The sequence below is a fragment of the Xenopus tropicalis genome, chromosome 9 (genome assembly GCF_000004195.4).
Source record: "Xenopus tropicalis strain Nigerian chromosome 9, UCB_Xtro_10.0, whole genome shotgun sequence".
Classification (NCBI taxonomy): domain Eukaryota; kingdom Metazoa; phylum Chordata; class Amphibia; order Anura; family Pipidae; genus Xenopus; species Xenopus tropicalis.
Window position 1 is genome coordinate 45,837,817 of NC_030685.2, and position 124,483 is coordinate 45,962,299.

The window sequence follows — 124,483 nt, forward strand, 5'->3', positions numbered from 1 at the left end:
AGGGATTCAACCACTTGCACATTTGCTATATGTTCTGGCTCATTAGAGAACACTAGATTGATTGGTTCCTGTTTTTTTTTTTTAAGTGGGCAGGGCCAACAACAGCCAATCAGATTTCACATATAGACTTCATACTTTTAAATTTAAACTGCTGCCATTCTTTAAATAGTAATACTTTTTAATAATATTAAAAATTTGCATAGTTGGGCACCAGGCAGTTCAGAGTTAGAAAAAGTGGGTGGAGCCACCAACAGCCAATCAGATTTCACCTATTGACTTACAATGGGGAAATTCAACTTCCTACGATTTTCACAGTATTAACACTAGGGTCACTAGGGGACTGCATTTTAAGGTTTTAAAAAGTAGGTGGAGCCACCAACAGCCAATCACACTTCACCTATTGAATTCTTTGGGTTCAAATTTAAAATGCTGCCTTTCTCACAATATTTATGCCAGGGTTCCCAAACTTTGCACAGTCACTGGCTGACTATGTATTCAGGGTTAGAAAAAGTGGGCGGAATACCAACAGCCAATCACATTTCCTTAATTGATTTTTACATGTTTAATGCCAGTGTCCCCAAAGTTTTCACAGCTGGTCATGGTCACTGGGGGACAAAGGTTAAAGGTTAGAAAAAGTGGGCAGAGCCACCAACAGTCAATCCATTTCCACCCATTAAATTTCATTGGTTTATATTTAACTGATGCCATCATTTAAGTATTAATTCTAATGTTGTTAAACTTTGCAAAGTAAGTCACTGGATATTTGCCGTTCAAAGTTAGAAATAGTGGGCGGGGCCACTACAGCCAATCACATTTCACCTATTTACTTTCAATGGGGAAATGTAAAATGCTGTCGGTCCCACAATTTTTACGCCTGAGTCACTGGGGGACTGCAGTTCAAAAATAGGAAAAAGTGGGTTGGGCCACTAACAGCCAATCAGATTTCATCCGTTCAATTTCATTGGCTTAAATATAAAATGCTGTCATTCTCACGCTATTTATACCTAGTTTGTCACTGGGTGACTTCGACTCAAGGTTAGAAAAAGGGGGCACAACCACCAATCACAATTCACCTATTGAAATTTATTGGTTTAAATTTAAACTGCTGCCATTCTTTAACTATTAATCCTAGGGTCCCTAAACTTTGCAGTTAAATGTAATCAATTGAGGTGTAGTGCACGCTGAACCCTCTGCCTGGGTAAAACAGTATCAATGACGAAAAAACAACAGCACTCCAGTTATGTTGAAAAAAGTGACTTTTACGCAAGTGCACAAGTAAAAATCACTTTTTTTCATCATTGATAAACTTTGCAGTTAGTCACTGGGTAACTGCAGTTTAAGATTAGAAAAAGTGGCCACAGCCACCAACCGCCAATAAGATGTCACACATTCAGTGGGAAATTTAAATTGCTGCCATTCAGACACTATTAAAATCAGGGTCCCTAAACTTCGCAGAGTAGTTTTTTTTTTTTTTTTTATCATTAATTTTTTATTGTTTTATAGCAATCAGTACAATATTTCACTTTTTGAGCACAAATTGCATTCTTTTTTTGTTTTTTACAAACATTAGCATTTAGGAAGTAATGTCATAGTGTTACAGATTGCAAACATAGTATCAAATCTAACCGGTAACAGTAGCAAATATTATTTTCTTATGCAAATAAAAGCTAATGCGCTATTCAATATAAAAAAACGGGGAAAAACAAGGGGATATTTAGTACCAGAGGAGCATGATGTTAAACATAAGTGTATTAAAACTTTTCACTACAAATTGTTAAGCAGATAGTGTCAAGGTAGAAAGAGTTCCTCCAAACCTATAGTCAATCCACGGTTGCCAAATTTTAAGAAACAGTGGGTATTTATCTAAGGCAATACTGGTTAGCTTTTCATTTGTGAATATCCAGTCTATCTTGGGTTTAAGTAAATTGTAATTGATGAAAGGGGATTTCCAGGATCTCGCTAAAACTTGCCTTGCGGCTAAGAATATTTGATTGATTAGTTTCTGCTGTATATTGGTCCTTCGCAGAGTAGTTTTTACTATATAATTGTGATCCAAGATTAGAAAAACTGGGTGGAGCCAACAACAGCCTATCAGATTTCATTCAGTGACTTAACATTTTTCAAACCAACATGAACTTTGTTCTCAAACTTCCCTTTCTAGTTTATGTATGTTTACAGGGTAACCCTGTAATAACAAAAGTGGTATAAAGGTGATACCTTTATTGGCTAACTAAGATAACCATAGCAAGCTTTCAGAACATTTTAGTTCCTTTTTCAAGCTGATTACAAAGAAGCTGTGGTGCTCTCTAATATATATACAACATTCAGCTCATAGATCAAATAACCAGAAAAAAAGAATATCTGTGTGGTAGGTGTTAACAAAGTCATATAAGGGAAAATTTAAACCAATACTTACCGAAATTTTCCTTTCCTGGTTGCTATGGGCAGCCTTCACACCTATGGGTTTCCCCGCCCTCTAGCCAGCGATAGGACAGAAACTCCTAGACATTGATTACCTATATAACCTCCCCTTTTCCCTCTAGGCCCCGTCTTTGAGTCCGAGCCTAATCTTGTGGGGGGAAGACGGTGTGAAGGCTGCCCATAGCAACCAGGAAAGGAAAATTTCGGTAAGTATTGGTTTAAATTTTCCCTTTTCCCTGGTCGCTATGGCAGCCTTCACACCTATGGGTTAGTACCCAAGCAGTTAGAAAGGGTGGGAAAATAATGAAACTAATCATATGCCAGAAAAAAGAAATTATTTAATCTTTCAACGTTTGCTGCCGCATACTGCTTCCAACACTTTGCTCCCAAACTCTTCTTGAGTTTTAGCTCGCACTTCCACCTGATAGTGCTTAAGGAATGTCCTGGCCGAATTCCATGACGCTGTTTTACAGATATGCTCAGCCGACACCTCTGCCTGAAATGCCCATGAAGTACTCAGAGCTCTCGTAGAGTGTGCCCTCACCCCTTTAGGGAATTGCTTTTCCTTCTTTTGATATGCTAATTTTATGCAGTTGACAATCCATCTGCTGATGGTGGTAACCGAGGCAGCCTGACCTCTTCTATTACCGTTTGGTATAACAAAAAGTCTGTTTGACTTTCTCCAAGTCTTTGTTCTCTTTAGATAGACTGTCATACACCTCACCATGTCCAACATGTGCCACGTTTTCTCTAGTTCTGAAGTGTAGTTTGAAAAAAAGGATGGTAGAATTGTCTCTTGATTAAGGTAAAAGTTCTTTACCACCTTGGGTAGATACCCGGGCACTGCCCTTAGAATCACTTTATCTTGTTGGATAATAGTGAATGGGGGTTCGGCTGATAAAGCCTGCAAATCACTCACTCTCCTAGCAGACACAACTGCTGTTAGGAAGACCATCTTTAACGTGAGAAGCATTTCTGATATCTCCTCCAATGGCTCAAACGGATCTGCCGTCAACACTTCCAACACCAACTGTAGGTCCCAAGCTGCTGACCAAACTCTGCATGGAGGTCTCAGATGCATGACCCCTGTCACAAATTTTATTATTTTTGTATCTTTTGCCCATTGTTTTTCTGTTAAAGCCGATATGGCTGAAACTTGCAACTTCAAAGTTCTCAAACTTAATCCCTTTTCAAATCCTGCTTGAAGGAAATCCAAGATTTGAATTACTGAGAGATCCTGAAGAAGTATATTTTTTTGCTGTAGCCAAGCTAAAAACACTTTCCACACTCTGTCGTATGTTTTATTAGTAGACATTTTTCTGGCTGCCAGCATGGTATCTATTACTGCCATGGAGAATCCTTCCGAGACTAGCCTCTGCCTTTCAATTTCCAGGCCTTGAGTGCTAATGCCTGCGGGTCCGGATGAAACATTGGGCCTTGCATTAACAGATCCCTCCTGGTCTGTAGTCTCAGTGGTTTGTCCGTTAACATGGATCTGAGCAGAGGATACCACTGTCTCCTCGGCCAATCCGGGAGGATAGCTATGACTTCTGCCCTCTCTGCTCTTATCTTTCTCAAGACTCTTGATATCAGGGGTATCGGAGGAAAAATGTACAAGAGCCCTGTGCTCCAATTCTGCATCAAAGCATCTCTGTCCCTTGAAAAGAATGCTCTGACCTTGCGATTGCTTGGGGACGCCATCAAGTCTTTCTCTGGCCACCCCCATTTCTCCACTATTTGTAGGAACACCTCGTGATTCAGTTCCCACTCGTGCTTGCTCATTGTCACTCTGCTGAGGAAATCTGCCAGTACGTTTTGAACCCCCGGAACATGAACTGCCAACATGTTCTGCAAGTAGACCTCCGTCCATTGCATAATCGGTTGCAATTCCTTCATTAAGCTGTGGCTGCGCGTTCCTCCTTGCTTCTTCAGATAAGCTACTGCTGCTAAGTTGTCTACTCTCAGCATCAAAGATGCTCCCTTCAGCCGCTCTGCCAGTTCTTGAATTGCCTTCCAAACCGCTCTGAGCTCCAGAATATTTGCTGGGAGAAACTGTTCTTCCTCTGACCATGCTCCTTGTATTCCGATACTTCTCAGATGGGCTCCCCAACCTCTGGGGCTGGAATCGGTCGTGAGTACCTCCCACTGAATATCCTTCAACGTCTGCCCTCTGGTTAGATTGGCTTCCTCCAGCCACCATCTCATTTCTATCTTCACTTGATGCGTTATCTGAATAATCTGATTCCAATTCTGTTTCTTCCTCTTCCATTGCGTTAAAAAGGCCCATTGCAATGGTCTGGTATGCCAACGCGCCCATTTCACCATCGGAGCTGTCGAGTTCAATAGCCCTATGATACTGGATATCTCTTTCGCTGACATTGTATGTCTCCTTAACAATCTGGATATTAGATCTTTTAACTTCTGCTTCTTTACCTCTGGTAATGTGACTACTGCATGGTTTGTTTGAAATCTTGCACCTAGATAAACTAGATCCTGTGTTGGCTGCAATTGACTCTTTTGAAAATTTAGCACCCAGCCATGTTCTTGCAAAGTCTTTATCACAAAATCTCTGTGGTTCAGAAGAACCTCCACACTCCTTGCTTTGAGCAGGATATCGTCTAGATAATGATAGACCAGGATACCTTGTTTCCTCAATTCGGCTATTAACGGCTGAAGTACTTTTGTAAACACCCTTGGAGAGGTTGCCAACCCGAATGGGAGACATGTGAACTGGTAATGCCGATCCGAAGCTATGGCAAACCTTAAGAATCTCTGATGAGCGGTAGCTATCGGAAAGTTCTTACATGTAAGAATGAATTTATTGCTCTGAGGTCTAGAACTGGTCGAAAATCCCCCGTTTTCTTTTTTAGCATGAACAAAGTTGAGTACATGCCTTTTCTCCAAAACCTCTGAGGTACCGGACATATCGCCCCATCTGCCAGAAGCTGCTGAACGTAAGTCATCATTATCTTCTTCCTCTCCGTTTGCGCAGGAATCTGAGACATAACAAAATAATTTTCTTTTGGAGTCTGTTTGAACTCCAAATAATAACCTTCTGACACTGTTCGTAGCACCCAGTGATCTGAAATGGACTTTGTCCAAACCCCTACAAACTGTTGAAGCCTTCTGGGTATCCTTGAGGTTTGGACTGCCAGTTCCTCAGACTGTTTTCCTTGAAAACTTGGAATCCTCAACTTTTGGTTTTTGCGTCTTGAATAGTGTCGCCTGTCCTCCTCTCCACTGTGGACGCTTGTCCTGTCCTGAAGATCTGAACCTTTGATTTGTTCGAAAGGAAGCTCTACCCCGAAAGGACCGCCGATCTTCTGACCCTTCCGAGAATCTTCCCATTCTTTTCTCCTGGGGTAGAAACACACTCTTACCCCCTGTAACTCTTTTGATAAGGTCATCCAACTTAGGACCAAACAACATCTGTCCTTCAAAGGGTAAGTTACATAAATTGTTTTTGGATGCTTTGTCCGCATTCCACGCCCTTAGCCATAGCGCTCTTTTTGCCGCCACCGAAAGAGCCATAGCTCTTGAAGAAGATTTGACCAGGTCTACTGAAGCCTCAGTTAAAAAATCTGTTGCCAACTTCATTTCCGCCATAGCATCTATTATATCTCTTCTGTCAACTCCTTCTCTCAAGGCTGACTCAATGTTTTGCAACCACATCTGCATAGCTCTTGATACAGAAGTCAGTGCTAGAGCAGGTCTGCAAGTTGCTCCCAGTGCCAAATAGGATTTCTTTAACGATGCCTCCATCTTTCTATCCATAGGATTTAAGAAGGATACAACATCCTCCACTGGCAGTAAAGTTCTTCTCGAGAGTCGTGAAACTGCCGCATCTACCCTGGGCACCTTGTCCCAAACCTGCTCCTCTTCTGCTGGAAATGGATACATTTTCTGCACTTTAGATGGTATAGGAAATTTTACATCAGTCTTTTCCCACTCCTTCACTATCACCTCCTTGATAAGCTCATGTAGCGGAAAGGTAGATTTCTCCTTCTTTAAAAATTTAAAGGGATTAGAAGACGACTGATGCGGCTGTTGTTTCTCTGGCAAGTTAAGCTGAGATCTAATTGCCTTGATTAATGGTTCCACTAAAGTAACATCAAAGGAAGAGTAAGCTTCTTCTTCCGGTCTATACTCCTCTTCAGATTCTCTATCTCTTTCATCAGGGGAGTCCACACTTTTCTCTTGTATAATACTTTGACTATCATCCTCTCTGCAGCGTTTGGCTGATCTTAAACCTTCCGCCACTGCCTCTCTTATCCATTTCATGACTTTTGAGGTATCCGCTGCAGCATCCCCAGACAGCCTGCTTGTACATCTTTGACACAGCTTAGAATGCTTCATAGCTGGATTATCACAGGCTACACACACTTTGTGCTTTTCTTTGCTAACCCTCTTCCTGGGGGGGGACACACTGCAAAACAATAATAACAGATATTGTTGCTATGCACTCTTTTTCCTGCCTAACCACAATACAAACTTACACCTGGTGACTCACCTCCTATCATCATTGGCAGCATTATCTGGGCTACTAGGCACCTGGTCTTCCATTTCTATCTAATAAAATAAACCCATTAGCCCTGTGATCTGAAAAAACCCACATCACAGAAAAACACACAGAAGTTACTCACCAAGCTGAAGGAAAAAAACGCCAGTACACAGAAGCTGTTGCAGCAGCACGCTGGAAATCCGGAAGGGCCCAAAAAACCTTCCCTGCACGCCCCCTTTCCTCCCCTCCCCGCGCCAAAGGCCAATCGACTTGAAGGAGAGAGAAAACTGCTATAGAAACGTCACTTCCGGTTCGCTTCCTATGCGTTCCAAGCTGGAACGCAAACCGGAAGTAGCTAAGGTGCCGCCCTTTGCTATGGTCTGAGACACATAGCATCACCCAAAAACGCTCCAAACTGCCTAAGCAGAGTACAGGAGCGGGTGAAACGTTCAAATAATCACCCCGGGCTGCCTAGTAACGGGGTTTGATCCGCTGACCTCCTCTAAGAGGAAATACTCTGCAAGATCCTTCCGGGGAGAGAGGCTGAACTCCCCAGGTGCAGGGTCCCAACAGGGTCCAGGTGAGTCACAAAATAAAAATTTTCTAGAGCCTAAAGACTCCAAAAAAACTATGTCCTATCTTCTCTGGCGAGGACAGAAAAAAGACGGGGCCTAGAGGGAAAAGGGGAGGTTATATAGGTAATCAATGTCTAGGAGTTTCTGTCCTATCGCTGGCTAGAGGGCGGGGAAACCCATAGGTGTGAAGGCTGCCATAGCGACCAGGGAAAAACAGATAAGGTACAGGATAATGTGGATCAAAGTGACTTGATATAAATTAGGGTAAGTTACTGAAGTGTGAAGTGAATGGAATTCCATGTGATTAACTGGCCCAGTGTCTCTACAGATGTTGGTATTTCTGGCTGGGTGCAGGCAGTTCTTAATCTATATAATTTGCCATAAATCCAAGGCCCAGGTTCAGTCCCTTCTCCAGAGAGTTGAAAGTTTTCATTAATTTATACTCCCAAACCTTCCTTTCATTGTCTGTTCTGAAGTTTCCCTTAAGGACCAAGATTCTTAAATCGTTTATGGAGTGGTGAGGGCTGGTTCCCTACTGGTGTGTCCAGGTTTTTATTTGTTATGGTAAAGCGGTGGTGTGTATTCCTCTTTCTCAGGCTTTGGCCAGTCTCTCCTATATACAGTCCTCCTGTTGGGCATCTAGTGCACTGTATTAAGTATACCACGTTGGAGGAAGAACAGTTGTACTGGCCATGGATGTTATATTCCTCTAGTGTGTCCGGAATCTGTATTTTGTCTGAATTGCAGACGTGTGGGCAGGTTTTGCATTGTTTTTTGCCACAGGGATAGGTTCCATTTTTGTTGGGTTGTATTAAGGCACTTCTTGTTATTAGTTTTTTTAGGTTTGGGGGCTGCCTGAATGCCAGAAGTGGTGGGTCTGGGAATATGTTTTGGAGCCTCTCATCCTTATGGAGTGTGCACTGTAGATCTTTAGCTATTTTTCTGAGGGTTTTTAGTTGGGGATTGTATGTGACTACTAGAGGAACCCTATTTGTTTCTGTTTTTTGTTTATATTGCAGAAGTTGACTTCTGGGAATTCTGGTGGCTGTATAGATGTTTTGATCCACAATCCTTTGGTTGTAGCCCCTGTTAATGAAGTCTGCTTTAAGTGTTTTTAGGTGGTTGTCCCTTTCAGTAGTGTCAGAACATACCCTATTAAATCGTAGAGCCTGGCTATAGATGATGGAGTGTTTGGTGTGGTCAGGGTGAAAGCTATCATGCATTAGATAAGATGGTTTATCCGTTGGCTTTCGATAAATGGTGGTTTGTAAACTATTCTCCCTGATAAGAATGGTTGTATCTAAAAAGTGAATGTGAGTATGGGAGTAGTCCAGCTTTAAATTGATCGTTGGGCGAAAGTCATGAAATTGTTTGATTGTTTGATGGTTATTTGATCTATGAGCTGAATGTTGTATATATATCAGCGAGCACCACAGCTTCTTTGTAATCAGCTTGAAAAAGGAACTAAAATGTTCTGAAAGCTTGCTATGGTTATCTTAGTTAGGCAATAAAGGTATCACCTTTATACCACTTTTGTTATTTTTTATTTCAAAAGGGTTACCCTGTAAACATTTTTTGACTGGCTAACACGGTACATCACCTTTTCCTGTAGTTGTATGTGATTGTATAGATAGGTAAGTGTGATAACCTGATGCAAGATACTTATAAAGTATAGGGTGCAAGTGTGGTATTCCCTATAATGATTGTTCAGTGGTTCTTCCTGGCATCTATCCATCCACTTAGGTTTTGTGGGGATGTGAAGAAATGTGTAGTCCCATTTTCAATTACTCGTAGAGTAACTGTGGAGAGTTACCCTCAGGCCGTTCGGGAAAACCAGAGGTAGCACAGATTATTGCGGTGTAGCCTGTTCTGGAGATCATCTGATTCAGCTGCACAGGTGTTGATGGCCTGGTTGAGCAGCAGGATGCGGTCAGGTATTGTGTTGCAGAGATCCTCCATGGAGCTAACTTGGCGTTCCACCAGTGATGTTCTTTCCCGCAGTTTTTGAAAGTCTTGTTGTATGATGGATAGGTCGATTTTTATCTCATCGGTCTTGGAGCTAATAAGGGAGGTGCAGGACTCCTTAGATGCTCCAATCTCAGTTAACAAGTCGGATAATGTAGGTTCCATGAGGGAAGAGTCACTGAAGGTTTGAATTTCCCTGTGAGAAGTGCTTTGGGGAGATGCAGGTTGCGATGTGTCTTCCCCAGCGCCATCTTGGTTAGGAGGCAGGAGCTCCCAGTTGTAGTCCCAGGGTTTTGTTCTGCACAGCGTTGAAGCTGGTATTTGCAGGATATTCTGGACCAGGACACAGAGCTAGGTTAAGATGTGTCCAATCACATGCAGCGCCAAGCCACACCCCAGTAAAGATCACTCTCAACAAACCTTAGTAGTAGAGAGGGCCGGACAGCGGGTTAGGATGTGCATCTTTAAATAAGAGAAAAGCAGAAAGTGGTGCAGGCTGGCTGATGGTTATTGAAGGGGGAAGGGATGAAGCTGACAGCAATTCTCTTGTTCTTCCTCCTGCAATTTGAACGGTTGCCAGAGGGGGATGCTCTAGGGGACCCAGAACACTCATGACTTAGTGCACCAATGTAGCCAACGAGAAGGCACATCTTTTGACAGACATCTTTTCTGCTCCATGAGGTTTGACTCCACACAGGGATCTGCCGGGCAGTAGATAGGGAGTTTTAAAATTTATTACAGCTAGTGGGGATTTTTCAAGGGGTCAATTTACAAGGAGGCAGGAGGTCCTGAAATGTGGCCTGCGCCCTTGGGACATGGACAAAAGGTAAGCTTATTTTAGTCACCAAAAATGTGGGACCATTTCCATCAACTCAAAGAGATTGGCATAGGAGGGGCAAAGGATGCTCCATTGCAGTCCTGTGTTTTTTGAAAAAGAAACAACCATCAATATCCTTAAGTGTCTCTGTTTATAGGCCTGTGCCCGACCCACTCATCTATGACATCACGAAAGGGGGGGAGGGGCAGGAGCCAGCAGTCTAAGGTCATGTGTGGGGAGAGCAGAAGGAAGAGCGCAAAACAAACCTGCAATAGTATGAAGTCATAGTAACATAGTAAGTTGGGTTGAAAAAAGACATACGTCCATCACGTTCAACCATAATGCACACTTCTCCTTCTATTAACACTCAGCCTAAAACCCTTTATGCAACACTTGACTGGTTGATATAACTGCTCTAACTCTGTCAATTCTAACCTTTCCTCCTTCTGTGCTACCTCTGATCCTGAGTCACTGGTTAATATGGTTTTATCATGCTCAATAAACACCCATGCCCCTCTGCAGCCGTGCCCACAATCCCCATCCCTGGCTTAACTCTCAGACATGATTTCTGCAATCCTGTGCACAATCTGCTGATCTCGTTTGGAGGAAATCCCATGCAAAAGGAACACCAGCGATCGGTCTAACCCAGGCTGTAGTGTTGACCAGCTACTAGAAACACTATTGTGCCAGTGCATTCTGGAGTTGACAAGCTGCTATAAATGATTATTTACACAAAAAGAAAGAGAAAGATTGCCAGCCCTCAGTTTGCCAAAAAAATGAGGTGATAGTACCACGCTTTGCCCGATATATGTAAGCTCACGTGCCATGTCAAGGCTCCTCATTGTTCTACACTGCTTATTAACATTATAAGTCTGTAATGCAATTAAAATCAAGTCCCCCAGCTTTGTCACTAGAGCTTCTGCACTAAGGGTAGGTGCAACATGGTCTTACTACTCACATTGTCTGCTGGGGGACTTGATTTTAATTGGGATGAATTTTCAGTGACAGACTAAGAGAGGTTGAGGTGTTGCTAATCACCACGTTCCACGACCTACAGGAGCATCTGCATTTCAGCTTTCAGTACGTTGTTCTGCTGCTGGCTCTCCTCGATATCTACTAACAGTTTCACCAGCTCTTCATGTGTGGAAGGGTGGCAATCAGGCTAAGGAGATCGGAGTCTGGCTGGGTCTGGCTTTGTTTACAGAGATGGCAGGAGCAAACAGTTGGCCTTGTAGGGAAATGGCTTTGCATCTGCAGTGCTTGTGTCTGCCATCTTGGAGCGCTCCTTCTCACATGGTGACGAGGAGTTCTTATTAAATAACTGGGCAATTTCTTTGTCTTTGTGTGCCAAATTGGTCTTGCGGGAGGAAGCAGGAAAATCTCCGAAGTCTTTAGCTACTATTTTGTGCAAGTAGGCAGATTACACAGGCCAAAAAGACACCTAGAAGCAGAAGCTCAGCAGGAACACATCTTTCTTAGTCAACAATCAAACCACACAACCCCATTCTGCCTGGATTTGAAAAAGGAACCTGTAGGTTACTATGCAGTCTGCAATAACACTAACTCTATTCAGGCAGCCAGACATTACAATCCCCAGCACTGGTTACGAGTTTGTCTTATGAATATTTGATGGTTTATCTGGTTCTTGTCCTTACCAGCTCGTTCCTGTTTGTATTTGGCTTCCTAGCTTGTGGGAGTCTCTGGATTCTTGTATGGGAAGAGCTGGTGGCCAAGTAGATGAGGGGCCAAAGACAAAAATGGCTGCTATAGGCAAAAAAGCATGCCCAGACCAGAATCCATTTACTTCACTGACATGGCTTTTGGGTTTGCCTTATGTGATTTTAAATTGGGTCATGGATGCTGAAGGAGCCTCAGCGTCTCCTGTTGACAATTATTTTCTAATTTTCTGCAGCATTTCAATCAACAAGGCGGCAAACAGGACCAGATTGCTCAGTGCTTGCAATGCCATCTTGAGGCAATGCAGCAGACCCCTGCAGTTTTACCTAACTTTACCAGTTGCTGCCTCAGTGTGTTGCTGGGTTTAAAGGAACAGTAACATCAAAAAATTAAAGTGTTTTAAAGTAATTAAAATATAATGTGCTGTTGCTCTGCAAAAAACTGGTGTTTTTGCTACAGAAAAACTACTATATAAATAAGCTGCTCTGTAGCCATGGGGGCAGCCATTCAAGCTGGAAAAAAGGAGAAAAGGCACCGGTTACATAGCAGATAACTAGTAGATAAGCCCCATATAATGGGGGTTTATCTGTTATCTGCTAAGTAACCTGTGCCTTTTCTCCTTTGAATGGCTGCCCCAGGGCTGCACAGCAGCTTACTTATATAAACTATAGTAGTCTTTCTGAGGCAAACACATCAATTGTAGCAATGCAGGGCAACAGTACGTTATATTGTAATTACTTTTATACACTTTCATTTTTTGGTGTTACTGTTCCTTTAAAGCAGACAGGGATGCAATGTTTATTAAAAATCCTTTTTTCAGGCACCCCAGCTACATATGGGAGGACCATGTTCTTTTGCCTGTCCTGCTTTCCACCTTTCTGGTAGTTTTGGTGTTACTGCTTCTCTTTATACCGGTTTTAACAAAGGCCTTAGCCTCTGTGCTGGTGGGGATCTTGCCTGCTCTGTGTTGTAAGGTTTGTGATCTAGTGGATGGTGGGAGTCAAACTGCAGGTACTGGTCTGTGTAGGTTGGTTTCCTGTAGACCTCTAATTCCAGCTTTCCACCCTCTCTGACTTTTACCAAGCAGTCCAAAAAAGCCAGTGTTATCTGCAAGTCTCTGCCTGCTCTACCCTGCCTGTGTGTGCCATACTCTCATGCAGCATAGAGCAGGCAGTGTGCCATACTCTGCTTGCCCTGCCTGTAGGAGGTGAGCTTTGTGGGGGTTTGTTTGCATTTGTAAATAGTTATTATATGGGCCCTAAGGTGTTTAATTATGTTCTGGAGGTTGTTGTGCTATCCACAGGTGAGAAGGCAAAATTGATTTAAAGGACATGTAAACCCCACACACAAAAATGTAATCAGTGAACAGCCTCTTTGAAATCTTTCAATACCTGCTACACTGGTTGTCCAGAGGTTAATAGTAAGGCTGCAGCATCCCCTTAATCACTTAGATTTGCTTCTCCTCCTGTAACCCACTCGGCACCTCCCTTAGGAATTTGCTTTGGCTGTTGGCTTGTGGGCATGCTCAGTTTTTCTAAGCTCAGATTACTAAACACACCCCCCCAGTCTAGCAGCCAGTGAAGAGATGGCATTGCTGGTTACAATAGAAACTCAGCTCTAGCTGTCTGCTTCAATTTTTTTCTCACAACCAACTCTCCTGAGCTCAGCTCAAACAAAGCAGAACTTTTATCAGACAGTTCTGCCTGTGTGAACCTGTATTCTTGATGAAATGTATGCTGAATAAGGGTCTGTGTGTGTGTATGCTGTTTGCAGATTTAAATGTATCTGATTATGTATCAGAGGAAAAATGGCCACCGAGTAAAAGCTGCTATTTGCTTTAGGAAAATGTGATGGTGCTGGCAAACAGAGGGGATATATACAGTACAAATGGTACCATTTGGGTGGGGTAGACGTGCCCAACTGATATACATTGTAGGCTTTACATGTCCTTTAAGGTTAGTAATGGTACTGTCTATTTTTGCTAATGATTTTGCAAAAAATGCAGGATGTTGCCACTTTAGAGTTTTCATAAACATTACACAAAATACAATTACTGTGGAACACTAGAAGGGCTGAAATAGATGGATTGTTTTTTTCAGCTAAATTTAACTTCACATAAAGGAACAAAGCATTACATTTTTTATACATAAAATGTTTATTTCACAAATACACATCTTCAAAGATAAATGAATGGCATTTGTATCAGATTTTGGATCAAAAATAGCCAAACTTTCCTAGTCACTTCTAAACAGATTACACCAAAACAGGCTCTCCTAAAAATCATGCTGCAGAACTGTGTGTATTACTTATGTTTCACATAATATGCAGAACAATTAAGTGAACGATGGTAAATATTTTACAAAATATAGTCAAGCTCATAGCGAATGTAGGTGTTCTTTTCATCATTGTATATACGAGGATAATGAGCAATGAGGGCATCTTGTGAGCCAATATATATTGAATTGTATATTTTCCAGTATACATCCCTCACTTTCCTGGCTGGATGAAAGAGGCCCTAGGAGAAAAAACAAAGAACAAAAAATAAAGGTGTGGACACAACATGCAGGTATCAGTTTTAAAGAGACCAAACAATCATTTTAATTTACAAAGTGTTTTATACTAATGTTAGTCTTGCAGAAACTAAAAGGTTAGCTAAAAAAAGGTTTTAAATAAATGTCAAGAGGAAAGATATGTACAACTCATTTTTAAATATGCACTGGTAGTACTGTATTTATTAAATACATGGAAGGCAGGGCACACAGGTCCCCAATGACTCCTATAAAGACCACTACTTCTGCACAAGTTTTATCATTTTTAAAAAAACGGTATTGTTTTGAAGCAATGTTTTGTTATGAATCATACTTACACTGAACCCTGGTTTGAAAAAGGGACCTGTACAGAAGCTACATGATTGCCTCCACTGCTCTAAATCAGCATATTTATACAAGTCATTTTACAGCTTAAAAGGAATACTTAAAGGGTTCCACCGCCAAAATTATTTTGTAAGGTGGAAAAAAAATCCAAGTTATTTTTCAAAATACATTAAACATTTTTTAATGTTCAAAAGTATCTGCCTGTCTACGTACTCTGCAATCCTGGCTCTGTCTTCTGAGACAATGCTGCCAGTTGATTAAAAGACCCTGAGAAGAACTGACTCCTGTTACAGTTTTAAGAGTCAGAATTAAATACAAAGTGATTGATGCATGCCAAAAAAAGCACTCAACTGAACATACAAATAAAACACTGGACAGTCACTCTCCTTTTGATGGAATGTATTTCTAAGGCGCTGGTCACCAACAGCATTGGCTCTGCTTCTTTCAGTCTGTTTTTTGTAGGCAGGCTAAGAAGTGTATCTACATTCCATAGCCGGGTATAGCTGCACTGACAGGAATTTTAGGGCTGATCCCTGCTCTGCTCCGTGTAACTAACTTGGGCAGCTGCACTGACAAGTACAGGTTCTATGAGAGTGGATCCACTATTCCCCGCCTGCCTACAGAATTCAGCGTGATAGAAGTGGAGCCAACTGTGTGTGAGACCTGGGAGGGTAGACGGGTATTGAAAGAATGGTCTGTGACCAGATGGGACCAAAATTAGTTTAAATGAATAGTTTTGTTTGGTGCAAACCTCTGCATTCTAGCACAAGAACTGTATCCCATCTGTTAGCCAAGGTTGTGGCAGTTTCATGTTTTGGGTCTGTTTCTGTCTCTGGACCAGGATGGCCAACCATCATTGATGAAACTATCATTTCTAAATTGTATCTGCAAAATCTGCAGGAAAATATTGGTTTCTAGCCATCAACTGAAGCTCAAGAGAATGTGGGTTAATGCAACAAGGCAATGACCCTAAACCCACAAGTCAATCTACCAAAGAATGGTCCTAACCCTGTATGGAACTGCTGCAAGGTTATAAGACTAGCCAGAACTTTTGCTTATTAATGATTGCTGATCTACATGTCTTGCAGTCAAGTCCAGCAGCCCCAACATGTGTTTGCCTAGATTAAATATGTTTATTTCTTGTAGATGGAGTCTTAGTGGCATCAGTTCTCTTTATCAAGCAAAGCTATACATTCTAAGGAAAAGTGCTTTGCACTCATGGTCTAAGCTTATGTTCTGCAGCTGATCAACTGAATAATGGGCAGTTAACAAAATAACTTGATAGCACTTCAATATTTATATGGTGCTACCGCTGCTTTGCTAATAGCACATGCTGGGTGAGGAAACAGGCAAAAAAAAAAAAAAGTGTAAAACAGAGGCAGTATAGGTTATGGACCACGGAGATTCACATAGGGAGTAACTCAAATGTTACCTTGGGTGATTGGTTAACAGTTATTGGTGAGATATCCTATGGGCAAAAAGTGACTCATCTGATATTTCCCTAAGGCTAAGAGCACAGGGACTATGCCTTGGACCTGTGTGCATACACACAAATCAGATATCAGTACAAAAATGCATACGGTTATATGCTAAAATTTGCTCCATGTATCTGGCCAACACCATGCTTATTAGTGAAAGCCTCAGATAAATTTGGTCCAAGTACTGGTTATGTATCCAGTGACTGCAGACAGTCATTACTCTCTAGGCACACTAAAAACTACTACAAGATTAAGAGTGCATTGTTAAAGATGAAGCTCATGGAAACAATAATTCAATGTCCAAGGTACAAGTGCACCTTTAAATTCTACCCCCTGCAGTTTGTGGGCATTTAGAAAATACTCTAACAGTAAGTATTAGGGTAAAATGTAAGAGCCCACAGCTGTGGCTAAGCACCCTTCTTATTACACCCAGAAAAAGAAAAACAGGAAATTGAGTGTGTTTATTATCTGGTGACCCTCCACTTGATTTACTTTTCTACTTACTGACGTCAATAATTTGCTGTACTGTTTCATCACAAATACTGTATTTCAAACTTTAAGAATAAAATTATATAATAATCACCTAACACCTACTGATTTATTTGATTTCATTCAATTAACATATCTAACTCCAAAAAATATATTTTTAGGAATTTCTTTAGTAATAAGTAATTAGTTAAACTACATCCTCAGGATAAAAAGAAGCAGGATATTTAAACTTCTAGGTAGGTAGGCACTAGTATGGGAGGGTGGAGTATACATCCTGATGAATAGCAACGTATGGCTCTGTGCCCCAAGAAGGTTACATCCTCTAAAATCATTAACTACTATAAAAAAACAAAAACAAAAAACAAACAAACAAACCACAAACTACTAAAATCTTACCATCACAATGGCTTTATAATACATTTTAAACAGCAATACATGTTCTTAGAACAAAATGTTTATCTGTAATATAAAAATACATGAATTTGTAAGGGAAAAAAACAAACATACCTGTAAGCAATACTGCAACATTCTACAAGGCCCAATTGCAACCCGTAGGCCTTCAAGTGCACCCATAACAGCCTGGATGACATGAGGGGAAGTTTCAAACACATTTGGCCAAACATAGTTCAGCAAATGGTTCAAAGAATCTTCACATCCAAATCCATACACGCCTAGTGACATATGCTGAACAACTGCACTAGCAGTCTGTCGGTGTACAAGATCTCTGAAAAGTAAAATAGGGTGGGGGTGAAGAAAAAAAAAAACAAAATATTAGGGACAATAAAAAAAAAAATTATCTCCCCCTTCCCATTAAAGAATTTATTTACCTGTCCATTAAAGCATCTTCCAGCAATGGTGTTACAGCATAAATATAATCCTTTCCCATTTCTCCAATGTATTCGAAAAGGAAAGAGAGGGATTTTAACACACCATTTTGAACATTGAGTTCTGGTACTCTATATTCATTCATTAGTGCTGGTAAAACTGTAAATGGTGAGCAGGTTTCTGCAACAATAGCTATTGCTACTGTGGTGCATACTCTGTTTTGTCTCTCTTGCACCTTTAAATTATTAAGAAGTGTGGCAAGAACATCATGAGGCCTAAAAGAGAAAAAAATGTTTAACACAAAAAATGAAAGGCAACCTGAATTAAGATGCCTGCACACAAAGTGAAAGTCAGTTGTAGCATTTTATTATGCTATATTTATTATTATACTTTAAGCACAAAACATAAAATGTGTGGTGTTAGTAAATAGCGCTTTAAGTACTAGTGTTGCTATACACAAAGCACCATCTCTGAGCCTTACCTGAAGCACATGTAAATGCTGTGCAAGAACCCTGGGCACCAAGTTGTGCCATAGGATTGTTGCTGCTGTGACAAGACTGCCACAGAAATGAATGCAATTGCTTATACAGTCCTAAAAACAGCTGTAAATCCTGTATTGCATGCTTTTACAGCCATGTGTAATTTTTCCCCACACACTCTACAATTTTTCATTAGGCTGCAAAAGCCCTTAATTCTTTATTTTCATTTTAAGGCACATGAAAAAATAATGTTAAAAGCAACAGTCCTGTTTTGTATAACATTTTATTTCTATAAATTTGTAGTCAACATTTCTGAACAAGTTAAATAAATGTGACACTATCATATTTTGTTCAATAGGTTAAACATCTGAGAAACCATATATACTTACCCAATAGCTTTTGCAATATAGCCAAAGGTATTGACAGTTGCTCTTCTAATTGCCTTCTTATGTGCCTTTAGCAGTTCCAGTAACTCGAAACAAATCCTCATCCATTCCCTTGCAGACACATATTCAGCTCCTCTGAAAATATCATCATAACAAAATGTTAAGGTCATTTTCATAAGCTCAGAGTTAGAAATTTGCAGGCTACAATAACTAGCACTTCTGATCACTTTGTGGCCAATTTGATGGTTCTAGTTGTTTTTGTCATCTTGCCTATTCTTCACTTAAAACTTTTCCTGCCCTGATATTTGGTCAATCCTTGACTTTGCTTTTTTCTTCTCCTTACCGTACTCAGCCCTGTTATGTGCCCCTGTCCTGGATTCAATATCAATTCAATTGGGTCAATAAGTTGTAAAAAAATGTTGGTAAACCACAGAAGCATGAAAAAGATCCCTGAGGATGCTTTGATTGGCTATTTGGTAGCCTCATGCAGGAAGTTCTTGGACTAAAATTGTCTGTGCTTCCAAAACTTGCCTCCAACCCAGAAATGTATTTGAAGACACGGAGCAAAATCAAAAGGGGTGGTGAGCAACACGTTGCTCATGAGACACGGGTTGGGGATCACAGTCCTAAAGCAATAATGCCATCAAACCTTTTTTCATTTTTATTATACCGTGTAATACCCTTATTTGAGCTTTAATAAATTGATTTCATGCTTGCTACTTTATTTAAAAAAAAGGAGGTGTACCCTGGAGATTAAACTAAAAAGTAGTTACGTGTATACTCGAGTATAAGCTGATCCAAATATAAGCCGAGGTACTTAATTTTGCCTAAGAAAACTGGAAAAACCTATTGACTCGAGTATAAGCCTAGGGTGGAAAATGCAGCAGCTACTGCCAAGTTTCAATAATCAAAATAAATTCCAATAAAATTAGGATCTATCAATCTTACTGAACAAATACGTGCAAGGAATGAGTATGCGAGATGCCAGGCTCTCCCCTACTGCCTCCCACAGGCTTAACAGCATAAATCACCTGGAGAAGGAATCACTCATTAATACCTGCGTTGCTATTGAACCACCCCTCCTCAATTCCCACAAAATGCATAAGGTTGTTGGGGGCTGATGGAAATTGACGAAAATTACAAATCCTCGGTACTCACCCATAACAATATATAAGGGACAGTAAGATATTTAAAGTGATACCAACTCCAAAAAAATTTATTCTTTCCTACTTCCAAACCTACCTATAGGATTCAGCCTGCCACTTCGTTCAAGGAGCTCCCCCCTCCCTCTCTCCTCACCTCCTAGCATTGTGAAATTGAAGCAGGTAGGCAACGGAAAGGTCAAGCTTGTCTGCTATCTAAGAGCTCTATCCACTCGCAACACAAAGAAATAAATAGCAGGCCAGTTTGAGCTTTCCCCTGTGCATGCCATGCCTTCTCCCTCCCCATTAGACACATAGATAACAGAGCTAAAAGCAACGGAGCCGAGCATGTGATGTCACGCTGGAGGCAGAGCAAGGAGTCAGAAAGTTGCGGCGAGCAGAAGAGAGCACAGGGAATCAGGTAACAGAGGGTGCAAGCTGTAGGGACTCGAGTATAAGCAGAGGGTTAATTTTTCAGCACATTTTGGGTGCTGAAAAAAACTCTGCTTATACTCGAGTATATACGGTACTTTAATACGCAAATACTTTATGCAAACTATCAACTGTCTGTATGTTGTTCACTGAACCTAAATACTAAAAAAGGGGCAGGTTAGTTAAAGACAGATCAGCTCTGTATGAAGCCCCTTCATTTCACCATTAGTCTACTGTGCAGGGGGTTATTAAAGTAATTTAGAAGCTAAATATTAGTTTTTCGTTTGTCCTGTTTATCACAAATAATACACAGAAATTTTTTAATATAACAGGAAAAAATTATGCTCAACACAAATTGCTGTTGAACAAGTATACTGTTTCATGAAGGCAAAAATAAACATTGATATCTGAAAGCAGTATCTCTAATAATGACCCTTGCTTCATGCCACTGTGGTGTCTCTTTTCCAATCTCCTTGTGGCTCAAGCTATTTAATGCAGCATATCTGAGCCTAGTGGTAGCTCTATGCCACTTAATATTGATTACACGTAAGGCTTGTCCCCCTTTAGCGACTAATCTCCCAGTGTGCCAGAGCCCTTAAGGATACACTGAATCCTTCTTTCCCCTGTTCATTAAAGGGATACTGTAATGGTTTTTATACCAAATTACACTGTAATCTAATCACTCATTAAAAATTGTATTCAACCAACAGCTGCTGGGAGGGGGTGATATCACTCCAACTTGCAGCTCAGCAGTAAAGTATGACTGAAGTTTATTAGAGCACAGTTCACATGACTGTGGCACGCTGAGAAATAAAGATTATGGCTAGCCCCATGTGAAATTTAAAAATTAAATATCCACTATGCGACGATCGAGCCTAGCCTTCTTTCTGTATAGGAAGGAGTCAGGCTAGGCTTGATCAATCAATCGTCACATAGTGGATGCAGCTCCTTCCTTCGCCTTATCACCGTAGTTCAATTGGCAGGAAGCCAAGTTTTAGCAGGTATTTTCAATTAAAGCATTTAAAATACTAAGCGGTTTGCAGGATAGGGCAGTTATTGGTGCAGGGTAGAATAGCTTTTTTACTTAAAAAAATGTAATGTTACATTTCCTTTAATTCTCAAAACCATATTACCACAAAGCACTGCAAACTTGCTGGCGTCATATTCAAAATGGTGATAATATGGCTCCCACTGACTTTTAAGCTAAGCATTTTTAGGAGATGCTCACACTCCCACTTGGTTTAGACTGAATTTAATAAGAACTATGGGAAGATGTCATTGTTGCTTTGCAGTTGTGGGCTGGTGGAGAAATGCTGTGTGTGCTTTTAAAGGAGAAGAAAAGGAGCAATTACTGGGAGGTGCCAAATATTAGGCACCCTCAGTGATTAATGTGAACAGATGTGGTAAAAAGATGCGTGAGCAAAAAAACTTTAAATTCCCCTATTTAATTTAGCACGGAAAATAGTCTGGAACTTAAAGGGTTGTTCACCCTTGAATTAACTTTTAGTATGAAGTAGAGTGCTATTCTGAAACAATTTGCAATTGGTTTACATTTTTTTTTTGTTACTGACAGTTTTTTTTTTTTTTTTTTAAACGGTTTTACTTTTTGTTCTGCAGCTCTCCAGTTTGGAATTTCAGCAGTTATCTGGTTGCTAGAGTGCAATTTTCCTTAGTAATCAGGGAATGATTTGAGAGAGTGACTGATATATCAATAGTAGAAAGGTTGAATAGAGAGATAAGTAAAAAATCAATAAAAGTGCAGCCTTATAGAGCAATAGTTTTTGGCTGCTGGGGTCAAAAACCCCATTTGAAAGCTGGAAAGAGGCAGAAAAAAAGGCAAATAATTATATTAACTATAGAAGATTAAATATGAAGACTAATTGAAAGGTTGCTTGAAATTGGCCAATCTATAACTATTAATTGTTAACTTAAAGGTGAACAACCTTTAATGACAGATATATTTAGGAATTTATATTTTAATATGCATATGATTAAGGGTGGATGCACCCAAAATGCATCAAGTGTCAGATACTGCTTGTTTGTATTTTGTTTCAATAAAGATCTTTGTTTTTAACCCTGGAGCGTGGAGACCGTTTCTTTTTCCTTTCAGATTGTAATCACTTAACTTATACCCCGGGCTGGTGCTCCTGTTAGCAGAAACCTGCACTGCCAAAATCCTGGAGCCAAAGCATATGCGGTAAAGTGAAAAAGCCAGCTTTTTTGCCGATGTTTGGTTTTTCACACTTAACATGTGCCCACAGTGTAAAGAAAGAAGCACTCACATGTACCCCTGGCTGGAGCTGTTTTCTGCTAACAGAAGCACCGGCTTGGGGTATCAGGTAAGTGATTACAACCACTTGAGCTGCCTACATTTTTTGTGATCCTGTTTTAATTTCTGCCTGAGGGAGATTCTATTATATTTAGTCAAAGTGTGAACAATTTCTCATAACTCAATTAAACCTCTTAGCTGAACCAAATCAAAGCCTTGCCACTTATTCTTATGTGATGATTCTAGAAAGAACATCATTATTATTTTTAAGCTGTGTAGGCCAGTTAGTTGTCTTACAAAAAAAAAAATACATTTAACGAATTACATTTGTACAAAGCTAGTTATTTTCTATTCTATACATTGTTATCAATTCCATCAGAATAGGTTGGAATGATGTTTAAACTGGTTACAGGCTTGGAGTCCTACATTGTTTAAAGCTCTGCTGTCCAACTGGCCCCTCTGTGTCCCCCCCCCACCTGTCTGCCTGCTGTGACTGCTTACCTTTGTGTAAGCTTTAAATGGTACAGGTATGGGATCCGTTATCCGGAAACCCATTATCCAGAAAGTTCCAAATTACGGGATGGCCCGTAACTGGCCCATAGACTCCATTATAAGCAAATAATTCTAATTTTTAAAAATGATTTCCTTTTTCTCTGTATTAAAACAGTACCTTGTACTTGATCCCAACTAAGATATAATTACTCCTTATTGGAAGCAAAACAATTCTGTTGATTTTTTTTTTTAATGTTTGAAAAATCTTTTAGTAGACAATGTAAGGTGATCCAAATTATGGAAAGATCACTTATCCAGAAAACCCCAGGTCCTGAGCATTCTGGTTAATGGGTTCCATACTTGTATCAGTACTGAGATTAACTGGCATTATTATCCTCAGATTCAGGCTGTAATCCCCGGTACTTTTCATACCTTTTAGTGAATGTACTGTTCACACCTCAGGCTCAGACTGTAAGACCCCACATTGTTCACACCTCAGACACACTGTAGGAGCAGTGTCAGCATTGTGTCACTATATGTACTGCACACACAGGCAGCATAGGGCAGGCAGAGTATGGCGCACACAGGGCAGCATAGGGCTGGGATAGTATGGCACACACTGGCAGCATAGAGCATGCAGAATACTGCCATACTTTGCCTGCCCTATACTGCTTGTGTATGTCATACTCTGCCTGCCCAATGCTGCCTGTGTGCACCATACACTGCCTGCCCTACGTTGCCTGTGGGAGGTGAACCAGGCAGGGTTTTGTTCTAGGAGTTTGTAGCATTTGGAAATAGTTATTATATGGTCCCTAAGGTGTCTAATTATATGGTGGGGGTTGCTGTGCTATCCACAAGGGAGGATGAGGCATATGGATTTAAGGGTATGTCTTAATATGACATAATATAATTCTTTCACATATGAATGAAGGGTAATATCCCTACAGTGAGCACCAACTATTTGGGTTTTTGCTGTGCTACCATCATCAATGTCAGTATGATCTTAAAAGCTCTTGTGATAACATTGGTGTGGTTTGGAGTGGGTACAGTTTAAAAAGGGGGAGGAGTGGTCAAAAATGGCTTCCATTATTAGCCATCCACCACACAGGCCACAAAAATTCTGGCCCTCGGTACCACAAAAGTTGGACAGCACACAATAGTTGAAGTAGTATTTCCAAATAATGGAATTATAAGCACAGAACAACTTAAGTAATTTAATGTGTGTACACACACACTGAAACTTGCAAAAATGGTGACCTCCGTTCACGGTGGTCTTCATTTTCTATGTGTGTGTCTTGTGAGTTAGTTTAAAGGAGTACCAGTAGCAGTTGGTGTTTCTACATCAGATTATGTGGCTTGTGTGTGGGCTTAGTGTATTTCTTTTCATGCAATGTATCATCCATTGGTCCCAGTAGCCACCCATACACACAGTCAATTTCTTTGAAAGCAATGAAATCACTGTTATACTTAACATTCTCTAACATTTTCCCACTGGATACAGTAGCACCTAAGAGGCTTAATCAAATACTGCCTCTATGTAGATCTAGAACTTTCTTATATGAGACTTTGCTACATCTGAACTAGTATACCTAATATGAATGCCCCACTTTTTTTCCTTTTCATGATTTAATATGTAATATGCACTATTATGATTTTAGATACACATATTTTGGTCAAAAGACCCTTGACATTAATATTCAGGATGTTTTATCTTGTAATAAAAGGACATATTGGAGATCGAAAATTAAAATAGCATTTAAGCACTTTACCTGTCAGCAATACGCCCAACAAGATCAATGCAGTTCTCCTGTACTTTCTCGTGTCTATTTTTCAGGATAGGTGTTAACCGTGGTAGAAGATCCTTAATTGGAGGTGTCATCTTGTGCATTCCTAGTGTGCCAAAGTTAAAGAGTGAGCAGAATTTTCATTTATTAAAATAGGCACAAAAATGAGAAAATTCACTGATTCATACTTACCTATAACATTTACGATTGCTTTAAGAGCTCCTAAAATACTTCCCAGTACTTCAGGGTACTCTTCTCCAAGATATTCATATAAAACAACACCCAAATGTCCCATCAATTTTTCCTATAATGAAACATAAGATAGGTTGTTTAGTAAATTAAACAATCCCCACCTCCAAAAAAAAAAACAACACACAACCCCCCCCCCCCCCAACAAACACACCTCTTGACAAGTCTTCATGACAACTGCAGTGCGGGATATCAAGTCAGCAGCCTGCTGTCTTACTTTAGCAGATTTATTGTTCAACCTCCACAAGACTGTTCCACAAATTTGAGGCAGGTAAGGCTTTACTCTTTTACCAAGAGCATTTACAACAGTGCCAAATCCATTTAACATTACAGAATCCTAGGAAACAAGATCAAAAAAAGAAAATTTAAATCACAGCACCCAAATCCTGCACGTATTCTATAATTACTATAATTACTCATCTCTCCCTCCAAAACTCAAATCTATGAATACGTCACATTCCCAAACCAAAAATTCATACCAGTAATAGGGATTTTATCTAAGAACTTTTTAAGAACTGTATTTAACATGTAAGTCGCCGGCGGGATGGCAGACGTGGCGGGGCGATTTCCGGAAATCGCCGAAAAAGACTCGCGAGTCTTTTTCAGCAATTTGCGCGAAATCGCGCCGCGTCTGCCATCCCGCCGGCGACTTACATGTTCGCCGGTGGGATGGCAGGGGTAGGCAACTCGGGGAGATAAGTCGCCCGCGAACAGGGAGTTAATCGCGGGCGACTAATCTCCCCCGTGTGCCAGAGCCCTAAAGGTATCAGTAATAATATAAAACTGGCACTACACTGAAAGATCTGCTTGTGTGGTGAGGATGTCAAAGGAGTGGATTTTCTCCTGATAAGTTTAAAGTGGGAGATATTGGACTGATCCAATTGTTTGGCCCTACAGCCAAATGGCAAGGACCACATCAAGCTGATGCAATCAACACTCGAGATCTTTAAACCTGTATGATTAATATCCATTACATCATACATTACTTATAATACCGTCCCCTAAGTCATTAATGAACAAGTTAAAAGTGGACCCAGTACAGCTTTCCTCCAATACATTGATACCATACCAGATGAAAGCAAATCTGGGATTATCAAAGGCAGAGGTCACTGTAAAACTGACCCTAGCTCTCTCAGTACCGGAGGGTGTATTTCATCTGGCCCTGGTGCCTTGTTCACATTAATATTGCGTAAACATTTATGCACCATATCCTGCATCAACCACTGACTAGTTTGAGCTGAGACAACAGTGCATATATTGGGTGGGACTTGGCACCCGAAGAGGCCACACTCTCAACCTGCATCTTTTTACTATAATTATACTTAAAAAAAACATTTTGGGGTTTGTTTTAGCCTTTGTTGCAATGCACTCCTCATTTTCTATCTTTGCCTTCTGGATTGCTGTTTTACAACACTTAGGGGGACATTTACTAAACCAAGAACGTCCGAAAAGCGTCCGAATGCGTTTTTTTTCGTTATGATCGGCATTTTAGCGATTTTTTTTCATCGCCGTCGCAACATAATCATACTGTCGCGCCGAGTATGAAAGTTTCGGATTCATTCAAGCTTCAGTATCGTGACTTTCCTTGGGCCAGGTTGGAGCTGCAGAGTGCCATTGAGTCCTATGGGAGGCTTCCAAAATCACGCAAAGTCAGAAAGGTTTGCCCGCTGTTTACGAGAGCTGAATACGAAAAAGTCGCGACAATTCGCAAAAAAGTCATAACGGCGACGAAAAAACCCCCCAAAAATACGAAAAAGTCGCAAAATGTTTGTTTCCAATCCGTTTTTTTTTTCCCATTCGGGATTCGGATTCGTGGATTAGTAAATCTCCCCCTTAGTGTTTATATTCATTAAATGCAGCTTCTGTCCGCTTTGACTTGCATTCCTTAAATAGCTTCCTTTTATTCCCCAATTAACTTCTTTACCTCAGAGTTAAGCCTCATAGGGTGATTCTTAACACTTCCACATTTACTTCTTAAAGGAATAGATGGAGAACAGTAATGATTTAATATGATTTTAACTGAACCATTTCTGCTCTGATTTTTTGTTAGCATAAAACAATGCCCCAATGTATGCTCTGAAGCACTGCCCTTAAGGAGCTAAAATTTGCTTTTCTAAAATTTTTCGTTGCCCCAGCGTATATTTGTTTTTTGCACCAATCATCAAAGTAAACATTATGGTCACTATTACCAAGGGGTTTAACTACTTGCAAATTTGCTACACGTTCTGGGTCCTTAGAGATCACTAGATCGAATATAGCATGATTTCTGGTTAGCTCCTCAACAAAGCTGTCATGCAGCAAGTTTATAAACTTGTTCCCATTTACTGTCCTGGCAGTACTATTGATTCAGTCAATATCAGGGTAATTAAAATCCCCCATTATTATCACTTGCCCCAAACTAGCAGCCTTTTCTCTTCATCTTCGCTTACACTTGTGGGTCTATATCATACCCCTACTATTAATTTGGTGGACTATTTACTATCTGTGAGAAGCTTAACCCATAAGGCTTCAGCTCCCTTCATTTACCATCATCACTTCCTCCTTTATATTTGCTTTTAATTCCTGCCTAAGAACAGACACACCCCTCCTCCTTTCCCATTGTCCCCCTGAAACAAAGTATAGCCAATGTCGGATTTCTAATTACGGTGCCCAGAGTCACATGACTCACGATTACACGCATGTTCATACAGTACACGCTAAAGTTTTCTGCACGTCTTGTCCCCAGTGCTCCATATGCGAGAAACGTTTAGGTGCAGCTGGGTGGCATGCTGCCCATAAAGTTGTGCTGCCCTAGGCCTGGGGTTTTGTGGCCTCGCCACAAATCCAGGCCTGAGTATAGCCACCAATATTTACTGCCCAGTCATGTGACTGGGGTTAGCCATATTCTTCATTTCCCAGGGTGCCACAACCATGTGACCTGTGCTCTGATAAACTTCACACTTTACTGCTGAGCTGCAAACTGGAGTGATATCACCCCCCCTCTTAGTACCCAATCAACAGAAAAATGGGAATAGCACTCATTAGTATGAGGCAGTCTCCTCAACCTTATTTATTTGTTTGTAGACTCATTAGTAAGAAATCCAAGTCCGGCTTGCGACTCCAGTTACGAGAGCAGGAATAGGTTACCTAAAAGCAATAGGTTACCTAAAAGCAGTTCTAATGTGTATAGTGCTGGCTTTTTCTGAAAGCTCAGACTCATACACAGGCAGACGGCTGCCTACACACCAATATTATAACTAAAAAAAAAAAAAAAATACACATGTTGGTTTAGAAATAAAATTTTAAATGGTAGAGTGATTTGCTATGTAAACAGTGTAACTGAAAAATAAAAAGTATAACATAGAAATCAAGACAGTATCCCTTTAAAATAAAAAAACAAAAAAGTGTGCATGCATTATTTGAGCAAAAGTTTTGATGGAAGGGTGTTAATTTTTTTTGTTTCCCAAAATAATGTATAACAATGTAATATTTCTGCATACCTCTGTTGTTTGTTCCTGAAATGCATATAGGATGCCATCAATAAGCTGTTCCTCAAGCTTGTGATCTATATCTGCAGCTCCAAGGTTTCCCATTATTTTCTCAATGGTTTCCATAACCATTTTCCTGTATTGCTCAGCTTCATCCTTTAAGTCGTCTACAATTCTCGATATTATTTCAGCAGCTCCCACTTTGTTTGCAAGTTCAACTGTGGTATCCACCAACTGCATTATATAAAACAAAGATTACAATTAATCAGGTTGGTAATTTCTAGGGATGCACCGAATCCCGTTTTTTTTAAGGATTCAGTTTTGGACGAATCTGCGGTCCCGGCCAAAGCGAAGAAAAAAAATCGCCGCACGCGAACCCCTTCCGATCCTAATCAGCATATGCTAACTAGGTCTCAGATTCGGTTCAGGAATCAGCCGAATCACTCTGGGTGGGTTCGGCCGAACCCAAAAAAAAGTGTGTTCGGTGCATCCCTAGTAATTTCCTATATCCCAAGACATAACAGTACAACCCTGCACCCCTGAACAGAGTTTTTTTTTTTTTTTTTTTTTAACATAATCCAGATTAAAACTCATTCAAACTACAGACTTTAGTTCAGACAATCCAGTTAATCAGGTGGATGACAGATACACATTTTACACAATATACCATTTTAAAAGGTCTGTTTACTTCCATATAATAAACTATGGTTAAGTGGGACTAACAGGCCAACAGCTGCATCCTACCTAATAACCTATGAAGATTGAAAAAAAACATTTAGAAAAACCATGTGAAAATTGAACCAAAAGGATCAAAGTCAACTATTACTTTCAAAATTATCCATTTTCATTTCACTGAAAGATCACTCAAAGCTTGTCAGTTCTGACAACTGGAAGGCCTTCTAATAAAAATAGTGCATCAGATGTTGGCCCTTAAACTGCCATGAAAATTCACAATTTGCTCAATCTAAAGTTGATGGTAGTCATTTCTGGCAGGCCAAACCATAGTATACAAGACCTACTGCTTTTAGATAAACTAAGCACTGCACATTTTCTCACAGATTATTCGCATTAAGTTGCAACCTTTCAAAATCACCACTCCATCTACTTTTTAATCTACTCATTAAAGGCTTATATAAGGCTGGTAATAGTCTCTCTTTTTTTTCATGTTTTTTTCTGTGGACAATTAGACTTGCCTCACTCTGGCTAAGGGACAGCTTTAAATTTGAGTAATGCTTAATTAAAATCCAATCACTATAGAAAAGATGACGGCATCTATAGAGGACACTATGGCTAAATTTATACACATATGTACCACTTATTTTCTATATAACCGAAGCTAATTGTGAATCTGTTATTTCTTTGTTGTTTTCCCCAGAGAATTCATTTGGTTATGTCTTTCCTTTCTGTCCTTTGTTTTTCCCTCCTAATATATTTAAAATTTGATGCAGCATATGGAAATTTGAAAAATGTTAAAAAGTAGAAAAAACACTTTTTTTTCTACCTGTCTGTAATTTCTTCTATCCAAAGCCATTCGATGTTGCCAGAAATGTTTAAAAAATGGAGGAAGAATTTCTGTCTTGATATAATTTGCTTCTACTCCATCAGTTCCACAACACTGCTTCACCACCTGAAAGAAAAACACATTAAGGAGCAAGTTATTTTTCAGTAAACATAGGCTAAACTAGTGTTTATGGGTTTTAACTCAAATGTGTTTAATACATTTATTTAAAAATAATTCACGTGTAGCAAAAAGTAATTGTGATTGGACAGTAGCAAGCTACCAGTAATGCTTTGGTGGATGAAACTATACAGGCATTAAGTACTGGAAAAACATAAGTTAAGAGCAGAAACAAAAAGGTCTTTGATTGTTTTTCCTATCATCGTGAATCACATACTTGTGTCACCACTAGTGTTTACTACAAAAATAAAAATTACAAATATATGATATGGTGCATCTCTATTATATTTCTGCCTTGACAGTGATTTTTTGATACATGTGCTCTTTATATTTGTTTCACCTTATATAAATAAAGTAATAAAAACAATGCAGGGTTAAATTATGGAGGAGCCCTTCCTTCGATATACACTATTAGAACCTACAACTATAACATTACAGAAGTTGAGATAGGAGGTAAAAACTGATAGTAGCAATAAGGGTTCTCTTCCCTTCCAACCTGTTGCCAGCGCTTGAATGAAGCCTTTAACAATTTAATTATGAAGCCAGTTCCAGGTTTTATGGTGGCTGTGTTGCAAATCATTTTTTTGTAAAGTAGCCCTAGGTGGCTTTGCATGGCTAGATCAGCTCATTTGGGAAGATCGCCATAAAACGGATCTGAAATCTATTTGGCCACCCACATGCTAGACAAAATCAGGCCAATAAGACTACTGGCCACAGAGCCAAAGATCTGATCATCTAGTGGGACCTGCTAAGACCTCTCAGAGTGGAACCACATCAACAAGAGGATTTTCAAACATGCCGACTGGTATCTGCCAGATCTGCTGCTAGATATCGGTCACAAGGCTGTGCCAGTGCACCCTATATATGGGCCAAAAAAATTGCCTGTTCGGTCTGGAAAGACAAGATTGCAGCTTTTATTGGCTTGTGTATGGCCATCTTAAGTGCAATGGCACACAGGGAGATTTGTACCCAGCGTTAAAAAACTGCTGTTGCTGGCTACAAATCCCCACTAAAATGCCTTGCCACTGACTAACCAATGTTAGTCAGTGGCAAGGCATTTTAGTGGGGATTTGTAGCCAGCAACAGCAGTTTTTTGGGATTGCTGCGAGTAGAGCTTTACTTACTGCAGTTCCAATGTTACTCTAAATCAAGGCATTTTCAGGATTTGTATTTTTAGGGCAAAGACACACGGCAATTAGTAGCTGGGACTTTCACAGCAACAAATCTGCGCAGTGCAAAACAGATCAGTCGCTCCCATTGCCTTCGTCCTTAATGCTGGCTACAATCTCCCTGTGTATCAATTCGTTAGTTTATACCATTTGTACTCCATTGTACAATATACTGTTGTATATTTAGAGAATTTTTTTTTTTTTTTAAATGGAGCCTATGGGAGATTACATTACCATAATTTGGAGCTTTTTGATTACGGGTTTCTGGATAATGGATCTTATACCCGTACCTTTAAAAGTACAGAGAAATTCAATTGCAAAACCATACCTTTAACACTATTTTCTTCATTTCTTCATCTGGAGACTGGAATTCTCTTATTAAAATTAACATTACTTCTCGGGTGTAATAGTTTGCATATTCTGCATCCATAAGAGGAATAAGATAGCCAATGGCTTTTAAAAAGGCAGCAAGTCCCTGTTTGAAAGAAAATTGAAAAAAATATAATTGGAAAAAAAACAGTCTAGATAACTTTTAGATAAGGGGCCATGTGACTAGCAAAGACACAAATTTACATTAAAAAAAAAAGCAAAAACAGAATTTGAGAAGCTAGGTGTTTAACCTTTTTCCTCCTGATGATATTAAAGGAACAGTAACACCAAAAAATGAAAGAGCTTTAAAGTAATAAAAATATAATGCAATGTTGCCCTGCACTGGTAAAACTGGTGTGTTTGCTACAGTGACACTACTATAATTTATATAATAAGCTGCTGTGTAGCCATGGGGGCAGCCATTCAAGCTGGAAAAAAGGAGAAAAGGCACAGGTTACACAGCAGGTAACAGATAAGTTCTGTAGAATACAATAGTGTTTTATCTGTTATCTGCTATGTGCCTGTGCCTTTTCTCCTTTGAATGGCTGCCTCCATGGCTACATAGCAGCTTATTTATATCAATTATAGTAGACTTTCTGAAGTAAACACACAACTTTTACCAGCGCAGGGCAGCAGCACATTATATTTTAGTTACTTTTATACACTTTCATTTTTTGGTGTTACTGTTCCTTTAAGGGTTATGTTGTTAGCAAAGTGGAAGCATGCAGATAATGTAGCACGTACATTTGAGTTCAAAGTTACGCTACACAGAAAATGTGGGTGCTACGTTAAATGGAGTTTTAAACAAAGGTGTTTGAAACAAGGGGTGTTAAACACACAAACACGGTTTGATTTTTTTTTTCTTGTTTCTTTATACGTGTTTTCTGTATACCTGCTTTCTGTAAAGGGGCGAATGAGTGGCAGCAAGTTTGAAGTTCTGCCTCAGTGCATAGTTTGGCAGATTTGGAACAAGTGTTCCAAAGTACTTACTTGTGAGGAGGATGTGAGCAAATTGTTGCTTCAGAGCTCTAACATGAGCCTATGAAAGTGGCAAGTAGCAACACTGAAGTTGACTTACAATCTTGAGAGAAGTCTTGCTCACTGAGCAAGACCTAGTAGGGTCAGATAGTTTGGAGGGAAAACAGCAGCAGGATGATAAATGTGATGGCTAAAGTCTTTGTGTTGGAAAAAAGGGGTGGGGTTCTGAGAGCACTGTGCTGATTTTATCCTGAGGTACATTCTATATAGTTGTGACGGACTGCACCTTAAAGGAGGAAAAGTCATTTTACTGGCAATAGATTTGCGACATTAGTGCCACCTAGAACAATATATTTATTCTGCAGAAACCATTCCCATACCCGAGTAAACAGCTTTAGAAGCTTTGTTTAAGATAGCAGCTGCCATTTTAAGTAGCTTCCTACCTGCAGTCTAGCCATTATAGCTCAGATCACACATTCCTAAAGAGGAGGGGAAGGGAGTCCTTAGCATTCTGGTGGGAGGGGGGAGATTGAGAGGGGAGATAACTGCGCAGATTCTGGCCATGGGAATTAAGGCTGTTCTGAGAGAGGAAGTCAGACACTGGAACAACATGTTTACAAAAAGAGACAAAAAAATCACGTGTTTCTTTTGATAGAAGACTATCTATAATGTCTTCAAAATGTTGTCTAATAAATATACATGTCAGTATATTACCCTTGTAAGCAAAGGGAATCACCACAAAACATTTATGGTTTTTGAGTGTTGGTGTCTAAGCTTGTATATAAAAAAAAAAAAAAAAAAAAAACCTGCTTAAGGCAATCATGTTAGCTAGGACTGCTGAAACTTATCAGAGGACCAAATAAGCATAAGAAAATCTACAATAGAGATTGAAAATTGTATTGTAGCAAGAAATAAAAAATAATCCAAATTTTTAAATATGTAAATAAAATTAAAAAAAAAACTGCTAAAATATTTGATAATTTAACCATTAAACTTTCTGTGGTACAGTAAGGAATAGTGGCCTGGAGCAAAATATTTGTACTTGGAGAGAGAACTGGGCAAAGGATAGATTACAAAGAGTGGTAGTAAATGGAACATTTTCTAATTGGACAATTAATTGTCAGTCGAGTACAGCAGGGGTCAGTCCTTGGTCTTTTGCTTTTTAACGACTTGGAGATGGGTATTGAAAGTAGTAATTCTATTTAAATTTTGCAAAACTATAAGTTTCATGCAGGATGCTTCTGCTTTGCAGAGCAATTTTACAAAATTGTAAAATTTGGCAGCAAACTGCAATATGAACTTTGCACTGATCAACATTAAAGTTATGCACTTTGTTAGAAATAGAAATGTCAACTATACACTAAATGGTAGTATTAAAGGTATCCTTAGACTGAAGTACTGTGTTGCGTAATAAGGGCATTAACTCAAGTGATAAAAACATAATTATGCCTCTTTATAGACCCCTGGCAAGGCTCCAACTTAACTATGCAGTGCAGTTTTGGGCTTCAGTCATAAAATGAACAGTTCAATGTTAAAATGAAACTGGGTAAAATGGATAGACTACGCGAAATAAAAAATATTTCTAATAGTTAGGCAAAAATGTCTATAGAAGGCTGAAGTGAACAGATGTCTAACATATTTGGAAGAACACGGCTTCCTGCTTTCAGCTCTCTAACCTCTTAGTTAGCAAATTTGGGGGGGGGGGGCACAAGGGACAGAACTGTTCAGTTTGTTTTTGAATCTAACCTGTGTGCTTACAAACTAACTGAAGAGTTATGTCCAATATGCCCCCCTTCAAAGGTCACCGATTGGTTACGGATTGCTTACAGCTTAGAGAGCTGTAAAAAAGGCACCCAATTCATTCCAGCCTTTAGATTTTTGACTTACTATATTGAAAACATTTTTTATTTTATGCAGTCTATTTGACCCAGTTTCATTTTTACACTGAACTATTCCTTTAAAGGGGATGTGAATTAGGAGTTGGCTGAAGAGACTATGGTGGGAGCAGGAATGGAGGGTTAAAATGCTGGGTCAGTTGGTACGGGAGGGGGAGGAAAGGATGGGTAATACATCTACCAGCACGTACACAGCTGGTACATTTGTTATACCCACTGCGGCTTGTAACTTAAAGACTAAGCTGTTTAAAATACTTACTGGGTAGCAGCCAAAATAAAAGACAATTTGCAAACTGTCTCAGATTGTCAATCCTACATCATAAAAATTAAGTAATTTTATGCCTGGCAGTAGATAAGTTTGTGGAAAGCCACATTCAGCCTAAGAGGGAGAGGGTCCAGCTAGACAGTAGGGGGCTGATTTACTTACCCACGAACGGGTCGAATGGAGTCCGATTGCGTTTTTTTCGTAATGATCGGTACTTTGCGATTTTTTCGTATGTTTTGCGTTTTTTTCGGATTCTTTACGAATTTTTCGGATCCAATACGATTTTTGCGTAAAAACGCGAGTTTTCCTATCCTTTACGAAAGTTGCGTAAAAAGTTGCGCATTTTGCGTAGCGTTAAAACTTACGCGAAAAGTTGCGCATTTTTCGTAGCGTTAAGTTTTAACGCTACGAAAAATGCGCAACTTTTCGCGTAAGTTTTAACGCTACGCAAAATGCGCAACTTTTTACGCAACTTTCGTAATGGATACGAAAAACTCGCGTTTTTACGCAAAAATCGTATTGGTAACGAAAAATTCGTACAGAATCCGAAAAAATCGCAAAACATACGAAAAAGTCGCAAAATGTTCGTTTTCAAGTCGGAACTTTTCCAATTCGGGTCGGATTCGTGGGTTAGTAAATCAGCCCCTAGTAGTTGTAAAGAATAGTCATGTTCTAAGTGTTTTGACACTACCAACTCAGATTTAAATTAAAAAAAAAAAAAGTCTGTACCTTTCCTCTGTGTTGTCGAATTCCCTTCCAAAGGGGCTTTAGCACTGAATCAAATGATTCAATACCATATGGAGTAGCTGCCTCTGCCAAAGCAGCAATAGCCAAAGCGCTGATCGTGCGGACTTTTTGTTGCTCATCAACCAAACCTAAAAAAAAAAAAATTTGAAATTCAATGAAAATCATACAATATATATGTTTAGTATCACAAACACTGCAAACACCAACTATTTAGATAGTTGGGGTGGTTAATCATACTTCACCTTGAGGTGGGCAATAACAGGTTGAGCTGTGATCTGGGGCCCACACGTGTGCCATAAAACAGCAGACTTTTTTTTTTATTAAAGTGCGGCTTTTCACTCTACTGTGCATGTGCAGCTGGCGCACCCCAGGCCGGTGCATTTTTTTTTGCTAACAGAGGAACCAGTAAGGGTTATCGGGTAAGCAAATACATTCATTCACCTAGGTGCCTAACATTTTGGCATCACCCAGAGATTTCACCATTCATTCTCCTTTTAATAAGTCACAAAGTATCTCAGTAGTGCTTCTGAGAACAAATGGCATTGAAAAGGGTTTTGTTTTAGAGTGTTTTTTAGAGTGTTTTCCCTCGTCCCGCTCCATGAGTCTGCACCAAGGCTCTGTGGTGTGTATTTGTGCACACAGAAAGTGCAGAGGAGGGGCAGGTTCTAAGTGCAAGCCAGGAAACTGCCTGGTGTGGTAGAAACCTACAGAAATTTCTACGTGGACTGTTTAATTGTTTGCTTCCTGGTCCCAATAAGTAAAGTCAGAATATGATTTCAGTTACAGACTTTGCACTGCTAACAAGCAAGAAACAAAATGTAGCTATTTCCCAATTAAAGGAGAACTAAAACCTAAAAATGAATATGGATAGAAATGCAATATTGTATTTAATAAACTTGCGGCACTGGCTTAAAGTTTCAGCATCTCTGTAGTTGTAAAGATATAGCTCTTTACGGTTGTCACAGAAGCTCTTCATCTTAGATTCAGTCAGAACTGTCTGGGACAGTGCACAAGCTCAACATCTTTGAAGGCACAGATCTTCCCTGCTAAAGGGCTGTGGTCGTCTTGGGCTGGTTCAGAAGTCCAAAACATAATGTACATTTCTAGCCTATTTTTTAGTTAAGCTTTAGTTCTCCTTTAAAACAAAAGGCAAGCCCTATTTATTGAACTTTGCTGAGAAAGTGGGGTAAACTTTCTCTTTAATAAGGTCTGCGTTAAACATATCTAACAATTAAAACTATAGGTAAAAAGTTACTGAAGTTTGTTATTCCTTGCATTAAACTGGGCAAAATCTGAAAATTAAACTTAAGTCACATGCTACATCCTATTGTACAAGCAAAAGAAAAACAACAGTCCAATTAAAATAAGCAATCCCTCCCTTCCATCAGCTACAGCCTTAATAGGCTTATCGATAAAAAAGGCTTAAAAGTTTCATTATACAGAGACTTAAAATGTGACTTTACCCCAGAAGCAATCTGTTTCTTGCTGCCAAGCATAGATCAGACCCTACAACTCAGAAAGTATTCTGAATTGGAGGTTGAAGACAAACAGAATAGCATTAATATTACAAAAAGTATACAAATAAAAACACTACAAAAAAGCAAATAAAGTCAATTCCTTTAATCCTAACAATAACTGCACTCCTTAGTATAAAGGCGCAGTTAAGCAAATCCAATTTAATGTTTGTGTGCCTTTAAAGGGGAAGGAAAGGCTAAGTCACTTGGGGGTGCTAAAATGTTAAGCAACCCCAAGTGACTTGAATCGCTTACCTTGTACCCCAGGCTGGTGCCCCTGTTAGGAGAAAACCGCACCAGCCCGGGGCACCTGGGGCGATTCGCTTCCTCCTTCCTTTCCCCTAGACTCCGAGTGCGGCGCATGCGCAGTAGAGTGAAAAAGTCTCAGTTATGAAGAAAGACTGGCCAAGTTGGGTCTGTTTACACTGGAGAAGAGGCGCTTAAGAGGTGACTTGATAACTATGTATAAATATATAAAGGGATCATATAATAACCTCTCTAATGCTTTATTTACCAGTAGGTCCTTCCAACGGACACGAGGGCACCCACTCGGTTTAGAAGTAGGGAGATTCCATTTAAATATTCAGAAACGGTTTGTGGAATTCTCTCTCCGAATCAGTCGTACTGGCTGATACATTATATAGCTTTAAGAAGGGTCTGATGGATTTTTAGCAAGTGAGGGAATACAGGGTTATGGGAGATACAGTCATGGACAAAATTGTTGGCACCCCAGAATTTTTTCCAGCAAATCAAGTATTTCTCACAGAAAAGTATTGCAGTAACACATGTTTTGCTATACACATGTTTATTCCCTTTGTGTGTATTGGAACAGAACAAAAAAGGGAAGAAAAAAGGCAAATTGGACATAATGTCACACAAAACTCCAAAAATGGGCTGGAGAAAATTATTGGCACCCTTTCAAAGTTGTTGATAAATAAGTTTGTTTCAAACATGTGATGCTCCTTTAAACTCACCTGGGGCAAGTAACAGGTGTGGGCAATATAAAAATCACACCTGAAAGCAGATAAAAAGGAGAGAAGTTCACTTAGTCTTTGCATTGTGTGTCTGTGTGTGCCACACTAAGCATGGACAACAAAAAGAGGAGAAGAGAACTATGTGAGGACTCGAAAACCAAAATTGTGGAAAAATATCAACAATCTCAAGGTTACAAGTCCATCTCCAGAGATTTGCCTTTGTCCACAGTGCGCAACATTATCAAGAAGTTTGCAACCCATGGCACTGTAGATAAGCTTCCTGGGCATGGACGGAAGAGAAAAATTGATGAAAGGTTGCAACACAGGATAGTCCGGATGGTGAATAAGCAGCCCCAAACAAGTTCCAAAGAAACTCAAGCTGTCCTGCAGGCTCAGGGAGCATCAGTGTCAGCGCAAACTATCCGTCGACATTTAAATGAAATGAGACGCTATGGCAGGAGACCCAGGAGGACCCCACTGCTGACACAGAGACATAAAAAAGCAAGACTAGTTTGCCAAAATGTACTTGAGTAAGCCACAATCCTTCTGGGAAAACGTCTTGAGGACAGATGAGACCAAGATAGAGCTTTTTGGTAAAGCACATCATTCTACTGTTTACCAAAAACGGAATGAGGCCTACAAAGAAAAGAACACAGTACCTACAGGGAAATATGGTGGAGGTTCAATGATGTTTTGGGGTTCTTTTGCTGCCTCTGGCACTGGGTGCCTTGAATGTGTGCAAGGCATCATGAAATCTGAGGATTACCAAAGGATTTTGGGTCGCACTGTAGAGCTTAGTGTCAGAAAGCTGGGTTTACGTCTGAGATCTTTGGTCTTACAGCAGGATAATGACCCCAAACATACGTCAAAAAGCACCCAGAAATGGATGGCAACAAATCGCTGGAGAGTTCTGAAGTGGCCAGCAATGAGTCCAGATCTAAATCCCATTGAACATCTGTGGAGAAATCTTAAAATTGCTGTTGGGAAAAGGCACCCTTCCAATAAGAGAGACTTGGAGCAGTTTGCAAAGGAAGAGTGGTCCAAAATTTCCGGTGAGAGGTGTAAGGAGCTTATTGATGGTTATAGGAAGCGACTGATTCCAGTTATTTTTTCCAAAGGGTGTGCAACCAAATATTAAGTTAAGGGTGCCAATAATTTTGTCCAGCCCATTTTTGGGGTTTTGTGTGACATTATGTCCAATTTGCTTTTTTTTCCTCCCTTTTTTGTTCTGTTTCAATACACACAATGTGTATAGCAAAACATGTGTTACTGCAATACTGTTCTGTGAGAAATACTTGATTTGCTGGAAAAATTTCTGGGGTGCCAACAATTTTGGCCATGACTGTAGCTCTTAGTACAAGTTGATCCAGGGACTGGTCTGATTGCCATCTTGGTCAGGAAGGAATTTTTTCCCCTCTGCGGCAAATTAGAGAGGCTTCAGATGGGGTTTTTGCCTTCCTCTGGATCACAGGATATGGTGCTTAAAGGGTTACACACGATAAATGTAAACAAGGCACCTGGGCCAGATGGAATACACCCTCGGGTACTGAGAGAGCTAGGGGCAGAATTGCAGTGGCCCTTGTTTCTTATATTCTCAGACTCTCTTTCATCAGGTATGGTACCTAGGGACTGGAAGAAGGCGAATGTCATTCCCATATTTAAAAAGGGAGTAAGATCTCAGCCTGGCAATTATAGGCCTGTAAGTTTGACATCCGTGGTGGGCAAGTTATTTGAAGGCTTGTTAAGGGATCACATTCAAAATTATGTAGTGGAGAATGCCATTATGAGCAGTAATCAGCATGGCTTTATGAAGGACAGGTCATGTCAGACCAATTTAATTGCTTTTTATGATGAGGTAAGTAAGAAGCTGGACAGTGGGGATGCAGTAGATATCATCTATTTGGATTTTGCCAAAGCATTTGATACCGTTCCCCACAAACGACTGCTTTCTAAGCTAAGGTCTATTGGTCTTAGTGAAGCCGTTTGCACATGGATAGAAAACTGGCTACAGGATCGGGTACAGAGGGTGGTTGTTAATGGCACATTCTCTACTTGGAATAAGGTCCTCAGTGGGGTCCCTCAGGGTTCTGTACTGGGTCCACTTTTGTTTAATTTGTTCATAAATGACTTAGGGGAGGGTATTATGAGTAATGTATCAGTGTTTGCAGATGACACAAAACTCTGCAGACCAGTCAATTCTATCCAGGATGTGACATCCCTGCAGCAGGATCTTGACCAACTGGCAATCTGGGCAGCTAAGTGGCAGATGAGATTTAATGTGGATAAATGTAAGGTCATGCACCTGGGATGTAAAAATATGCAAGCCCCGTATACCCTTAATGGGACTGCACTAGGCAAATCCATAATGGAGAAGGACCTTGGAGTCCTTGTAGATAATAAACTTGGCTGTAGCAAGCAATGCCAGGCAGCAGCTGCAAGGGCAAACAGGGTATTGAGCTGTATTAAAAGGGGTATAGATTCACGGGAGGAGGGGGTTATTCTTCCCCTTTACAGAGCGCTGGTAAGGCCCCATCTAGAATATGCTGTTCAGTTTTGGTCTCCAGTGCTCAAACGGGACATTACTGAGTTAGAGAGGGTCCAGAGAAGGGCAACTAAGCTGGTAAAGGGTATGGAAAGTTTCAGTTATGAAGAAAGACTGGCCAAGTTGGGTCTGTTTACACTGGAGAAGAGGCGCTTAAGAGGTGACATGATAACTATGTATAAATATATAAAGGGATCATATAATAACCTTTCTAATGTTTTATTTACCAGTAGGTCCTTCCAACGGACACGAGGGCACCCACTCCGTTTAGAAGAAGGGAGGTTCCATTTAAACATTCGGAAAGGATTTTTTACAGTGAGAGCTGTGAGGTTCTGGAATTCCCTCCCCGAATCAGTCGTGCTGGCTGATACGTTATATAACTTTAAGAAGGGGCTGGATGGATTCTTAGAAAGTGAGGGAATACAGGGTTATGGGAGATAGCTCTCAGTACAAGTGAGGGAATACAGGGTTATGGGAGATAGCTCTTAGTACTAGTTGATCCAGGGACTGGTCCGATTGCCATCTTGGAGTCAGGAAGGAATTTTTTCCCCTCTGTGGCAAATTAGAGAGGCTTCAGATGGGGTTTTTTGCCTTCCTCTGGATCAACTAGTAGTTAGGCAGGTTATATATAGGCATTATGGTTGAACTTGATGGACGTATGTCTTTTTTCAACCCAACTTACTATGTTACTATGTTACTATGTAACTATAAGTTAGGAAAGTTATATATAGGCATTATGGTTGAACGTGATGGACGTACGTCTTTTTTCAACCTAACTTACTATGTTACTATGTTACAAGGTATCGACTTAACTAGCTGGAAATCCTGAATCAAGTAAAATGCATTACAACTGTATACTTACCATGTTCAATAATTTCAACTAAACTTCTTAGATGTGGCAAAATAGCACATCCCATCAGTATGGCAATTTGCTGCACAATTTTAATTCCAGTGTGACGAGCCTGCCAAGACTTTTTGCTTTTGCATACAGCTTTCAAAAAAGGCAGCAAAGATGGAATTCCAAGAGCAGAGGCAACAACTGCAAATGCTCGAGCTGTTGTATTACGGACATACTCATCCATGTTATCAATATCTGGTCTCATAGTTGAAATCATTGTAGCTAAACCAGCAGCCTGAAAAAAATTCATTTTAAAATAATAATGAAAATTCATATTACAGTACCAGTAATGTCCCATGCAAATCTGGCCAAGCAAAAAAACAAAAAAAATGTTCATGACCTCCACCATTGCAACATACACTGGTAAACCAATGTACATTGTACTATTCAGTATACCCATAGCATTCATATTTAGGATGGTTTATGTTGGTACCTAATAACCTAGGGAAGATTCTCTAAATTGCATGATTTAAGTTGATTTTTTTTTTTTTTTTAAAAATGCTCAGAATTTGGGTAGTTTACCCATTTTCAATTAGTCAGAAAAAAACCCCACTGTAAACTTGATATCTAAAGTATTCAGATTTCTAGAGTCACCTTTTACTGTTGCTCAATTTGCAACAGGTGTTTTAAATTATATACTACTCTCTTGAATGTTATTAATCTAATCTGCACTCCACCCCCTTCAAATTAAAAATATGTACATGAGAAGAATTGCTAGGTAAGGCTGATGGCAGATCTGGCGTAGGGCGGATATTTTCGGCAAGCGGAAAATGCTTGGCGAAAATACAGCCCTAAGCCTTCTACTTGTGCCTGCCCCCGAATGAATGAGGTACACTCGGGTGCAGGCACATGTAGCCGATATACGCAAAAAAACGCGAGAGAATGCAAACTCTCGCGTTTTTATGCATATTTCCGCTACATGTGCCTGCACCCGAGCGTATCTCATTCATTTGGGTGCAGGCACAAGTAGCAGGCGTAGGGCTGTATTTTCGCCAAGCATTTTTCCGCTTGTCGAAAATATCAGCCCTATGCCACGTCTGCCATCAGCCTAAAAGTAACATACACATGCAATTTCTAAAATAAAGGGAAAAAGTTACCTTGGCCAAATTAGATATTATTTCTCTGCCTTCCACTCTGGCATAATAATCTTCATCAATCAGAAGTGGTTCAATAACAACAAGAATCTAGAAAAACAGATTATAGTATAAAAATTGATTAATTTCAGTCGTATATAATATAAACAAACTGCAGGGACTCTGCACTGCATCTTGGTTCATCAGAATCAGCCAAAATTTCTTTAATGCCCTCTACCCCCTCAGAAGTGTCAGTGTGAAATTGTTCACAACAAAACCTATAGTTGCAGGAAACGTGCAAGTACTTGCACATATTATAGTGTCCCACCTATGTCACTAATGAGGCTTATGTCTACATGAGCTAATAACAGTCTTCTTTAGAAAACAGTCCGTTGGTGGTCTTTTAATTAACCCTGCATTTCATTTTCTCAATTGCTTAAAAGCCATCCAGCCTCTAGGTAGCTAGAAAGGCAGCGCACTCACACAAAAAAAGCAAGAAAGTCCCAGTTGCTGCCGCTAAAAATATTAGCATGTAAAACACAGAGCATTCATGGGACCTAAATTATGTGCAAAAATGTAATGGTAGACATTTTGGTCCTACCCAGAGGACCTTTATTAAGATAGCACAAACAGTTCCCAAACAAACTAAAATAGTAGTGGCTCAATACACCAAGGACCCACCCCATGAAATAATAGGTGTGAACCGTACACTGTAGATTACTTCACAGTGTTTAGATTGTTAAGATGACGAGCAAAGGGAGATACGAGTTGGTAAAATAACAGTATATTCAAGAGTGTAATAAAGTGCAATGAACATGGCTATCAACAGAAATTCACACACCAACACAAGCCCTGGAACGTTTATTTTTTTTTCTACAACCTACTTCCCTGGTGCTGAACATATTCTAAGGACTGTCAAGGATAATTGGAATATTTTACAAACTGATAATTGCAAGAACCGGGCATAGGCTTTCGCAGAGGATGCAATCTTAGAGATATGTTGGTCCATTCTATTCTTCCTCCAGCAAATCCCCCCCAACAGAAGGATAACGTGGGTGCTACCGCTGCCCTAATTGTACTGCTTGCCACAGTCTTATAACTGGTCCTTCTTTCGCACGTCCACAAAATGGCAATTGCTGCTACATACGTCACTATCTTATCTGCCTGTCTGATTTTGTCATATATTTCATTACATGTCCCTGTGGCATGTACTATATTGGGAAAACAAACACCTCTTTCAGGACAGGATGGCAAATCATTGCATTAATCCCCAATTCTCCATTAAGGAAGCTCTAGAGAAGGGCAGTTCTAAAACACCTGTAGCTAGACACTTCCCTGAAAAGGGACGTGCATTATATTCCATGAGATGTATGATGATAGATCACTGCCTACCCTCACCCAGGGGTGGGAACAGTGCTCAGCGTATTCTACAAATGGAATGTAGATTGAACAATCTGTAATGTACTAAACAAAGTCAGCTACCGCTGCTTCCCATGAGACTTATTCTACTACTGTAATGACAATTACTGTTAATATGCATATGCTACTACTGGTATCTAATATTTCCTCTTGACGTGATATGAACATAGAACATGATCTAATTTTCTATAATATTGGTTATGTGGATTCTACTTAGGATTTGCTCAGCCACTGTCTCCTCTTGATATACTGTTGACAACTTAATATGACCATGGCTCTATTAGTTTCTTCCTTTTAATTTCCTTTTTTCTCTTCTCTCCCCTTTCTATCCCTGACACCATGGGTTACTCTGACCTAAACATATTGTCATCTAAACCGGCGATTAGGCAGCCCTTAATTGCCATGATACCTCCAGTAATGGGCTAACCTGTGCCTCATCCATTGCTTTTATTTCTCTGTGATGCAGCTTCTTTGTTGTTATATACTCTACTATCTGAGCCACGAGTATGCCACTACTAATGTGCCGGGGCATTGCCGCGAGTATGCCACTCAATGTGGATTATTTATACTATGGTCTTCAGTCTATGGAACCTTTTTCATGCAAAGTAGTGCTCTGGGGCACCCCTACTGCTCAGCATGGATATTCATGATAACTATACAAGTCTGCAACCCCAAGTAAAGTGCTGCTCTCAGCCATTGTGACGGTTTCCTCTCAGGAGGCTGATCATATATTTTCTTTCCCAGGATAACCGCATGACACTGCAGTGTTACAAATGCTGCCATTCTGCTAACCTATGCCTGGGCTGAAGGCTCTTTACGTGTTACTTCCTCATTTTTCCTCATCTATTTTTAAAGGAACAGTAACACCAAAAAATGAAAGTGTTTTAAAGTAATTAAAATATAATGTACAGTTGCCCTGCGCTGGTAAAACTGGTAAGTTTGCAACAGAAACACTACTATAGTTTATATAAATGAGCTGCTATGTCAACACGGGGGGCAGCCATTGAAGCTGGGAAAAAGGAGAAAAGGCACAGGCACATAGCAGATAACAGATAAGCTTTGTAGAATATAATGGGGTTTTATCTGTTATCTGCTAAGTAACCTGTGCCTTTTCTCCTGTAAATGGCTGCCCCCCGTGGCTACACAGAAGCTTTATTTATATAAACTATAGTAGTCTTTCTAAGGAAAACACCAGTTGTACCAGTGCAGGACAGCATTACATTATATAGTAATAACTTTTATACACTTTCATTTTTTGGTGTTACTGTCCCTTTAAGGCTCTCTTTTTTCCCCCTCTTCCACTTCTTCTTCTTGCCCATGGGGTTATATGATTTTATCTACCATTTGGACACCCAATTTTATAGCACTTTATATGCACTATTGAATATATTTTACCTACTCGTATCTCTCTTTGCTCATCACCTTAACGATCTCCACATGGTGATGTAATCTACAGTGTACTCCTCACACCTATTATGTCATGGGGTGGGTCTTTGGTGTAAATTTTCAGCCACTACTGACTATTTCAGTTTGTTTCGTTTGGGGAACTGTTTGTGATGTCTTGATAAAGGTCATCTGGGTAGGATGAAACGTCGACTTACACCATTAAAATTTTGCACAATGAGTGCTCTGTTACATGTGTAAATATGTATATCTATGAGTATGTGTTTCAGCAACCATGTTTTAGGGCAGGTGTCGAGGCAAACTTTTATCAGTATATTGGATGTATACAATTATGTTAGTATAAAAAAAAAAAAAAAAGAAATGACATGGACTCCAAATTTTCTTACATGTGACCTATCTACAACACAGTGATAACCTTAAGAATGGGTTGCAATGCAGGGGTTAAGAAATAATGTACTAACAGAAGTAAAACAAATCTAAATAAATACAGATAAGCAATTCATACCTTATGTACATACGGGCGGACCAAGTCATCCAATTTATACAGAATTCTATCAATGACTTTTACAAGTAAGTGTCTTTCTTGATCTTCAAGTGTTGGTGACATCAACAGGGGCAGGATCTGATTGAATAGTGGACCAGCTCCAAATTCACGAGCTTTATCAGTTATTTGTCGTAAGGCAGCCTAAATTAGATTAAAAATGTGACAACTTTAAGCAAGATATTTCACTATGCATATCAAGTTTTAATGTTATAACAATGAAAAAGCTTGTGTGCAGATGCCCAAAACAATGTATAACATTTTTAGCCTACTTCTTTAGTTAAGCTTTAGTTCTTCCTGATGTTTGTTTTTTTTTATTTCTCCACTGGCAGAAAAAAATACCAAAGGTCCTCTGAAAAAAGCAAATCAGAAAAGGGGAAGCCTGCAGAAAGTACAACTATATTCTCTAAAGATATTTTAACGGCATTTTAATTATTTGCCTATTTCTGAAGTTTTAAAAACTTTGGTTGGAGGGGTTAGTGCCCCAGTGGGAGGAGCTGGGGGAAAGATTCATTATGAGGATACATTTTTTGTTTTGGGTTTGGTTGAATTCTTTTAAAATTTATAATAGCTTTCACTGACATTTTTATGAATCATAAACCCAACTTACTTACAAAGCACAGAAGGATGGGGTTGTGGCAGTGGGGTAACAACTCTGCACCAGGCTCACCTTCAGAAGGACCTAGCGCAGAGTAGCAAACACCTGGCCCCCTCTTCCCACCTCTCCCTTTGCACTGACATGTCTGCCCAGATTTGTTTGCATATAAACCCCTGTTCCCACCTGCTCTCCTACCAGAGAGCCAGTGGTGAGTGGAAATTTAAATGCACAATTGGAGGAAACAGACCATACGGTGTCTGCTTCCTCTATTGTTACGCCACTGGGCTGTGGGAGCACACAAAGGCTAGGTAAAATATATAAATACAATGGAAGTGTGACTGACTTACACACACATTTAAAACACTTCCCACATTTGCTCTCTCTTCAATAAGTAAAAAAAAAATGCAAAAAGGAAGTATTTAATTACCCAACCATTGATAAATTAGCCTTTATGAATTTACAAAAATACAATTGTTGTAACAAGTGTATAAAACGAAAATGCAAACTGTGACACATACTTTCCTCATCGGAGGTGTACCATTTTTTATTTTTAACAATAACTTCATTATTTTTCTTTCTTTCTGCTCTTCTGGACTAAGTGTAGATTCATCAACATCAACCTGAAAGAGATTGCAAAATATATAAAAATTAATACGAAATAAATACGATGCCCTGTCTTATGAGTTAGTTAGAACAGTAAAAGTATCTATTTTCATCTTTTATGTATACAGAAAAGAGTAAAGTGAAGCAGTTTCCATAGAATATTTTATTAACATTTTTCAGTTAACGTTAACTGGGAAGTTTAGGATTTTATTATACTACATCTACACCACAAATATTTTCTCAGCTTAAATTGTGGTAAATTACCAGGCCTTCCAAATGTTTACACTCTTTTAAACATGGATTTACAGAATGACATATCCTGAATGTACTTTGTTTACTTTATAGACAAATTTCGCCAACTCTTTTAAAAGAAATTTATCCATAAACCAAAACCTCAGTGTGACACTACCATCCCTGTTTTGGGGTAACAGAAATGCAGCATTGGTTTAATGCTACTTTCATATGGATAGTAAAAACATACTTTTATTGGGACTGCTAAGAACAATTAACAGGGGGAAAGCTGGAGTCAATGCATGATTCCCCCAAAGAAATAACCCATGAAACACTTAACTAGGGATGCACTGAATCCATTTTTTTTTTCTTATTTGGCTGAACCCTAAATCCTTTGTGAGTGATTCAACAGAATATCGAACCAAATCCGAACCCTAACTTGCATATGTAAATTAGGGTACAGAAGGGTTCAGACGTGGCGAAAAATTTTCATCTTCCAAGTTTACATAAAAAAAAAAAAAAAAAAGTCATGTGATTTTAAGGATTCAGTTCAGCCAAAATCCTGAATCGAATCCTGAATTTGATGCATCCCTACCCTCAACATAAATATCCACGCCCGACACAGTGAGGACAGAGGATCTCTGCAGCATCTCCCTTACCCAATCACATGCAAGGAAAAGGTGGAGGGATTATGTCCTCCAGTGAAAATATGAGGCACAGTGTTGCACCTAACAAGAAGAGATGTGCTCAAAGAGGTATTGCACATTTCTCTTTTTTATTTATGATTGGTGGATGGTAGTCAATGTAGCGCTAATACTAATGCCAAAAGGAATAAAACTTTCTTGGGTCATCTATACAACTCACTTACAGTTTTCTTAAGTACTTAATATTTTGGGCAAAAAAGCTACTCAAAATGGTCATACCACTTGGGTATGTAGCACAGAAGAGGAAGTGCCATTGATCTGAAAGTGAGCAAGGAGAACAGCAGCACACACAGTGTTGTTGCCATAGAAAGCAGATATCTCAAAGAACCATAAAGGTCAGTAGGGATGTATCTGTCTAGAGGTCATAACTTTCTGGGAAGAGTACAGAGGCAGCACAAACTCACCAACAATTTGTCAAAGTACTGAATATCATCAGGTTTCAGGAACGGAAGATTTCCAGAAGGTTGATCACTAACACTTTTCATGGTTCGATCCTCTGTCGGCATATGAAACCCAGTCAAACCTCCTAATGGTGTTGGAGTTGCGGTCAATTTACGGGCAGGTGTACGAATTGGTACATATCCAGCAGGAGGAGGGAGAACCTTTTAATTTTTTCAGAAGGAATTAAAGAAAACTGTTAATTACCGGTCCATGCAGTTTCTTCAAAGCATATCCTGGAATACATTAGAATTTGAGCCAAAAAGAATAAATAAAAGAGCAGTACATTCACAAAAACAATGACCTTTGTAAGAAAACAGATTATGCATTAAAGGGGGGGACTAGCCAGAAGGCATCTGAAAAGAAAAATGAAGTTATGATTAGAACATTACCTTCTAGACATTCTTCTATATGAATTTAGATACTATGTTTTCGCTTATCTGTAACCCTGGAGCGAACTATAGGTTTAGACTTATGGCCCACAGGAAAAAGGGTATACATGTTGCTTCGTTTTTCGAAGTTGCACAAAGTTTCCCTCCTGCAGGTATTAACCACAGGCAACTAATCTCCCCATGGGCCATTGCCCTTAAGAGTTTGGATTTTATTGTGCTAAAGATTAAACACCATAAAATCGCTGGGATTCAGATGAATACTGTACAGATTTATAAAGAACATTATTTTAATTTTTTTTTATTTTTAGTTTGATTGCTTTATTATCAAAACTGATTGTAAAACTGGTCCCAACACCAAAATCCCTTTGCCTTCAGAGGCAGTTTTGTGTTCTTTTCATAGCGCAGCCAGTATTTTGGAATGTGCCTGAAGTTTAGCTATACGGTGTGCAGCTTCTTTCATCTGCCAGAAACACAATGTCTGTGCTGAAGGCTTTGTAAGTAGAAATTTTTATGCAGATGAAAGAAGCTGCACATTCTTAACTACTGCCTGCACTGTGTAAAGAAGCTTTACTCCAGGCAAAAAGCAGCACTCCTTTTGCCACAAAGATTAGGATGCTATGTCATAAAATGCTGGAGCTTTAAAAATGGGCAGAAGGGCCTGAAACGTTGCATGTACTGACCAGATTTTTGCCATCATGAAATAAAGGCCTTTTATTTATAAGAAAAAAAAAATTCTCCTTAATGGTGCTAGACTTGATAAAATGCTGGGGTGGCAAGTATTGATGACCAAAATATATGGCCAGGCACAGATACGCAGCAAAATTCCACACTTTGCCATTGGTGTTTTTTTTTCTAAACAGACACAAAAATTTGCTGCGAAAAAAAATTGCTGAGCAAGGGAAAAAGTTGCGGTTGCTTCAAAAAAAAGTCAGACACGTTAGAAAATATTGCGTGGTAGACGCGTTTCGCAAATGGTTTAGCAGGTTATGAATTTTTCTGCAAAGTTGGCCAGATTAGTTTATCACTAGTGGCAAGTACTCTGTCATGAAATGCTTGAGGAAAGTGGCGTAATAATTTTACATGTAAATCCCCTCTGCACGCTGGCTTCGAGGTAAGATAGAGGAGAGGGAAGCAAGGATTTATGTACACCAAATGTAAAAAGAGTTAGGGAGCAACACAAGTCTGAACATTGTTCATGAGGGTGCTAAATAAGGGCTGTGAATGGCTATTGGTAGCTCCTTTGTGAACTGGCAGCCTTAAAGGAGAAGGAAAGGCTAAGTCACTTGGGGGTGCCAAAATGTTAGGCACCCCCAAGTGACTTAGATCACTTACCTTTTACCCCGGGGTAGTAGCGAGCGCTTCCTCCTTCCTTTTCGCTTGCGCGCGCGTTGGGGATTACTGGAACAGACCAACCTACAACCCACCCATAATACACGTTTCACATATAATGTACCCTGAGAAACTGAAGTTTTAGCCACCACCTACATAACTATGTTTGCTAATAAAACGCAGTTCTACACTGAAGAAACCAGAAAAAATTTTGCAATCTTCATACCATATGAAGTTTGGCCAGTAGCAGTAACCCATAGCAACCAATAAGGGGACTTATTTACTCACCATAAAATCCTTTTCTATTTATTCCTTTGGGGAGGAACAGGAACCATAGGGTTAGATCCCCGCCCACACGGAGGCAGGTCACAAGAAGATCTGAAGTCCTCCCCTCACCTATATAAATCCTCACCTGCCATAAGGTACCTCAATTTTATTATCAGAATTCAGCAAATTCAAACTGTAAGCAAATTTTACCAGGAACAAACAAATTGGCTGATAAGAAGAAAACTCCCCTGTTTACATCAGGAAAATCCTGTGTCTCCATAGAACTAAAGAGAAAAGGATTTACCATTAAGTAAATAAAACCCCCTTTCTCTCACATCCTGGGGGACACAGGAACCATGGGGAACTATCAAATCAGTCCCCAAACCAGGTGGAAGTAAACAGGTAACAATTACACCACTGGCCAAGCATTTGTAAAACTAGAAAATGTAATGCTTTATGCCCGACGGCTTCCCCCGCAGAAGCAAAAGGTAGAAAAACAGAATTTTGTAGTATGGAAAGAAGACCATGTCACTGCCTTGCACAACTGTTCGGCAGAAGCCATGTTCCTGCATGCCGATGAGGTACTGGCTGCTTGTGTAGCATGAGCCCTGTGGACAGTCTCCTTAAAGGAACAGTAACACCAAAAAATGAAAGAGCTTTAAAGTAATAAAAATATAATGCACTGTTGCCCTGCACTGGTAAAACTGGTGTGTTTGCTACAGTAACACTACTATAATTCATATAAATAAGCTGCTGTGTAGCCACGGGGGCAGCCATTCAAGCTGGGAAAAAGGAGAAAAGGCACAGGTTACATAGCAGATAACAGATAAGTTCTGTAGAATACAATAGTGTTTTATCTGTTATCTGCTATGTGCCTGTGCCTTTTCTCCCTTGAATGGCTGCCTCCATGGCTACACAGCATCTTATTTATATAAATTATAGTAGACTTTCTGAAGTAAACACACAACTTTTACCAGTGCAGGGCAGCAGCACATTATATTTTAGTTACTTTTATACACTTTCATTTTTTGGTGTTACTGTTCCTTTAATCCTAAGTGGTAGCCAGACATCTACCAGACAAAACAACAGAGCATCAGACTTGCAAAAAAGGGCTCTGCGGTCAACATACGTTCATGGAAAAGTCAAATGGGGCTGATCAGTATAATGCTCCAGGTTCAGACACCCTACAAGGCTGATTAAATGGCCACCAGAAAAAAAGACCTTCCAGGTGAGCCACTGCAATTGAAATAGCCTCAAACGAAGGTCCCAGCAAGGCCGACAGCACAACATTTAGGTCCCAGGGACACCAGAATGGTGAGGTAAAACGTGACACTACCTGCAGAAAAACCGGTACAATGCGAATTTATGTAGTAATAGAGCAGAGGCCTGAACTTCAAGGGATCCTAAACTCAATCCCTTACGGTGGCCATACATGGGCCGATTGTAGCTGCCGATATTGGTCCCCGAGGGGCATACCCAACCGATATCTGGCCTGAAATTGGCCAGGTATCGATTGGGCAGATTAAAAGATTTAGTTGGACCGGGCACCGCATTGACTCGTTGATGCAGTCCCCCGAACCGACTGCCCCACTGCCGCCATTACCCGTAGAGAGCTGATCTTCACGTGCATGGGCACCTTACCTTAAGCCACCCTGAAGGCATTGGAGGAGTGGAACATCTATGTCCTCGTATCATATCCCACATGGTATGAAAAATAAATTCTGTGTTAAAGAAACAGATTTTCTAGCCTTAATCATTGCCTGTGCAACTTGATCGGAGAAACTCTTCCTGATTAGGATCAAGGTCTTCACCATGCCATCAAGTGGTATATCCCTGGATTGTGGTGTAAAACTGACCCTTGACGTAAACCGGTCTGCTTGTACTGGAAGGTTCTTTGGTGGTTTCATCAGATCTGTGAATCAGAAATATATTCCTGCACCCACAAGGGTCTTTCTGCTTCACAATGAACATGCTGACCTTTCAATTGTGACAAGATTTAAGATTAAGATCTGCCTGACCCCACCTTGAGACTACAGAGCTGAAAACCTTGCTGGGTTCCACTCTATTGAGTCCAGCTGGTGCTGGTTTAGATAATCTGCCTCCCAACTGGAGAGGTCTGAAATGTGTGCTGTCATCAACAAACAAACCTGGTCCATTCACCATTTAAGGGAGTCCTGGGCCAGTGTTGACAGGCATATTCTTTGATTAAGGCATCTCTTGCCTTTCCATGCTGCCAGAATGTACCTCTGCAGGTAATTTGATCGTTCAACCGAATCTCCCCACACTTCCAAGGACTTCACCACCAGATGTTTTAAAAGAGCCTTGAAGAGGAGAGCCTCCTAGTGGGCAATTTTAGTCCTGTCATGGATACCCAAACATGGCAGATAAGCTGCCAAAACGGTCTGAAGGCCTCAAAATGGCAACCTTAACCTGTTCTTTTTCTCATTATTTTACATTTGTATTAGTTACTCCCATGGTTACACAGCAGCCTTGCTTAAAACTATGGAAGACAGACAACTTTTACCAGTGCAGGACAATAGTAAATAATATATTACTTTTATAAATTAATTTTTTAGTGTTACTGTTCCTTCAAGAGCATCCAAAGATGCATCACAGAGAAACGAGCTTGCATCCTGCATTTGAAGGGCAATGGACTAGGAATCCAGGAGGAGATGTCTGTAGAGGATTCTAAGAGAAGGGCCCCCAACTATACCTCAAGTGCCCTAGCAAACCAGGCCAAGATAGGCCTAAAAGCCATGCCAGACTAGGAAAAAAATCACCTTCAGAAAGCCTTTCAGCTTCTTCTCTGTAGCATCTTCGAATGCCGAAGCACCTGGAACCAGTAGGGCAGTCGCTTTTGAAATATGGGAAACTGGAGCATCCACCAGAGGAGCAGTACTTCACTTCTCCAGGACTTCCTTGGCAAACGGGTATATCTTCACAAACTTTCTAGAAGCCTGAAATTTGTGTTATGGAACATTCCATTCTTTCTGGACAATTGATTTCAACTGGACATGCGCAGGAAAAACGACCGAGCAGTCACTCAACCTTCACAGTGATATAAGGTGTCTACCTCGACCCCTGGATGTCCCCATCCGGCCTCAACAGGTGATGCATTGTTATGGTGACCGGACTGCTGTTTATCCTGGCGAGAGTCCCACTGAGGGGGCTGACTCAATGAGTACAGTCTATCTCAGGTACCACCCTTGGTGCCGAGCTAGTCTTAGGCAGAGGATTCCTTGTAGTGGACCCCTCGGTGGCCTGGTCAAACCTCCAGATTTTGGGAGGACATAAATAAAACTAAGGTATCGAGTGGAAGATAAGGGTTATATAGGGGGGAGGACTTCATATCTTCTTGTGTCCTGCAAGATGGAGAGAATTTAACCCCATGGTTCGTGTCCCCCAGGACATGAAAGAAATGAGGTTTGCGTTTTAAACAGGGGACCAGTAGATTTGACCTGATAATTGGTTGCTATAGGTAACCGCTGCTGGGCAAACTTATCGCCTTTTATTACATAATTCCATTTGCCTTAACTTACACCAATGGCAAACAGGGAAAACCGACACAATTTTGCCACCATGACTATTTCCATCATAGTAGGTGGGCAGGAAGTATAAGTCAAGGAATCGTCCTTCCATTGACTTGTACATTTAGAGCAATCACAGATGACTACTGCTCTGAAATGCAGTAGCAAGCAAGTCCGAAAAGTTAACAATACAAACACATTTAGGGGCATATTTATTATAGCATGTAAGCCAAAATCACCTGTGGTGACGGCCATAGCAAAAGTGATGAGCGACATTTTTCGCCAGGCAAAAATAAGACAGGAAAAAATTTGCAACACATCAGAAAAATCAATGCAACATTTTCTGCGTTTGGCAAATTTTTCGGCAAGGCAAAACGGGACAGATTCACTTATCACTACATAACAACCAATCAGCAACTAAATATGAACAGCCTAACACCTATAAGTTAGAAAACAAAAGCAAAGATCTGATTAATTGCTATAGGCAGCATCAATCCATCTGCAAAATGTAAACTGGCACACCTCATGTATTTATCATTAGATGCTGCATTCCCTAAGCATGCAAAGCTAGTTTTTGCATTGATTCTGTCGCTATTTAGCTTAAAGTGCCATTTAAGGCTAGTACCACATGGCACAGGCTGAAAACTTTGCAACTTGACAGTGCCGTGACTTATAGTTCAAGTCCACAGTTTAATCAATTAAGATGCAAGTGCAAGCAATCCATCAACAGTGATTTAATCTCAATTTAAAACATTAATTTTACCACTAATCAGCAAATATTAAAAACTTGTGATTACATATTTATGATTATTTCAATATTATTATAGTGCAGAGTTTACAGTCCTGGTGCATAATATTTGCTAATTAGTCATGAGGAAATTACTGTCTAAGAAAACAAGAGGAAGAAAATATGGTATGTTACAGCCGAGTATCAGCTATAGGAGATGTCTGTTTGTGTCCCTAAATGGCAGGGCAGCAGACTGCTGGCACAGGCCAGCATACTAGGCATGGGCTTCACTTGTCATGTAGGATCTGATCTAGGGAAAGACCTTGGGTCCTGCTGTAGCTGGATGACATCATAACAGTTTTAAGGCAGAACTGTGTTTTTTAAGATAAACCAGCTCCACAGAGACAAGAGAATTCCCCAACCACTGATAGGGAAATAGTCAGAGGGCTAGTACCGAGCCATGGGTCCAGGGGCAAATGGGTGTATGTCAGGGGACCAGCAGGCCCTTTATTTGGTTCCCAAGGACAAAGCAGTGTGGATATGCAGACATTTATTAAGATGAATGAAGGAATGTGGGCAAATGGAGATCACTAAGCACCAGTTGCTGAAAGAAAGTAGTTATTGGCTAATTTTAAAAGCGGAGGTTTTGGTCAAGACGATCTGGATAATTTCTGGCTTGAGCACCTGGGAAAAGGATACCTAGAAAGTAAGTTACTGATTGATAAGCAGTAGTCCCCAACTTTTCCTACTCGTGAGCCACAGACAAACGTAATAAGACTTGGAGAGCAAAAATAGCATCATAAAAGTTCATGAAGGAGCCAAATAAGGGCTAAGAGACTATTATGTAGCATCTTTTCATCACCTTACAACAGGCTTTATTTGGCAGTAAATCTTGTTTTTATTCGACCAAAACTTGTCACCAAGTCAGGAATTAAAAAATAACTACTTGGTTTGGGGGCACTGAGAGCAACATCCAAGGGGTTGGTGAGCAACATGTTGTTCATGAGCCACTGGTTGGGGATTGATGTCTAACAGTTTTAGCATAGCAGAAATTAGTTTTTCTAAAAAGTAGGGCAATGAATATGCTATTGCCAAGCAATACAATAACACTTTATCTGCAATGTAAATTTGCTTTCCCATTGCCTAAAATACATTTTGGTAATTTGTAATTTACTTAGCAGTAAACACATGAACACAGTATGAACTGTGACAGTGCTGTACACACTTTTTTACTTTATATTACAAGCTACATAATTAGAGTATAAATAACACTTTTTTCTTTTTAAAGAAATTACCTTATAACCTTCGGGAAACATAGCATCCAATTCCTCATCAGACAAAGGACGGTTTCGTTCATCAATTTCTCGCTCCCATCTCCAAGCCTGAAGCTGTTCAGGAGTCATACTCATAATGTGTCCTAGATAACCCCAAAAAACAGTAATTTAGCTTGTGTAAGACAGTTATAATAGAAATCCTGTACTCCAATAGTATTTTTTATGCAACTTAAAAAATAAAAAGACAGAACAGGTTTTTAGAACCCATTGAGACTGGGCAAGGAAAATGCAGAAGAGATTAAAAGTGAATAAAGAGCAATGCACCACGTACACATTAATATGCAATTGGAAATCAATACAATAAATTAAAAATGCATTTAGGCCATACAGATGGGCAACTTTAAACTTCCACAATTTCTATTACGAATACAGGTTACTAGCTTTAGAATGAAAACTTTATAATGTATATCTAAGCTAGTATGTTACAGGGTAAAACTTCATATTCTAAAAGCGTGCAGCAATCATCATCTTAGTAAAGGCATCATTTTATACCATATTTGTAATGTTTCATATCAGAAGTTTTATCCTATATAATTTTTTTGACTGGCTAATGCCTTTAACTAGCAACAATTACTCATATATGCAACTTTACTGTCCCTATCCCTTGCTAATAATCCCCTTCCAAGTTCTATAGGCACTGGCTACCTTGCATGCTGGTTCTTGAAAAGGCAACTCATGCTTTAGCAGAAAAGTACATTTACCTGTTTCACAAGTATTGCAGAAGGTACAGACACCCATACTGCTTCAGCCCTGGCTGCCTCTATAAGCACCAAAACCGAAGCCTTTGACATTGAAAACAAAGAATTCTTTAATTAGGACACTGTAGGAAATGACACTGCCACAATAGGCGTTTACTGAACAAGAGGCTTCCCCTACTATAGATGCTATCTGTACATGTCTAGAATACTTCATGTCATTAATTCTGTTCGATTGAAAAGGAGATAAAATATTGGCTTTTGATGTAAAAATAAAGATTATTTTGTAATTATTTCTTTGTGTTTAATATTCTGGAAGGAATACTAAACATTTCTATAGAAGAACCAGTAGCTTGCTGACTTGTGAAGTTGGTGGCTGCAGAGCTTGAAAGGGAATCACTATAAAGAGACAGAGAAAGATAAGCTAACACTGCTTAAAACTGAATACAGGTGCAGAATTTTATAGATATACATTACCTATCTGTGCAGCTTTGTTACAAGTTGCAGAGAATGATATATGATATATGTGCATACATACATATATCTATTTACATATACATATATTTTTACATTTTACTTTCTCCAATAGAACAAAAAAAAAAAAAACTTAAAATCCAGGAAAACGTAATGTCAGTGAAATGTGTTAAAGCAACGTATTGAAGAACTCAAAGCATACAACTACAGGAATCTGTTTTACTTTAAAGGAGAAGGAAAGGTTAAGTCAAAATGTTACCCCCAAGTGACTTTAATCTCTTACCTTGCACCCCGGACTGGTGACCCTGTTGTTAGGAGAAAACCGCACCAGCCAGGGTACCTGTAGCGAGCGCTTCCTTCTTCAGTGTTTCTTCTGCCGGCGAAATCCCTGGGGTGGCACATGCGCATTAGAGTGAAAAGCAGTCTTTGTTAAAGTTCGCTTTTCACTCTACTGCGCATGCGCGAAGCAGGAAAAAGAAAGCACTCCCTGCAGCTACCCCGGGCTGGTGCTGTTCTCTCCTAACAGGGGAACCAGTCCGGGGTAAAAGGTAAGCAATTAAAGTCACTTGGGGGTGCCTAACATTTTGGCACCCCCAAATGACTTAGCCTTTCCTTCTCCTTTAAAACACAATATTTAGTTAATGCCAAGGTTGAAAATATAAATTAGTTAATATTTTAAACCTCTAAAATGTCAAAAAAAATAGCATTTACAGAGGGTAAGCAGCTAATTTTGTAAAAAGCAAGACAAAATTTTGGTCTCAAATTCAGAAAAAATGCACCCATTAAAAATAGGTGTAAAATGTAAAATTATTAAAAGAAAAATATATATATATTATAAATACATACCGTACCAGAGCATTATTTGCTTTCAAGCTTACTCTTGTGATTAACTAGGCAAGTTTAAATAGCTTTAAGACAATGTGACCCAGTGCATTTTGTTGTGACTACAAAACAGTAGAAAACCCCTTGCATAGGTGCTAAAACAATAAAAAAAAAAGCACTTAAAGGGACAGAAACACCAAAAAAGTGTATAAAAGTAATTACTATATAATGTAATGCTGCCCTGTACTGGTACAACTGGTGTGTTTTCCTTAGATAGACTACTATAGTTTATATAAATAAAGCTTCTGTGTAGCCATGGGGGCAGCCATTTACAGGAAAAAATGCACAGGTTAATTAGCAGATAACATATAAAGCCCCATTATATTCTACAAAGCTTATCTGTTATCTGCTATGTGCCTGTGCCTTTTCTCCTTTTTCCCAGCTTCAATGGCTGCCCCCGTGTTGACATAGCTGCTCATTTATATAAACTATAGTAGCGTTTCTGTTGCAAACTTAGCAGTTTTACCAGCGCAGGGCAACTGTACATTATATTTTAATTACTTTACACTTTCATTTTTTGGTGTTACTGTTCCTTTAAATTGCATTTATTGTCATATGGATTTTTGAAAGATTATGCGATCTGGGTGTTTTAGCATATTCCATGGCATTTTCTGGTGTTTAGCTGTGACAATATGCACTGTATGTCATTGCCCTAAAAAGTAATAATTTTTTGTTTTCATTAAAATAAAAGCCTAAAGTACAAGCTCTATTCAGTGAGCTCACTGAACCGAGTGGGTATTATGTTTTAAATGCAAAAGAGAGGAGTCTGCTCACGGTATAGATTCTTGCAAACCACAGTTGGATCTTTTATGTTCTTCCCAAATCCATCTTATTTAGCACAAACACTACACCCTAAAGATATTAATCCCTAAAGATATTAATCATCTTATTTTTACAGCACTATCAAGTTAGGTGGCACTTTAAAGGAACAGTAACACCAAAAAATGAAAGAGCTTTCAAGTAATAAAAATATAATGCACTGTTACCCTGCACTGGTAAACTGGTGTGTTTGCTACAGTAACACTACTATAATTTATATAATAAGCTGCTGTGTAGCCACGGGGGCAGCCATTCAAGCTGGAAAAAAGGAGAAAAGGCACAGGTTATATAGCAGATAACAGATAAGTTCTGTAGAATACAATAGTGTTTTATCTGTTATCTGCTATGTGCCTGTGCCTTTTCTCCTTTGAATGGCTGCCTCCATGGCTACATAGCAGCTTATTTATATAAATTATAGTAGACTTTCTGAAGTAAACACACAACTTTTACCAGTGCAGGGCAGCAGCACATTATATTTTAGTTACTTTTATACACTTTCTTTTTTTGGTGTTACTGTTCCTTTAAATTTATATAGCAGGAGTCTTACAGTAATTAAAAAAACATGTTACAGAATAAAAATGGGATTAGAAGGTCCAACTCACTAAAGCCAACAATGTAAAGGGTTAGAGGATATTTAAGGATTATAAAAATAATTATTTCTTAAAATTATTTCTTATATTTTCTTTAAGAAAATTTCTGATCGGGATTTTAATATTCAATTGGGATTTTAATATGCTTCTCTAAAGTGAGAGTATTACAAGGCGATTAAGTCAGATAAAGCTGGCCATGCACTAAAAGATTCACTCGTTTGGCAAGGTCGCCAAACAAGCAGATCTTTTGCCAATATGCCCACCTTGAGGCAGGCGATATCTGACTGACCCAATTATTCGGATCACATTGACAAAATGCAGGCTGTCTGGGCAAAGACCACTTTAACGAGTTGATGAGTTCCATACCCTGACAGGATTTTAGACCTGCCTGATTGACATCTGGACAATTTTCAGCCAGATATCAGCCGGAAAGGCCCAACTGAGGACCCATGCATGGTCATTTAACCAATCGACCTTGCAGTTAAGAATGGGATGAAGTGATGAGTGGAGAAAAGAGGCAAATGCCAGAAAAAGCGTAAATTTTATAAGTATTTTGAGATCAGAGCTGACTTATAGGTAGGGGTTGTTTATTGTTATTGCTAGATAGGAAATTAGGAGCCAAATTTGGAGCCTGATGTGTAACTACAAACCCAACAAATGATTCTAGAAGCAGCTTTTAGAATAGATAGGAGTTGTGAAAGATATTTTGTAAAATGCTTTTGCCCTAAAACTCAAATTTACAATTTTAGAACCCACCTGGTGTTGGAGTTGCCATGTTCATGGCAGGTGTGCCAATAGGAGTTTTTCCTGGGGTCAAAACTGGAGTACTACCACCCATCTGACTAGCAGGGGTTTCATCCCAGCGGGATTTTCTTTTACTTGCTCCCGGTGTTGGAGTTTCACCAATAGAATCCCCTCCACGATCTGTTCGAGGTGTCTCAGCCCATCCACTGCCATGACCAGGAGTATCTATAAAAATAAATAAATAAAGCCATTGTTTTCCACAATTTCTTTTAGGTCTCCATAAACTAAAACAAAAAACATAATACGCAATATTTTAGCTTGTTCCAGTACATCCTAATGATATTTTGCTATTATGTACATTCCACACCTTCATGGTCCATATAATACTTAAATTAAAATTAAGGGACCAATTAAGTCTTTTCAATATGTGAACAGCCTGGGCAATAAAAAGCACCTATAGAGCCACTTCTGGCCACATTCCCCCAGTTATAAAAAATGCCCTTAACATAGCCACCTCTCACTTCAAAGAATTTTGTGTTGGAATGGCTTGTTTTATACCCCTATTTAACATCAGTTCTATCAAGCGAGGTTTTGGAAAAAATCTCGAAGATCCATGAATCAATCATCAAACCACTTCCCCATGTTAAGATGGCATAAGGCCTCAAGCCATCGCAAAGCCTTTTCTTTCAGAATTAAACAAATTTTGTGACTTTTAATCCTATCCTTCTCCCAGCAATTGTTTTTATGCCATCTGTCTGCATCCTCTTTGTCCTAACCTGCATGTGCCCCTCATTACACACCTTTGCTGCTTCTAAAGGGCAAATGATATTCTCACTGTAGCAAAGTGCCCACTCTTTATTCTACCCTGACAGTGCAGCAGATAACAAGGATAGTGTTAATTAGGGCTGCTTTACTCACCCCGTTCTGTTTTGGGAGTCTCATCCCATCTGTTTTTCCTTGCACTAGATGTTGCACCACTGTGACCTGGTGTTGCATGACCTGGAGTATCCCCTCTGCCAGGTGTAGCAGCACCAGATGGAGTATGACTTGGTGTAGGGTCCCAAATTTTAGATCCTGGTGTTGCTCCAGGAGTCTCGTTTCCTTTGGCACGCCCAGGAGTTTCATCCCATCTTAATGAAGGGGTGTGTCCAGGAGTCTTAAAAAAAAATTCAACACTTAGCAATCTTTCACGGTGCTCCCGCTACAATTACATTTTGAGTACAGAAATCATAAAAGCGTAAGGACACTGGCTCATCGTTATAAAATGTGATAGTTTAAACTATTGTTTCCCACTACCGGAGTATGGGCTCGACTAGCAGGTGCCCTTTAAAAGCATTAAAAATGCTATTTTAGCTCAATTAGTAGCTGTTTTTTTACACAACTGGGAATCGACACCACCTATACGCTGTTACTGGCCATGTTTGCGGACTAGCTCATTATATGTTTAATATGTTATGCCAGTGACTAACCTTAAAAGTCACTTAAAGTATACAGGGAAAATAAGTACTTAACACATCAACATTTTTCTCAATTAATATATTTCTAATTAAAAATATATTTACTGAGAAAAAAGTTGACATTTCAACCTTATTTTCCCTGCTGTGGGTTATTGGCTACCAGGATCTGGAATATTGTTTTTATACTGGTGTACCCCAGGTGACTTGCATTTGTACTGCATTTTAAAAGTTTAATAGATTTACTGATGTCCTGCACAATTTCAATAAGCCTCTTTAGCAATTTTCCAGAAAAGGATTCGGTCATGATTTTAATGGTGTACTTTCTTATTTTTAAATTACACTATTTACATAGCTACTAATTCACTATTTAAAATTATTATTTCTTTTGTAATATTGATGTAGGCAGCCATCTCAGCATTCAGAAGGAGCCAGTGCTACACATTAGAGCAGCTTTTAGATAACCTATTCTTTATCCTACTCCAATGTAACTGCAGATGGAGTCCCAAGCTGGACTTGGATTTCTTACTATTGATTGCTATTCTGATATCTACCACAGATGTCAGTGAGCTGCTATCTAGATACCTTCCCACTGTCCTGCTCATCAGCTGCTGAGGGGGAAAGAGGGGGAGGGGCGATTACTACTCTGCTGCAAGTTGCAGTGTTAAAGGAAAAGTAACGCTAAAAAATTTTAACTAAAAAAATCTATTCTACCCTCCAATAATTGCCCTATCCTGAAAACTATTTGTTATTTATAATGCTTTAGAAGAAAATACCTGTAAAAAAAACTTGGCTTCCGGTCATTTCAACAAAGTCAATATGGCGACGCAGGGAAAGTTTCAGGGGATATGGCCATGCGGGAGAAAGTATCAGGTGAAGTTTAACTATGCGGTGATCGATTGATCGAGTCTAGGCTGACTCCTTCCTACCGTATACAGAAGGAAGGCTAGACTCGATCAGTCGATCGCCGCATAGTTAAACTTCACCTGATACTTTCTCCTGCATGGCCATATCCCCTGAAACTTTCCCTGCGTCGCCATATCGCCTTTGTTGAAATGACCGGAAGCCAAGTTTTTTACAGGTATTTTCTTCTAAAGCATTATAAATAACAAATAGTTTTCAGGGTAGGGCAATTATTGGGGGAGGGTAGAATAGATTTTTTAGTTAAAAATTTTTAGCGTTACTTTTCCTTTAAGAGTGACTTTAGTTTATCAGAGCACATGTCACATGGTTGTGGCACCCACGGAAATGAAGATCATGATTAGCCCCATGTCAAACTTAAAAAGTGAAGGGAAAAAAAAAACCTGTAAATTAAAAAAACAGATTTCAATGTGGGAAAGAAACTATTAATTGATGCGGGTTAGTATTTCTTTGTGACGGGAAAACCCCAGGCGCTGAGCATTCTGGATAACAATCCTGTACTTGATCCCAACTAAGATTTCATTAATTATTGAAGGCAAAACAATCCGATTGGGTTTATTTCGGTTTATGTTCCCTTATCCGGAAAAATATTCAGTTGACAACTAAGCTTCCTATATAGTAGAGGACAGGAGTATAGGGGGTTTAGTTCTCCTTTAAAATAAATTGATCTACTGCAAAGACAAAAACAAGGTATGCACTATTCCTTGTTTAAGTATTAAGATTACAGAATTGGGCTAAAAAAAAAAAATGGTAATATTTGTCAGCACAACTTTTGGGAAAAAAGTGGAACGAAGAATTTCCTATAGATATAGCCATGAAGGAACTTTCTATCTCTCTCTATGGACAGTTTTTGCAACTGCTTCAGTTCTCTCGAATTTAAAAGATCATCTTAGCTGTCCTCAGAAAATTCACCCAAAATGGTTTTGACCAGGATGAAAATGTTTAGCACATCATCATAGTACAGGTATGGGGTCTGTTCTCCACAAAACTGTTATCCAGAAAGCTCCGAATTACAGAAAGCCTGTCTCTCACAGAATCCATTTTAATCAAATAATTCAGAATTTTAAAATTGATTTTTCCCTGTAATAATAAAACAGTACCTTATAATTGATCCCAACTAAGATATAATTAATAATTAAGATAGAATTAATCCTTATTGGACGCAAAATAATCCTATTGGGTTTAATGTTTTATGGATTTTTTTAGTAGTTAAGTTATGGAGATACAAATTACGGAAAGACACCTTATCTGGAATACCCTTGGTCCCGAGCATTCTGGATAACGGGATCCCATACCTGTAGTTCTATAAATCACTCCCTGTAACCTTTAATCAATTTTTCTCATGCCCATATCCCAAGAGACTGGAAACAGCGCAGTGAGTTTCAAACTACTTTTGAAAATAAACAATTTTATTCTTGTTTAGTGTGTTGCACACTGAATTCAAATTAAATTATGATAAACATGTTATTTTTATATAGAGGGAACACACAAAAAAGTTAACAAATTTAATGGTGAATAACTTTTAGAATAATATAGAATGTCTTTTTTTGTAGATTTGCCTTCCTCTGCTGCTTTAATTAAAGTTGCAGATAGTAGTTACTGAAACCAGCAGCCAAACTATTCTTTAATGCTCAAATTTTTTTTATTTTTTTAAACTTTTGTCTTCAGGCCCACTCCTATTAATTCTTCCTCTATTTCATTCAAATCCCTGTTCCAGTTTACTCTAGAAACCAAATAGGTGCTACAATTCCAAACTAGAACGTTGCTTTAGAAAAATCTAAATTTTAGAACCAAATCGCAAAAAAAAAAAATAAAAAATGGCAAATTGTCTCAGAATATCACTATATGCATAACACTAAAAGGTAATTTAAAGTCTAATATTAAGTTAGAGGGAAGAATACCACTTTTAAACATAAGTACAATGAATACTATTTGTGCTGAACATACTTTTGCCTATTGCTTTAGACAAGAAAAGTGTAGGTTTATTGTTATAAAATGAGCTAAACAGGTAAAGTAAATTATTCCATGTATGGGCCTTAAGAGGTGCATTATTAACTTACCAGTGCACACATAACCCTGCATATAAATGTACTCCTGCTAAGAAAAGAGTTATTAGTATTTTGACAAGCTGTGCATCGTGCCAGAATTGGGGACCTGGTGCACATGCCATGCCACAGGCTACCCAATTTGATGGTTAGGAGGGAGGGGGAAGCAGTGGCATCTAGGTAGTGCTGAATGGAAAAATAAAATTATCTGTGGGGCCATATATGACTGATTAAATGCCTTTTTAATGGGTATGGATAAAAAAAGAATACATTTATGTCTGGGTGACAGGTCCCCTTTAACACAATAGGCAAAAAGTTTGTTCAGTACAAGCACTGAAGTTATGTTCAGTTGCGGTATACTACTGCCATTTTAAAGAAGAATTGCCTGCTCGAAGGACAACTCTTTCTTACAACTACTTAAAAAAGTGCCATGCTCTTGATAGCTTGGACTCCAAGCACAGAGAGATACTCAGAATAAAGTACAACGACCTCCGCTTGATCCCAGCTCGATAGCTTCTTTGGGGTAGAACCAGGTGTTTGATCAGCTGTTTGATCCCATCTACGTTTGCGTTTAGAAGGTGGCTGAGACGCAGATGATCCATTAACCACTTTAAGATCCCCAGATTTAGCCTTTTCTGCTATTTGCTGTCGTATTTCACGCTGTGCAAAATAATCATAATATCTATTAATAAAAGGTACAGCAAGAGTTAACTAAACTAAAAGCAAATGGATAGACAGTTGAGAGTAGTAAAAAAAAAAAAAAAAGGGCGAAGGGAATGTCAAAGAAATAGGGGTTGGAGAGAAAAGGTTAATAGAAGGGAAGGAACAGCATGAATTTAAAAGTGGTAAAACTAAAATATGAATATAATGTATGTTCTGCTTCACAGATCACTATTGCTCAATTTTTCAAAAGGACAGGAAAATTCAAACAAAATGATTTTTTAATGTAGCCAGGAAACATTTTCAGAAAATAATTCGCAAGCCAAGATTAACTTTCTGTTGCAGCGCCACTCCTGGTTTTACCAGTCACCCCTAACATAGACTTAAGCCTAAGTCTACACAAGGCATGACAGGAAGCCTAATAAGCTGGTGGCACTGTGACAGTTGCCCCTGCCAGTGCATTTCATAATGAAAAGCAAAGCCATCACAAGGGGAAAAAAAAAATAGATATTGCCATCCCTTTAGAGCAGTGCTGTCCACCTTTTGTGGTGCAGAGGGCCGGAATTTCTCTAGCATACATAGTGAAGGGCCGCTAATGGAAGCCAATTTTGACCACTTTTTAAACCACACTCATGTTAACACATGAGCTTAAGACCATGGCGACATTAAAGGAGAATGAAAGGTAAAAACTAAGTAAGCTTTGTTAGAGGTCTATGTAAATACAGCCATAAGCACTCACAGAAAAGCTGCACTGTGTCCTCTATCAAAAGAAACACAGGATTTCAACCACCATCCCTCTCCTGCCCCCCCACCCCCACAAGAATGCTAAGAACTCCCTCCCCCCTCCCTTAGGAATATGTGATCTGAGCTAAAATGGCTAAAGCTGTAGCAGGAAGCTACTTAAAATGGCAGCTGCTGTCTTAAGCAAATGGAGAAAGCTTTCAGTATGGTAAAGCTTTCTGCTGAATAAATATAGTGTTCTAGGTGGCACTAATGTGGCAAATCTATATGCAGTAAAATGCCAAAATGACTTTCCTTTTCCTTTAATAGTGGTAGCGCAGCAAAAACAAAAATACTTGGTGCTCACTGCGGGGATTATACTATGTCATATTAAGACACACCCTTAAATCCATATGCTTCCTCTTCCCCTGTGGATAGCACAGCAACCACCAGCACATAATTGCACACCTTAGGGACCATTATAATGGCTATTTCCAACTGCTAACAAACTCCCACAACAAACCCCTGCCAGGTTCACCTACCACAGGCAGCATAGGGCAGGAAAAGTATGGCACACACAGGCAGCATAAGGCATGCAGAAAACTGCCATACTCTGCCTGCCCTATATGCTGCCTGTGTGTGCCATACTCTGCCTGCCCTATATGCTGCCAGTGTGTGCCATACTCTGCCTGCCCTATATGCTGCCAGTGTGTGCCATACTCTGCCTGCCCTATATGCTGCCTGTGTGTGCCATACTCTGCCTGCCCTATATGCTGCCAGTGTGTGCCATACTCTGCCTGCCCTATATGCTGCCTGTGTGTGCCATACTCTGCCTGCCCTATGCCTATGTAGGCAAAAAAAGGCAGCATACAGTAAGTCAATGCTGGCACTGCTCCTACAGGCTGTCTGTGGTGTGAAGCGGTGAACAATGTAGGTGCTTACAAGGTGTGAACAGTACAGGGGATTACAGCGTGAAATTGAGGTGCAAACCATGCGGAGGGCGAGTTAATCTCAGTATTGATACCATTTTAAAGCCTACACAAAAGGTAAGCCATCAAAGCAGCCAGACAAGTGGGGGGCCAGTTGGACAGCACTGCTCTAGAGAATTAACGTTCCTTATTTTTTTAATTAATAAAACTTATTTTAACATAAGCAAAAAAGATAACTTACTTCTTCCTTTGTTAAATATTGCTCTTGCATAACATCCTTAAAGGTTCTTGCATTTATTTTAGGATCTGGTGTTTTGCCGCCTGCAGAAATTAATAAAGCAATAGCAAAGGTTATCAGCAATTAAAAAAAAAAAAAAACCCGAAGAACCTAGATCTTTGTACTAAAAGCTATATTTATGAACTATTTTCTCACTTGCTCAAAAGCAATCAAAACCCTTGTTGAAGGCAATGTATCTGTCAGTACAACAACATCCTGATCAACCTCACAGAATAAAACCTAGCAAACACTGGCTATACAGACTCAGCAACTTCTAATTAAGACAGTAGATTAGTAGTCCTGTCAGATTTTGTTTGAGAAGACTGGAAAAATCACACCTGTCTGATTCAGATCTGTCGGGTAGGCCTGTTGGGGGGTTCCAATACACCAGCAGATAAGTTGCCGTAATGGTCCTAAAGACCCAAATAAGAATTCTGCCTGGGTATGGCCACCTTAACTATTTCCTCAAAGTTCCTTAATTTCACAAGGAAGCCTTTTGCTAGTCTTCCTTCGCAGAAAGACATCCCTAACTATTGTACTTGTATTCCCCTCCTTATTTTCTATCCTTCTCCTCTTCCTAATAGCTTGTATGCTCTTCCAAGCAGGAACCTAGTTACAGCTGAGTATTAAAACCCCAAGTATTAACTTTAACTGTCCAATTTATAATATCTGCATAGAACTGCATACATTTGTGGTTATATAAAAACATTTTTGGGAAGGGACAAAGATGGGTGTGCCTAGGGCAATGTCAGCCATAAACCCAGCAATGTTTGCCCAACTAGTGCAGCTGGGCTGGGCAAAGATAAGCTCATTTTCTGAGAGACCTTGCTAGATGAGCCCATTGCTTTGTCTGCTGCCATCTTAAAGGACATGTAAATCCTACATTTACCTACAATGTATATCAGTTGGGCACGTCTCCCCCCACCCAAATGGCATAATTTCTACTGCATATATCCCCCTCTGTTTTCTAGCACCATCACAATTTCCTAAAGCAAATTGCAGCTTTCACCTGGTGGCCATTTTTCCCGATACATAATCAGATACATTTAAATCTGCAAACGGCCTACACACACACCCTTATTCAGCAAGTTCTACTTTGTTTGAGCACTGTAATGGTAAAGCTGAGCTCAAAAGAAAAAAACTGAAGAAGACAGCTAGAGCTATGTTTCTATGGGAACCAGCAATGCCATCTCTTCACTGGCTGCTAGACTGGGGAGTGCGTTTAGTAATCTGAGTTTAGAACTGAGCATGCCCACAAGCCAAACGTCAAAGCAAATTCCTGTGGGAGTGGGCTGAGTGGGTTACAGGAGGAGAAGGAACTCTAAGTGATTAAGGGGATGTTACAGCCTTACTATTAACCTCTGGGCAACCAGTATGACAGGTTTTGAAAGATTTCAGAGAGGCTGTTCACTGATTAAATTTTTGTGTATGGGGTTTACATGTCCTTTAAGTGATTCCAGAGACCAAGGAAAATAGGTGAAGTAATGTTAATTACCATCTGCAAATGGATCCAGCCGTTCAGGGGAAATAATCATCTTTCGTCTATGCTGCTTGTATTCATCTTCACGATTTGCAATCTTCTGGGGTCTGTGTTCTGCAAATGGATCATACTGGAAAGAGAAAACCCTCAAAGTTCAGATGCATATTTAATTTACTTAAATAGGATAGGTAAAATAAAATTTAAAAATACATACTGTACTTTGTGTAATATAGCATTGAATCTCCTGGTTTAAAAAAATCCATTTATAGCTACTGGTAATATAAATAGATTTATAGCACTGTAAAATATTGTTAACAAAAACACCTATAAGTCTTAAAGGAGCAGTTCAGCCAATTAATCAGTGACTTGGGGGGGGGGGGGGGAGGGCCACATGGGACATAACTGTTCGGATAGTTTGCATTTGAATCTGACCTGTGTGCTCACAAATTAACTGAACGGTTATGTCCCATGTGGCCCCCCCTAAATTTGTTAACTAAGAGATTAGAGCATGCTGCGGAATATGGCGCTTTATAAATAAAATGATTATTAACAATAATAATAATAATAATAATAGAGAGCTGAAAGCAGGAAGTAGTGTTTTGGCTACTTTAGACATCTGGCCACTCCAGCCTTTATAGATTACATTTTTGCCTACCTATATATAACAAATATTTTTTTATTTTGCACAGTCTATCCATTTTACCCAGTTTCATTTTTATACCGACCTGTTCCTTTAAAGAAGCAATTTAAAAACTTCCCCCAATAGTGGGCTAATTCGATCATTTGGCCCTAGGTGTGAATGACTTGAATCAGCAGCTGAAATCTGCCTGTGTATGGCCACCTTAACACACTCCATGGGACATCAGCCTTAAAGGGAAATTTTACCTTTATTAGCAATACTGTAATAACACATGAAACATGGCTCTGAGAAATGTGTTCACCTTTTCTAATCTGGCAAATGCCCATGCACAGGCTACACAACCATAGACAAGAAGCAAGGAAGTGCTAAATAAAAATCTAAAGTAATCAACTGCCCCACTCTATGCAGTATAAAATGGTTTCCTCACATGCCTACAGGCATAAGAAGTTTCTTTAAGGGTAGATCAGAGTTTATAACAGCATCACAAAGGTTTTAGGGCTCTGGCAAACGGGGGAGATTAGTCGCCCGCGACAAAACTCCCTGCTCGCGGGCGACTAATCTCCCGAGTTGCCATGACCCGCCATCCCGCCGGCGACTTACATGTTCGCCGGCGGGATGGGGGGTCATGGCAACTCGGGGAGATTAGTCGCCCGCGAGCAGGGAGTTTTGTCGTGGGCGACTAATCTCCCCCGTGTGCCAGAGCCCTTATTGTTTGACCAGGATGTGGTTCTGCATATTTTGTCCAATGGCATGCCCTCTTACTTTGCCTTGCTCCAAATTATTTGATTAGTAATTTGTCCTTGCTATGTAGCAGGGTGTAAATTACTCCTGCACCTTTGCATAAATTCAGTTATCAGAGCAAAATTAATTTTACGTAAATATTTAACGAAAGTGTTCGAAAGTATGATTTTCAGGGGGTGGAGTTTAGAGCCATGCAGAGCAGCAGCAGGACGTAACAGCTCCGTAACAACCTTGGTGTGTTCACCTCCCTGGGCAGCAGTCAACACAGAAAGAAGTCAGCAGTTACTTCAAACAATACCTGCCTGAATCAAGTATCAAAATGGCGACGCCTCGGCTACCAAAAGCCCTGCATAATACGCAAGCACCAAACCTAACAAAATCCAACCTAGATAATACTTCAGTTCCTGCTAAACAAAATAACGGCTTCTTCTTAAGCTGAACTGAAATCCTTAGCGTCAGAACTTACAAAGGGGGATCAACTCCCTAGTTGCACGCACAAAACGCAACGATCTGCTCTCAGCACAGTTTGATTTCACAGAAGTGTGATTGACTTGGAGTTACATTGTGTTGTTTAAGTGTTCCCTTTATTTTATTGAGCAGTGTATAAAAGCCACTTAAATATAAACTTGGCTGTAGCAAGCAGTATCAGTCACCAGCTGCAAGGGCAAACAAGGCATTGAGCTATATTAAAAGGGACACACTCGCAGGATGAAGGTGGTCACCATTCCACTGTACTGGTAAGGCCCCATCTAGAATACGCAGTGCAGTTTAAGTCTCCAGCACTCAAATGAGATATTCTTAAATTAGGGAGGGTCCAAATAGTAACTAAGCTGGTAAAGGATATGGAAATTTCAGTTATGACGAAAGACTGGCCATGTTAGAGTTTACTATTCTGGAGAAGAGATGCTTAAAGGGAGCCTGTCACCCTAAGAAATAATTCCAGATCCTTTCCATTTCATTAACATAACGTAACAAAGTAAAGTAGGTGACAAGAGGTATTACCTAAACGTATAGTAGGCAAATCCAGAGGTTTGTAGTGGGCATGCGGTGGGTAGGGTTTGTAAGTTGTTGCTCATACAGTAGTGGGTCTTTGGTTTTCTTAGGTTAATATCTAAGGGAGGGGCCAGGAACCCCATATTTTGTCAAACTTCTCAGGGGCTGCTCTTTTTGTGTATAGATACTGTATACAGTCTATGTATTTCAGCATTTGGTCTAGAAATGTTTGGTGGGTTGGAGGATTCACATCTTTCTAGAGGTATGTTATGCATCTACGGGCTTGGAAGAGGTCCTGTCATATAACCATTAGCTGGTATTTGTTACCCAGAGACCTAGTATAGCTAGTTCCGGGGAGGGCTGGAGTTGCATGTTTGTTGTTTCTGCTATTGTGGCAAATACCTCTCTCCTGTGCAGCCTTATTGGGGTGAAGTATGCCCTGTGAAGGATAATCTTCTGAATCATTTTGTGGTTAGCATTGGGGAAAACGAACCCGGGTGCCTCCAAGGCGTCCAACCATTCATCATCAGTTAGTGTGGGGATATCAGTCTGCTATGCCCTGAAGAGGCCGGCATTGGTCTTTTCATATTTGCAGAATCTTTATGTACTATATAAATTAGATATCAGGTGCTGGTTTGTTTGTATCTCAAGTATTCTGCAAAAGGGTGACTTTCCCACATTAAAGGGGTCTGACTGGTAGGCATGTTGTACTTGCCTATATGTTAACCATTGGGTATCGGGGATTTCTTATTTCCTTTGGAGTCTGTCAAAGGGTTTAAGGGAGTTGTTTTGCACCAGGTGTTGCAATAGCTGTACCCCTTTGTTGTTCCATATCTGCCCTGCCTCTATGTGGGTATATATGGGTGTGTCTGGATGTTTAGCTTGGTGTGTGCATACTGCTTCAGCGCGCGACCATATAGTGCAGGTTAGGGATATTATAGGGTGGGTTGTGTTTCGTGTTTTGTCAGTTGGGGTTTTTAGCATCTCTTGTAGGATGGGTCTTTCTGGGTTGTTTAGAGCCATTAGCAGTTTGGAGGATGGGCAATTAGGTTCTGGGGTGAACCAGGATTTGGCAATTGCTAGTTGGGCAGCCAGGTGGTATAGTTCATAATCTGGTAGAGACGCTCCTCCACTGTCTGCAGCTTTTTTAAGGGAGTCTAGTTTTAGTCTCCTTCTCCCCGTTCCCCATATAAATGGGCTCATTAGTTTATCAAGTTTTTGGAATAAGGATTTGGGGGCCCTTATAGGAGCATGTGTAAGTATATACACAATACTTTGGCGAGTATTGTCATTTTTATTAAACTAATGCAACCTTGTGGACTGAGAGGTAGACCAGCCCATTGTTTAAATCTTGTTTCCACCATGCCCAACAGTGGTAAGATATCCCTTGCCCAGTAGGTAGAAATAGATAAGGATACCTTATTGCCTAGGTATTTGAATTCTGGGGTTATTATCAGCGAGTGTTGGTTGTGCTCTGGGTTGTTCTTTTGTTTGTCTATCAAGAATAGGGTGGATTTGGCGAGGTTTACCCTGAAGCCAGAGTGGCCCCCGAACTCCTGTAGTGTGTGGACCAGTTTGTTCAGAGATGTTGTGCAATTGGCCAGGTATATTAGAGAGTCATCAGCGTAGAGCTGTATCTTCTCCTGTAAGGGCCCAATTTTCCAGCCTACTATCTCTGGGTCACTTCTAATTATAGCTGCCCCATTTTTGCCATTACTCGCCATAAAAAGGGCCATTCTACAGTATCTCACCAAGGCTCTTTGTCCCTCGCTGTCATGGTCTATGGCAAGGTTGGTATATGGTTGGTATACAGTTTATTGCTGTACTCTTGTGGGGCATAAAGCCTGTTTGATCTGGGGCTATGAGGCTATCTATGACCTGCTGGAGGCGTCTAGCTAGTATTTTCGCCAGTATTTTGACGTCAGGGTTTAAGAGCGATATTGGTCTATAAGATCTGCACTACAGCAGGTCTTCTCCCGGTTTTGGCAGGACTATTATTGAGGCTTCTCTCATTGAGGGGGTAGTTCCCCTCTGGTTAAGGCAGTTGTGTAGACTTGTAGCAGCTGTGGAGCAAGTGTGTCTGTGTATGTTTTGTATATCTCTATAGGTAGGCCACCCTGGTGATTTCCCACTGGAGAGTGTGGTTATGGCCTCTAGTATTTCAGTTACAGATATCTGCCTCTAGCATACCTTTCTGTTCCATTTTTAGCGTAGGTAGTTGGATTTGGTCTAAGTCGTGATTTAGCTGGTGTTCTGGGGTGTTTAGTTGTGTTTGATATTGCTGTTCGTAGAAGGTCCCAAACACCTGATGGCTCTGGGGTCCTCTATGGTTTGGCCCAATGTGTTCCTAATAGATGGGATTATTGGAGGGGAGGTTTTAGTTTTGGCAAGGTGTGCTAGCATTTTCCCCGTCCTGGCACCCTGTTCAAATATGTTGTATTTGAGGAATAAGTGCTGTTTTTTGGTTTTAGCTTCTAGGAATTTTTGGTACTGTGCCTTTTGTAGGTCTAGGTGCATGTGGGGAGTAGGGTTTGTGATCACTGCCTCTTCAGTTTGAGTAATCTGTGCTTTAAGGTGCATTTCTGTACACCCCTCAAATATGGTTTAAAGAGAGGTGCCTCTTCAGGTGAGGTGTTAGTTACAAAGTATTCCTGTAGTGTGGATTCTATGTCATCCTTTTTCCCCACTATAGTTATCCAAGTCGGGTTAAGGCGCCAGCCCCTCGTGTTTGGTGCACTCCCCCATCCCCACACCATTTCTAAGGGTGCATGATCAGATATGCCTCAGGGCAGGGCAGGTATTCTATGCTCTGGATTGTTGGCAGTAGTATTTTGGAGGTAAGGATCAAGTCTATTCCAGATAGACTCAAATGGGATTTGGAATAGCAGGAGGATTGTTGAACGGAGGGGTGAAATATTCTTCATGTATCTATGAGATCTAAGGATTGGAGCCAAGTGTTGAATTTAGGGTTAATCCCCAGTTCCGCTTCTGCCATCTCGTTTCCATCTATCTTTGATGGGATTAGCTGTGGTGTTAAAGTATTCTGCCCTTAAGATGGTAGCATTAGGGTATTAGAGAGTAAATTTAGCTAGTTCAATCAACACCTCTTCCGAAAATGGTGGTGGTGGGGGGGGGGGGATGTATACATTAGCCAATATACATTCTCTAGAGAAAATTTTACAATGAATAAAGACATATCTGCCTTTATGGTCTGTTTTTAGGTTTAGTATCTTAAAAATTACCCTCTTATTTATCAGTGTTAAGACACCTCCTGTATAAACTGAGGTATGTGGAGTGGTAGCTCCAACCTACCCAGAGCTTTTTAAAGGAACAGTAACACCAAAAAATGAAAGAGCTTTAAAGTAATAAAAATATAATGCACTGTTGCCCTGCACTGGTAAAACTGGTGTGTTTGCTAAAGTAACACTACTATAATTTATATAATAAGCTGCTGTGTAGCCACGGGGGTAGCCATTCAAGCTGGAAAAAAGGAGAAAAGGCATAGGTTACATAGCAGATAACAGATAAATTCTGTAGAATACAATAGTGTTTTATGTGTTATCTGCTACGTGCCTGTACCTTTTCTCCTTTGAATGGCTGCCTCCATGGCTACATAGCAGCTTATTTATATAAATTATAGTAGACTTTCTGAAGTAAACATACAACTTTTACCAGTGCAGGGCAGCAGCACATTATATTTTAGTTACTTTTATACACTTTCATTTTTTGGTGTTACTGTTCCTTTAAGAGCCAGTACTGTAGACCCAGTGAGGTGTGTTTCCTGCATAAGGAGGATGTCAGGGTTTTGCCTTTTGGTATAGGTTAACGCAGTGCATCTCTTGATGGGGTCGTTGAGTGCCCTTGCATTCCAGGATCTAAGCTTTAGGTTACCTGCCATTGTTAAAGAGGGGAGAGGGCCGAGCATAATCCCTTAGGTACCTTTCCCTACCAGTTCTTCCCCTTAGTTGTGTTGTGTCTGTTGCCCTTATCATTTTCTCTTGTATATTGTCACCGTATAACCGTATGCATGAATATAGGTAAAACTTGTTAGAACATATAGTAAACCCAACTTCCCTTCCCGTGCCCCCATTTCAAAACTTTTAGAGGCTACTTTTCCCGAAACCATAACTTGTATCAGGGTAGAACTAACCCTTAACCAGAGTGTCCACCCAAGATATTTGGGGGGAGTGGGTGTTAGCTCCTGGGCCATGTTACCCTTCCGATTTGGTGTTGGAGGTGGTGCGGGCAATCTGCGGCCTTCACATATATAGGTAGCTGACGCCTGTCTCTAAGCCGATAATCAGTCCGGTAGTGTTACAATCCGCCATGTAGGTTTCTCCCTTGTCTCAGGGTCTGAGCAGGGGTGCAAGTGAGGTCAGGTGAGATGTGTCAAGCAGGTTGTAGTAAGTCTGTGTGTCCAGTATTGCTTGCTGTTAGATTAAGAGTGGTGGGATAATAAGCCCGGTGGGCTTCTGTGGCAGTTGTGGTGTAGGTGCGTTTATACATTACCGTCCCAGAGAGTCCAGCCAGTTGCAGGCGTCCGTCGGGGATTCGAAGAACTTGATGCCCATGGTAGTTTGCACCCGGAGTTTCGGCGGGTAGATCATGGTGTAGGGGGAATCTCTTTCTGCCGTAGGCTCTTTTTATTTCGAGAAATCGAGCTTGTTGTCTCTGGAGCTCCGCTGAGTAGTCGGGGTAGAGAGAAATGTTTGCATTGTTGTGCTTTATTTGCCCGTTCTTGCGGGCTATTGTGAGAAGCTTATCTCTGTCTTTGCAGTTGTGGATGCACGCAATCAGCGGCCACTGTGGAGCGCCCGGGATTAGGAGCCTTGATGGTACTCTATGCGCCCGTTCCACCGAGAATGCGGTCGTTAAGATTGTCGGGGCCAGCCCATATCTTAAGGAGTCTTTCCACAAAGGTCTCTTGGTGGTCTCCTTTATCGCGTTCAGGAAGGCCTATAAATTGGATATTGCTCCTTCTCGCTGTTCTCAAGGTCATCCACTTTCTTCCGCCACATTTCAACCTGTTGTTGGAGGTCGTGGGTGGTTTGTTTTAAGGGATGACTCAAGTCTTCTAGAGCGGAGATTCGGGCCTCCGCCGCGATAGTGCGTTCCCTTATTTGTTGCATATCATGTTTGATCAGCGACAGCTCGGCTTTTAGTTAGTCTGTTTTTGTTATAATGGTGGCTTGGCAAGTTTGTTGGCATTGTTGTACAGCCTTTAGTAGATCATGCAGCATTGGTTGTGACTGGGGTGCCTCAGTCTGCACACTCAAATCAGGTGGCGCGGGCTCGGGAGCCATATTGAAAGGCTCAGTGGCTTGTGCGGCTCTGATTTCCGCTTATTGTGCCGATTTTTACCTTTCATAGTTAGTAGGGAATTTGTTACCCCTTCAGCAGCCAGTCCCGGTTTCCTCCAGCACAGTATTTACCCAGGATTATTGAAGAGTACACGGAGCTCTCCCAAAGCACGTCTTACCCCATGAGCAGTCAGGCCACGCCACCAAACAAAATAAACTTTACTTACATTGTACAAACTATACAAAAACTATAAATTATTTATATTCTTTTTTTCTGCCTTGGAATCTGCAATCCCAGCAAGCAAGCGCAATTTTGTGGACACTGTTTTTGAGGAGAGTTTTGCATAACCCCAAAATACTGTGTATGCGCCATCCAGGCAACATCTAGGAAGGGCTGAATGGTAAGTTAAAGTAATTGTAATTAATAATTTGATCTGTTAATCAAACTGTATATTATCTGCTCTACCTGCTGAAGAACACTTGCCGAAAATACCGCCATACTCCTTCTACTTGTGCCTGCACCCAAATGAATGGAATGCGCTTGGCTGCAGGCACATGTAGCCGAAACACGCATAAAAACCCAAGACTTTGCATTCTCTCATGTTTTTTTTTGCTAATATCGGCTACATGTGCCTGCACCTGAGCGTATTCCATTCATTCGGGTGCAAGCACAAACGTTATTTTCGGCAAGCGTTTTTCAGCTTGCTGAAAATATTCGCCTTGTCTGACATTAGCCTTAGGGGAACCGAGACTTGCAGCTTAAAGGGCAATTTCAACTTTTTCAGCAAAACTGTAGTAACACATAAAACAGGACCCTGTTTAGCTTATTAGTTACAATTGTATCTCTGTGCAGGTGGGGCTTTTTACCTTTCTGGGCTCTCTGCCAAAAGCCCACTTTTTTAATTAACAGCAAGAAACAATGTTTCTAAGTGCAGGTGACTCTCATTAAGATTTCTGGGCTCTTTGCCAAAAGGTACTTTTAATGAAATTTGTATCTTTTTTAGCTTCAGAAGATCAAAGGGAAATGAGACACTTTTCAGTAACAATCCGGGACTGCGGGTTAAGCTAGCAAAAGAGGGACTGTGCCACAAAAATCGGGACAGATGGGAGGGATGCTACAAGTGTTTTTCACAACCTGATTGTAATTTGGAGTAGGAAAAAACACATTTAAGGGGTTTTTGTTTTTTATCTTTAGTCAAAAATGTAAGTTTTTCAAAGGATAACTTACAGTTTAGGTGAATTTATTATTACACATAAACTTGCTCGGTCTGTTTTTGCAATAAAACTTATAGATTAACATTTTGGATCACTAAAAGCCATATCCATGTGGTATCTTTTTTTAGATAAATACTTAATTCTGGAGCGCCCTCCTCTGTCCAGACTTCTCAGATGAGGTCTTATGGGGTAAAATAAAATAAATAATAAAAATAAAAAAAATAGCGTAATACAGTAATGAGATATTAATAATCACCCCTCTAAAACGTGTTTATATCTAAAACAAATCTAGTGAACACCACTACTAAATTTACTTCACTTTTCTGTGAAAACACAAATACAATCCACTGCGAAATGTTTAAAGTTCGTGTCTATTTAAATAAGTGAATTTCCACCGCTGCGGTGGAGAGAGACGCCAAAGGGAGAACGCGAACGGAGAGATTTGCAAGCCAGGATCAAAGCGAGTACTGCAGATCGCATAAAGAGACTGATAAGCAAGCAAGGATCCGACGCTCTTTACAAAAGGACTCCCGATGGGCGCAATTTTTATGGCGTTTGTGAGTTTAAACTTTTAATATGTTTTAGAATAAAGTTTTAGGATTTTACACATGTCCGTTGTATATTTGTCCAGCAGCAGGAGAAAGTGGAAAAAGAGAAGCTGGGAGTTATAGTTCAACCACGAGGGAATTTGTTACAAGCTCCAAGACCACAGTGTTGGTCTGTAAGTATATGCACAATTGGCTAAGGATAAAAAGAAGTCACAGAAGAGTGTGAAATACGGAAATTCACCTATTTAAATAGACACGAACTTTAAACATTTCGCGGTGGATTGTATTTATGTGTTTTCACAGAAAAGTGAAGTAAATTTAGTAGCGGTGTTCACTAGATTTGTTTTAGATATAAACACCTTTTAGAGGGGTGATTATTAATATCTCATTACTATATTACGCTATTATTTTTTTTTTATTATTTATTTTATTTTACCCCATAAGACCTCATCTGAGAAGTCTGGACAGAGGAGGGCGCTCCAGAGTTAAGTATTTTTTTTTTGTTTAAACCGAAGCACAAGGTATCTGGAGTGGGTTATACATTTCATTCCCACTGAAAAATTGTTTTGTTTCATCTTTTTTTAGATATCAGATCACCAATTTTAAAGCATTTTGTCTTTGTACCTAAAAAGCTATAGGTCAGGTTTCTGGCCTTACTGGCCTTCCAATCTAATATATGTGTATTTCTGGAGCAATGCTCGGTATTGTACTGTGAGGAAAGGGGTTCATCTACACAAGACAGTTATCTCTATAAAACTAAACTATACATATATTTCAGTGCCTAGGAGGAATCGGCTGTATTTTTTACACATAATTTAATATGTATTAAATTTAGTATTTTGAATTTATTGTACAATAATTGTGAAAATCTGGCAGTAAAAGGGATAAACATATCTACCCAGTGTCCCAAATCACAATTCCCTTACAGTTAAAGGGACAGTAACACCAAAAAATGAAAGTGTATAAAAGTAATTACTTTATCATTTAATGCTGCCCTGCACTGGTACAACTGGTGTGTTTTCCTTAGAAACACTACTATAGTTTAAATAATAAAGCTTCTGTGTTGCCATGGGGGCAGCCATTTACAGGAGAAAAGGCACAGGTTACTTAGCAGATAACAGATAAAACCCCATTATATTCTACAAAGCTTATCTGTTACCTGCTATGTGCCTGTGCCTTTTCTCCTTTTACCCAGCTTCAATGGCTGCCCCAGTGTTGACATAGCAGCTCATTTATATAAACTATAGTAGTGTTTCTGTTGCAAACTTACCAGTTTTACCAGTGCAGGCAACTGTACATTATATTTTAATTACTTTAAAACACTTTCATTTTTTGGTGTTACTGTTCCTTTAACAACTCACACGTGCGGTTTAGTATTAAAGTTGCTATTTCAATAAGATGGCTGCTGGTGCTAATTGCATTAAAATTGAAGCCATACTAAAAATTCAACTATGTTTTAGTAATTCATTTATTAAACTGGGTGTTTCTACCTCAAATTACATTTCCTTTTCTTCCATTTCCAGTGCTGTTGTAGCCAACTGACAATGATGTGAATATAATTTATGAATTCCACAGTTAGCATTTACCTGTTCAGTGGACTGAGGGATGTCATTCAATAATGCCACTGGAGCATGATATCCTGGCTTCTTCTGTTCAAAGGTTGCTGAAGAAATATCATCATCATCCTGTAAAAAAAAATAAATCATAAAAACACAATTAAAATAATCAATTATGTGCCATTCATGTTCTTTTAGTGAAAATCATTAGGTATAAAGTTTCCACATCATAACATTTAGAATACAAATTACAATTTAATAAAACACCCAGTCACCCTTTTCTTTCGAGATGAAGCAGTGGATGAGAAAGCCAGTGAAAAACAGCCACCAGACCAAAATTAGGAGTGAAGAAAGTTAAGTAGACAATTGGTGAAATCTGTGTAGTAGCAACTTAAAGCAGTGTGCTATACTTGTTTGAGTTTACCAAAATCCAAAAGTTATTCCCCTGCCTTTCCCATAAAGTAGGGTACAGTTAATGCAAATATATGCTTAATATGACAATGTTTATACATTCAGGTCACACTGTGGCGCTCTTAGAAATACATATTTATCCATTTTGTATGACACTGTATTTTTCAACTATACATAAGTTTTTTCTCTATAGTAAAAAACAGTACCTAGTAATTAATCTCAATTTAGATATAAATAATCCTTATTGGATGCAAAACAATCCTATTGGGTTTAATTAAATGGTTTATTGATTCTTTAGTAGACTTAAGGTATGGAGATCCAAATTACGGAATGACCCCTAATCCGGAAAACCCTTGGACCCAAGCATTCCAGATAACAGGTCCTATACCTGTACTTAAAAAATGGTAAAAAAAAAAAACAAAAAACTTCTGCCCCTTCTGCTAGCCATATTCTTTTCCCAGGGTGCTACAGCTATTTGACTTATTCTCTCATAAACTTCATGTACTATTTACTGCTGCGCTGCAAGTTGGAGTGAGGTCACCTACCTCCCTTTTCCCCCAACTAACAGTCGATCAGTAAAAGAATAGGAAGGTAGCAAGATAGCTGCTACCAGACACCTGCATTGCATTGTGGTAGATAGCACTCAACATTAAAAATAAGGTTTTACTTTCAAAAGATAATATCCTGCATATGTGTAACCCGATTGTTACACAAAAATAAATAAAAACAATTTTAAAAAAAAATAATCAGGTTTTGATTCCTTCAGTTCCATGGAGTAGGAGAAACAATAGCTTATCTGAAAGCAGTTCTAATGTGTAGCACTGGCTCATTCTGAAAGCTCAGAATCAGGTAGTGTACTGAGATGGAGGGGGGAAAATACCCCAGGAGCTTCCCCAAGTGCAATATATGCAAAGAAAAAAGAAAATGTGAAATTAATGGGTAAAAAAACCTATAGGTGTTCCTATATGCCTTCCTCTGGATCAACTAGTAGTTAGGCAGGTTATATATAGGCATTATGGTTGAACTTGATGGACGTATGTCTTTTTTCAACCCAACTTACTATGTTACTATGTTCCAATACTAGTGGTTTTAATAATATATTAATAATAATGGAGTTCTAAATTACAGAAAGACCCCTTATCCGGAATACCCTTGGTCCCGAGCATTCTGGAGAATAGGTCCTATACCTGTAGCATACAACAACCTACTATTGTGCAACAGTTTAGTTGCACTAATAAATAATTTTTCCAGTAAAGTATTATTGCTTACATTGTTAAATATTATAAAAGCAATTTCATGGGCATTTTTATCTATAAAGGCAGCAGTGGGCTGATGTCTAAGCTGTTAGCAATTAAGGTGGCCATACACGAGGCGATTTCGCTCGTTGTGCGATGAACGATTATATCGACAAACGATCGTATGGCGATCGAGTTCCCATACGATATGCCATCCACGGGCAACGATAATTCGGGAAAGATTTTGTCGCATCATTATCGTAAAATACCTACGATCGTACATCTACGTACGATCGATGTCGTTGACTTCTGCTGCTGGCAATCGTGACATGCGCAGAGAACAATCGTTGAAAGACAAATGTCTGACACTCACACCAACTGGCAGATTTTATCGTTAAACGACCAAAATTTTTAAACCTGGCCGATCGATTTTGGGGACGATAATGTCGGCTTGTTTAGTGGGCCGACGATCGTTCGTACACCACCAACTATACGATAACTTAACGATAGCATCGGATCGTTCGGGAATCGGTCGTTTGTAAGTAAAAAATCGGTCCGTGTATGGCCACCTTTAGTAACCAGTGACTTGAAGGAAGGGGGGGGGGCATATGTGACATAACTGTTCAGTTAGTTTGCATTTAGGGCTCTGGTACACGGGGAGATTAGTCGCCCGCGGCAAAACTCCCTGCTCGCGGGCGACTAATCTCCCCGAGTTGCCTTCCCACCGGCGAACATGTAAGTCGCCGGCGGGATGGCAGACGCGGCAGCGCGATTTCGCGCAAATCGCCCTGCCGCGTCTGCCATCCCACCGGCGACTTACATGTTCGCCGGTGGGATGGCAGGGGGAAGGCAACTCGGGGAGATTAGTCGCCCGCGAGCAGGGAGTTTTGCCGCGGGCGACTTATCTCCCCGTGTACCAGAGCCCTTAAGGCTCTGGTTGCCATGACCCGCCATCCCGCGGCAGCGCGATTGCCCGAAATTTCGGGAAATCGCGCCACCGCGTGTGCCATCCCGCCGGCGACTTACATGTTCGCCGGCGGGATGGCGGGTCATGGCAACTCGGGGAGATTAGTCGCCCGCGAGCAGGGAGTTTTGTCGCAAGCGACTAATCTCCCCCGTGTGCCAGAGCCCTAAATCTAACCTGTGTGCTCACAAACTAACTGAACAATTATGCCCCTCCCCCCCCGAAATTCACTGACTAACTAAGGGTGAAGACACACAGGGTGAATCGTGGGCGACTGGTGCAACGAAATTGGCCCCACAAATTATCACAGCGATGCTCATAATCCTCTATGGCAAAAAGTCGCAGAGAGTTGCTTTGCTAAAAATCGCGGTGACTAAACGCCCCACGTGTTTTTGCCCCAAGAGGTTAGAGAGCTGAAAGCATGAAGTAGAGTTTGGCTATTATGTTATACATCCGCCCACTCCAGCCTTTATAGATTACATTTTTGCCTAACTATATTACAATTATTTTTTATTTTGCACAGTCTATCCATTTTACCCAGTTTCATTTTTACACTGAACTGTTCCTTTAAGTAGTAATTAACTTTAAAGAAGGTCCTGAAAATGAATAAGGGGTCTGCATTGTTTATGTGCTTCAGAGGCGTACAACACGGTTTCTACAATTGGAAGCCAAAATTGTACTTATTGGGGCATTTTAAAGGAAAATTATCCTCGGCTTGCCGAAAATATACACCATACGCATGGTGTGGCATTAACTTAAAAATGTAAATTGCAAAAATTCCTTAATTAACAAGAGTCATTTGATCTTGATGAGGTACTGGGCATGGTTAAGCAACGCCCAATACGTATCAACATTAAAAGGCACCTGGAACCATTTTGCTAGCACCGCCAACACCACATTCAGACTCAAAATATGGAAGAATATCTGTCGCACCCTATTTGATGCAGATGCATTACCAGCTACAATCAAAATATTTAAATATGGATTGCAATTACAACTTCTTGAAGTATTATTGCAAGTACAGATTCTTGTAATAAATGCTTAAATTATTACATTTCAATAGAATATAATAAGTATTTGTATTGGTAATTAGCTGGAAATTATCCTTTATCCTGAGTTTCAACTGCATATAACAAAGATCCCTTTACTTTCAACTATCTCTTTTGAATATGGTACAGCTTTGCTTTACTTCAAAGTTGTCAGACAAGTTTCAGCAGTGGCATTGTAATGCTTATCCACTGGCGTTAGTCATTTACTTTTCCAGTTAAAATTTCTTGCATTCGTTCATATACATTTAACCCTTTCACTGCCAGCCGTTTTGGTCAAAGCGGAACTTGTATTGCCACAGTTTTTGAACATTTTGCACTGTTTCACTTTAGGGGCCTTTCCTCTGGGGTACTTTTAGTTTACCCAGGAAAACAATATATTGTTTTTTTCAGGACAAACTAAGCTTTCAAAATATGGTAGAATTTTGGTGTAATTCCAATTCTGTAACAAGATATAGGCTTCCAAATGAATAAATTTTTTAAAAAAATCATATTTTCCATAATATAAACATATACCAGAAACAAAAATTATTTTATGCACAAAAATACAACTGATTTGGAATGTCCCATGTCTCCTGAACGTGCCAATACCAAATATATATAGTTTTATGGATATTTCTCACTTGTATAGGTCAAAAACTCCCAGCAGTACACTACCAAATTTCCAAAGCACTGCTTCACATAGCTGCATACTTTAGATTTCAAGGCCAAAACTTCCACTCACAGAAGGTTTATCCCAGAAAATTACACATTTCTGGAAAGAACAGATTCTGGGGAATCCAGAATAGGCACAATTGTCTGTCTACTCCAAACTATCAAGTCACAATGCTTTCCTAAAGTTATAGGTTTTTATCAAAATTTTTGAAGTTTTTAAAAAATCGCTTCAAAGCTTCGAGTCTATAGTATCTTATCTCCTACAGGTCATAAAGTAACCAAATAAAACACCCTAAATATGAACGCCAGGGGTCCACTGAACAGTTTGATGCCCAATATGTATAGGTTTACCTAAGTATGTGGCATGTAGGGGCCCCAATGTGAACATACCCCCATATGATCTATCATTTCTGTCATTTCAGCTCCTGCAAAATCAACACATTTACATCATTATATGTGGGATAAAGCTAGTAAAAAGTATGCTCACCCTAGAAAGTCATATATTTTTGGAAAGTACACATTCCCCCAAATCTAAAATGGGTACCCGTGTCTTTCTACTCCAAAGTAGCAAGCCGCAAAGCATTTCTAAAGTTTGCAATTTTGATGAAATTTCCAAAAATCCCTTCAAAGCTTCCAGTTTCCAGCACCTTATCTCCCACATAGCATTAGGTACCAAGATAAAACACCCTAAATTTGAATGCCAGGGGTCCACTGAACAGTTTGATGCCAAATATGTATAGGTTTACCTAAGTATGTGGCATGTAGGGGCCCAAATGGGAACATACCCAGATATGATCTATCATTTCTGTAATTTCAGCTCCTGCAAAATCAACACATTTACATCATTATATGTGGGATGAAGCTAGTAAAAAGTAAGCTCACCCCAGAAAGTCATATATTTTTGGAAAGTACACATTCCCCCGAATCTAAAATGGGTACCTGTGTCTTTCTACTCCAAAGTACCAAGCCGCACAGCTTTTCTAAAGTTAGCAATTTTGATGACATTTCCAAAAATCCCTTCAAAGCTTCCACTTTGCAGCATCTTATATCCCACATAGCATTAGGTACCAAGATAAAACACCCTAAATTTGAACTCCAGGGGTCCACTGAACAGTTTGATGCCCAATATGTATAGGTTGACATAAGTATGTGGCAAGTAGGGGCCCCAATGTGAACATACCCCATAATGATCTATCATTTCTGTCATTTCAGCTCCTGCAAAATCAACACATTTACATACTTTATGTGGGATAATGCTACAAAAAAGTACGCTCACCCCAGAAAGCCATATATTTTTGGAAAGTGCACATTCCCCCGAATCTAAAATAGGTACCCATGTCTTTCTACACCAAAGTACCAAGCCACAAAGCATTTCTAAAGTTAGCAATTTTGATGACATTTCCAAAAATCCGCTCAAAGCTTCCACTTTGCAGCATCTTATCTCCCACATAGCATTAGGTACCAAGATAAAACACCCTGATTTTGAATGCCAGTGGTCCACTGAACAGTTTGATGCCCAGTTTGTATAGGTTTACCTAAGTATGTGGCATGTAGGGGCCCCAATGGGAACATACCCCCATATGATGCGTCATTTCAGAAAATCAACACATTTACATCCTTTATGTGGGATAATGCTACAAAAAAGTACACTCACCCCAGAAAGCCATATATTTTTGTAAAGTACACATTCCCTCGAATCTATAATGGGTATCCATGTCTTTCTACTCCAAAGTACCAAGCCGCAAAGGTTTCCTAAGTTTGCTGATTTTTGTGATATTTCAGAAAATCGCCTAAAAATGTTGCAGTTTGCCGCATTTATCTCATACAATATCTTGCGTACAATGGCAAATCACCCCCAATAGGAACACCAGAGGTCTACTGAACAGTTTGATGCCCAATATGCATAGATATACCAAAGTCTGTGGTAAGTACTGACCCCAAAATGAAAATAGAGCATAAGGATTTCTCGCCTGCCAGCTCAGCTTTTGCACACAGAGCCCCCTGTCAGTGTATTATGTGCAGTAACACCCCCAAACTATACAGAAAAACCCAGAAAACCATATATTTTTGGAAATTACACATTCTGACAAATCCAACATGGGTAAAGAGTCCTTTCTACACCAAAGTACCAAGCCGCAAAGCTTTTCTAAAGTTAGTGGTTTTTATGATATTTCAGAAAATCGCCTAAAAATTTTGCAGTTTGCCACATTTATCTCACACAATATCTTGAGTACAATGGCAAATCACCCCCAATAGGAACACCAGAGGTCTACTGAACAGTTTGATGCCCAATATGCATAGATATACCAAAGTCTGTGGTGTGTACTGACCCCAAAATGAAAATAGCGCATATGGATTTCTTGCCTGCCAAATCAGGTTTTGCATAAGAGCCCCCTCTCAGCATATTATCTGCTGTAACACCCCCAAACTATACAGAGACCCCCAGGAAACCATATATTTTTGGAAAGTACACATTCTGATATATCCAACAAGGGTAAAGAGTCCTTTCTACACCAAAGTACCAATCTGCAAAGCTTTCCTACAGTTACTGGTTTTTATGACATTTCAGAAAATCGCCTAAAAATGTTGCAATTTGCCGCATTTATCTCACACAATTTCTTGCGTACAAAGGCAAGTCACCCCAAATAGGAACACCTATGGTCTAATGAACAGTTTGATGCCCAATATGCATAGATATACCAAAGTCTGTGGTATTCACTGACCCCAAAATGAAAATAGCGCACATGCATTTCTCGCCTGCCAACTCAGCTTTTGCATACAGAGCCCCCTGTCAACGCATTATGTGTCGTAAAACCCCCAAACTATACAGAGACCCCCAGGAAACCATATATTTTTGGAAAGTACACATTCTGAGGAATTCAAAATAGGTAAAGTTATTTTTCTACACCAAAGTTACACCTGGCAAAGCTACGCTAAAAACAGATCAGGAATACTAATACAGGGATAAAAATGCAATAAAACCACAAAAATTGTGCAAATTAGTGAAACAACAAAATAAGTCACACAACAGTGTAATTAGTGGTCAGAATATCTGATCCAATAGTCACGCTGTCATAATAAACAGTTTTTAAGAAAAAGAAACTAAAAACAAAGTGGTAAAAAAAATTTTTTAAAAAATAAATAAAAAATATTTGTGTATACATGTGTAAAAGTTGTGTGACAGTGTGTAAGTGTGTATATTAGTGTGTATAGGTGTATAAAAGTCTATATAGGTGTATATGTGTGCAAAACAAAAAAAACAAAAAAAAAAAATAAATGCAAAATTGTGTGCTGTATGTGTGTGTAAATGTATGTAAGTGTGTATAAATGTGTATAAATGCAAAGAAAAATCTCCCTTACCTGTCCTGAAGCTTGCCTGGTCCTGGTGCTGCAGTCCTGTCCTCCATCTCGCGTGAACACACGCGGGGGCGTGAGAGGAAGCAGGAAGCAGAAGGGAGCCGGAAGGTAAGAGCAGCAGACGCGATGCGTCTGCTGCTTGGGGGGGGGGGCCCTGCAACGATCGCGTTGCAGGGCCGGCCTGACAGCCCCCCTGGCTCGTTGCCCAGGGGGCTGTCATGCTTAAAAGCTCTCTGCCGAAGCGGCACATGCCGCTTCTGCAGAGAGAATGCTTATCTGCCAAACAACGTACAGCGCATGTTGTTGGCAGATAAGCTCTTTCCCTGCAACAACGTACGCCGTACGCTGTTGGCAGGGAAAGGGTTAAAGGAGAAAGATAGGTAAAAACAAAGTAAGCTTCATCTGAAAGGTTTATGTAAATAAAGCCATAATCACTTACAGAAAGTCCTCTATCAAAAGAAACACTGGATTTCGTGTCTCTTTTTATACACATGATGTTCCAGTGCCTGACTTCCTCTCTCAAAAACAGCCTTAATTCCTAGGGCCAGAGACTGCGCAGTTCTCTCCTTACTCCTGATCCCCCCCACTAGAATGCTAAGAACTCCCTCCCCGCTCCCTTAGGAATGTGTGATCTCAGTTCTAACGGCTAGAGACTGCAGGAAGGAAGCTGCTTAAAATGGCAGCTGCGATCTTAAAAAAAAAAAAACAGAGAAAGCTTCTAAAGCTGTTTACTCAGGTATGTCAATGGTTTCTGCAGAATAAATTGTTCTAGGTGCCATTAATGTGGCAAGTCTATTGGCAGTAAAGTACCAAAATGACTTTCCTTCTCCTTTAACCCTTTAAGTGCCACTGGATGTAGAATCTATGTCCTGTGTATCAAAGTACCTAAGTGCCACAGGACGTAGATTCTACGTCCTGCTGCACTTCCGGATTTGGGAGCCGCTCCTTCGCTCCCCACTCGTTCCCCAGCCCCTAGACAACAAGCACAGGGGGGGAACGAGTGGCCCCTGGGGCGCGATCGCCCAGGGGCCCCATAGAACATACCTGCCATGCACATGGCTTTCCCCTGCACTGCTTCTCCCTTCTCCAGCTTCCCCCTCTGCCCCCCCCCCCTCACATGGGCTGCTGCTGCTGTGCCCTTATTGTGTTTCTCCTGCAGATCCTCACCTTCTAGACCCCAAGTAAGTGCCAAATACACACACAAAAAAAAAAAAACACACAATCACACACTTACTACACTAATACACACTTATACATTTTTGGGGGGGTTTCACACATTCACAGCACTTACTTGCACACACACAAAACACATTTTACCTAGTGTGTACACATACACACACACACACACACACTTATGTAATTCTGTATTTTTTTTTTTTTATCGCATCGTTTTTATTCTTGCCTGAAAAAAATGTTTTATTGCCATTGTGGATAGCATATTTGCTAACCGCACTGCACAATACCTTTTGTGTATTATTTTGGTGTTTCTACTACATTTTCTGTGATTTTGGTGCATTTTTAGGTATTTTATTGCATTTTCAGTTATGCATAGTTGTTGTTCGCTTGACTTTGTCTGTAAAACTAATTTGCCCTAGCCAAAATATTCAAACTGTTATTCTGACCGCAGATATTAGGAAAAAAAAATCATTTTAGTGATTTTTTTTTTTTTTATTTTATCAATTTTATTGCATTTCACATTGTTCTTTATTACTTGTCTTTGCACATGGACATTTTGTCTGCTGTATTTCAATTTGGCATCCTCTGTACCCCACATAGTTTGGTAAATCTATGCATATTGGGCATCAAACTGTTCAAGTAAACAAGTGTTCATTCCTAGAGTGTTTTATGTTGGTATGTTACTAAATGTGGGGTACATAATGGGGCAACATGCAAGCTTTGTGACAATTTTGAGAAATGTCACATAAATCGTTCTGTTTAGCATAGCTTTGTAGTTTGGTAGTTTGCAGTAGAAAGATGTATTTATCCATTTGTTTTGTCAGAATGTGTACTTTCAGAAAAATGTATGGTTTTCTAGGGTCTCCGTACTGTTAGGGGGTCTTATGGCACATAATACACATACCGGGTGCAAAAACTGCATGAGCGGCAGCATCTTATGTGAAAATTCATATGCACTATTTTTACTTGGGAGCCTCTGTACCCCACATAGTTTGGTAAATCTATGCATATAGGGCATCAAACTGTTCAGTAGACCCCTGGCGTTCATATTTAGAAAGTTTTATGTTGATACGGTACAAAATGTGCGGGTACATAATGTGTTAAAATGCAAGCTTTGTGACAATTTTCAGAAATGCCATAAAAACCGTTCTGTTTAGCATAGCTTTGTAGTTTGTGGTAGTTTGCAGTAGAAAGTTGTATCTACGCATTTTTGTGTCAGAATGTGTACTTTCGGAAAATGTATGGTTTTCTAGGGTCTCTGTACTGTTAGGGGGTCTTATGGCACATAATGCACATGCCGATAGCTTATATTGCAGCGTATACACTTTGTATGCACTAACTTCCTTTTGGGGTCTCTAAATGCCAGATACATCGGTGATCCTATGCACAATGGGCATCAAACTGTTCAGCGGACCCTTGGCTTTCATATTTAGGGTGTGTATTCTTGGTACCTAATGTTATGTGGGAGATAAGGTGTTTGAAAATGGAAGATTTGAGGTGATTTTTTAGAATTTTCATAATTTTTTATAGAAAATGCTAAATTCAGTAAAGCATTGCCGTTTGGTACTTAGGAGTTGGAAGACATAGTTACCCATTTCGAATTCGTCAGAATGTGTACTGTTCAAAAATATATGGTTTCCTGGGGTAAACCTAATGTTCCAGGATTTTTGGCTTTGGAATGTAAAGTATGCCGTATTCTGCTGTAATGCTTTGAAAATTTTGTAATTTACTGCTGGGAGTTTTTGATCTATAGAAGTCAGAAATCTCAATAAAACTATACATATCAGGTATTGGCACGTTCGGGAGCCATGAGGCTTTCCAAATCAGTTGAATTTTTGTCCATAAAATAAAATAGGTTTCTGGTATAACTCCCTTTATCATGAAAAATAGCATTTTTTCTTTTTTTGTATTTCAAGCTCTAAATCTTGTTCCAGAAGTGGAAATACACAAAAACTCTGGCAGATTTGGAAAGCTCAGGTTCTCCTGAAAAAAAACAATATATAGTTTTCCTACCTAAACTTAACCCTTCCCCCAGTAAAAGCCCCTAAATTGAGAGCACAGAATGTTTACAAAACGTCTGGCACTGAGGGGAACCGAAATGTCAAATTCTGCTGGCACTTAAAGGGTTAATACTTCATATCTGCAGCAGTGCCATGATGTATCTACATGTTTAGATTTTGGTAATCTGTGAGAAGAAAAATTCCCCTTTCACTTCTTTTCTGGCTAACTGTAAGCCTGATTATTTATCCAGGAAGATTTCTACATCACTGCATATTGTTTAGTTACAGGGTGTTACCTTGTCTTGAATATTGCTTTGTGAGAGTGTAGGGAAGAACATAAATATTACTAAAGCAGACTGCAGAAGCTATGATTTACTATAATTTATGTTGCTGCAGAGAAAAAAAAAAACTGAGGTTCAAACCCAATTATCCCCTTACTACTAATTGATCCTGTACTACCAGCAATTTCCCTTTAACATCGAAAAAAAAGTAAAGCATAGTGACTAAGAAGCAGTCTGTAAATTTACTGATCATTAATGTAGAAAATACAGGATAGTTAGGGTAACAGCACATAGGCTGCTTTTTTACCCATGGTTTATAAAATTCAACAAAGTGCCCAGTGATAATAAGGTGGCCATACACGCACCAATATTATCGAACTAAACCTTGTTTCGTACGATATTTAGTGTGTGTACCGTAGATCAACGAGACGACCCATATCGCAAAAGCATCGGATCTCATTGATCAGGCAGGACAAAAGATTTTGATCGGGCACTGTTGAAGGCTACCGCATATTTCAGATGTGGAATTATGCAGCGATTTTTAAAAATCGCGACAACTAATCGTCCTGTTTGTTTTTACCCTTCAACAAAGAGTAACACCAAAAAATGCATATGAAATTAATATATTATGTACTATTGCCCTACACTGGTAAAAGTTGTGTGTTTGCTTCAGAAACGCTACTATACTTTATATAAACAAAGCTGCTGTGTAGCCGTAGTAGACATTGAAACTGAAAAAAGGAGAAAAGGCACAGGTTAAAGGAACAGTAACACCCAAAAATGAAAGTGTATAAAAGTAACTAAAATATAATGTGCTGCTGCCCTGCACTGGTAAAAGTTGTATGTTTACTTCAGAAAGTCTACTATAATTTATATAAATAAGCTGCTGTGTAGCCATGGAGGCAGCCATTCAAAGGAGAAAAGGCACAGGCACATCGCAGATAACACATAAAACACTATTGTATTCTACAGAACTTATCTGTTATCTGCTATATAACCTGTGCCTTTTCTCCTTTTTTCCAGCGTGAATGGCTGCCCCCGTGGGTACACAGCAGCCTATTATATAAATTATAGTACTGATACTGTAGCAAACACACCAGTTTTACCAGTGCTGGGCAACAGTGCATTATATTTTTATTACTTTAAAGCTCTTTTATTTTTTGGTGTTACTGTTCCTTTAAGGGCCATGGCAGACGAAGAGATTAGTCGTCTGCGACAAATCTCCCCGATATGCCAACCCACTGGCTTGAATATAAATCCCCGGTGGGATGGCATATGCGGCGTTGCGATTTCCCAAAATCGTGGAAGTTTCCTCTCAAGGCAAGTCGAAATTGCGGCGCCACGTATGCCATCCCACCGACAATTCACATTCAAGCCGGTGGGGTGGCATATCGCGGGCGACTAATCTCCCCGTCTGCCGTAAATAGATAAATTAGTTGGATAAGATTCCCATTGTATTTGCTTATTTGTTATCTGCTTATGTAACCTGTGCCTTTCCTCCCTTTTCAAGTCTGTATGGGAAAAATATGAGATATATAGTATAGGATAGGGCAACAACAACATTACTGACATTTCTTTAAACAAACAAAATTATTCAAACTTACATCATCTTGCTCATTTGCTGCTATAGATGTGACATATCCAGTAAATCTGCTATCACTTCCACCATAAATTTCTTGATCATAATATCCAGTAGAATCAAGACCAACTCCTTGTGTCTCATCGAGGGCTACCTTCTTTCCTTGAATTTCACGTATCTGTGCTTCAATATCTGATTGGAAAAATATATTAAAATATTTAATGGTACATTAGTTTGTTAGCAACTAGAAACCAGAGATAAAGAAAAGGTAACAATTTAAAAAAAAAAAAACTCACAACAAGCTTGCAAACAGCTCAATGCTAATAATTGATATGTAAATTAGGATAGAGTCTCAAAAAAAGAAATTCTAGGAAATTTAGTATAGGACAAATTTATATTAACTTTGGATGGGAGAAGACTAAGTTTAAGTTGTTTTTTTTTTTTTTTTTTAAGGGTATGCAGCGCTGTACAATCTTACAATATAAAATATTACACACAGGGAGGACAAGTGTTATTTATACAAGTATAAATACACAGGGAGTAAGTGCCATGTGGTATGAGACACAGTAGGAAGGAGGTCCCTGCCCTGAACATCTCACAATCTAAGCATGTAGATTATACATAACCCCAATTTTGAAGACACTGTGGTTTTCTTGATATGGTGTCTTAATTTGGATCTCCATACCTAAAGTCTACTAAAAAAAAAACACAGGATTTTTGTGCCTCTAATAAGTATTAAAGGAGAACTAAACCCTAAAAATAGTAGTAAACTGACTGCACTAGTCAAAAGTTTCAGCATCTCTATAGTAGCAATGATATAGGTCTTTACAGTTGTCACAGGAGCTTCTCATCTTGGATTCTGTTAGAACTGTCCAGGACAGTGCACATGCTAGGGCGGCTGTTGAGAAGCTAAGCTGAGGGGTTGTTGCAAATTATGAAGCAGAAAAAAGGCTGGCCTGTCATATAAACTAATGCTATAGGTCTGGTTATTAAATTCTGCTGCTAATTGCACTGTTTTCACAGCTGCCATGTTAACTGAATCCAAATGAATCACTAATCAGCCTTATACCGTTACATTTATATTGTATATATACAGTATATTGTGCGTCGGTCCCCAAGCTCAGTATCTGACAGCAGCACAAAGTATGTGCAGGGAATCAAGAGAATAGAAGATGAGGGGCTACTTTATAATTTAAGAGAAAAGTAGACTTTTAAAAATTTGAATTTTTTTAAAATTAATTCTATGGGTGATGGTCTTTTTGGATAATGGTTTTCCAGGCAATGGATCCTATACTCTCTAGGCTTGTTGTTTCAGATATTTCACTCACAAACAGAACCTACAGTATGAAAACCAAGGTCTTTACTTGTATACTAAAACAAATGTGTTAACAACAGTGGCGACAAACAGGCACCACCATTGTACAGCCTTTTTACATTGATTCGTAGTAGAGGAAAGTTCGAAAATTTACCTACACAGGTAGGGGATATCGGATTGATCTGATCATTTGGCTCTAGGCCCAAACGTTCAGATCACATTTATGGGATGCAAACAGTCGGGGATTGCATCAACAACCATTGCACTCCTCCCCCTGACTGGGTTTTTTTTTTTTTTTTTTAACCTCTCTGATTGAAATCTTGCCCAGATATTGTTAGGGCAGTCCTGTCTGAGGGCCCCATACACGGGCCAATAAACTGCCAATGATCAGCAGCTTTTTATCCCTCATGCACCACACAGGTCAGGCTATCATTACTTGCTATTTTCCCTGACCTAGGAGAGCAGGTAAATACCTTAGTTATCAATGTTGGCCAGATCAGTGTTGTGTTTCCTGCCACCCTGAAAAAAACAGTTTACTAAGAGCGGCGACAAATCTCCCCACAATGCCATCCCACCAGCTAGAATGTAAATTGCCAGTGGGGTGGCATACATGGCGCTGCAATTTGCTAAAGTTGCCTTGAGAGGAAACTTCGGCAAATTGCGGCGCTGCATATGCCATCCAGCCAGCGATTTACATTCTCAAAGGAGAAGGAAAGGCTAAAGGGGATGGGGGGCCCTTTCCAGGGGTACAAGTTAAGCAATTACAATTACTGGGGGGGTACCTAAGATTTAGCATCCCCAATGATTTAGCCATTCTTTCTCCTTCAAGGCAATTCAGCCTTAGTAAATAGGCACATAAGGCAATTCAAACTGTATGGTTAACTCCAGGTCAACAAACAAAATGATCAAACGGACTATTTGAAGTATTTTATCATCAGCCCACTGACATCTGAAATCACTTGGGCAACTAAACACGTTGAATGTCCTCGCATTCCACTGCTCTTCCTTGCCTTCTACACAACCAATAGAAACGTTTCGCCTCCAAAAACAAACAAAGGTTAGTACATTAAAAGACGTTCTCTGACCCTCCGTCGGGTCCACAATAAAACAACAGGTCACCGGAATTCATAAATATATTACAATCTTAAAAGGACAGAGTAACCGAAATCCTGTTTGTTTTAATCCAACTCCATTGACTATTCGCGTGTGCACAGAATTAATAGCCAGTAAGGCCTTCTCACGTTTCCCGAAAGTTTATAGATTCATCATTTCATGTATACAAGGCTGACTTACTAACCGAAATTACAAATTATCCCTTTCACCGAAACATTAGTATTCTATTCTTACCTTCGTGTGTTTTCGCAATTTTCGCCATTTTGTAAAACCGTAAAAAAGAGGCAACACGCCACCAAAGCTCCTCCGTAGGTAACTAGGCGCATGCTCTGTTAATACGTAGAATAATGGGCGGTCTCTATTGGTGGCCGCCCAGAAGCGTCACAGAATGTTTTTATGCTTTAGGTTTCCGGGAGTAAGATCCTGCATGGTGGGAGTACGTTTTGTGATCCGTAGGTTTTGTACCGTTATTCGGTACCGTGAGCGACGTTATAAATAGTAAAATTAAAATGCATTATATTTTCAGCAATACGTCGCAGCATTTTACAGTTAGTGAGGCTCTTACTTGATCTCACCTCTTACTTACACTTACCAGGTAATTTTTGCGCAAAGCGGTGGGTTCATATAGGTTAGCCCCACCACAATTAAAAGGACATGAAACGGAAATATATACAGTCCGAAGCAGCCCCGTGTACGGTTGAGATTCTGCTGAATTGGCCGTAGTCCAATTTAGTAAAGGCCATGATGCGCTCTTTGCACTAAAGTATAGTTGCGCTCAACACTGTTTTGTTGCTTTCGTCTTCTGTAGTTCGCACAGTGGTACCCACTGATGCAGGGGAGACCTAGATCTACATCACCTACGCCAGCATTTGAAGGACTATAAAGCTGCTGTTGGGTCATTAATTAGATACTTCACCCAGGGCCAACTCTCCATCTCTACATGCCCAAAATAGATTTTCTACTTTTTGTTACTCCTGTCTCCTTTTCTGTATTTTGCACAGTGACGCCCATTGATTCAGGGGAGCTCTGAAGCTACACCACCTCCAAACCAGCTGATAGTGCCAGGGTTACCACACTGGCCTGTTTAAATCAAAGCAGCAAAGTTATGCCAAAAGAATTTCAGCATTTGTTTGAGGGATAAAGTTGCTGTTGTGCAAGTGTACAGCTTGCAATAAGTTGGCTCCAGTCAGTTATGTAAAAAATCCCATTTATTAAAGGTCATCATGATTGCCTTGCTGATCAGATTCTGCTAAATTGGCTGTAGTCGGTTATGCGCAAAATCCAATTTAGTAAAGGCCATGATGCGCTCCTTGCACTAAAGTATAGTTGTGCTCAGCACCATTCTGTTGCTCCCATCTTCTGTAGTTCGCACAGTGGTGCTCACTGACACAGGGGAGCCCTAAAGCTACATCACCTATGCCAGCATTTGTTTGAGGGACTATAAAGTTGCTGTTGGGACCTTAATTAGCAACTTCACCCAGGGCCAACTCTCAAACTCTACATCCCCAAAATAGACTTTCTACTGCTAGTTTGTCCCCATATCACAGTCAGTCCTTCAAATTATTGTTCCCCAGTGGTTTTCTCTACTGCAGGGTTTTCCTCTTCCAAGTCTTCAATGATGACTGAAGTATGCCCCACCCAAGATACTACAATATTGTAAAAGCAGTGTGTATTTTTATAATTTCTCTGATCTTGATCAGTTCTTTTCCTTAGGGTGCCCTAATGTAAGAATAATTTGGGCATTTTTATCCCCAGTAAAAAGTTCCTGTTTGACCAGTGTGATTCTCAAGGGCTGATGAGGAATGTTCCCTTTAGGCTATATCCCTTTTGGGGTCCTGGCACTTTGTGTGCAGAACTGACAGAAACCTGCACACTTTGAATCAGGACCACAGTAAACAAAGAGTAAAAGACTACTTTTGGTCACTTTCACCCACTGGGTCTGATTCAGGTTGAAGAGAAAAGCTTATATTCAGTTCCTGATTTTTCCAAATAACCAGATGCAATTCAACGAGAAAAACTTATCTCCCTGTTTATCACATAAAAACTCTTGCAGTTTTTATGTTGCAGTCTATGGGAAAAAAACTAGACCCGAGAATTTTTTTTCTCTTCAAATTGAATCTTGGCCATGAGTTTTACGTGATAAACCATAAAATAAAGTTTTCCTGTGGAACTTAATTTGGCCAATTGTCTTCTCCCAAATTAGTCAATGTTCTATCCCTTGTTGCACAAAAAACACTTTGATGCCACAGTGAACAAAAAAAGCATTAAACCCCTGTCTGAACCAATTCCCTTTTGGGCCCCAAAACTTTCTGCTGTGGAGCTGACAGAAAAGACAGTAGTCAGGTTTTTCTCATTGAAATGCATGTGGAAAATCTGGACATAAAGGAATACTGTCATGTAAAAACATGTTTCTTTCAAAATGCTCCAGTTAATTGGGTTTCTGCAGCAAAATCCTGCATTGAAATCTGCTTTTTAAAAGCACAAACAGATTTTTTTTTATATTTAATTTTGAAATTTAACACGGGGCTAGCCATGTTCTTCATTTTCTAGGGTGCCATATGACTTGTGCTCTGATAAACTTTAGTCACGCTTTACTGCTGCGCTGCAAATTGGAGTGATATCGCTCCACCTCCCTTCCCCCCCCAGCAGCCGATCAGCAGAACGATAGGAAGGTAGCAAAATAGCAGCTCCCAGTAGATACCAGAATAGCACTCAACAGTTAGGATGTTTTTTCTTGGTACCTAATGCTATGTCTGAGATAAATTGCTTGAAAGTGGAAGCTTTGAGGTGATTTTCAGGTATTTCATCTAGATCACCAATTTTAGGAAAGCATTGGAGTAGAAATACATGGGTGTCCATTTTTGATTCCCCTGAATGTTTTTGTTTTTAACCCACAAAAATGCAGCAAATGTGTTGAATTGTCAGTAGCTGAAGTGATCTCTGGGGGCCTTTAAATGCCAGATACTTTGGTGATCCTATTCATAATGGGCATAAAACTGTTCAGTGGACCCTTGGCTTTCATATTTAGGATATTCTTTCTTGGTGCCTAATGCTATGTGAGAGATAAGATGGTTGAAAATTGAAGCTTTGAGGTAATTTTTTTTTTTTTTTTAATTTTCATTATTTTTTAGAGAAAAAAAGCATAGCTGTTTGGTACTTAGGAGTAGAAAGACATGGATTTGGCAGAATGTGTACTTTTCAAAAATACATGGTTTCCTGGAGTAAACCAAATGTTCCAGGATTTTTGCCTTTGGAATCTAAAGTATGCCGTATTCTAAAGTAACGGTTGGAAAATTTGGTAATTTAGTCAGAGATCTCCTTAAAACTATACATATCTGGTATCGGTACATTTGAGAGACATGAGGCTTTCCAAATCCGTTGAATTTTTGTCTGCAAAATATAATATTTGTCTGGTATAAATCCCTATATAATGAAATCTAGCTGTTTTTCTTTTTTTCGGTATTTAGAGCTTTAATTAAGACATATCATATAAAAATTAAGAATGTACCAGACAATTGTACTCCTCTAAATATAGAAGGCTTGTGTTTAAAAAAGTTGTGTTTTTGACAGATTTATTGAGAAATTCCACCAAAACCCCACTAGTCCCACCCATCTGTTCCACTTCCTGCTGGCTGAATTCTCTTGATATGCAGGGGAGCCAGCGGCTCTCAGTATACTGCACTGTAGAATAGGAATCAATCAGCAGCTAGACTGACCTGATAGGGAACTGCTGTGCTTCTGGCAGGGACTGTTAGGACATGCCCACCCTTCATTTGAAACACAGACAGAGAACTGATAGGATCTATAGGGAGCTCCAATAAAGGGGCCATTTTTACAGATAGGATTTACCGTATATACTCGAGTATAAGCCGATCCGAATATAAGCCGAGGTACCTAATTTTACCTAAGAAAACTGGAAAAACTTATTGACTCGAGTATAAGCCTACGGTGGGAGATGCAGCCGCTACTGCTAAGTTTCAATAATCAAATTTTACATTGGATAAGCTCAATACACAACGCAGCTGTGTTCTGCTTGTGAATCACACACATCCACCCAAGGACAGGCCAAGCCGACTGGTCGACCACCTCGCCCCTGCCCTCTCCCCCCACCACACTCCGGCATCCGCCATAAGGATTTTTGTTCCGTTTTTCCTATTTTTATCATTTCGGCACTAAAGGAAATGGTTAACACTGCTGCACGCTCCAATCACAAATAATAGTATTGTTGTGGTTTTGCCTACTTGGCACAGGCACTGAAGGTCAGACAGGAACCTCCCAAGCCTTAATATAATACAGTGTAAAAGTCTTGCCTGATATTTGCACTATTACAAGGGACACATAGTAACATAGTAAGTTGGGTTGAAAAAAGACATACGTCCATCAAGTTCAACCATAATGCCTATATATAACCTGCCTAACTACTAGTTGATCCAGAGGAAGGCAAAAAAAACCCATCTGAAGCCTCTCTAATTTGCCACAGAGGGGAAAAAATTCCTTCCTGACTCCAAGATGGCAATCGGACCAGTCCCTACATCAACTTGTACTAAGAGCTATCTCCCATAACCTTGTATTCCCTCACTTGCTAAGAATCCATCCAGCCCCTTCTTAAAGTTATATAATGTATCAGCCAGTACGACTGATTCGGGGAGGGAATTCCAGAACTTCACAGCTCTCACTGTAAAAAATCCTTTCCGAATATTTAAATGGAACCTCCCTTCTTCTAAACGGAGTGGGTGCCCTCATGTCCGTTGGAAGGACCTACTGGTAAATAAAACATTAGAAAGGTTATTATATGATCCCTTTATATATTTATACATAGTTGTCATGTCACCTCTTAAGCGCCTCTTCTCCAGTGTAAACAGACCCAACTTGGCCAGTCTTTCTTCATAACTGAGACTTTCCATACCCTTTACCAGCTTAGTTGCCCTTCTCTGGACCCTCTCTAACTCAATAATGTCCCGTTTGAGCACTGGAGACCAAAACTGAACAGCATATTCTAGATGGGGCCTTACCAGTGTTCTGTAAAGGGGAAGAATAACCCCCTCCTCCCGTGAATCTATACCCCTTTTAATACAGCTCAAAACCTTGTTTGCCCTTGCTGAGATGATATTAAAAGACTCGATTTTTCGCACTGTGGCCAAAGAACATACGTCACCGGCCAAATACGCCCTAAATAACATACACCCATGCTGACTGCTTCATTCAGACATCATTTTCCTTCGTCAAACTGCCTTATTTTCTAGTGACCATAATACACCCCATTGCAGCACCCTTTCTTGGAACACTGCAGAACACCTGGGAAGTCACCAAATGGGGAAAGTAAGGGGGCAGGTTTTGGGTTCTAGTACCAACCAATCAGATGATGTTTTTCTGTGTTGTTTTACTGTAGCTAAAGAGACAACAGCATTCTGTGAAGCAAATCCAAATGATTTTGGTGACAGTTAAAGCATACCCTGATCACGGCCTTTACTGCTGTATAAACGAAGCAGGGGCGAGCGTACGCCCAGGGGCGGGGGGGTGCGAGCGAGCGCACAGGAGCGTACAGCCACGGGGGGGGGGCGGGTGGTGTGTGAGCGTACGGCCACAGTGGGGGGGGATTGCGAGCGAGCACAGGAACGTACGCCCACGTTGGGGGTGCTAGCGAGCGTGAGGGAGCGCACGCCCGTATATACTCGAGTATAAGCCGAGGGCGACTTTTTCAGCACATTTTTGGTGCTGAAAAACTCAGCTTATACTCGAGTATATATGCTATGTTTAGCCCAAAGTGAAACCAGCACCATATACTATTCATAAACTAAAAAAAAAAATACTTAAATACACGGACCAAGGGACATGACATCACCGCTCAGAGGAAGCCAGTCGGCGAAACGCGTCAGCGGTGGAGAGAGACGCCAAAGGGAGAACGCGAACGGAGAGATTTGCAAGCCAGGATCAAAGCGAGTACTGCAGATCGCATAAAGAGACTGATAAGCAAGCAAGGATCCGACGCTGTTTACAAAAGGACTCCCGATGGGCGCAATTTTTATGGCGTTTGTGAGTTTATACTTTTAATATGTTTTAGAATAAAGTTTTAGGATTTTACACATGTCCGTTGTATATTTGTCCAGCAGCAGGAGAAAGTGGAAAAAGAGAAGCTGAGAATTATAGTTCAACCACGAGGGAATTTGTTACAAGCTCCAAGACCACAGTGTTGGTCTGTAAGTATATGCACAATTGGCTAAGGATAAAAAGAAGTCACGGAAGAGTGTGAAATACGGAAATTCACTTATTTAAATAGACACGAACTTTAAACATTTCGCGGTGGATTGTATTTATGTGTTTTCACAGAAAAGTGAAGTAAATTTAGTAGCGGTGTTCACTAGATTTGTTTTAGATATAAACACGTTTTAGAGGGGTGATTATTAATATCTCATTACTGTATTACGCTATTTTTTTTTTTACCCCATAAGACCTCATCTGAGAAGTCTGGACAGAGGAGGGCGCTCCAGAGTTAAGTTTTTTTTTTTTTTGTTTAAACCGAAGCACAAGGTATCTGGAGTGGGTTATACATTTCATTCACACTGAAAAATTGTTTTGTTTCACTATTCATAAACTGCCCACAAAATTAGGCAAATTCCATTTATCCAATATGTCTCCTAAATCTTGTTCCAGAAGTGGAAATAGACTTAAAAATATTATAGGGTTGATTCACTAAAGTGCGTTAAAACGAGCGCTATTTATAGCATATGGTAAAAATTTTATCGCGTCTAATTTTTTGCACCTTAACGCACGATTCACTAAATAATATTTGTGTTATTTAAGTCGCCAAGACTACTTTTGTGCGGTATTTGATGCAACGCGCACTAATTAACGCACGTGCGCTACTTTTCGCACGCACGACATATTAGCCATACACAGCGTTACGTTCGTAAAACTACTTTTTTTTAAAATGACAATTTCCCTGCAAACTGGAGGCTACATTACTCTAGGGCCAACACATACTTGAATAAATCCCACTGCAAAGTCCATATTGTGTTGCCAAAAGCTCATGAACTGTACATATCTATAATTACCGCCTGCTCCATGTAGGTGTTAATTTTCGCATAGAGTAATGCGATATTTAGCGTGTCTAAGTGTTTGTGAATCATGCGTTAGTATTATTTCTGCGTGCTAATTAACGCAATGCGGTAAAATGAATGCATGCGGTCGTGCTCTAATTAACGCATGCGATATGCGACTTAACGCATGCGAATCGCGTGGGGGGGTTTTCGCTTCAATTTTACCGCAAAAAATGCATGCTATAACTTTAGTAAATCAACCCTTATGTATAGTTTTCCTACCTACACTACTTCCCCACCACCCACCCAGTAAATGCCCTTAAAGTTAGAGGGCACAAAATGTTCAAAAAATATCTGGCACTGAGTGTAGCTGAAATGTGAAATTCTGCTGGCACTTAAAAGGTTAAAGGAATAATGCCAAGGAAAAATATTTTTTCTTTAAAGGGCAAGGAAAGTCAAAATCAATTAAGCACACTATTCAATAGTACTATAGCGCTATGTAGAAATGCTATGTTTCTGGCTTGCCTAGTGAAAGATTTACAGAGATACACTTACCACATACTACAGACTCTTTTCAGTGAACAGCGCCGCCATCTTTTATAGGGATGCCCACCTCCTTTACCTCACTACTCTCTAGTGCACATGAGTCCCCAGCCAGGCTTCCCGCTCCCCCAGCACCTGCAGGCTGCGTCTGTCCCATACAATAACAGCACCCCCCCACACCTGCAGGTAACGTCTGTCCCACACAATAACACCCCCCAGCTGCTCAAGCACTTGCAGGCTGAGTCTGTCAGCACCCCCCCCCCCGCTCCGCTCCCCTCCCCGCGCCTGCACAGACTGCACAAACTGTCTCAGAGTCTCCTCGTCTCCCCCCCGCGCTCCCCTTCAGCACAAGCTGGCTGGTACTCTTGCATGCAGACAGCACGTCACCATGAAGGGGAGCGCGCAAGCTTGTGCTGAATAGGGTCATTTGTGCATGCGCCGCCTACACTGCTGGTCGTCAGGTCTTTGCAGGAGCGATGCATTATGGGAAGCCTCTTTACCCAGCTCAGCGTTTTTTTTTCCTGTTTGGCTTCTGATCATCTGAACGATTGCAATTTGGGGAGACTTAAGGGCACTATTGAGACAACTGAAGGTAAGCCTGCAGCTTGAGATTAACTCTTTGGTAGCATTTCCTTCTCCTTTAAAATGCATTAGTTAATAGAGCTTATTCAGCAGAATCCTGCATTGAAATCCATTTTTCAAAAAGGCAAACAGATTTTTTTTATATTTAATTTTTTATTTCACATAGGGATAACCATATTCTTCGTTTCCCAGGGTGCTACAGCCATGTTCTGTGCTCTGATAAACTTCAGTCACAATTTGCTGCTGAGCTGCAAGACGGAGTGATATCACCCTCTACTTTTCACCCCCAGCAGCCGATTAGCATGACAGTGGGAAGATAGCAAGATAGCAGCTCCCAGTAGATATCAAAATATCACTCAATAGTAAGAAATCCAATAAAAGTCCAGCTTGGGACTCCTCCAGTTACATGGGAGCAGGAAAAACAATAGGTTATATCAAAGCAATTCTAATGTGCAGTACTGCCTTCTGAACGTTTAGAATCAGGCACAATGCACTAAGATGGGTGCCTACACACCAATATTAGAACTAAAAAATCATCTATTTGTTGGTTTAAGAACAACAGTTTTGTGGCATGGTCTGCATGTTGGACGGGTTGGGCGCACCTTCACTGGACTCCAGGTATGAGCCTCCAAATATCCTGCCTTTACACTAAAAAACACAGAGTACGGTACTGCTTCACCTGCGGAGACACCCCAGCACAGCATCGAGACCCAATGGGCAAGAATAGGCAAGCGCCCAGACCCTCTGCTGCGACTCACACCACAGACCAATGCATCCAAGATGGTGTGGTGGCATTTTTGTGCCACGCGGGCACAGCAAAACAGTGACCATCAGGAGACAAAAACCAAGAAGCTTGCATGCCTCGCCCTTTCCTTCCCTGCAACTCCGAGGTATGTCTCCCCATCCAGAAGTTGCGCCTGGCAACAGAGAAACCACCTCACCCCCTGCTGCCTCAGGACAGTTCTCTCCCTTAGTAGAACCAACGCTGGCAGAAATACTGCATATATTAGATTATCACTAATAATCACTTCATGCTAATAACCAAAGTTTATGAGATACGCACTGACTTTTCTATACTAAAACATGATCTGCAAAAAATAAGGGAGAGAACAGGAGAGGCAGAAAGGAGGATCTTGAAGATCTGACTTTCCCCATACCAGGCCATATAGACTCAGTATCTAAGCAATGAAATATGCTGGAGGCTAAAGCAAGGGATTTAGAGAACCGCCTCAGATGGAATAACATACATATACTCGGAATGCCTGAAAGGGTGAAAGGCAACACCGCAGAAACATTTGTGGAAAAATGGCTTCAATACAAGTTTGGGGAGCAAACTGTCTCTGCTGCCTTCGCAGTTGAGAGAACCCATAGCATACAGGCCCGTCCCCCACCTCCCGGTGCACCACCCAGGCCACTGATTGCCAGACTCTTAAATTATAAAGACAGACATGCTGCCCTGACTGCCGCTCGAAAAGCTGGAGGGCTGCAACACGAAAATCACACAATTTCAGTATACCCAGATCAGAAAACAAAGAGCACAAGTCACTTAGGCTAAACTTACTGCGACAACAACAAATTTTCTACGTGATGCTATTCCCATCCAGGCTGAGTTGTTGACACCGGGAAGACCCAATTTTTTGAATCTCTGGAGGCAGCGATTACATGGATTGAGGGTTGGCCTAGAGGCCCCCCACCTTACCAATAGACACACCAGGGACCTGAATGCCTCTCCGGACTGATCTTTATAGACTCTGGGGACAGAACATGAAACACATCCTGGTACCACCGGTAATTTTTCCAGCTGGGTCTCCATGTATGGCCTGATTATCTGTGGCGTGCCCACAACCCAAGCACCAAACAATACACCTGTTACTGTCCTGGCAATAACTGCCTGTCTAGGATTGACTAAGCCTTTGGAACATCTGATTTAGCTAAGCTTGTTACTGACAATAATATTCTTACCAGAGGGGTATCAGACCATTCCCCCATCACAATTACTTTTATGGCATCCACAGACCCTAGTTATAGAATATGGAGATTAAGTCCCTACTGGGTTAATCATCCAGATTTGACAGAACTCATTCGCAGTACTATAACCTCCTACTATGACACCAATCAGGACTCCTCCACCCCAGAAATAGTATGGAATGCCCTGAAGGCCTACATAAGAGGGGGATATATAAGCAACATGGAGGCTCTAACCACCTCACTAGATTCTGAGATATCATCACTTACTCAAAGGGTTCAAGAGCTGGAAGCTGCCTATGTTAATGCACCCTCAGAATCAAAAAGGCAGTACTGGCTCAATGCCCAAAATTCTCTCACCCTTGCCCAAGTAGAAGTAACAAAAAAACATATCCACTACCAACAGGTTAATATATTTGAACAACAAGATAAGAATGGCAAGTTACAAGAGACAGGCTTGCACATTTGTGGTAAAAAAGCCCTCGGGAAATTACAGCTGACTTGGGAGAGGTCAATGGGGCCTTTAGGCAGATTTATACAGTACAAAAATACAGATGGGGGAACAGGAAAAAGATATATACCTACATAATACAGATATCACTACATTTAAGGCACAGGACTCCCAGTGACTGTGGGCTGATATAACTGCTTAAAGTGGACCTGTCACCCAGACATAAAAAGCGGTATAATAAAAGTTATTTTCAAATTAAACATGAAACCCAAATTCATTTTTATACTAACACATCCATACCCATTATAAAGGCATTTAAAAATACCAGCTGTCAATCATATATTGCTTGCCCCGCCTCTATGCCTTAGGCATAGAGGCGGGGCAGACAATAGCTTTAGCTTTCCATTCAGCACTTCCTAGATGTCACTGCACATCTCCCTTCCCCCCTCCCTCCTCCCCATCTAATTGTGTAGCCAGTGCAAGGGCATGGGCATCTGGTCCCCCATACTGGCACATACAAAAGATTTTGGCGTGATACAAAGTTTGCCTTCATAACAGTGTCCACAAAATGGCAGCTGCCTGCTTGCTTTGATTGAGTAATTCCAAGACGGAAGGAAACAAGATTTATATTATTTATATACTGTAAGTAACGTTTATTTTGCTTAACTAACAATACAGAAAATAATTTGGAGTTATGTCATGGGGTGACAGGTCCCCTTTAAAGCGGACCTGTCACCCTAAGAAATAAGTCCAATAAGTCTATATTGTTAGTTGAGCAAAATAAACTTTACTTACTCTATATAAATAATATAAATCTTGTTTCCTTCCGTATTGGAATTACTCAATCAAAGCAAGCAGGCAGGCACCATTTTGTGGACACTGTTATTAAGGCAAGCTTTGTATCATGCCAAAATCTTGTTTATGTGACTGACTGGGGGACCTGATCCCCAGGCCCATGCACTGGCTACACAGTTAGATGAGGAGGAGGGAGGGGAGAAGTGAGATGTGCAGTGACATCTAGGAAGTGCTGAACGGAAAGCTAAAGTTATTGTCTGCCCCGCCTCTATGCCTAAGGCATAGAGGTGGGGCAAGCAATATATGATTGACAGCTGTGATTTTGAAATGCCTTTATAATGGGTTTGGATGTGTTAATATAAAAATGAATTTGGGAATCATGTTTAATTTGAACAGGACTTTTATTATACAGATTTTCATGTCTGGGTGACAGGTCCACTTTAAGAGGTCAAAGATGCTATATCCTCATTCCCTGCGGGCAAGACTTCAGGCTTAGATGGGATACCTATGGAGTAGTACAGAATTTATAAAGAACAAGTTGCCCCTCATCTAGCCAAATTATTTGCTGCAGCTCTGGCGGGTAATCCATTCCCACAATCTATGCACACAACACTAAGGGCTCTGGCACACAGGGAGACAAATCTCCCTTGTCACGGGCGACTAATCTCCCCGAACTACCATCCCACCGGCGAAAATTTAAGTTGCCGGCGGGATGGCACACGCTGCGCAGGCGATTTCGGCAAATCGGCAAAAAGCGCCTGCGCAGCGTGTGCCATCCCACCAGCGACTTACATTTTCGCCGGTGGGATGGTAGTTCCGGGAGATTAGTCACCCGTGACAAGGGAGATTTGTCGCGGGCGACTAATCTCCCCGTGTGCCAGAGCCCTAATTGTCCACCCACTGAAACCTGGGAAAGACCGAACACAATGTGCATCATATAGACCTATCTCTCTAATCAACTGTGATGCCAAAATCTTGGCCAAAATTTAAGCTTCCTGCTTAGCCCCTATATTGCACAAAGTAGTCAGGGTCAAGGCAATATATGCAAACCCACTAGCTAGAGTTAGAACTAGTTTCAAGATTTCTCAGCCCCTTTCTATCAAGGTAAAGTGCTCAGAGCTGCATTAACTAATATCAACACTCACACAGCCTATTCCAGCCTCAAGGTAAATCCATATTATTCGCTTTAGACCCTAGGCCCCCCAGTGCTCTCACACAAACTCAAGGCTTAACCTGGTGACTCCTTCAAATATCTGGGGATCTGGATTCATAGGGAACTTAAGAAATTTGTGGACCTGAAACTTACCCCAGCTTTCAAACTTTCCAAAATTAGGGCATGGGCATCTCTACCCTTGTCCCTCTATGGTAAAATAAACTTTTTCAAAATGGTCCTACTCCCAAAACTGACATACATCTTTAGGCAGTCTCCCCTAATGATTAACAAAAGTGTATTTAGAAACCTCCGGAGTCTGGAAATAACACTATTCTGGAATAACTCCCAACCAAGAATCTCTCTACCCTCCAACTCCCAGTGAGACAAGGCAGACTGGCTGCACCAAACTTATTTTTGTACTTTTTGGCAGCCCAGTTGGTAGCTGCGTGGGGCTGGGTCTCCCCCTCTCCACAAAACGCCTCCACAATTGAGGAGCTCGGGAACCTACTCTATAGAGGCACAAAATATACGAAGCAGGCCACACTACTTATGTCCCCTCTCTGGTACAACCCAAGGTTAAAGCACTTCAGCACTCTCCCAGGCCCACAGGCCTAGGCTAATTGTGGCATCAAGAGTGTAATCTTATGCAGTTTCAAGACCTTAAAGAAAAATATTTACTGCCCTACAGAATGTTAATTAGATATCCACAATTGAGACATGCAGCTAGATCCCAATTCCGGTCCCAAATAGTAGACACTACGCCCAGGAGACTAGAAGAATATGCCCACACACCAGAACTCCAAAAGCCCTTATCACTATTCTACTACTACCTAGTCTCTGCCGGGACATCTCCAGCTGTCGAAGCAAAGTGGCAGAAGCATATACCCACATTCAATGCCGAAATATGGGAAGATGTCCTAGACTCTAGTTTTGAAGGCATGGTATGTAAAAGAAATAAACTGCTCCAGTTAAAATATTTACATAGAATTTACCTCACCCCACAAAGGTTGCATGTAATAAACCCAGGCTCCACAAGCTTGCCTGAAAACCCAGGCTCCACAAGCTTGCCTGAAATGCTGTGCCCGGGAGGCAGATCAAGTTCAACCCTTCAAGTAAACCCAGCACACACAAACTTATACTGACCTATCTATACACTCACATACATGAACTATATATACCAACCTCAATACTAACTGTAGATTTTAGTATTCCAATAGCCTTGGATACTATGCTTGTTCAAGAAGTCATCTAAGCCCTTCTTAAAGACATTAACAGAATCTGCCATTACAACATTACTTTTGTACATTGTACAAAAGTTATGTTGTCCATTGTATTTTTTTGCAAAGAACAGATTCTGGGAAATCCAGAATAGGCACAACTGTCTGTCTACTCCAAACTATCAAGTTGCAATGCTTTCCTAAAGTTTTTTATCAAAATTTGTGAATTTTTTAAAAAATCGCTTCAAAGTCTATAGTATCTTATCTCCTACAGGTCATAAAGTAACCAAATAAAACACCCTAAATATGAATGCCAGGGGTCCACTGAATAGTTTGATTCCCAATATGTATAGGCTTACCTAAGTATGTGGCATGTAGGGGCCCCAATGTGAACATACCACCATATGATCTATCGTTTCTGTCAGTCCAGCAACTCCAAAATTAACACATTTACATCATTATTTGTGGGATAAAGCTAGTAAAAAGTACGCTCACCCCAGAAAGGCATAGTAAGTTGGGTTGAAAAAAGACATACGTCATCAAGTTCAACCATAATGCCTATATAAGTACACATTCCCCCGAATATAAAATGGGTACCCGTGTCTTTCTACTCCAAAGTATCAAGCCACAAAGCTTTTCTAAAGTTAGCAATTTTGATGACATTTCCAAAAATCCCCTCAAAGCTTCCCCTTTGCAGCATCTTATCTGCCACATAGCATTAGGTATCAAGATAAATTTGAACACCAGGGGTCCACTGAACAGTTTGATACCAAATAAATATAGGTTTACCTAAATATGTTGCATGTAGGGGCCCCAATTGGAACATACACCATATGATCTATCATTTCAGCTCCTGCAAAATCAACACATTTACATCCTTTATGTGGGATAATGCTACAAAAAAGTACGCTCACCCCAGAAAGCCATATATTACTGGAAAGTACACATTCCCCCGAATCTATAATGGGTACACATTTGTTTTTACTCCAAAGTATCAAGCCGTAAATCTTTCCTAAGTTTGCAAATTTTTATGACATTTCAGAAAATCGCATAAGAATGTTCCAATTTGCCGCATTTATCTCTCACAATGGGTCTGATTCACTAAAGGGTGATAACGCTTTTCGCATGGTTTTTTGCGTTAAAAAGCATACGATAACTATTGATTCTTCAAAGTCATTTTGCATGCGATAATCCGCATATCACATGCGTTAAATAGCACATTACCGCAATGCGTTATTTTTAACACATTGCCGGTAATTATCGAATGAAACGAATACTTACGCATGATTCACAAAAGCACATGAAGTGTTAAACGCCCCAAATATCGCGATAAGCTGTGCGAATATTAACACCTACTTGGGGGAGGCTGTACTTAAAGAACATTGCGTCTCGTGAGCGTTTGGCAACACAACATGGACACTGATTTTTCTTGCCTTGTGAAGAAGAGGATCAAGTATGTGATCGTCTTAGAGTGATGCACCCTACAGTTTTTTTAGTGATGCCCTGTATAAGGCCTTATCTGCAGCCACTAGCACGCAGAAGCCATGCTGTTCCTGGCACTGTCAACCTTCTGTGCTGGGGTTGTGAAAATCCACTTCTGATGCCTGGACAAGTTGGGTGGAAGCCTGATGTACAGCCCCAGTGTCACAAACTGTAGTAGCCTTTGCTGTACTGCACTATATTGCCAATCGTCATGGATTGCCTGGGTTTGTGGCTGATGACCTAGATGACCCAATTCATCCCATATATTGTGTACAAAGTGCAGATGACAATGGAGTAAGGGGAGAAATCCTAAACAATTACTTTGCGTGTAAGTACCTACAATCTTTACTACAATAAAAAACAAACACAAAACAACATCTCAATCAATACTCCTGTGAAAATAGTTGCTCACTTATTTTATTGAGCTCAGCAGTAGTGAGTGGCAATATGCCACATTTCTGCATTCACAGTAACTAGGATTCACTAAGCACTTAAGGCTCATGTGAGTCCCCCCCCCCACAACAAATAGTAAAAACAGAAATGTTTAATTACATAGAACTAGAATCATATAGGACTAATGTTTGCATGGGTCTTGCATTATCATCAACAATAAACCTCTTTTCCATTTCAGGAGATTGTTGTGGTTCTCTGTGGAGCTGTCTTGCTGACTTTAAAATCCACTGACCTTTTTGATGTTGTTGGAAAAAAATAATATATTTTTGCCAATCTTCTCAATGATGATCATCATGACATGAAACATACAACTTCATGGACAGTAATGTAGTTCTGGTATTTTTGGACATGAAATTTCATGTAAAGAAACCCTTTTTACAAGGACCACCTCCAGTTCGACTTTAAAAAAATATACAAATGCTTTTATTGTGTTGGCTACAATAAGCAATCCCATCACAACATAGTGACTTTTTGCTACTCATTGTTGCCTCATTGAATCCCTTTCTTCCCATTGTAATCAATAGAATACTAAGGCATGCTCTGGCACTAACCCTACAAAACTACTGCAACTTGCTACTAACTGGCTACTAACTGGCCTCACTAAAGCTGGCCATACACGCACCGATAATATCGTACAAAACCTCGTTTCGTACGATATTCGGTGCGTGTATGGCAAGTCGGCGAGACGATCGATATCGTAGGAGGCTGCTGATATCTGTCACCTCGCGGATCGGGTGGGTTAAAAGATTTTGATCGGGCGCCATAGAAGGCGCCTGAGCAAAATCTGCCTTCGGGGCTGAATCGGCAGAAGGAGGTAGAAATCCTATTGTTTCTACTTCCATATCTATATATTTCAGCCCTGAACGTTAGTGGCGGATTAGAATGATCTTTTGTGCGACCGATGGTCGCACGAAATATCGAAAATCGCCACGTGTGTGGCCACCTTAACTCCCATCCCTCTCCCTTATATTCTGTATAACTGTACTGTGACGTTCCTCACTTTCCACTTCACTTGCTTCCTCTGGATGATAATGTAGCCACCAGGCCTTTCCTCCTCGTTGGCCAAATGTGAAGGTGCACATATGTTTTTTTTGTTTTTGTGTTGAGTTTCTGTTGTGTCTTTACTAACATCTAAACTGTCACTGCTGTCATTAACATGAATAGGTATTTACATTTTCAATTAACATTTACTAACCCTTACATGTTTGGTGGTTTGGGCTAAATCTGATCTAGAAGTTGTTTTGTTCCTTTCTGTTTTCAGTTTCGTGACCTCTGTTTTTTTTACTGTGTTGTTTGGTTTTTGGCATCTGTGAGCACTCATGCCTCCTTCATGTTATTCACTTGTTTATAACCACCGCTACTATGTACAATATTGCTGTTTATTTGGTCGCTCCACAGGCACTAATTGCGCATCTGCACCTTCTGAGCTCTCCATCTCAAGCATCACAGCAGAACTGCACAAAATGGCGGAAGTCATGTGGTACGCGATGCGTAACATTTACTTGCGGAATATCGCGCGGTAATATATTGCACACGGCGGAAAATACCGCTTGAAAATGTGTTACCGACAGATAAATAACGTCAATAAAATTGTTTCTTAATTATGACGCGTGTGCTTTTAGTGAATTGAGCGTTAAGTCGCAAAAAATAAGAAGCAATAAAATTTTTAACACATTCTATAAATAGCGCTTGTTTTATCGCCCTTTAGTGAATCAGCCAATTTCTTGATAAAGATCAGCTAAAGGCAAATCACCCCAAATAGGAACACCTAAGGTCTACTGAACAGTTTTTTTTTTGTTTTTTTATAAATTTTTATTTTCCATTTTAACTTTTACAACAACATGAGGGAACAGTCCCTTTAAGACAGACGAAGAGAGAGAAAGTCAAAGGGGGGTAGGGAAAGGAGAGGAAAGGGATGGAAAAAGGTGAGGGGGGGTGAGCTGGGGGGGAATGCAAGTTGGAGGGTTATGTGCACACTATTCTTTTATTAGCACGATATCCTTTTATTAATTGCTCAGATTCCTTTAAGGTAGTGTGTTTGCCATAAGCCATGGTCCCCATATGGCCTCAAATTTGTCTGGACATCCGCGAGCTTGGTATATCAGTTTCTGCTTTGGTAGGGAGTCATTTATAAGTTTTTTCCAAAAGTTCAGTGAGGGTGGTCTTGTAGCTTTCCAGTGCAGTAGTAGTGCCTTTTTGGCATAATATAGCAGTTGCAGATAGCATAACTTAGCTGGGGGTCGCAGCTGTAGTGTTTCCATTATACCCAGCAGACACAAACTGGGTGACAGCATATTGGGGAGTGCTAACGCCGACTCAACATAGCCAAGCACCTCCCGCCAGAATCCTTTTACTACTGGGCATTCCCAAAAGACATGGTAAAAGGACCCCACCTCATAAAGACATTTTGGGCACTGGTCGGAGGCCCCAGGGTATATTCTGGCCACTCTTTGCGGGGTAAGATACACTCTGTTAAGAAATTTAATCTGTATGTACAGTGGCTTGCAAAAGTATTCGGCCCCCTTGAACTTTTCCACATTTTGTCACATTACAGCCACAAACATGAATCAATTTTATTAGAATTCCACGTGAAAGACCAATACAAAGTGGTGTACACGTGAGAAGTGGAACGAAAATCATACATGATTCCAAACATTTTTTACAAATAAATAACTGCAAAGTGGGGTGTGCATAATTATTCAGCCCCCTGAGTCAATACTTTGTAGAACCACCTTTTGCTGCAATTACAGCTGCCAGTCTTTTAGGGTATATCTCTACCAGCTTTGCACATCTGGAGACTGAAATCCTTGCCCATTCTTCTTTGCAAAACAGCTCCAGCTCAGTCAGATTAGATGGACAGCGTTTGTGAACAGCAGTTTTCAGATCTTGCCACAGATTCTCGATTGGCTTTAGATTTGGACTTTGACTGGGCCATTCTAACACATGGATATGTTTTGTTTAAATCATTCCATTGTTGCCCTGGCTTTATGTTTAGGGTCGTTGTTCTGCTGGAAGGTGAACTTCCGCCCCCAGTCTTTTGCAGACTCCAAGAGGTTTTCTTCCAAGATTGCCCTGTATTTGGCTCCATCCATCTTCCCATCAACTCTGACCAGCTTCCCTGTCCCTGCTGAAGAGAAGCACCCCCAGAGCATGATGCTGCCACCACCATATTTGACAGTGGGGATGGTGTGTTCAGAGTGATGTGCAGTGTTAGTTTTCCGCCACACATAGCGTTTTGCATTTTGGCCAAAAAGTTCCATTTTGGTCTCATCTGACCAGAGCATCTTCTTCCACATGTTTGCTGTGTCCCCCACATGGCTTGTGGCACACTGCAAACGGGACTTCTTATGGTTTTCTGTTAACAATGGCTTTCTTCTTGCCACTCTTCCATAAAGGCCAACTTTGTGCAGTGCACGACTAATAGTTGTCCTATGGACAGATTCCCCCACCTGAGCTGTAGATCTCTGCAGCTCGTTCAGAGTCACCATGGGCCTCTTGGCTGCATTTCTGATCAGCGCTCTCCTTGTTCGGCCTGTGAGTTTAGGTGGACGGCCTTGTCTTGGTAGGTTTACAGTTGTGCCATACTCCTTCCATTTCTGAATGATCGCTTGAACAGTGCTCCGTGGGATGTTCAAGGCTTTGGAAATCTTTTTGTAGCCTAAGCCTGCTTTAAATTTCTCAATAACTTTATCCCTGACCTGTCTGGTGTGTTCTTTGGACTTCATGGTGTTGTTGCTCCCAATATTCTCTTAGACAACCTCTGAGGCCATCACAGAGCAGCTGTATTTGTACTGACATTAGATTACACACAGGTGCACTCTATTTAGTCATTAGCACTCATCAGGCAATGTCTATGGGCAACTGACTGCACTCAGACCAAAGGGGGCTGAATAATTACGCACACCCCACTTTGCAGTTATTTATTTGTAAAAAATGTTTGGAATCATGTATGATTTTCGTTCCACTTCTCACGTGTACACCACTTTGTATTGGTCTTTCACGTGGAATTCCAATAAAATTGATTCATGTTTGTGGCTGTAATGTGACAAAATGTGGAAAAGTTCAAGGGGGCCGAATACTTTTGCAAGCCACTGTATATTGGATTTATGTTACTTAATTCTATCTTTCACCTTCTGTGTGTATAGCAAATGTGCAAGTGGTTGAACCCTTGGGTAATAATGATCATAATGTTATTTCATTTGATGTTTGGTGCAGGAAACAAATTTACACTGGGGCAACAAAGACAATGAATTTTAGGAAGGCAAATTTTAGCTCCTTCAGGGCATAGATTGGGGCATTATGGTTTCTGATAAAAACACAGAGCAGAAATGGTTGTCATTTAAAATGATATTAAATTGTTACTGTTCTCAATTTATTCCATTAATAAGAAAAAGTAGAAGTGTTAAGAAATATAAGTCAAAGGTGACAGTAGCTGCATTTAATGAATATTAACACTATAACAAGTGTTACAAAACAGCAATCCAGAAGGCAAAGATAGAAAATGAGGAGCGCATCGCGGCAGAGGCCAAGACTAACCCCAAAAAGTTTTTTAAGTATATTAATAGTAAAAAGATGCAGGTTGAGGGTGTGGCCCCATTGAGTTATAGTAACAATATGGTTACAGCGGATACAGAAAAGTCAGATGTGCTTAACCAGTTCTTTTCTTCTGTGTATACAGTTTGGTTGCGCCCCCCACTACTACTGCTGTTTCCCGCCTTAAACCCTTCTGCCTGGCTGCCCCTTACATTTGGAATTCCCTCCCTGATGTCCTCCGGAGAGAATCCTCCCTCAGTCTTTTTAAAACTAAACTTAAAGACTACCTTATGGAGCACTCGCCCAGCACCTGATCTGGAAACTGGCACTTATACTGTAATGTCACCCACTGTGACCTATAGCACTTATATTTGCCTATTTGTGTCTGTTAGTTACCCCTCCCATATAGATTGTAAGCTCTACGGGGCAGGGACCTCCTTCATCTTGTGTTTCTGACTCTTATTGCAACTGCACTTTGTATTTATTGTATTTATTGTTGTACTTTGTATTTATCCATTATCTTTAACCCCCCTGTCTGTATTAATGAATTCTACTGTACAGCGCTGCGTACATAAGTAGCGCTTTATAAATAAAGATATACATACATACATACATACAGTAGAGGAGCCAGAGTGCCAAGTCCCACCCAATAGCTGCACTGTTGCCTCAGCTCCAACTACACAGTGGTTGACACAGGATATGGTGCTTAAGGGGTTACACAAGATAAATGTAAACAAGGCACCTGGGCCAGATGGAATACACCCTTAGGTACTGAGAGAGCTAGGGTCAGAATCACAGTGGCCCTTGTTTCTGATATTCTCAGACTCGCTTTCATCAGGTATGGTACCTAGGGATTGGAAGAAGGCGAATGTCATCCTTATATTTAAAAAGGGAGTAAGATCTCAGCCTGGCAATTATACGCCTGTAAGTTTGACATCCGTGGTGGATCACATACAAAATTATGTACTGGAGAATGCCATTATGAGCAGTAATCAGCATGGCTTTATGAAGGACAGGTCATGTCAGACCAATTTAATTGCTTTTTATGATGAGGTAAGTAAGAAGCTAGACAGTGGGGATGCAGTAGATATAATCTATTTGGATTTTGCCAAAGCATTTGATACCGTTCCCCACAAACGACTGCTTTCTAAACTAAGGTCTATTGGTCTTAGTGAAGTCATTTGCACATGGATAGAAAACTGGCTACAGGATCGGGTACAGAGGGTGGTTGTTAATGGTACATTCTCTACTTGGAATAAGGTTCTCAGTGGGGTCCCTCAGGGTTCTGTACTGGGTCCACTTTTGTTTAATTTGTTCATAAATGACTTGGGGGAGGGTATTATAAGTAATGTATTAGTGTTTGCAGATGACACAAAACTCTGCAGACCAGTCAATTCTATCCAGGGTGTGGCATCCTTGCAGCAGGATCTTGAGAACTAAACTCAAAGACTAACTCTTGAAGCTAAGGTTGCCGTGACGTCACGGGGACAGGTCTATGATCAGTGATTGGCCGATTGCCGCGTCACTGTTACTGAGTCCTGGCCCATTTCCCTAAGTTGGGAAACCGGGCAACCGGGAAGGAGATTTTGACCCGAGCTTTCCGGGTCAAAACCGGACAGGTGGCAACCCTACTTTGGAGCCCTCTCATAGCACATTAACTGAGAACTGGCATGTATATTGCAGGGTCATCCAATATAACCTACAACACTTAATACCCTCCTATTTTTGAGTGTAAGTTACCCTCCAATTTAGATTGTAAGCTCTACGGGGCAGGGACCTCCTTCCTCTTGTCTTTGTGTAATCATTAATGCAACTGTACTTTTTATTTAATTGTAATGGTCCCTACTTGTTTATTCATTTATTGTTCTGCTGTACAGCGCTGTGTACATACGTAGTGCTATATAAATTAAAATATACATACATACATACTCATGCTGGACTGTGCAGGTAATATTAAACGCAAGAAAAAAAATTTGTGGGCAAGCATATCCCTAACAGAAGCTGTAACAATGCGTCAAATCAATTGTACAGGCAGCAGAGCACGGACTAATAAAGCTATAGGGGTACCCAGTGTACTTTAATTTACAACTGGTGTTGCCACCTGAAATTTGACCAGTCTAGCTAGTAAATCATCAGCTAGGGCTGGGGAGTTATTACAATCATAGAAGCAATGTACTTGCCAGTAAATTTGTAATACCCTATAATATCTTTCTCCCCGCTGCCCCATTCCCTTTATAAAATCAGACTTGTCTCTGCTTTGCCCATTTTCCCACTTTGCCACAAGTTTTCCATCCCATCAAATCCATCATCCCACCTGCTGAACTAATGCAACTGATCCAACAGTAGGTATTATGAGGGACAAAAGGTGACAATCCTAACTACACTTTTAGAGTATACTGCCTCAAATTCTTAATGCAACTGAAAAGAAAAATTATAGTGCTATATTGAGCAACAACCGGTTTTAAAGCCACTGTTTTGAAGCCACTGTTTTAAAAACCTGAATTAGAAGTACCCTGAATGGTTACCTAATGGAGTTGTTTGTGTACAGTAACTCCTCCGAGCTCCTCTAGTTTTCTAGCACTCAGTTCCCAATAAACCTACTTGGAAAGTCTAGGTGACAGCTAAAACAGCCTTGCCTACTGCTGATCTTTCCTGTGCGATCGGATTCGTCCAACATGGACTCGTAATAGCTGTGACAAATCCAAGGTCCAGGTGTATAATTTTCGGATGAGCTTGTACAAATCCCGCATAAAAATTGCCAGTATAAAACACTGACTGATGCGCTTGTAATTGCTCTGCGCCAGTTGGCATAATACGAAAACTTTTTCTTAAATTTTTATAAACTAATTCATACTTCTAAACGTAACGACAAAGTGGTTCATAGTTGATTGGGAGCGAGGAACTAATCATCTGAATACAGAAAATTGATTAAAAAAAAACCCAAAACGTTCACTATTTATAAGCCAACACCAATAAACCAAATCCCACACCTGTATAAAACACCTGCTCCATTAAACAGTTACAAATTCCACGCTATCCACATTATTTTCCCAGATGTAACGTTATTTTGTTTTATAGCAAAAATCAAAACTAAAAGAATTATATTATTTGGTAAATGCTACATTTTTATTACGTAAACGGAACGCACAAAGTTGATTCTTGTTATCATGTCGTGCGAAATCTCACGATAGTTAGACGGGAAATTACGTCAATTGAGCACTGTATTGCGCCGTAAAGCGAATGTTTTTTCCACGAGTAACGTTGGGTTAGTGCAGCGTGTCTTATAATGCCGCCTAAGAAAGCGCCGGCAGCACCGCAAAGCGGCAAGAAAACTGAACAAAAGAAAAAAGAAAAAATTATTGAGGTAATCGTATATGTATTGTGTTTGTAATAAACGCATACATGTTACGTTTTTTTAGATTTAGTTGCGAGTTAACATGGCCTTCCTCGCCGGAGTCTCTGTAAAAATATTAAATAAAAAAAGACAATTTCCCTTACCCTCCTGACTTAATAATGGTAGGATTTTTGATGCCTGTAGCAATTATACGTTCTTGAAACATTTTATAATATAAGTACATTATAACAAGCAAAGCATTTTTTCCCATGATACAAAAATAACAATAGTCTTTTCAATTTCGAAACCTAAAAGACCTAAGAATACTGTAAAGGCTGGCCAGCACAATAAGGGCTAAGGAGGAAAGGATGGTTTTTGGATTACAGGGAATAGTACAATTCTTAAGAAAAGCTGATTATTGTAATAATAGCATTAAAAAAAAAAACTGTTTATGTGACATTAGTATTGCTATTACTTTTTGTAATTTTTATCCATATTATCACCACTATGTTCGGCTGCTACCCAGTGGCCCCTTCAAATGAAAAGTATATCAAAAATTCAGATTTTTACTTTATTGCACATGTGCACAATCCTGGGCAGCTTTACTTTACATATGTGTGGTCCTGGACTGCTAGAGGGGCCTTGGCAAGCAGGTAAAGATTGTTGAATTGTGCTTTTAGGAGTTTATCCCAACGTACTTCTCCGTTAAAGGGGTGGTAACTTTTAGTATTTTATAGCGATCCTAATTCTAAGCAACTTTTCAATTAGCCTTTGGTTTTTAATTATTTGCCTTAGGCTGATGCAACACGTGGCGTTTTTACGCTGCATATTTTCTCAGCCTAAAAACGCCGAACAAGCCACACAGCCCCTGACTATGGCGTTTTTCAGCCTAGTACTGGTGATGTAGCAAATCCCGTTTCCATGGTGCTAATAGTGCGAAATAGTAAAAAAAGCCGCGTATTTCCGCTAGGTCTGGCAGCTGCCTTTGTGTATACATAGGAATAGGTTGCTGTGCAAATACTTGCGTATTTCGGCAAACGCTTGAAAAATCCGTGGTAAGGCTACAAATTTATTGCTATTGCTACTTTTTAATACTAATCTTTCTATTCAGGCCTTCACCTATTTGGATTCCAGTCAATGCATGACAACCAGATTGTTTAAATTGCAAACTGGAAAGCTGCTAAATAAGTAAATAAATAACCCAAAAACCATCAAGAACGAAGACCAGTTGAAAGTTCTTAATTCAAAGGTGAAAAACCCCTTTAAAATAGCACTAGCCTGACGAAATAGTTAAGCAATAGTAATTGATCACTAAAAAATAGGTACCCCAGTGATTGGTACTTTCCTTGTCTTTTAAAGGGGAAGGAAAGGTAACAACTAAGTAAGCATTATCAGAAAGGTCTATGTAAATACAGCCATAAGCACTCACAGAAACACTGCACTCTATCAAAAGTCCTCTATCAAAAGAAACACAGGGTTTCTTGTCTCCTTTTTTGTAAACATGTTGTTAGGGTATCTGACTTCCTCTCTCAGAAAAATCCTTCATTCCCAGGGCATGAGATTGGTGGGAATATGAGGGATTTTCTCTAGTTAATGGCCATCCCTTTACATTTTCCAAATTAATTTGAGATCCGATGCAGTGGTGGGGAAGAGGTAAGATTTGCCAACAGAAGGATATCATATAAAAAGCTATTTTCTACTCTGCTACCCTCAACCTAAGCCCTTCAGTCTGTGGAGTAGAATGTGTTGTTCATGGTGACACTGACCATTGTTGTGGCCTTGAGGCCATTGTAGAGGAGCTTAGCTTTACAACCATACATTTATATTGTATCTCTATTAGGAGAAAGCACCACAATTAAATTGTTGTATTAAACTTTATTGAAAAACTAGCAATAAGTACACCTGTTGTATTGCACTGTATTCAGTTTACTTTTTTGAATGATCAATAAAAGAAATGTTGGAAATAAAAGAGGAGCTCTGCTTTACACATTTTACAAACATTTTGTCACTGCTTAAGGCAGTCATCGTTTTGCATCTGTACAACCATCATACACATCCATCAAATGCCCTGTTGGCATCAACGTAGCCATCAGCAGTATTTTAGCATCCTAATTGGCAAAGGAAATCACATTGGAATAGTCTTTATGCAGACTATCATCTCAGGAGGTCTGAAAGATGTTATAGCTGAATTGTAAATATTTAGTAATTTGGATATATACCAATAGACGCTAAGATTTTCCTATGTAAAGTGATGATGACATATATTTCACTCCAAAGTTAATTAGTGCTCCTTGCTTAGATTAGGGAGTGAGATTTCATGCAGGAAGCATCTTCAAGAATATAGTCTTGGGTAAGGTGATTCAAATAACTCTTGGCAATGACAAATGGAGCCACTTCTTATCTTTGATGACAAAAATCCCTTTCCCTTGCGGGCAGTAGAAATTGCCATAGGTAAAGCGCAATGCCACCTTATGCATTATTGCATAATTATGCAGGTGAGGTGTTGTGTATACAGTTATTAGCTTCTTTGGTATATTGTTTGTTACCTTGTGGGATCTTTTCTGCACATCATAAATTTGCCTCCTTTGTTTCTGTATTCAATGATTTTATTTTTTGTTATCTTTGTCTTGGGGGTTTGATGTTGCTTATAGGTTTTCCCAGTAACAATAATTTGGGAATTAATTTTGGAGGTTAAAGGAGAAGGAAAGGTAGAAACTAAGTAAACTTTATCAGAAAGGTCTATGTAAATTGAGCCATAAGCACTCACAGAAACGTTGCACTGAGTTCTATTTCAAAAGAAACAGGATTTCTTGTCTGTTTTCCTGTGCCAGAGTCTGGACAGCTCTCTCCCCTCTCCTGCTTTCTCCTCCTTCAAGAATGCTAAGAACTCCCTCCCCCTTAGGAATGTGTGATCTGAGCCAATCAGCAGGAAGTTTTCTCATAGTCTTACTAACTGCCCATGTACACTGGTCTTGGTGCAGGAGCGTGGCATTATGGGATTATTTTCTTTACAGAGCTCAGTGTTTTTTTTTTTCCTATGAGGCTTCTGATCATCTGAACAGGAGAAATATGGGAGAGACTTTAGGGCACTATTGAATGAACTGAAGGTATGTCTGCAGCTTGAGATTAACTCTTTATTAGCCTTTCCTTCTCCTTTAACGAATTGTTCTAAAGTGGATAACCGTAACTAGGCAGCAGCATTCATATGTGTGTGTGTGTATTATACATATGTATGAATATATACTGGGCTTTAGTAAATGTCTTAACAGTGTCATAACAGAGGGTTATTTAGTTTTATTGAAGGGGCGGTATGCCATGATTTTTCACTTATCCTTATATGAGTCTACATGATTATAAAAAAATTGAACACAGCACAGTTTTTAGCATTTTTTTTTAGGTTTCCAAGTGCTCCAAAAAGAATAATTTGAAGGAGATTAGTCACCAGTGGTAGAGGAGATTGAATGACTAAATAGTCTCACAGTTAATTGATGAGTATCAATCACTTTCATTGCAATGGTTGGTATGCTTGATGAAGGGGTATGCCCCAAAACATTGCCCTTAATTAAGCACCTTTAACCAATGGTTTGTTCTTTAACAGCAAGGGGGGCACCTGCCCATGTGGCATACGATTTTTTTTTTGTAATATCTGCACATGAAGATGACCCTCCAGCTGTCCCTGATCTACCTCCAAGCAATAGTGCCGCTGCTGTAACAGCTGCTTTATTACCTTCTCACAATGAGGAACATGTAATTATCCAATAGTACATAGCAGGCAGCAGTCCTGTATCTCATGAACTAACTCCTGCCAAAGTTGCAGCCAGTTCTTATTCTATATCAGCTGGAGAACCACCTACTCACACGGAGACACATGTTTCTTCTATAGTTATTCAATAGCAATCAGAACTTGTCCCTCCAACTTTTGCTGAATAACTGTCTATAGGCAAGAGTGCAGGCAGTTCTCATATATGCTATTGAATAATGTGAGCAGTTGTCCTTTCATCTGTCACAACGCCACAACTGTTTAAATTCAAAGCTGGTCAGTTGATCTGTGACAGCTTGAGTGCATCAGGTGGATGGCCCTCCAGCTGTGATTAAACCACTGTTTACTCAATCTGAGGTTGAATGGCGTTCTTGTTGGCAGCAGGCAGGCTACACCATAGTATACAAGATCTATTGCTGTAATTGAGACACTGAAATACTGTACATTTAGAGGGAGGGGTTATAATGCTAAGAGATAAGGCTGACACAATGTCATTTTTGTGTGAAGAAATGTGCTTGAGTCTGAAACTGTAAAGCTGTCTCTGCATGTGTGGCCTACTTAGATGGAAGTCACTTTTTATAAGTGGCGTTTCAAGAGGGTTTTTTTTTACATTTGGATTTTTGGGGTTTTATAGTTTTTTTTGTTTTTTTTTTACTACGACTATACTCATTTCCAAATATGTCAGCCTTATCAAAAGATCAGAATAAAAAACCACGAATGGGGGGAAAAATGTGCAGAAAAATATGCAGAAAACACGAGAAAACCGTGACTTTATTTTGTCACATGAAAACTGCAACTTTTTTAATTGTCACACAACAGAATATATGTATGTATGTGTGTGTGTATATATATATATATATATATATGTATATGTATAGGTATATATATATGTATAGGTATATATAGATAGATAGGTATATATATATATCACATACCTATCTAATATATATAGCACCTACTCTAATGGATACGTACATTGTTACAGTTTTTAGTAACATAAAGGTGATACTTGGATACCTGTTACAACTTATATTTTATATGACTGATACTTGTCTTATGATTAGGATACTCTGTGTCTTATATGTCCTTTACATTTCTTATCTATATTCTTTTCTTAAATCCACCTGTGCTGTAGGCAACATACACTCCCATCATGCTAAATATAACACTAACTGATGCAATAACCATGCGTCCCTATTTTTCCATAACGCCCTACAATATGTCACACTAGATTACATTATTGGGAGACCGAAAGTGATACAAAAAACTAGGGTTCCGTGTTTGGTTTATACCTAAAAAAAGGGTTGTGGTGATTAACAGCTCCATATATGTTGCTAAGATAAATGGCAGCCTGTATGAAGCAGAGGGTCTTATCTGTACCGTGTACGCTGCTATGATGAATGGCAGCTTGCACGGTTTGCAGATTTACCCCAAATATCCAAACACCCCAATTCCCTGCAGTGGGATCCATGATCAATTCTTTGCCTAGCCACCTACCTGGTGGTAAGATCGTGGCACACGGAACCCCATTTAACACACTCGCCCCAGTATGTGGTATACATAGCTCCCCCTCCTATTGTAACAAGCGCTATTGCGCTCTGGTTACCATAGTAACCAGTTTACATTAACACAATGAACGGACACCGGACCTCCGGAATAGAATATGTGGCACACTCTCCCCTTCGCAGTATGTACTCCGCTATCCCCGCTGACTACAAATCAAAACAGCAGGGACTAGTAATAAGCGCTATAGCGCTTTGGTTACCATGGTAACCCGTATGTGCCAAACCTCTGGAGGAGACTCCGACGTCCTGGGTACGGCGCCCAGAAGTCAGCGCTCGATAATGGACAGGCATTAAAACATTATGGATCCAGTAGGGGACCTTTAAATAAGCCCTGTTCTTGATATTAAGTGAATCCCTTTATGTGAGCGCACAGGAATTTCCCAAAGCGTCTATACGATGAGCGAGTGGGAGTTGCAGTTCAGCTATGACAGGTGGTAACTTCTATTCTTTCTGTTCTTTTGCTTATTCTCCGCACTGAATCTTAACTATATTTTGTATTTGCCTTGTCTATTTCTTTATGGTTAATTTTAAAAAAAAATTTTTAGTCTCTTGTATTTGGTTTTGCACTAAGTGGGTGGGAAATCACTAATTGCACTGCACATGACGTCACTAGCAGAATTTTGGCGCCATTTTGGGTTTAATAGTAGGTTTGCTGTGATGTTTGTTCACTTTGAGAAAGGCTGTGGATACTGCCGAAACGTTAGTCTGACATAATAAATTTTCTTTATTTTTTCACTAAGACCTGTGAGTGCGGCATCCTTTTCTCTTGTGTTTTTTATACAGGTCCTTTTCAAAAAATTAGCATATTGTGATAAAGTTCATTATTTTCTGTAATGTACTGATAAACATTAGACTTTCATAT

At 40.1% G+C, this 124,483-nt stretch overlaps 2 protein-coding genes across 2 annotated transcripts in view; one reads left to right on the forward strand and one right to left on the reverse strand.

Moving 5' to 3' along the window:
• Nucleotides 1–14,092: 14,092 nt before the first annotated feature.
• sf3b1 (splicing factor 3b subunit 1) lies at nt 14,093–95,105 on the reverse strand. The gene is made up of 25 exons (XM_031893603.1): nt 94,986–95,105; nt 92,349–92,515; nt 79,651–79,749; nt 68,643–68,757; nt 67,112–67,191; nt 65,048–65,221; nt 61,060–61,297; nt 60,154–60,366; nt 55,899–56,020; nt 48,328–48,525; nt 46,904–47,005; nt 45,752–45,931; nt 42,448–42,534; nt 41,315–41,585; nt 35,405–35,550; nt 31,497–31,643; nt 29,823–29,948; nt 28,334–28,555; nt 25,009–25,191; nt 24,798–24,909; nt 24,591–24,711; nt 18,490–18,621; nt 17,624–17,896; nt 17,304–17,520; nt 14,093–14,471 (listed from the first exon to the last, which is right to left on the reverse strand). Exons 1-25 carry the CDS (start codon nt 95,011–95,013, stop codon nt 14,313–14,315), a joined length of 3,912 nt encoding a protein of 1,303 aa, XP_031749463.1. The 5' UTR covers nt 95,014–95,105; the 3' UTR covers nt 14,093–14,312.
• Nucleotides 95,106–118,143: 23,038 nt separating this feature from the next.
• zc3h15 (zinc finger CCCH-type containing 15) overlaps nt 118,144–124,483 on the forward strand; it is a 68,275-nt gene continuing 61,935 nt past the window's right edge. The window contains exon 1 of the mRNA NM_001016105.2: nt 118,144–118,326. Within this exon, the coding sequence (NP_001016105.1) occupies nt 118,249–118,326 (78 nt within the window). The 5' untranslated portion in view covers nt 118,144–118,248. The remainder of the gene's footprint in view (nt 118,327–124,483) is intronic.

Bases quoted from the DNA above. Each gene is read 5' to 3' on its own strand.
- sf3b1 (XM_031893603.1), bottom strand. From the start codon at position 95,013: ATGGCGAAAATTGCGAAAACACACGAAG. The intron at 35,551-41,314 runs GTAAGTATACAG...TTTTTTTTTTAG, and splicing joins AGTTGAAATTATTGAACATG to GTTTGGTTGATGAGCAACAA. The intron at 24,712-24,797 runs GTAAGTATGAAT...TTGGCACACTAG, and splicing joins AGCAATCGTAAATGTTATAG to GAATGCACAAGATGACACCT.